Source organism: Oncorhynchus gorbuscha, linkage group LG09 (genome assembly GCF_021184085.1).
Source record: "Oncorhynchus gorbuscha isolate QuinsamMale2020 ecotype Even-year linkage group LG09, OgorEven_v1.0, whole genome shotgun sequence".
NCBI classification, from domain to species: domain Eukaryota; kingdom Metazoa; phylum Chordata; class Actinopteri; order Salmoniformes; family Salmonidae; genus Oncorhynchus; species Oncorhynchus gorbuscha.
This window is the reverse complement of record NC_060181.1, coordinates 77,305,206-77,449,384: the sequence shown is the minus strand read 5'-3', so window position 1 is coordinate 77,449,384 and position 144,179 is coordinate 77,305,206. Positions and strand designations below refer to the sequence as shown.

General features: G+C 43.0%; 3 protein-coding genes across 7 annotated transcripts; all 3 read left to right on the top strand.

Annotated features, from left to right (window-relative positions):
* Positions 1-7,424: 7,424 nt before the first annotated feature.
* Positions 7,425-10,397, top strand: LOC124044111 (V-set domain-containing T-cell activation inhibitor 1-like). 2 transcript variants are annotated; one of them, XM_046363571.1, is made up of 6 exons: positions 7,425-7,584; positions 7,785-7,932; positions 8,117-8,181; positions 8,401-8,778; positions 8,873-9,127; positions 9,958-10,397. In XM_046363571.1, the coding sequence occupies exons 2-6, from the start codon at positions 7,901-7,903 to the stop codon at positions 10,083-10,085; spliced, it is 858 nt and encodes a 285-aa protein (XP_046219527.1). In that variant the 5' UTR covers positions 7,425-7,584; positions 7,785-7,900; the 3' UTR covers positions 10,086-10,397. The 2 variants fall into 2 exon arrangements, with proteins under 2 accessions (XP_046219527.1, XP_046219526.1); XM_046363570.1 differs by lacking the exon at positions 7,425-7,584 and having other exon boundaries at positions 7,663-7,932.
* Positions 10,398-10,509: 112 nt separating this feature from the next.
* Positions 10,510-15,937, top strand: trim45 (tripartite motif containing 45). The gene is given in 7 exon segments (XM_046363568.1): positions 10,510-11,402; positions 11,614-12,226; positions 12,229-12,364; positions 13,559-13,688; positions 14,681-14,795; positions 14,896-15,022; positions 15,478-15,937. Coding segments are annotated over 7 exon segments (1,800 nt in total). The 5' UTR covers positions 10,510-10,911; the 3' UTR covers positions 15,666-15,937.
* A 9,862-nt stretch (positions 15,938-25,799) lies between these two features.
* Positions 25,800-136,337, top strand: LOC124044109 (mannosyl-oligosaccharide 1,2-alpha-mannosidase IB-like). Of its 4 annotated transcripts, none has more exons than XM_046363564.1 (15): positions 25,800-26,002; positions 26,638-26,703; positions 27,316-27,785; positions 50,604-50,859; positions 71,597-71,693; positions 90,336-90,454; positions 98,803-98,883; positions 107,689-107,783; positions 107,898-108,021; positions 112,480-112,573; positions 123,673-123,788; positions 125,384-125,603; positions 127,526-127,698; positions 132,937-133,052; positions 133,299-136,337. In XM_046363564.1, the coding sequence occupies exons 3-15, from the start codon at positions 27,472-27,474 to the stop codon at positions 133,429-133,431; spliced, it is 1,938 nt and encodes a 645-aa protein (XP_046219520.1). In that variant the 5' UTR covers positions 25,800-26,002; positions 26,638-26,703; positions 27,316-27,471; the 3' UTR covers positions 133,432-136,337. The 4 variants fall into 4 exon arrangements, with proteins under 4 accessions (XP_046219520.1, XP_046219523.1, XP_046219522.1 ...); XM_046363567.1 differs by having other exon boundaries at positions 25,800-26,041; XM_046363566.1 differs by lacking the exon at positions 25,800-26,002 and adding an exon at positions 26,068-26,370.
* The last annotated feature ends 7,842 nt before the right edge of the window (positions 136,338-144,179 follow it).

Sequence of the window (144,179 nt, the reverse complement as noted above, 5' to 3'; positions counted from 1 at the left end):
CATAAATTGATTTTGATTTTTTTTTTTTAATCCATCTTCATTTGCAGCACTATCGTCCTTACCATAATAATAACTGGACTCATCATCCTCATCTTATTGCTACGGATCACGGGAGGAAATGTTTTGATTATAGGTTGATGTGAGCAACTGTTGAGGCTCTCTAGGGAGAACGTGGTGGATAGATGTTATCCCTATTTTCTACCCAAATTGTGTTCCCCTCTGGTCAAATGTTACTGTTGAGTCAGTAAGCGGTGCAGACACTTACGTGTAAATATTGACCCAAGGAGAGTCCCTCTCTCTCCTGAGTTGCATGAATGGCATAGTGTGAGTTTGGAAGTAGCTGCTGTTGGCAAAAGATGAGGAGCGACTGGAACTATAACCCCACTGCTGAGAAAGACACATCTACCAAGAAACCATGGCTTCACATAAAAAAGTATTCTGCTAGAGGTAAAGCAATAGCTACGATGTTGTTTTTCCAGGAAAAATATTGTGGTTGCTACTCGAGGCCAGCGATAGCTGTGCTTTCAAGTGCATAGTTGTGATGCTCAAATTACTTGGATTTGATTTATTTTGGTTTATTTGCAGCATGATCGTCCTTACTTTCTTGTTAACTGGACTCATCATTATCAGTGGTGCTGAGGTTCAGAGGTCAACATGTCTGGATTATGGGTTGTTGTGCTCAGCTGTTGTGACTCGTATTTCAGTTCCCTCTGGAAAGCACCTAAGTTGTTTCAAAAGCTGTCATGTGATCATGGTTTGCACCCCATCCTCTACCAAAATAAAAACTGGGTGAGGTCTGTGACTCCACAATTATTGTCTTTGTAATTTTTTAGATTGCACCAGTTGATGAAGATAGCATGATATTAGCAGGAATGCACTGACACATCAAAATCAACATTCTACTGGAATACCGAACTGTGGCAATAACGGCATTAAAGGGAAGTGGAGCTCATTAAAGGGAAGTGGAGCTCAGTAAAAGGGAAGTGGAGCTCATTAAATGCATTTCATAATGTAACCAAACGTTGTGCCACTTCTAGGATGTTTTAACATAATTCTGTAGATCTATTCAATCACAGCATCAATTTCTGTAATAGATTCATGGAGAATGTGGTGCATAAATGATATCCAGGGTTGGGGTCAATACCATTCCAATTCAGTCAATTGAGGAAGTAAACTCTAATTCCAAATTCTTGAGGAAGCATTGAGGAAAATTGGAATTGGAATTTAAGTTAAGACTACATCCTGAATTGAAGAACTGGACATCTTAAATGTGAAACAGGTGATGTTGTTTGGATCAGAAACATGAAGATCAACCAAACAGATGTCAACTGTACTACGCCACCTCAATAACAAAGATATCGAACCGAGTCCACTGATTGAGAAATGGACGGGAACCCATTGAACTACAAACAGAAAGAAGAAAGTGGAGTTGGATTGGATACACCCTACGAAAACTGGCCTCCAACACCCTTGCGAGTCCCTGAAATGGAAGCCCCATGGTGAAGAGGGGTTGCAGAAACACTCAGAGGGGAGACGTCCAGGCAGAGAGTGGCCTCAATTGGAAAAACTTTCCCTGAACCAAGTCAGCTGGAGGACATTCGTCAAATCAAATCAAAGTTTATTGGTCGCGTACACAGTTAAGTTAATGTTACTTTCACGCCCTGATCTGTTTCACCTGTCCCTGTGCTTGTCTCCACACCCACCAGGTGTCGCTCATAATCCCTGGTCTATTTATACCTGTGTTTTGTCTCTTTGTGCCAGTTCGTCTTGTTTGCCAAGTCAACCAGCTTTTATGTCCTAGCTCCAATTTTTCCCAGTCTGTTTTTCCTAGTCCTCCTGTTTTTGACCCTTGCCCGTCCTGACACCGAACCCACCTGCCTGACCATACATCCTGCTCTGACCTTTCTTAGCAAAAAGCAAGTCTGTAATTGGTGTCCTTTAGTAGTGGTTTCTTTGCAGCAATTTGACCATGAAGGCCTGTTTCCTCTGCACAGTTGATGTTGAGATGTGTCTGTTACTTCAACTCTGAAGCATTTATTTGGGATGCAAAATGAGGTGCAGTTAACTCTAACTTATCCTCTGCAGCAGAGGGAACTCTGACTAACTTTCCAGTGGCGGTCCTCATGAGAACCAGTTCCATCATAGCGCTTGGCTTTTGCAACTGCACTTGAAGAAACTTTCAAAGTTCTTGACATTTTCCAGATTGACTGACCTTCGTGTCTTAAAGTAATGGACTGTCGTTCCTCTTTGCTTATTTGAGCTGTTCTTGCCATAATATGGACTTGGTCTTTCACCAAATAGGGCTATTTTCTCTATACCACCCCTACCCTGTCACAACACAACTGATTGGCTCAAAATTCCACAAATGAACTTAAGGTGCCCCTGTTAATTTGGGGCGGTAGGGTAGTCTAGTGGTTAGAGCGTTGGACGAGTAACCGGAACACTGCAAGTTCAAAGCCCCGAGCTGATAAGTCTGTCATTCTGCCCCTGAACAGGCAGTTAACCCACTGTTCCTAGGCTGTCACTGAAAATAAGAATTTGTTCTTAACTGACTTGCCTAGTTAAATAACGGTAAAATAAAAATTGAAATGCATTCTCTCAACCAGATTCACGAGATAGTTGAGAGAATTCAAAGCAAAGGATGGATATTTTAATTTGTTTAACACTTTGCTTACATGCCATGTGTGTGTTATTTAATAGTGTTGAGGTCTTAACTATTATTCTACAATGTAGAAAATAGTAAAAATCAAGAAAAACCCTGGAATGAGTACTGTAGGTGTGTACTTTTGACTGGTACTGTATATTAGTGAGCTCTGTCAAGAATTCAGTATATGAATACACAGCACGACACCCCATATCAAAATGGAACTGCAGGAAATTACTTACCAGACCTGAGTCCGGAATCTAAATGTGAATGCGTGTAAAAACAGTATGGACAGTATGTGAAAAGAAAAGGTGCGTATACCAGTAGTTACTTTTGAGCCATGACTAGAATACAGTATATACAGTGGCAAGAAAAAGTATGTGAACCCTCTGGAATTACCTGGATTTCTGCATCAATTGGTCATAAAATTTGATCTTCATCTAAGTCACAATAGACCGTGTGCTTAAACTAAATACATTTTATTTTTGTTGTCTATATTGGCATACATCATTTAAACCTACAGTGTATAGGTTGTACAAATTATGTGAACCCCGAGGCTAATAACTACAGTCAACTAACCTGGAGTAGAATCAATGAGACAAGATTGGAGATTTTGGTTAGAGCGGCCCTGCCCCATAAAAAAATTACTCACAAAATGTGAGTTTGCTACTCACAAGAAGCATTGCCTGATGTGAACCATGCCTGGAACAAAAGAGATCTCAGAAGAGTTAAGATTAAGAATTGTTGCCTTGCATAAAGCTGGAAAGGGTTACAAAAGTATTTCAAAGTCAGTCCACAGAAAGACAAATTGTCTATAAATGAAGAAAATTCCGCACTGTTGCTTCTCGCCCTAGGAGTGGCTGTCCTGCAGAGATGACCGCAAGAGCACAGCGCAGAATGCTTAATGAGGTTAAGAAGAATCCTAGTGTGTCAGCTAAAGACTTACAGAAATCTCTGGAATATGCTAACGTTGCTGTTGACGAGTCAACAATACATAAAACACTAACCAAGAATGGTGCTCATAGGAGGACACCATGGAAAAAGCCACTGCTGTCAAAAAAAACATTGCTGCACCTCTGAAGTTCACACCTGGATGTTCCACAGCACTACTGGCAAAATATTCTGTGGACAGATGAAACTCCAGTTGAGATGTTTAGAAGGAACAATGTAGAAAAAAAGGCACAGCACACCAACACCAAAACCTCATCCCAACTGTAAACTATGGTGGAGGGATCATTGTCACGCTTGTGTAAAGGATTGTGAGAGGCGCAGGAATACATCTGAGTTTAATACACCCAAAACAAACACTTGTACAAAACACTGGTATGTACCCAAACAAAAGAGCGATGATAAACCTTGTAGAACGACATGGGACGAGACCCGTAATACACAAAACATGCAGCACAGGCTGACACACCGCATAGGTACTCACACCACCAACGGACATGGGAACAATAATCAAAAGCCCAATGGGGAAACAAAGGGCATATTTATACAAACACAATCAGTAAGGAATTGGAAACAGGTGTGTGTAATGACACTCAGGGCCTGGGCAGCTTGCTATAATCGACAGAAAAATGTATTCCCAAATTTATCAAGACGTTTTGAAGGAGAATGTAAGGCCATCTGTCTGCCAATTGAAGCTCAACAGAAGTTAGGTGATGCAACAGGACAACAACCAAAAAGGCAGAAGTAATTCAACAACAGAATGGCTTCAACTGAAGAAAATACGCCTTCTGTAGTGGCCCAGTCAGACCTGACCTCAACCAGATTGAGATGCTGTGGCAAGACCTCAAGAGAGCGGTTCACACCAGACATCCCAAGAATATTGTGGAACTGAAACAGTTTTGTTGGTCCAACATTCCTCTTGACCGTTGTGCAGGTCTGATCCGCAACTACAAAAAACGTTTGGTGGAGGTTATTGCTTCCAAAGGAGGGTCAACCTGTTATTAAATCCAAGGAGTCACATACTTTTTCCAACCTGCACTGTGAATGTTTACAAGGTGTATTCAATACAGACATGAAACATTATAATTAGTTTAAGCAGACTGTGTTTGTCTATTGGTTGTGACTTAGATGATCAGACAAAATGGTATGACCAATTTATGCAGAAATCCAAGTAATTCTAAAGGGTTCACATACTTTTTCTTCCCACTGTACAAATAGTTGAAGTCAGAAGTTTACATACACTTAGGTTGGAGTCATTTAAACTCGTTTTCAACTACTCCACAAATTTCTTGTTAAAAAAACTGTGGTTTTGGCACGTTGGTTAGGAAATCGACTTTGTGCATGACACAAGTCATTTTTCCAATAATTGTTTACAGACAGATTATTTCACTTATAATTTACTGTATCACAATTCCAGTGGGTCAGAAGTTTACATACACTAAATTGACTGTGCCTTTAAACAGCTTGGAAAAGTCCATAAAATTATGTCATGGTTTTCGAAGTTTCTGATAGGCTAATTGAAGGTGGAGGTTGGAGGTGTACCTGTGGATGTATTTCAAGGCCTACCTTCTGTTATGCACGCCTCTATGAAGAGGGAACGCAACACCCTGCTACAACTAAACTCTCCGTGAAGTGAAAAAGGTATGGACTGTAGGTGCGAGTAAGGATGACAACAGACAGAATGTGGTACCGTTTACAAGGACTTTATTCCTTTACACGGTAATATGGGGAAAAGGGGCTGGACGGAACCAAAGCAAAGAAAGTAAATCTCAAAGCCCCCCCCCTCCTATCTTACCTGCCTACCCACTACTACCTAATTTAGCACCACCTGGTGCCCTAACCAAAATACAGGGGGTGGTCCGCCCAGGTCTTACCTAGTGTGCCTAGACAGCGAATATGCTACGGGTATATGTATGCCCGCGGGCCTCTTGCCTAAGCACTCTGGTCTGATGAAACAAAAATATAACTGTTTGGCCATAATGACCATTGTTATGTTTGAGGGAAAAAGGGGCGCGCTAAAAAGCCGAAGAACACCATCCCCAACCGTGAAGCACGGGGTGGCAGCATCATGTTGTGGGGTTGCTCTGCTGCAGGAAGGACTGGTGCATTTCACAAAATAGATGGCATCACAAGGAAGGACAATTATGTGAATATATTGAAGCAACATCTCAAGACATCAGTCAGGAAGTTAAAGCTTGGCTGGAAATGGGTCTTCCAAATGGACAATGGTCAGGCATACTTCCAAAGTTGTGGCAAAATGGCAAAAGGACAACAAAGTCAAGGTATTGGATTGGCCATCACAAAGCCCTGACCTCTATAGAAATTGTGTGGGCAGAACTGAAAAGTGTGTGCGAGCAAGGAGGCCTACAAACCTGACTCAGTTACAACAGCTGTCAGGAGGAATGGGACAAAATTCACACAACTTATTGTGGGAAGCTTGTGGAAGGCTACCCAAAACATTTGACCCAAGTTAAAAAATGTAAAGGCAATGCTATAAAATATTAATTGAGTGTATGTAAAACTCCTACCCACTGGGAATGAGAAATAAAAGCTGAAAGAAATTTCTCTCTACTATTATTTTGACATTTCACATTCTTAAAATATAGTGGTGTTCCTAACTGACCTAAGATAAGTATTTTTTACTAGAATTAAATGTCAGGAATTGTGAAAAATGTAGTTTAAATGTATTTGGCTAAGGTGTATGTAAACTTCAGAGTTCAACTGTAGGTCAGCGATCTCTAAGGTTCAGGGAAGGGTACTGGGTGGAGGCCGGCTAGTGGTGACTGTTTAACAGTCTGATGGACTGCAGATACACTATAAGCTGTTTATCAGTTTCTGTCCCAGCTTTGATGCACCTGTACTGCCTCCTCCCTTATAGATGTCGTGGAGGGCAGGCAGTGTGCCCCCGATGAGGCGTTGGGGTGACCGCACCACCCTCTGTAGAGCCCTGCAATTGCAGACGGTGCAATTGCAGCACCAGGTGATGATACAGCCTGACAGGATGCTCTCAATGGGGCATATGTAGATTTTTGTGAGGGTCTTAGGGGCAAAGCCACATTTTCAGCCTCCTGAGGTTGAAGAGGTGCTGGCATCAAGTTTGTCACTAACAGGCTCCTCAACAGCTTCTTTCCCCAAACCATAAGACTGCTAGATAGCTTAACAAATGGCTACACAGACTATCTGAGTTGACCCTTTTATTTTATTTTTGACCTGTCTCTATGCACACTCAAAGGGCCCTACACACACACACTGGCACTCACTTCATATTTTGCTCACACACACACATAATATGCAATTACATTTATACTGACTCTACACACACGCACTCCCACTCACATATAATCATCATATACGCTGCTGCTACTCTGTTTATCATATTTATCATAGATCCTTATGCCTTGTCACCTTACCTCTATACATATCTACCTCTATCACTTCAGTATCCCTGCACATTGTAAATATGGTACTGGAACTTACTTTCTTGTGTGTTTTTGTTCTACTGTGTTATTTTTAGTATTATGTTATTCATTACTGCATTGTTGGGTTTAGAGATGGCAAGAAAGGCATTTCACTGTACTTGTGCACGTGACATTAACTTGAAGGGACCATTTCAGGTCGTCAGTATGTGCATGCTGCGGAACTTGAAGCTTTTGTGACCCGTCAATGTGGATGGGGGCTTGCCCTCTCTGCTGTCTCCTGCAGTCTTATCAGCACCTTCGATCTGTTGACATTGAGGGAGAGGTTGTTTTCCTGGCACCACTCCACCAAGGCACTCACCTTTGCCCTGTAGGCTGTCTTGTCGTTGTTGGTAATCAGGCCTACCGCTGTTGTGTCGTCAGCAAACTTCGTGATTGAGTTGGAGACGTGCGTGGCCACGCAGTCCTGGGTGAACATGGAGTACAGGAGGGGGCTGAGCACGCACCCCAGTGGGGCCCCCGTGTTGAAGATCAGTCAATGGTCTACGCTCCTATGGAGCCAAGGGCTTAAGCCAAGTAAGTCTGCTTATATCCCTATTTCTTCCCTCTGGTTAAAAAATGTTAATGGTAAGTCAGTAAGCAGTGCACAAATACCTAAGTGACAATATTTACTCAAGGAGAGTCCCTCGCTTTCCTGAGTACAGGGTTTGATATGACATGAATGACATACAGTGGGTGAGGACTTCCGATGTGGAGCTAAAGTCGATCTCATACAGTATGTAGCTGCTGCAGACGACACATCACATGGATACTGTATGTGGACTCTGGTAAAGGGAGCAGCTGGAACTATCATAACCCTGCTAAAAAAAGAGCCAGCTACCATTGAGGAGCCATGGCCTCATTTGGACAGATAATCTTGTGGGGGTGAGGACACAATGTGTTTAAAAAAAAAATATATATATATATGGTTGTTATTGTTTGAGGCCCAGCAACAGCTGTGCTTTTTATCACCAACAAATACATAGTGAGATTAATTAATCATTGGATATTGTGATGTTCAATTGACTTGGAAAGTTCTTGATAGTTTCACCCCCATCTCCTTTTGCAGCTTGATAGTCAGTATCTTCGTAACTGCTGGACTCATCATTCTCATCTTGTCTGTGTCATTTTCAGGTACGTAGTGAGCATATATATTGACTTGTCACCATCATTGTCAATATTAATGTGATGTCTCTGTTAACATGTATTTGAGCATATGTGAGATTGCATGTGTACCTGTGTGCGTTTGCCAGTGTGTGTGTGTGTAACTATAGTTCCTATGAACTGCACACATCTCTATGTATGGAACTTAAGCTTCCTGTATGTTGTATTATGCTGTGTGCTGTCCTCTAGGTCAGGGCTTGGGGGGTTCCAAGGGCACTGTGGATAGCATTGACAAGTGGCCCATCGGGTACTTGGGAGAGGATGTCATCTTGAGCTGCAAGTTCAAGACTTCCACTAACAGCAGGGAATCGACCAGTCAGGTGTCAATCACCTGGACGAAGGAGGGGCTAAGTGAAGTGGTGTATAAGTATGATAAAGGAGCAGTCCAGCTGACGGAGCAAAACCCCCAGTTTAAAAATAGAACCCTGCTGTTCTCAGATGCCATAGGTGGAGGCAATGCCTCCCTGTTGCTGAGGGACGTAAAAGTGGGAGACAATGGGGTGTACTACTGCAGTGTGAGCACTCCTAGTTGCTCGGGAACTGCCAGTGTTAACCTCAGAGCTGCAGGTAAGGAGCCAACTTGTTAGACATTCTCAATATTTCACACTGAATATTGAACTGCACACAAAGTAGCCTACTCTGAAAATATGCTTCACTTCAGCTTTCTCAGCCCCCAAATTCAAGCGGGTAAACACTACCCTAACGGCAGAGGCAGAGAGATGGTTCCCCAAACCAAACATCACCTGGTTGGATGTCAATGACAACGTCCTGAACAAGAGTGAAACTAGCTTCTTCAACAACTCTGCCGGGATAACTCGATTCATCAGCTCCCTTCAGCCAATCAAATTGTATGGCAGCTACACCTGCATCATCCAAAACCCTCTGGTGAAGGCCATCTCCCAGGCAACCATCAAAGGTCCAGTAAACACCTTTCAGAGAAAATATAATTTTATACTGAGAAAATACTTGGATGAGAACTGCATGTTAGACAACTCTCATCCAGTTTAAAAACACTTACACAAGTTAAGTCACTCACTCAGTGACACCTACACACTCTTCAGTCTATTTCACCACAACAACCCGGCCAAACATGACAACTAAATAAAGATGCAATTAAAGTGGCGTTTAACCCTACCAATGACTGGGAGCTTTCTAGGACATAACTAACAGAAGTAATTGAGTATACAAAACATTAAAAACACCTGCTCTTTCCATGACATAGACTGACCAGGTGAATTCAGATGAAAGTTATCATCCCATATTGATGTCACATTAAAGAATGATTTTGAACCCTTTAAGACATGTCTTGTGTATTGGTACCATTCAGAGGGCGAATGGGCAGGACAAACCCTTTAAGACATGTCTTGTGTATGGGTACCATTCAGAGGGCGAATGGGCAGGACAAACCCTTTAAGACATGTCTTGTGTATGGGTACCATTCAGAGGGCGAATGGGCAGGACAAAAACTTTAAGACATGTCTTGAGTAGGGGTACCATTCAGAGGGCGAATGGGCAGGACAAAACCTTTAAGTGCCTTTGAACGGTGTATGCAGCCAATTTAACACAACTGTGGAAAGCATCAGGAGTCAACATGGGCCAGCAACCCTATGGAATGATTTCGACACCTTGTAGAGTCCATGTCCTTATGAATTTAGGCTGTTCTGGGGCGTCCTAATGTTTGGTATACTCAGTGTATGTTTGGCAGTGTGCATACTGTACAGTCAGCATCTTTTTTTTAAATTACAGATACAGAGATATCAGCAAAGACTTTCTTCTCCTTCAATACTTCAGCTGCACCACCCATACTACAACCTCAATGGCACGTTCTCGCAGCTACGGCCAGTGTTTTTCTCTGGATCTACCAGCTAACCTGAAACACATTGACACCAACTGCTCCTCATAGCCTACAGTCAAGGTTACTAAAAGTACTGTGGTCTGATGGAATTTATGTTGGATATAACAAGTGGAGATACAGTGTGTGTGTGTGCGTGTGTGTGTGCATGGCTATAGGTTATCTAATAAGTGGTGAAATTATAGTTACAGCAGCAATACTGTAATTACATAATAATAACAATTATTTTTTGTTTCTATGGGATTCACTGTGGCAATCAGTCTACTGGGCTATCAGTGTAACACGTGAATCTATAGGTCTATAGTTTTTTTTTTACAATAAAATGTAAATGTTTTTAAATGGTTTGAGTTTGGTGCTTGTTGAAGTTCATTCTGTGTTAGCTGCATGGGCCATGCATGGTCTTTCAAACCAGTAGATGGGGCCTGCGGAAAGGATATTCTGAGTTGAGGGGCCTGGAACGTCGATTAGTTCTCTGCTTCAGATCGCGAACAACTTCAAACCACGCCTGGGGGTGCAACGGCTGTTTTTCATTGGACTGGAGAAGAGGGTTTCATGTTTCAAGGAAGAGAACGTACCTAGTGTGGAGTATTACGGAAGAAAAGTTGAGGGTGTAGGAAACAGTGTAACAATAGTTATAGGCCTATACAGTCCTACACTGAATGTTATTTTGGTGTTACGGTATTATGCTTGGGTTTTATGTTGCCTACTAACGTTAACTGTAACCTAGGCTACTGATATAGTTGCAAATTGGTAGCCTAGGTCGATTTCTGACACCGGTAGTTTTTATTCTTAAACAAAATCCGGTATCAAATTGTTTTTAAAGAAACGAGACAATAATATAAAACACAATGTCACACTGTGACCAAATTTTGGAAAAAGATGTGGATTCCTCGCCAACCGCGACCACAAACTCGAGCTCTAAAAACGGAGATAACGGGGACGCCGTTATCAATGCGAGGGCAGTGTGCCGCGTTTGTAAATGTTTATATCGCGAGCCTAAAATTATGCAGTGTTTACACACCTTCTGCGCGGACTGCGTTCGTCAACTGGAACCATTTTCGGGGTCTTCGGCAGTACACAATGGTAAAGCGGTCCCTCTGGAAGGCGAGCCGCCCTCTGCCGTCACCGTTCTCTGTCCGGAGTGTGACTCCGAGGTGGACATCCCGTTGTCCGGAGTGGACGGGCTGACCACTGACCACTTGGCCCTGGACGAAGTGTTTCTGGAGACGCTGATGAGCAAGAACTCTGTGGTATGCGACCTGTGCAGCGACGGGGACGCAGAGAAGCGTTGTGAGGTGTGCAGTGTCAACCTGTGTGAGTTTTGTATTCAAGCACACAGGTGAGTGCATAAAAAATATTTATAACTCATGTTCAATGTTCCAACATTGTTGCAAGTTAACTAGTCTAGGATTATGTTTGGTTCCCGACTTCCATTTAAGCTTTGAGCTGGCCACTTGCCTTTTATTACATAGGCAGGTAGGCTACATGCAATTACAGTGTAATCAAGTGGAACCTATGAGTTCACAATCTCCACCTTCTTTCCTCCCCAGGAGACAGAAGAGGACGTCGTCTCACACCGTCCAGTGTCTGGAGGACCTGAAGAACCAGGGTTGTCTCTCCCGGCCCGTCCTGTGCTCCCTCCACCCTGCCCAGGAGCTGCGTCTCTTCTGTGAGCCCTGTGACCTACCTGTCTGCCTGGAGTGTGCCGCCACCTTTCACCGCGACCACCCCTGCCTCCCCACACGTGATGTCATCGATCGCCATGGGGGCCGTATCCGGGATTTGGTTACCGGGCGCCTGCGGCCACGGCTGGACCAGCTGGAGGAGTCACTGCGGAAGGTGGACCTATCCCAGGAGACCTTGCAGACCAGGGTGGATGCGGCGGTGGACGAGGTGCGTTCCTTCGCACGAGGCTATGCTAGCGCTGTGGAGTCGCACTGCCTGTTGCTGCTACGGCGCTTAGAGGAGCTGGGTCTACAGCGCAGGAGTCATCTCCATCTGCAGAGGGCGCAGCTGCAGCAGGCCCTGTCGGACACCCGCGGGGGGGTGGAGTTTGCCGAGCGGCTGCTGACGTGCGGGTCGGACGCAGAAATCCTCAGTGCTAAGGACGTGACCCTCCGCAGGCTGGCTGCCCTGATGGAGACTGGTTACAACCCCCCCCCAGAAGCCGTCTGCCCCATGAAGGGAGCAGTATTTGCTTCCTGCCACAGGAGAGTGCAGGCGAGGTGGCGGGGTACCCGATGGTGGGGGTGATCCACACCAAGACCCTGGAGCTCAGCAGGTGCACCATTGAAGGGGAAGGTGAGACCCCAACCAAGGTCCCATCCAGAAACAACCCTTAGCCCCTACGCCATATTTCCCCTAGCCCCTAATTCTGAGGCAGTTCTCCTGTCCCACTTTGAACAACCCTGAAGGCAACCTCTTTAACTATACTTAGGAGATGCTCTTTTACACACACACACACACACACACACACACACACACACACACACACACACACACACACACACACACACACACACACACACACACACACACACACACACACACACACACACACCGTAGGCAATTATACAGTATGTAAAGGATAAGTAGTGGATGACATTCCTGGTCTTTATGGAAACATTTCAAGTGGCAGGTACTTGCTTTGTCAAAACACAGGTATTTGAGATATACCCCTCTCTTTTGTTGTGGTACACACGCACACACACACACACACACCGCTCTGTAGCAGCATGCCCACTGTGATAGTTCAAAGAGCTATTCCCTGCTGTGGCTAATGTTTGCCTGCTGAGCTGGAGATGCACGGCTTCAGTAAATAGTGACTCTCTCTGTGTCAAAATCAACTGCCCCTAGTTGTATTCATTTAAATATATGGACAGATGTCAATCCATAAAGCAGGTGTGTGTGTTTTGTCTGTGCCTACTACAGGGCCTTGGAGAGTGTTTGTGATAAGAGTTGAAAAAGAGAACCTGCAGCCCATGTCACTGTTTCTTTACTTCCCCAGTTTCTGGGCTTAAGGATAAGTATGTTATAGAATTAGTGCCCATGTTTAGCATTTATAAACAAAGCTGTAGATTACACATCAGGAAATACAGGCTTAAGCCACTCTTATCAATAATACAGTATTTACAAATGTGTGCCCATGTTAAAACCACACAGGCTCTTCGATTAAAGGATTGGAAGTCAGGGGTTTGGCCCACTTTAGTGTAGGACAAGCAGTAAATTGTGTGTTAAGAGCAACAGCTGCTGGTGCAGTGTGACAGGGTGCATGGCTGTCACCAGAACACACACACAAAGCCACACCACCAGTGTCTAGATCAGAGTGGCTTTATGTGCTTATGTATATACAGAGCCTTCTACTCAAGTGTTATCCAAAAAGGTGTTTCAGGGTGAAACAACCTTTGTCAGCGCTGAGAGGAAAGTAATATGAACGTGTGTGTGTTTGTGTGTGAGTGAAAGAGAGACTGACCTTTAACCTGTCCCTGCCCCCAGGTCTGCAGCGTGGCAGGGAAGGCCAGAGAGGGGAGTTCACCCTGGTGTGTAGAGACTTTGCTGGGGAGCAGATGGGTCGTGGAGGGGAAGCTGTCCTGGTCAGTATGGTCCACAAGGAGAAGAAAGACTGGTGAGGAACCAGATAATCTACAGCACACACATCTACCAAGTTCTCTGTACTACTGGGTGTGCCGGGTTTCTGATCTGATTGAGCTAATCTTGATGAACATTTGTTATTTAGTCCGGATCATTATGAGATGATGCTGTTAAAAAGGAGTCATACATGCAAGTGGTACCATGCGTTATAACTACATCATCAAATATATCTGCTGCGTGCCTCCCGGGTGGCGCAGTGGTCTAGTGCACTGCATCGCAGTGCTAGCTGTGCCACTAGAGACTCTGGGTTCACGTCCAGGCTCTGTCGCATCCAGCCGTGACCGGGAGGTTCATGGGGCGACGCACAATTGGCCTAGCGTCGTCCGGGTTAGGGAGGGTATGGACGGTAGGGATATCCTTGTCTCATCGCGCACTAGTGACTTCTGTGGCGGGCCGAACGCAGCGCATGCTAACCAGGTCGCTAGGTGCACAGTGTTTCCTCCAACACATTGGTGCGGCTGGCTACCGGGTTGGGTGCGCGCTGTGTTAAAGAGTGCAACTTGGTTGGGTTGTGTTTTGGTGGACGCATGGCTTTCGACCTTCGTCTCTCCCGAGCCCGCACGGGAGTTGTAGCGATGAGACAAGATAGTAACTACTAACAATTGGATACCACGAAATTGGGGAGAAAAGGGGGTAAAATAAAAAATATATATACTGTATCTGCTGCTGTTAATTCGTCTTTCGGATGGGACGTTAAACGGGTGTCCTGACTCTGAGGTCATTAAAGATCCCATGGCACGTATCGTAAGAGGAAGGGTGTTAACCCCGTCGTCCTGGCTAAATTTCCAATCTGGCCTTCAAACCATCACAGTCACCTAATAATCCCCAGTTTACAATTGGCTCATTCATCCCCCTCCTCTCCCCTGTAACTATTCCCCAGGTCGTTGCTGCAAATGAGAACGCGTTTTCAGTTAACTTACCTGGTAAAATAACAGATAAATAAATAATTACTTGTGTCCTCTGTAGCAGAGTGGAGGCGGCGGTGGTGGATAACAATGATGGCTCCTATTCTGTCTCCTACACCCCCATGGAGCCAGGGCCCTACTCTGTGTGGGTGTGTGTCAAGGCCCTACACGTTAAGGTACTGTACAGTATTTGTCACTATTACCGTCATTATCAATCAGGATTTAGTAATAATACTATGATTACTTAATGACCCTGGCAATCGCTTCACCCTCCAGGGTTCCCCCTTTGTCCTGAATGTGAGGAGACCGGTCCGGTGGCACCGTGGAACATTCCACTGCTGTTCCTTCTGCTCCAGTGGGGGTTCTAAAGAGGCCCGTTGTGGCTGCATGGGAACCATGCCAGGTAGGTACAGCAGACTACAGGGCACCTGGCTACGTATGTTTAAAATTGGACATATAGGTACGCTGAATAGGAAATATACACTTATCTGCAGAACTCAATGGCAAGGCCACATCTAGTACTGGTGCAGGGATAATGCTAGGTATGTCCTCTAGGGACAGTATACCAAGTATGTGCAGCAGAGTAAAGGCTACTAAAGGACCGGTATGCTAAGTATGTGCAGAATGGGTAAAGGTCACATCAGGTGACAGTAACTCGTTACGGCTCTGTGTCTGTCATTATGTCCCCCATGACATTATGCACCAGCCAGATTTACTAAGCGTTTGCAAATGTGCACCTGCTATTTTCCAAAGTGAATAAACACAGACGGTCACGGTAGCTTTGCTTTTCTTCTCTTACTCTGAAAATATCAGGTACAAAGTATGAATAGTACTCTCGCTTTTTGTGTGTGTGCGCAGGAGGGTTCCAGGGCTGTGGTCACGGCCATAAGGGTCACCCCGGTAAGCCCCACTGGTCGTGCTGTGGAAGTACGGTGGAGGCCTCAGAGTGCCTGCCACAGAGTGTCATAACGGCAGTGGGTGGAACAATAACAGCAGTGGGGGGGACAGGCTCGCCTCGGGGCCACCTCAGGACAGTGGAGCTCTGACGGACAGGGCCAGGACACCCCTACCCCCACCAGATATCATGGGTCTACAAATCAACCCTTTCAGAATTTCTATTTATTTCTATTTTCAAGATGTAGATTTTATACACACTACACAAAACAATATTTGTTGTGATCTGCTACTGTAGCCAAGTATTCTGTCGTTTCTATTGTTTTGCATATGCATGTTACATCACAAGACTGATTTAGTGCCTTTCATGTATATGAAAGACCATTATTTTTATTCTGAAATAAATAACACTGGAATAACTTAATGTGTCGTACAATATTAACAGTTGAGGTTTCTATCCTGAATACAAAGCATAACATACAGTTGAAGTTGGAAGTTTACATACACCTTAGCCAAATACATTTAAAACTTAGTTTTTCACAATTTCTGACATTTAATCCTAGTAAAGATGCCCTGTTTTAGGTCAGTTAGGATCACCACTTTATTTTAAGAATGAAATGTCAGAATAATAGTAGAGAGAATAATTTATTTCAGCTTTTATTTCTTTCATCACATTCCCTGTGAGTCAGAAGTTTACATACACTCAAATAGTATTTGGTAGCACTGCCTTTAAATTGTTGAACTTGGGTCAAATGTTTCGGGTAGCCTTCCACAAGCTTCCCACAATAAGTTGGGTGAATTTTGACCCATTTCTCCTGACAGAGCTGGTGTAACTGAGTCAGGTTTGTAGGCCTCCTTGCTTGTACACATTTTTTCAGTTCTGCCCACACATTTTCTATAGGATTGAGGTCAGGGCTTTGTGATGGCCACTCCAACTCTTGTTCTTAAGCCATTTTGCCACAACTTTGGAAGCATGCTTGGGGTCATTGTCCATTTGGAAGACCCATTTGCGACCAAGCTTTAACTTCCTGACTGATGTCTTGAGATGTTGCTTCAATACATCAACCTAATTTTGCTTCCTCATGAAGCCATCTATTTTGTGAAGTGCACCAGTCCCTCCTGCTGCAACCCCACAACATGATGCTGCCACCCCCGTGCTTCATGTTAGGGATGGTGTTCTTCGGCTTGCAAGCCCCCCCTTTTTCCTTCAAACATAACGATAGTCATTATGACCAAACAGTTCTATTTTTGTTTCATCAGACCAGAGGACATTTCTCCAAAAAAGTACGATCTTTGTCCCCATGTGCAGTTGCAAACCGTAGTCTAGCTTTTTTTATGGCGGTTTTGGAGCAGTGGCTTTTTCCTTGCTGAGCGGCATTTCAGGTTATGTCAATATAGGACTTTTTTTTACATTGGATATTGATACTTTTGTACCTGTTTCCTCTAGCATCTTCATAAGGCCCTTTGCTGTTGTTCTGGGATTGATTTGCACTTTTCGCACCAAAGTACGTTCATCTCTAGGAGACAGAACGCGTCTCCTTCCGGAGCGATATAACGGCTGCGTGGTCCCATGGTGTTTATACTTTCATACTATTGTTTGTACAGATGAACATGGATCTTAACTGACTTGCCTAGTAAAATAAAGGTAAAAACGATTTTAAAAAAATGGTACCTTAAGGCGTTTGGAAATTGCTCCCAAGGATGAACTGGACTTGTGTAGGTTTACAATTCTTTTTCTGAGGTCTTGGCTGATTTCTTTTGATTTTTCTGTGATGTCAAGAAAAGAGGCACTGAGTTTGAATGTAGACCTTGAAATACATCCACAGGTACACCTCAAATTGACTCAAATGATGTCAATTAGCCTATCAGAAGCTTCTAAAGTCATGACATCATTTTCTGGAATTTTCCAAGCTGTTTAAAGGCACAGTCAACTTAGTGTATGTAAACTTTTGACCCAATGGAATTGTGATACAGTGAATTAATTATAAGTTAAATAATCTGTCTGTCTGAAGAATGACTTGTGTCATGCACAAAGTAGATGTCCTAACCGACTTGCCAAAACAATAGTTTGTTGACAATAAATTTGTGGAGTGGATGAAAAACAAGTTTTAATGACTCCAACCAAAGTGTATGTAAACTTCAGACTTCAACTGTATATACTTCCTAATACAGTTAGTCGTTTAGAATACACAACGGGGTGATATTTAGTTGTCACTGCGGTTCCTCTCTCCGCCACTGTATGGCAGTAGTGGGCTATTCACTCCATTAAATACGAGCTACTTGGAGAATCCTTATTAGTGGGTACAGTGCCTAATCAAGTGCAATACCTATTTAATTACGCTATATTGGAATTGAGTAATAGTGCACTGACTGTTCTCACCAGATGTAATGTTTAGCTGGTTGTACAGTTGTTGCTGCCTATGTGGAAGCTGTACCACTCACTGCATGTTGGTTGAAACGCTTTCGCGTTTGACTACTGGTGTTACACTTAACAAAATGCATTCTCACCCTCCCTGAGGGAGCTGAACCTCTCTGTATAGTTGTTTAGTGGGGGCAGGGAGGGGTTGAAGATCATTGGAGATGATGATGATGAAAGTTTGGATCAAAAACAGAACTCTGCTACCTGATCTCTCTGAACAACTGCCCCCACCTCTTACATAAGAACACACACCCACCAAGTGTTGACACCACATTACAGTGGACCAGTGGTGTCAAGTACTGAAGTAAAAATACTTTAATGTACTACTTAAGTAGTTTTTTGTGGTATCTGTACTTAACTTTACTAACTATATTTTTGGCAACTTTTACTCCACTTACATTCCTAAAGAAAATCATATCATTTTTACTCCATACATTTTCCTTGACAACCAAAAGTCCTCGTTACATTTTGAATGCTTAGCAAGACAGGAAATGGTGTTGGAGTGTGCCCCTGGCTATCCCTAAATTTAAAAAACAAGAAAATTGTGCTGTCTGCTTTGCCCAATATAAGGAATTTGAAATTATTTATACTTTTACTTTTGATACTTAAGTGTATATATTAGCAATTACATTGACTTTTGATACTTAAGTATTTTAAAAACCAAGTAGTGGACTTTTACTTGAGTCATTTTCTATGAAGGTATCTTTACTTTTACTCAAGTATGACAATTGGGTACTTTTTCCACCACTGCAGTGGACTATTAAACCATAGTTTTAGGACTGCAAAGTGGACCCAGGAGAGAAGAGGTTTATGTCATCCCACATTAAACTCTTTAACCCCATGATTGAGAACTGAAGTAACGTGTCTTGTAAGCTTAAGAACCTCTTGTAATAGAACATAACAGAAAAATGTGATGGAAAATAACTCTTATTTTTCCTCTCCCCTCTATCCCTCTCCCCACCCTCTCTGTCTTTCTCCCTGTATTTGTATTCCTTCTCTCACAAGGAATCTCCGTTTCATTCACTGACTCCCTCACTCCCTTTCTCTTGGCGTGCTGGGCTGACCATCATACTCCTGTCTTTCTCATCACTCCTGTGTGTGTGCGTTTCCGAGGTGATGACTTCATCTTTATCCCTCTCCTGGCAAGAGCTCTCCAAGTCACATCACCACGACAACTGTGTTATGACACTGTCTGACATCCCACTCTGATAGGCTATTCATCTCAGGGCTCCAAGTGATGAGCCGCAATGTTCTTCATCATTGCAGAGGTTGAAATAGAGGTAATTTAAAAGAACATGAACCCAGAGCAGTTTGTAATTATAAATTTACAGTGATGGAATGCCAATGCCTTGTAGAGTCTGACCATGCTGAACTTTGAATAATTTAGTTTAATTCGTTTATATTAGTTCAACCTAAATTATTCATGTGCATCACAGGATCCACTTTCTAGCCCAAAAATGCGTAATATATTAGTCAATTCCCTTTGGACTAGATAGATACAGCACGCAGTCCAGATAGGAGGAATCCACTGCATTGTAGCTACTGCTCCATGGTGCAGAATCAGAGGTGATTTTCTGTGTGTTTTTGACACATAAAGACTCCGACTATGGGTCACTCTGAACACAGTCTAACCTGATTTCACACAGGGGCCAGAGCCAGAGCCATCACACTAATGTAGTTACATAGCTCTAAATGGACCCTACATCACACAGGAGAGTGGAGTGCCCAACGGTTATCTCCAGGCAATAATGTGAACTTGGCCATACAGGACGTAACGTGATCAGAAATCTTGGGCTTAAAAGAGGTGTGTATACAGAGTTCCTGAATACTACACAGTTTAATTACCCCCACAAACACTGTTCTGACTGAGTCTCCCTCAGCGTATTTTCTGCTGCAGCGTGGGAGCTCATCCTCTTACCCTTGTCCCGGCCCAGATCCCCAGGGTGGTAATGATGGTACTCTACGCTGTTGACTGGGTTTAAACTGTCGTAATTCACCCTCCCGTTCACACGGCGCTCCAAAGACAGATGCTGTTTCATTATGTTTACCTGCTGGATGTTGGTGTTTCATTTGCTGCACCAAGGCCTTATCTTTCTAAATCTTTATCTCTCTCACCACCAACAATCTCTTTGTCTCATTTGTTGTCTCTTTGTTTCTTTTTCCCTCTCCACTCTTTTTTCCTCTCTTGAAGTGTTTGTAATGAGCACTTTGTCATTGCTGCATTGTTTTATTGGGCTTGAAGTTCACCATGAATCCTCTCCAGGCCATTGATCCATAGCCCTCTGACATTGATAACCAGAGATGCAGTGAAGCAAATGGTCCCCCTCCCTCCGGAACTTGGCTCAGCTTTAAAAAAGTGTCAGTCCTTTTGTGTTTTAGGCAGAGAGCCACCCGCACAGTGTTTAAAATGTACAGTTTTTTGAGCGAGCGTTCGTGACTCACCTGATCCGTCTCCAAAAAGGACTCTACATTGATTATGGCACACTGTGGAAAAAGTACCCAATTGTCATATGGCACCACACCACCAATTCACTCAGTGAGGGGTGTCACATAAATCAGCCCAGTGGCCCTGTGGTGTGGACTGCAGAGTTGGGACCGAGCTAATGGCGGCTCAAGGACCCACTGACGGACTCGGGCTCCCCTGACTCAGCAGGACGTGACCGCATTTCAAGATGGATTGACTTCATGTGTCAAGAAATGCTTACACCAGCCCACTCACTAATGACAACACAACCATTATAACAACTTATACTGTCACTAGGCACAGTGTGAATAGATAGTTTCAGACTTGGGAGAAACATTGAGCAGAAAACACATTTTGACTGGTGGTCGGGACAAAAGTTGCACTCTGTAAACTGACAAATGATTAGGCTAATTGTTTCCATGCAAAATATATTTCTACAAAATGTAAATGTCAAAAAAACATTCACTTTCCCATAATTTTTTTCTAGGCCTAAATGCTCCCGTATCTTAATTTAAGACCTTGCAAAGTAGTCTCGGAAATCACAGACCTAGGCCAACATTGTTTTCCCCTGCTCAGAATTTGCATGCATCAACCAATGGTTGCATGCCACATCATCGACTGGGCCATCAGGTACAAAATTACTATACCATATGATGTGGTTAGCTGATACGTAAAATACCTATCCAGGCGTTGTAAGATCTGGCATACGTCAGCAAAGATTGAGCAGGGAAACATGACCATTGTTAACATTGTAATAGGCAACCCTTCAACCTAGTGTAGTGAGACTACTAAAGAAATAATTGCTGGATCCATACATTGAGTGTAGAATACATTAAGAAGACCCGCTCTCCCCATGACCAGGTGAAAGCTTGAATCATTTATTGATGTCACTTGTTAAATCCACTTCAATCAGTGTAGATGAAGGGGAGGAGACAGGTTAAAGAAGGATTGTTAAGCCTTGAGACAAAAAAGCCTTGGTTTCATGCATGTTAACATCAGAAGCCTCCCCTAAGTTTGTTTTACTCACTGCTTGAGTACACTCCGCCAACCCTGATGTCCTTGCCGTGTCTGAATCCTGGTTTAGGAAGGCCACCAAAAATACTGAGATTTCCACCCCCAACTACAACATTTTCCATCAAGATAGAACTGCCAAAGAGGGAGGAGTTGCAATCTACTGCAGAGATAGCCTGCAATGTTCTGTCATACTTTCCAGGTCTATGCCCAAACAGTTTGAGCTTCTAATTTTAAAAATGGATCTCTCTAGAAATAAGTCTCTCACTGTTACCGCCTGTTATAGACCACCCTCAGCTCCCAGCTGTGCCCTGGACACCATATGTGAATTGAATGCCCCCCACCTATCTTCAGAGTTTGTTCTGTTAGGTGACCTAAACTGTTATATGCTTAACACCCCGGCAGTCCTACAATCTAAGCTAGATGCCCTCAATCTCACACAAATGATCAAGGAATCCACCCGGTACAACCCTAAATCCGTAAACATGGGCACCCTCATCGATATTATCCTGACCAACTTGCCCTCCAAATACACCTCTACTGTTTTCCTTCAGGATCTCAGTGATTACTGCCTCATTGACCTACATCCGCTATGTTTCCGCGGTCAAACGACCAGCCCTCATCACTGTCAAACGCTCCCTAAAACAATTCTGCGAGCAGGCCTTTCTAATCGACCTGGCTCGGGTATCCTGGAAGTTCTTTAAAAGTAATTTCCTCACCATCTTAAATAAGCATGCCCTTTTCAAAAAATGTAGAACTAAGAACGGATATAGCCCTTGGTTCACTCCAGACCTGACTGCCCTCAACCAGCACAAAAACATCCTGTGGCGGACTGCACTAGCATCGAATAGTCCCCGCGATATGCAACTTTTCAGGGAAGTCAGAAACAAATACTTGCAGTCAGTCAGGAAAGCAAAGACTAGCTTTTTCAAACAGAAATTTGCATCCTGTAGCTCGAACTCCAAAATGTTTTGGGACACTGTAAAGTCCATGGAGAATAAGAGCACCTCCTCCCAGCTGCCCACTGAACTGAGGCTAGGTAACACTGTCACCACTGATAAATCCTCGATAATCAATAATTTAAACAAGCATTTCTCCACGGCTGGCCATGCTTTTCTCCTGGCTACCCCAACCGCTGCCAACAGCTCCGCACCCCCCGCAGCAACTTGCCCAAGCCTCCCCAGCTTCTTCTTCACCCAAATCCAGATAGCAGATGTTCTGAAAGAACTGCAAACCTGGACCCGTACAAATCAGCTGGGCTAGACAATCTGGACCCTCCTAAAATTATCCGCCGCTATTGTTGCAACTTCTATTACCAGTCTGTTCAACCTGGCTTCCATATCATTCGAGATCCCTAAAGATTGGAAAGCTTCTGCAGTCATCCCCCTCTTCAAAGGGGGTGACACTCTAGACTCAAACTATTATAGACCTATATCCATCTTGCCCTGCCTTTCTAAAGTCTTCGAAAGCCAAGTTAATAAACAGATCACTGACCATTTCGAATCCCACCGTACCTTCTCCGCTGTGCAATCTGGTTTCCGAGCTGGTCACGGGTGCACCTCAGCCACACACACACAAGGTACTAAACGATATCATAACCGCCATTGATAAAATACAGTACTGTGCAGCCATCTTCATCGACCTGGCCAAGGCTTTTGACTCTGTCAATCACCGTATTCCTATCGGCAGACTCGACAGCCTTGGTTTCTCAAATGACTGCCTCGCATGGTTCACCAACTACTTCTCAGATAGAGTTCAGTGTGATATCGGAGGTCCTGTTGTCCGGACCTCTGGCAGTCTCTATGGGGGGTACATTACATTACATTTACATTTAAGTCATTTAGCAGACGCTCTTATCCAGAGCGACCACAGGATTCAATTCTCGGGCCGACTCTTTTCTCTGCAACTCTATCAACGATGTCGCTCTTGCTGCGCAAGATTCCCTGATTCACCTCTACGCAGACGACACCATTCTGTATACCTCTGGCCTTTCTTTGCACACTGTGTAAACAAACCTCCAAACAAGCTTCAATGCCATACAACACTCCTTCGGTGGCCTCCAACTGCTCTAAAACGCTAATACAACTAAATGCATGCTTTTCAACCATTCGCTGCCCACACCCGACCGCCAGACTAGCATCACTACTCTGGATGGTTCTGATGTAGAATATGTGGACAACTATAAATACCTACAGTGGGGAGAACAAGTATTTGATACACTGACGATTTTGCAGGTTTTCCTACTTACAAAGCATGTAGAGGTCTTTAATTTTTTTATCATAGGTACACTTCAACTGTGAGAGACGGAATCTAAAACAATAATCCAGAAAATCACATTGTATGATTTTTAAGTAATTCATTTGCATTTTATTGCATGACATAAGTATTTGATCACCTACCAACCAGTAAGAATTCCGGCTCTCACAGACCTGTTAGTTTTTCTTTAAGAATCCCTCCTGTTCTCCACTCATTACCTGTATTAACTGCACCTGTTTGAACTCGTTACCTGTATAAAAGACACCTGTCCACACACTCAATCAAAAAGACTCCAACCTCTCCACAATGGCCAAGAGCAGAGAGCTGTGTAAGGACATCAGGGATAACATTGTAGACCTGCAAAAGGCTGGGATGGGCTACAGGACAATAGGCAAGCAGCTTGGTGAGAAGGCAACAACTGTTGGCGCAATTAAGTTCAAGATGATGGTCAATCACCCTCGGTCTGGGGCTCCATGCAAGATCTCACTTTGTAGGGCATCAATGGTCATGAGGAAGGTGAGGGATCAGCCCAGAACTACACGGCAGGACCTGGTCAGTGACCTGAAGAGAGCTGTGACCACAGTCTCAAAGAAAATGATTAGTAACATTAGTAACACACTACGCCATCATGGATTAAAATCCTGTACCTATCATAGGTACAGTTGAAGTGTACCTATGATAAAAATTACAGACCTCTCTACATGCTTTGTATTTAGGAAAACCTGCAAAATCGGCAGTGTAACAAATACTTGTTCTCCCCACTGTAGGTGTCTGGCTAGACTGTAAACTCTCCTTCCAGACTAATATTAAACATCTCCAATCCAAAATTAAATCTAGAATCAGCTTCCTATTTCGCAACAAAGCCCCCTTCACTCACGCCGCCAAACATACCCTCGTAAAACGGACTATCCTACCGATCCTCGACTTCGGCGATGTCATTTACAAAATAGCCTCCAACACTACTCAGCATGCAGTCTATCACAGTGCCGTCCGTTTTGTCACCAAAGCCCCATATACCACCCACCACTGCGACCTGTATGCTCTGGTCGGCTGGCCCTCGCTACATATTCATTGCCAGACCCACTGGCTCCAGGTCATCTATAGGTCTATGCTAGGTAAAGCTCCGCCTTATCTCAGCTCACTGGTCACGATAACAACACCCACCCGTAGCACACGCTCCAGCAGGTGTATCTCACTGGTCATCCCCAAAGCCAACACCTACTTTGGCCGCCTTTCCCTCCAGTTCTCTGCTGCCAATGACTGTAACGAATTGCAAACATCGCTTAAGCTGGAGACATATTTCCCTCACTAACTTTTAACATCAGCTATCTGAGCAGCTAACCGATCGCTGCAGCTGTACATAGCCCATCTGTAAATAGCCCATCCAATCTGCCTACCTTATCTCCATATTGTTTTTATTTACTTTTCTGCTCTTTTCCACACCAGTATTTCTACTTGCACATGATCATCTGAACATCTATCACTCCAGTGTTAATTTGCTAAATTGTAATTACTTAGCTACTACGGCCTATTTATTGCCTTACCTCCTCACACCATTTGCACACACTGTATATAGACTTTCTTTTTTTTCTATTGTGTTATTGACTGTACGCTTATTAATTCCATGTGTAACTCTGTGTTGTTGTTTGTGTCGCACTGCTTTGCTTTATCTTGGCCAGGTCGCAGTTGTAAATGAGAACTTGTTCTCAACTTGCCTACCTGGTGAAATAAAAAATAAAATAAAAAAAAACATGGATTGTGTGTTGGTGCCATTTAGGGGGTGAATGGTCAAGACAAAATATGTAAGTTCCAGGTTTTTGTCAAGAACTGCAACGCTGCTGTTTTTTTCACACTCAACAGTTTCCGTGTGTCTCAATAATGATCCACCATCCAAAGGACATCCAGCCAATTTGACACAACTTTGTGAAGCATTGAAGTCAACCTTGGCCAGCATCCCTGAGAAATGCTTTCTTTTGACCAATCACATCTGATCTGATTATTAGTGAAAAAATATCAGAATTGCCTGTCTAAACGCAGCTAGAACACTGCAAATTTACACAGATAAACACGTTGCAAATAGCCTTTCGAAATTGATAGACGCTCCCTAAATTTACCAGGCTGGAGAATGAGGGGAGGAGTTTTCGGTCTTTGCAGCAGTATCAACATGCCTGGACATGGGCTAGTTATCCACAACGAAAGAAGCAAAGTAGAAAGCAAAACTCTTAAAGGCAATCAAAACTAGATAGCTGAAGACATGAGCGCATTTCTGAAAGCGGCTATTTGGAAACTGTGGACTAGGATGCCTTTTTGTCACCGATTTCCTCAAAGGCATCATTGAGGTGATGCAGCAGCGAAACAATCGTAACGGACCACCTCCGGTAGCTAGCTTACAGTAGCTAGCTAGGTAGATGCCTTTACAGAAAAAGGCGCAGTCTTTTGGCCAAGTCGTTTTACAAACCTCAACATATCCGAAAAAAGTTGCTAATATTACAATTCAATATTGCGGGTGCACATGTATTTGTTTAATCAGCTAATGGTAGATAGTCAGTTTCTCCTTTAGCAATTTAGCTAGCTAGCCATCTAGCTGTGCTAGCCAAGCCTGTCAATTCAGCGGATGAACTTGGTATTCTGTGTAGACGCCGACATCAGACGTAGGGCCGTGTGAGGAAGCTGAGAAAATATATTGGGAGTATTCAACTAGCTAGCAGTACGTGTTGAATTTAACGGCAACATAACATTTTACCTGCGCATTTGTTTATGAAATGGTAATGTGGGAATGTCTCGGTAATTTAGCTATTAAGGCTTCATTCTTGTCGATTATGCGACAATCGCTCAATGTTAATTTTTCACTGTTTGAAGGCTATGTATCCTGCTCAATTAGTTTACAACATTTAGTTAGTTAGGTATTAAACAATTGCTTAACTGTATTAATAGTTGTGTGTCGTTGGGTTTGATTCGTTTTTTTGTTATCCAGTTCAGAACGTTAGCGTTCGGATCTCAACCAAACAACATGGATCAGAATGACAAAAGGATTTGCACGGTAAGATTGGTTTCTCCAAGCTGATTAACTAAATATTCTTAAGTGTTACTTGGAAGTATATTACAGTAAAAAAAACGTGTCGTCTCGCACTACATTTGTTATATGATAACTGACAACTCCACGGTGAAGAAGTGGAGTTTAGTACACTAGGTATCACTGAAGGGTGGTGGTGATGTACATTGTTGGCGTAGTGTGTGATTGTATCACGCGCTCACGCAGGTGTTTCTGCTATCTACGTAGCGATATTTTATGTAACACCTGCATACCTAGAAATATCTTTCCCTTTTCAAACCGGTTTGACACATTTATTTACCGACACTCCTTGGAAAGTGTTTTCAATGCACTGTGCGTTCTGTATGACTTGTCCTTATGGACAAACTAAGATTGTGTGCTTCATAAATATAGTACATTTCACCCTAGTCAAAAGCATGTGCTTATGTTTTCGTAAATGTAATGACTTTTAAAAGCCTCCAGTGTATTTTGAGTGTGACCTTTTTTATGCTATTTGTCTGACTGTAAGACAGGCAGTTTTCAGGCTAATCAACCATAAGATAATATCGGAGTAATGTAGCTACCTGCTATTTCCTCATTTACTCTCTCCTTCAATTTCAGAATAAAACCCATACATTTACTGGTGACCAGTCACTTCACTGAGGGACCACGACACTTGATTTCTGGACACGTACTTGCCGCCACAATGAGATAATACAGCAGCAGATAATACAGCTGTGACTTTTGTCCACCCTGAGTTAATTTCCACAATCCAACATGACCACACCAGCTCTACTGCCACTGTCGGGCCGCAGGATACCCACCCTTTCACCCGGCACCGCCTCTTTCCCACACCACAGGGCCACCCTGAGGCTCTCAGAGAAGTTTATCCTGCTCCTCATCCTCAGTGCCTTCATCACTTTATGCTTTGGAGCTTTCTTCTTCCTCCCGGACAACTCAAAACACAAGCGCTTCGACCTGGGCTTGGAGGACGTGCTGATTCCGCACATCGAGGCGCCCAAGGGAGCTAAGCATCCTGGTGGACAGGTGGTCATACATGGACAGGGGGACCATGATGAACACAGACACAGGTAAGAGATGCTGAGGGCTGCTCACCATAAGACCTCCTGTAGCCTTTATGCATCTGGGTTACTCTCAACCTTGTTCGCACAGGCAGTTTAAAGCGACTGCAATCATATTTTTTGCGTATTCAAATATGTTATTTTTCATGCCGTCTGAACAGTCAAAAAGCACATGGAATCGGAAGTTTCAATGCACATTTCAAACCATCTATGAAGGTGGTTTGAAATCCGATACAAATCTGATTACTGTCCATGCGACTTGTCTGAAAGGTCAAATTAGATTTATTTGACCAAGTAGTTTTTAGATTATTTGGCATATCTCATTGCTTGCTAGCTACTCTGAATTTGACAAGAACACGTGGTAGCTGCCTAAATGACTACTGTCCCGTAGCACTCACGTTGGTAGCCATGAAGTGCTTTGAAAGGCTGGTCATGGCTCACAACAGCATCCTCCCAGATACCCTAGACCCTCTCCAACTCGCATACCACCCCAACAGATCCACAGATGACGCAATCTCAGTCGCACTCTACTGTACACTACCCTTTCCCACCTGGACAAAAGGAACACCTATGTGAGAATGCTGTTCATTGACTGCAGCTCAGAGTTCAACACCATAGTGCCCTCAAAGCTCATTGCTAAGGACCCTGGGATTAAACACCTCCCTCTGCAACTGGATCCTGGGCTTCCTGACGGGCCACCCCCAGTGGTAATGTTAGGCACCAACGCGTCTGCTACGCTGATCCTCAACACTGGGGCCCCTCAGGGCTGTGCTTAGTCCCCTCCTGTACTCCCTGTTCACCCACGACTGCGTGGCCAAACATGACTCCAACACCATTAAGTTTGCTGACGACACAACAGTGGTAGGCCTGATCACCGACAACGAAGAGACAGCCTATAGGGAGGAGGTCAGAGACCTGGCCGTGTGGTGCCATGACAGCAACCTCTCCCTCAATGTGAGCAAGACAAAGGATCTGATCGTGGACTACAGGAAAAGGTGGGCCGAACAGTCCTCCATTTAACATTGACGGGGCTGTAGTGGAGCGGGTCGAGAGTTTGAAGTTCCTTGGTGTCCACATCAACAACGAAGTATCATGGTCCAAGACAGTCGTGAAGAATGCATGAGAGCACCTTTCCCCCCCAGGAGACTGAAAAGATTTGGCATGGGTCCCCAGATCCTCAAAAGGTTCTAGAGCTGCACCATCGGGAGCATCACAGCCTGGTATGGCAACTGCTCGGCATCTGACCGTAAGGCACTACACTACAGAGGGTAGTTCGTTTGGCCCAGTACATCACTGGGGCCAAGCTTCCTGCCATCCAGAACCTATATAATAGGCAGTGTCAGAGGAAAGCCCATAAAATTGTCAGACTTCAGTCACCCAAGTTATAGACTTTTCTCTTCTACTGCACGGAAAGTGGTACCAGAATGTCAAGTCTAGAACCAAAAGGCTCCTTTACAGCTTCTACCCCCAAGCCATAAGACTACTGAACAATTAACCAACGGCCACTGGATTATTTACATTGTCACCCATTTGTTTTTTCCACTGCTGCTACTCGCTGTTTATTATCTATGCATAGTCCCCTCACCCCTACCTACATGTACACATTACCTCGACTAACCTGTACCCTCGCACATTTACTCTGTACCGTTATTATTTTTTTCTCTATACCTTTGATTTTTTTCTGTTACTTTTTATAATTTTTTACTTCGTTTATTTGGTAAATATTTTGTTAATCAACAGTGCAGTTCAATAATAGTTAAGGGCTTGTGAGTAAGCATTTCACTGTAAGGTCTGCACATGTATTTGGCACATGTGGCAAATAAAGTTTGATTTGAATTTTGTTAATTGTTTACAAAAAGATAAGTGAATGTGCTGGAATGCTAAATGGCTACCTAACTAGTTGACTGCTGTAGCTAGACATAAAGGACTTGTTAAAAGTTTGATCATCCTATTGAGGCTTTAAGAGTTCTTACACTATGATTTTGAACATTCAAAGCAACTGGGACATGTCCATGTCATGCACCCTCACTTTGGTGGTGCACTCAGAAGTTATGTCGCAAACTAATCAGCCTACGCTGCTTAAACATCCGTGTTTACTATGACAACTAGCATTGCCATGTCATGAAATTACTGCTGTCTGAACGCAACACATCTGATGTGGTCACTTGTAACTTGCTGTTTGGACAGCCAGTATTTCAAAACGGATTTGAAAAATAACTTATTTGGGCATTAAGGCCTGCAAGGCTCTAGATTCTCACACCTAGCTTTTGGTTAATTATTTTGTGTACAGGTTGTGTAAGACTGAACTTGAGGTGCTGCTGATGTGTTCCTGATTGGGAGACAAACCTGGCAAATTGGAGAACATTGCAAAAAGAGGTTGTAATCACCATTTGACTGACATTTGTCTCTACTGACTGTGTTCAACTCATTGAACTGGTGAATGAACACACACACTTTCTGCGGTGAATCTGCTGGAGTTGACTTCACAAAGAAATCTGCTGGAGTTGCTTCACAAAGAATGAAAATAGGCCACTACTAGCACTATAGTATTTTAGTAACTAGCGTGCCCCTCGTTTTCCCCCTAATTTTTAACCTACTGTAATGTTTAGATTTACCTGTAAATTATTTATCACACAAATCAGGGTCCCTGTTTACTGTAGGCTGCCGTTTGCTTGCCTGCGAGAGATGGGTAAGGTGGAGTTGTCCCAAGAGGTGTATTGTGGGCATTTGTGAAGCAGTCTTTAGATGTAGAGAGCAGTAAGTGTTAAAAGCTTTTTCTCTACTGCTCCCCCTGCAGTGACCTCTGTCACCACCACCTCTGAGGCGTGTTTTTATTTTTCTGTTTAACTTGCCATAGCTTACATTGATGTGGCCTGCCCAAAATAACATATTTATTGCTGTTTGATGCCTGGTGAGAGATGAGGCTGGGATCAGAAATAAGTGGTAGGCTACATAGCAAGTGTGAACACTGCTGTAATCACTACTGTATTGCTGAAGTAAAGAGGGTTTTGCTATGTTTCAGTCGCTTACTGTAGATTGGTTTAGTTTTCATTGAAAGAAGGTAATGGTGTTGGTAGCAGCCTCAGACAATGGCATCACTGCCAACTGAAATTGGCTTCACAGGTGGGGTTTGAGGGGGTGGGATATGGTGAGTGTTCATGTTCTACATGAAGAATGTTGAATGAGCATTCTATGTTTAACCTCCCAGAACCATTCATTAGTTTGTTTTAGTTTTTTTTTCTTGGCTGTGTTTTTGTCGCTTATGGAAATATATTTGGCTTTGCATTTTTTTTTAAACAGCTGACTCAGCCATTAGCAAAACATCGTCATCGTGTGTTAGTGAGGACAGTGTTCAAACGGGCCCTGAATGAGTACAAGGAGGATTAAAAAAATCCCCTCAGGAAATATGTTCTAGGAGGGTAACTAGAGTCCAGATTATTATTATTATTTCTTCTTTTGTTCCTGTATATGTTTCAGATATGGATGTTGGTTTTAAGTGCATGTTTAGCTCCACATCTGGTTTGGCACTCTCCCTGTACTGTCCTCTGTTGGATCGGCCCATTGTTTCCGAAGGTGTTGTGATTTCTTGGCAGTGACATTAAATTGTAAAGGATTGAATCCTTGGCTCACGTGCTTTTAACTCCCAGCTTGAAGTGAGTTCAGTATACTCTCGTAAACATGACTAGAATTTTGTGTGCTGTGTGCATTATTTATTTATGCCTATGGTTGAGTTGAATGTTAAGCTTGAGGGTGAGTTGAGAAATCCATTAGGAATTACTGACAGATCTGAAGTTGTTTAGATATTTGTTACCTGTTTTCGGTAAGTTTGTTTTGAATCCTATCAACACATCAAGTTATCTGACGGGTTCAGCCAGTGTTCACCAAACAGATTTTGGGAAAGACACACGTATTCATAGGCATCACTGTTATTGTTCATGAAAGAGCACAATTAATTGTGTGTGTGTGTTTATTTTAAAAAAAAATATATATATATATATATATATATATATATATAAATATTTTAAATTAGGGACGATTTTCAAGTTTTCATAACAATCGGTAATCTGCATTTTTGGACTCCGATCATGGCCGATTACATTGCACTCCACGAGGAGACTGCGTGACAGACTGTGACTACCTGTTATGCGAGTGCAGTAAGAAGCCAAGGTAAGGTGCTAGCTAGCATTAAACATATCTTATAAAAAACAATGAATCTTAACATAATCACTAGTTAACTACACATGGTTGACAATATTACTAGTTTATCTAGCTTGTCCTGCGTTGCATATAATCGATGCGGTGCCTGTTAATTTATCATTGAATCATAGCTTACTTCGCCAAATGGGTGATTTAACAAGCGCATTCTCGAAAATAGCCCTGTCGTTGCACTAGTTTGTACCAAACCATAAACATCAACGCCTTTCTTAAAATCAATAGACAACTATATATTTTTTAAACGTGCAAATTTAGTTAATATTGCCTGCTTTCACACATTTATTTTAACTTGGGAAATTGTCACTTCCCTTGCGTTCTGTGCAACAGTCAGGGTATATGCAGCAGTTTGGGCAGCCTGGCTCGTTGCGAACTGTGAAGACTATTTATTCCTAACAAAAACAGCCAACTTCGCCCAACGGGGGATGATTTAACAAAAGAGCATTTGCGAAAAAAGCATAATCGTTGCACAGATGTACCCAACCATAAACATCAATGCCTTTCTTAAAATCAATACACAAGTATATTTTATTAAACCTGCATATTTAGTTAAAAGAAATCCAGGTTAGCAGGCAATATTAAACTGGGGAAATTGTGTCACTTCTCTTGTGTTCATTGCATGCAAAGTCAGGGTATTAATTTGCCAGAATTTTACGTAATGATGACATAACATTGAAGGTTGTGCAGTGGAACAGGAATATTTAGACTTATGGATGCCACCCGTTAGATAAAGTATGGAACGGTTCTGTATTTCACTTAAAGAATAAACGCTTTGTTTTCGATATGATAGTTTCCGGATTTGACCATATTAAAGACCTAGGCTCGTATTTCTGTGTTTATGTTATAATTAAATATATGATTTGATAGAGCAGTCTGACTGAGTGGTGGAAGGCAGCAGCAGGCTCTTAAGCATTCATTCAAACAGCTCTTTTGTGCGTTTGCCATTAGCTCTTCGCTGTGCTTCAAGCATTGAGCTGTTTGACTTCAAGCCTATCCACTCCCGAGCTAGTTAGCGGGGTGCGTGCTAATAGCGTCTCAATCGGTGACGTCGCTCGCTCTGAGACCTTAAAGTAGTTGTTCTCCTTGCTCTGCAAGGGCGGAGGCTTTTGTGGAGCGATGGGTAACGATGCTTCTAGGGTAGCTGTCGTCTGTGTTCCTGGTTCGAGCCCAATTAGGGGGGAGGAGAGGAACGGAAGCTATACTGTTACGCTGGCAATACTAAAGTGCCTAAAAGAACGTCCAAAGGTATATGAAATACAAATGGCATCGGGAGAAATAGTCCTATAATAACTACAACCTAAAACTTCTTACCTGGGAATATTGACGACTCATGTTAAAAGGAACCGCCAGCTTTCATATGTTCTCATGTCCTGAGCAAGGAACTTAAACGTTAGCTTTTTTACATGGCACATATTGCACTTTTACTTTCTTCTCCAACATTTTTGTTTTTGCATTATTTAAACCAAATTGGACATGTTTGATTTTATTTGAGGCTAAATTGATTTTATTGATGTATTAAGTTAAACTAAAAGTGTTCATTCAGTATTGTTGTAATTGTCATTATTACAAGTAAAATAAAAAACAGGCTGATTTGAATCGGTATCGGCTTAATTTTGGTTCTCCAATAATCGGTATCAGCGTTGACAAATCATATTCGGTCAACTTCATATCTCACACACACGCGCACACACAGAGTACCAGTCAAAATTTTGAACACCTACTCATTCAAGGATTTATTTTTTATTTTTACTATTTTCTACCTTGTAGAATAATAGGGAAGACATCAAAACTAGTGAATAACACACATGGAATCATGTAGTAAACAAAAGTTTTGAACAAGTAAAAATATATTTGAGATTCTTTAAATAGCTACCCTTTACCTTGACAGCTTTGCACACTCTTGGCATTCTCTCAACCAGCTTCATGAGGTAGTCACCTGGAATGCATTTTAATTAACAGGTGTGCCTTGTTAAAAGTTTCATTTGTAGAACTTCTTTCCTTAATGCGTTTGAGCCAATCAGTTGTTATGACAAGGTAAGGGTGGTACACAGACTGCCCTATTTGGTAAAATACCAAGTCTATATTATGGTAAGAACCATTCAAAATAAGCAAGAGAAATGACATTCCATCATTCCTTTAACACATGAAGCTCAGTCAATCTGGAAAATGTAAAGAACTTTGAAAGTTTATTCAAGTGCAGTCGCAGAAACCATGAAGCGCTATGATGAAACTGGCTCTCATGAGGACTGCCACAGGAAAGGACGACCCAGAGTTACCTCTGCTGCAGAGGATAAGTTAGTTACCAGCCTGAGAAATTGCAGCCCAAAAAAATGCTTCACAGAGTTCACGTAACAGACGCATCTCAACATCAATTGTTCAGAGGAGACTGCGTGAATCAGGCCTTCATGGTCGAATTGCTGCAAAGAAACCACTACTAAAAGACACCAATAAGAATAGACTTGCTTGGGCCAAGAAACACAACCAATGGACATTGGACCGGTGGAAATCTGTCCTTTGGTCTGATGAGTCCAAATTTTAGATTTCTGTCTCCAACCGCCGTGTCTTTGTGAGAAGCAGAGTAGGTGAATGGATGATCTCTGCATGTGTGGTCCCCCCCCCCCGAAGCCTGGAGGAGGTGTGGGGGTGCTTTTCAGGTGACACCGTTAGTGAATTATTTAGTATTCAAGGCACACTTAACCAGCACGGCTACCACAACATTCTGCAGCAATATGCCATCCCATCTGCTTTGCGCTTAGTGGGACGATCATTTGTTTTTCAACAGGACAATGACCCAACACACCTCCAGGCTGTATAAGGGCTATTTGACCAAGAAGGAGAGCGATGGAGTGCTGCATCACATGACTTGGCCTCCACAATCACAAGACTTCAACCCAATTGAGATGGTTTGGGATTAGTTGGACCGCAGAGTGAAGGAGAAGCAGCCAGCAAGTGCTCAGCATATGTTGGTATTCCTTCAAGACTGTTGAAGTATTACAGGTGAAGCTGGTTTGGAGAATTCCTAGTATGCAAAGGGTGGCTATTTTGAAGAACCTCAAATATATAATATATTTAGATTTGTTGGACTTTTTTTTTTGTTGCTTACTATATGATTCCATATGTGTTATTTCATAGTTTTGACATCTTCACTATTATTCTACAATGTATAAAATAGTAAGAATGAAGAAAAACCCATTAATGAATATGTGTGTCCAAATTTTGGACTGGTTCTGTATATTTCTTAAATATCTCTGTCTGCCAAGTCGGTAAGAGATTGACCTGGTCCCTTGAAGGAACAATTTGCCCAACCAGTGTCATCATGCCAGAGCCAGCCTTAGCAGGGTCGGGATCAATTCATGAATAAAAAAAAGACACAAACAGCATGACTAGATTCATCTGCAGCTCTCTCTGTGTGTGTGTGTGAGCATTGCACTGAACCGTGACTAATAATACACTCCGATATACACGTGCGCACACACCTCGCCCATCTCGGTGCGGGGGAGCTTATGGAACAAAACTTATTGGATTGCAGATCTGGGTGAAACCAGTGACAGGCAGCGCTTCACACTGAGAAGGAAGCATGTGTGTGTGACTGCACTTCTAAAATGGGTTCCTGATCCACTGGCTCTCAGAATATAGCTGAACACCTCCAGGTCACCATGGGTACTGTCATCTCATCATACATGATTAGGCCTACTACCAATATATGCTGCTTCTTCAGTGGGGGGGGGGGGTAACCAAATCCGTGTAACCGAGAACACCATGCAGAGCAATGGGGAGGCTTTGGTTTTCTCATTCTCTTTTTTTTTTTTTTAACCACCCCCCACCCCTCCCAAAACAAAACAACCTGCAGAACACAACAAACAGTCACAAAGTTGTCATACACTATTTCATCTGAGAAGCATGCGACAGGCTTTAGACTGTTGGAAAGCTGGCATTACTGCTTGTTGCGCTAGGGGAACTCATTCACTGGGTTGAATCCATGGTGAAAGACTGTCATGTCGCAGGGATTTCTCTCTGTGAATACACTACCCGGGTCAGCTTTGCTGGCTGTTCATGAATAATGTATTATGTGTGGAAACAGCTGGGCATCTGCTTTCACTTATGACCCATAAAGAGGATCTCCTCTCAGGGCTCCTCAGGCTCTGGAGCCAAACATGAGCTCTGTGTCTCTTCTCATCCCCCACCCACCTACCAGTTTCTGCCATCCATGAAATGGCTAGGCAACTTAATGGCCCTAGATCTGGGATTTTCATGCATATGCTGTAGATGGTTTTTGTCTTTCTGACGATCCCAGAATGTACTCAAGCTGTAAACGGTTTTGTGTGTGTGTGTGTGTGTGTGTGTAAGATGAGTGGTAGAGAAGGGCAGACTGGTCTGAGAAGGTGCAACACAAACAAAATCACAGAGACACAAGACTGTGACTGGGAGATCTATGCTACATGGTTATTGAAAGACAACCATAGAGAAATGTGGTTGAAATAGAGTACAAAACACGAGGAACACCTTAATAATATTGAGTTACAACCCCCAGCCTCAATTTGTTAAGGTGTGGACTCTACAATTTGATGTCCTTTGGGTGGTGGACCATTTTTGATAACTGTTGGAAACTGTTGAGTGTGGAAAAACCCAGCAGCATTGCAGTTCTTGGCCCAAACCGGTGCGCCTGGCACATACTACCATACCCCGTTCAAAGGCACTTAAATATTTTCTTGTCCATTCACCCTCTGAATGGCACACATACACAATCCATTTCTTAAGGCTTCAAAATCCTTCTTTAACCAGTCTCCTCCCCTTCATCTACTTTGGCTGAAGTAGATTTTAGCAGGCAACATCAAGGGATCATAGCTTTGGTATTCACCCAGTCTGTCATGGAAAGAGCAAGTGACCCTAAGGTTTTATACACTCAGTGTATGACTAGACTAATAGAAGGCCATCAAGATAAACATGATGGCTATACACATTTCTAGAGAAAGACACATCTGAAACACAATAATCCATCAATACAGAGTACATTGCTGAAAAGCCAATCAATTCAGTAACACACACACACACACAGTTTCCATGCTGCATCAGTCAGACTCAGCTGTAAGTGAACTGCAGGGCCCATGACTAAAACAATCCGAAGCTGGATTCATCATGGACTTAGTGCTCTGTCACAAAGCGCTGATCAGCCCAGACCCCCTAAGGGAGGGGAGAGACCAATGGAGAAGGCTCTCCCAGCATCCTGCACATTACTCAGGGACGACAGTGTCAGCCAGCCATGGTGCCAGCACCTGCCTGAGCAGAGCAGTGTGTTCGACTCGTCATCGCCTGTTGGAGTGTCTCACTTTGCCTCCGTTTGTCTGCTCCAAGCTGCTCCCACTCGTTAATGGTGATGACGAGCTTCTTTAAGAGGGAGACTTGTTTGTGTGTCTGACTGTAACACAATGCTCTCTAAAACACAATGGCTGGCAGGGACAGCACTTAAGCCGAGTGGCATCACTTGCTAGCCAACTGACCGGAGCTGCAATCCACTCTTGTCAATTCAGGAAATGAGTTCAAACTGAGGCCCAGTGAATTAGAAACCGTATCCAATCTCTATGGCCTTCAATTCAGGACCTTAGAGATTGAAGTGGAATTGACCCCTGCGGTTGTTGGCAACTGGTGTGGTAATTAGTACATGCTGATGAGTAAATGAAATTGGGGCTCCAGCAGAGGTTTGTGATTCAGCACCTTATCTAAAACCCACAATTTCCCATTTTGTTTTTCATTTGACTGGTCTTACTGTGTAGAGCACCATTTTGTAGCAGCCCACGCCATATTCATCTAGCCTCAAGCTTGATGATTGATAATTGAATCATGAGTGTTACTACTTCTGGGGTAGAGTAATTGTACAGCCCTGTTGGTCCCTAGGATTGTAGCGCTGAGGAACGCTGTTAAAGGGCATTAGTCAAACAGGGATATAGGTCATGATGCTGTGATGAGGCCATACAGCCAGGGGCTCAGGTGACTAGCTGGAACAATGGCTGAGCAGCCAGGGAAAGTATGTCATTACACACCCCCTGAATGCCGAGCTTGGAGTGCTGTCGTCCGTTACACCACCGCTCGCTTCAGGTATGCCAAGTGGGTCATGGGAAGTCTGGGATGGGAAGTCTATGGCCAGCAGCGGCTTATATGAACACAAGGCAAAGGAGGAGAAGAAGGTGGAGGAGGAAGACGGAACAATTGTACTCAGCATGTATTTTATTCACTGTCTGTCAGACCTCCACTTAAAGGTGAAGTAAAGCTAGACTTGTGTGCATCACTTGATCGATACCATGAGGCTATTGTTTCCAGGAGAGCCCTTCTCTCTGAGAGCAGTTTTGATACAGAGCAATGCACAGACTTGCCTCTTAGGCCTATGCCAATGGGTTTCACCAGAGAGGGACTGCTTTCACTGACTACACAGATGGGACATTTTAGCTATCAACTTCGGTTGAGGATTTTTGTTCAATTCTGTGCTGATTTATAAACCCATTATGTTCCCTTTACCTTGTTTGAGACACTGAAGTGGACTTGATAACCTTGAACAATGGACATGATCTATTCTGCAGTGCGCCTCTTGGTATTTAGCACACACTTCTTCCACCTGCTTGGCATTCATCTATTCCTCTTAAATAGGAGAAACAATTCCAAATGAGCAGAGCACAGGTGTGATTTTCCCAAGCAAATGACTGATTCTCAAAGTAAACACTATCAGTAACCAGCGACGATGGCTGCACTGTGAAGACCCTGGCGTAATGAGAGGGGGAGATGGAGGGAGAGACGCTGTGAATCAGCCATCAAACCCTCCAAGCCACCAGACGTAATTAATTCTGTGGAGCGTGAGGTTTTAAGCAGAGCAGGAGATCAATGGATGAAGTAATTTCCGTGGGTGAGACACCTGTGTGCAGGGGAAGCGTTTCATTGCATTACATTATTCATGTCAACCCCCAAAACAGCATCTATGCGTTTGCAAATCCTCTACCGTCTTTCACTCTCTACTTCCCGCTCTCCATCTGTTGCTTTCTGGTTCTAGTGTCGATACTAGGTAGCTAATCCAGCACTCTGCTGTTCCTTAAATCCCTGGTGTTAATTCTCTTTCCGCTACCTTGTAAATAGTCTGGAGGAAAATGGAGGTAAAAAAGTGAAGGCTTACTCATTCCTCCCTAATCCTCATTTTAAAGAGCATATGCCTGGGCCAGAACTGGAAATGAGTAAACCCACTATCCATCCGGGCTGATGTCAGACAGATTGAAGGATGGAACACGATGGAAGGATGGAACACGAACGAACAGAGAACTGTGGGAGGATGGCGGAAAGCAGGAGAGACAGTTAAATGAAGGCTTTATTGTTTCATGTGTTCATTGAATCTTACAGGCTACACATTCACAGTTAAAAGCTGAATTGCAGTATAGGCCTACTGATAAAGACAAATCAAACTAGACATGACAATTGGGTAGATTAACAAAACAATGAAATTGATGGTGATGAAGCCAGCTTTGGACAGTTTCTTCACAATGAGACTGGTGCTTTTGAGAACCCAGTGGAGATAGATGATTTGATGATAGTGATGCAGTTGGTTTGCTGGCCCTGATGTCCTCATCCTCTGTACCCTGCCTGTGATGCCAGGTGATAGAGTTCCCTTGCTGGCCCTGATGTCATCCTCAGCTCAACTCCTCTGTAGCCTGGACTTAGTAGTCCTCCACAACTAATTTGTAGCACAGATCAGTCCGTAGCATTAGTCATCCTCACTACAAGCTCTTTGCCATTTCCACAATGCAGTCAGGTGTCATTGATCAAGGAGCCGGTGCATCTTTTTAAATGCTAACATTAGCCATCAGCTAGCTATCTAGCTAGCCAAACCAAACAAGCAGACTTGCCATACATTTTTCAGCTCTATGGATAAAAACAACCAAACATATCGAAACCAACACTTCATGACTTATTAAAAAGCAAATGTAAACACTATCATCTAAAATATGTGCAGAGTTCTTTTGTTTAGGCTGAGTTGTGGCGCCATTGCAGTTATTATTAGGGTTGCCAAATGTCCCATATTAGCTGGGCTATCCCTGATATTGGGCTAAATTGGTTTCTCCCATACAGGACCTCCCTTGTCCCGTATATTCATCCAATCACAGCAAACAATGGGATGCAAAAAAAAGATGTGGGTTAAGCCCGTCAGTGGTGACTCGGCAAAAGCTTTCTGTGCTTTATGCCATCGGGAATTCTCAATTGGCCATTGATAGGAGAATGACTCAACTCAGCATGCATCCACAGAAATGCACAAGAAGGCCACGCTGGTTAAAGGTGCAAGCAATATCGGTGCATTCATCGTGACAACTTTCCTTCGGAAAATGACAATCGCGGCAAATAAAGCCTTGTGTACCATACAGTTAAACATGGACTCAGCTACAACAGCACCGACTGTCTTGTTAAGCTCAAAGATGCCTTGTTTCATGACTCAAATGTTGGGAAGAACTAAAGCTGAGATGATTCCAATGAATGTTTTAGGACCAAATACTGTGCTGGATATTTTGGATGATCTGTCCCCGACCGAAGGTGAGCCCGTGTATTTATCAGTTGCCAGTGATGCCTCAAACAAGAGAAATATAAAAATGTTTACAGTGTGCGTGAGATTTCTCTGTATGTGATGGAGTGCAGCGCAAGTTACTTGACTTTTTATGAAGACCATGATGAAACTGCAAATGGCACTCATCAAGCTCTGATGAACTGTCTGGAAAAGCATGAACTGGATATTAGACACATCACAGCCTATGCAGCAGATAATACAAATGTCAACTTTGGAAAACAACTCTCCGTTTACCAGTTATTGAGCAATGCCAACAATCACATTCTGAAAGCTAATTGCCCAGCTCGCATAGCTCATAATGCCTGCAAGCACACCTGAAATGAGCTGTCAGTGGATATTGAGACAATTGTTTTAATGCTCTACAGCCACTTCTCAGTATCTGCCTCCTGAAGAGAGGAACTGCTTGCCTTTTTTTGCCTTTGTTGACATTGAAATTCTGCGACATCTTTGCACACAATGGCGCTCTCTTCATCCAACTGTCGATCGTCTCCTGCATAGCAGGCCAGCTCTTACTTCGTACTTCAGGTCCCTTGGGGAGACTTGTCCTGTGGCACTGAAGAGTATTTTTGAGTATGAAGAAAAAAAGGAAGCTGCTGAGATTTATCTGTGCTTTTTCCACAACTTTGGGTGTGTTTGAGGGTCTATGACACTGTCATTACATACATTGACAAGTGGTTTGATTTCTCACCAGAACTTGTAATGGTGAAACTGATCGGCCTCTCATTTGTCCTCAGTGTGCCAGGCTCAAATGCCTTTGTGGAGAGGACTTTCTCTCTGATGACCATTTAAATGGTCAGACTCAAGAAACGGATGCAGCACAGAGTCTCTGACAGCTGATCAAAAATGAACATCAAATATCTGTGAACTGTGACTTCTCATGTAAGGACTTCTCTCTGGCTATGCAAAAGGACAAAGGACTGCTTGAATCAGTCAAGAGCAGCAAAAAATATCCATGGAAAAAGTAGACTCGTGCCCCTTTTATCCTCTTTTGCATTTGATTTTTTTTTCTTCTCTCTCGCGGTAAAGGTCCAAATTGTGATTTCTTTGATAATTTATTTTGAGGATTATTCACATAAATTTACATAATGATACAGTTTTAGTACAGCTATAGACTAAATTGAATATAAAAATGTTTTGCCTTTCCAATTGACTAAGAATATGATATACACTGTGTATTTATTCACACAACACCATACCCACACCGCCGTGGCACCGTGCACTGGCATGCCACCTTTTGTCCCTTATTTGTTAGTGAGGAAAGTTGCCAACCCTAGTTATTATGGGGATGGGGGGGGGGCAGGATATGGGGATTGGGGTATGGAGTCGGACACATTGTTATATTGGATACTGTTTTCTTTGTCTAGTCGCACAATGTTTTCACAGCATTTCTAAATGGCTTTTTGGGACACACAGCATCACTTACAATGGTAGGGAATGGTAGCTAGAGACTTCCATCAACTTGAGTACCTTAAATATTTTGAATTGTGCTCCTAACTTTCTTTGTGTGCCAACATTCTTCAACTTCGGTGCACATGTGCTCCTTGTACTTAAAAAAAAACAGTCAGTGTAGAGCCCTGCCCATGTTCTCATCTCCAGCTCCTCTGCTAAACGTGAAACCTCAGCCTCCCAAGATAAAAACCTCTCTTCCCCTGGCTGTATTTCTTATCCCTGAGAATGAGCTCTGATCTAAGCCTCATGGCCATTCTGAATAGTACCATGGTGAAGGCTTTCTCTGTGGGGAAGCTACGGCAGTCTGCTGCTCTCCACAGTGAGTCATTCTGCCCGCCCGGAGTGCCTGGACCAAAAGCCTCGGGATAGGCAGTGAGTGCCAGGGAGCACCGGGGATGGAAGCATCCCTTTGAAAAAGGGTTTGATCCTTGTTCCTCATATGTTGCCACCGCGTCTGCGCCTATATTTTAGATGATTGCTTGTCAGGGTTTTCATTTGGCAACATTTTTATTTTACCGGACATTTGAGAAATTTAACGGCCCCATATGCATGGAGTCCGAAACCTGATTAGTGCGTCAACCCACAGTGCTCAGAATGACAAATCACGTTTAGAATATGGTAATTCATATTAACAACATGCAACGACGTGTGGTCCTTCTTACCGAATTCAGATGTGCACTTTGAACATGATAGAATAACTGTCCACATTTGACTTTTCCTCAGCTAAGAAGATAAGAAATGAACGTATAAATCACTAGTCTATGTCAATTTACTATGGTAGAAAAGTTTAGGCTACCTATTCTGTTCGTCATCTTGTCGAAAGAAATAGCCTGTTCCAAACAGACTCTGGGACAGTTGTGGGATGATAGATCTGAAATTCATACAACCAGTACGCCTAGGCTACATAGATTTTTTTTTTACGAGTCTGATGCAACAGGCGTTTAGCTTAAAATGCTGAGAAACTATTTATTAATGAACTTCTTGCGACTAGGTGGCGCTATAAATTTTTTTGGATGAAAAACGTTCCCGTTTTAAACAAGATATTTTGTCACGAAAAGATGCTCGACTATGCATATAATTGACAGCTTTGGAAAGAAAACACTCTGACGTTTCCAAAACTGCAAAGATATTGTCTGTGAGTGCAACAGAACTGATGTTACAGGCGAAACCCAGATAAAAATCCAATCAGGAAGTGCCGTATTTTTAAAAATCGCCTCATCATGCCAATGACTCCTTATATGGCTGTGAATGAGCTACGAATGAGCTTACGTTTTTCCACACATTCCACAAGGTGTCTACAGCATTGTGATCTTTTTCAGGCATTTCCATTGAAGAATAGCCGTAAGGGGCCATATTTAGCAAGTGGTCACATGGTGTCTCCCGCAGAAAATCTTGCGTAAAATACTGAGGTAGCCATTTTTCCAATCGCTTCTTATGAGAAACCAATTGCCTCGACAGATATATTATCTAATCTAATTTTGAAAAAAAGTTTGCCGTTGTAGTAGTAGCATTTTCCGGTCGATTTCTCAGCCAAGCATGATTAAGAAACGGGAGCTTTTTCGCCTACAAAAATAATATTTTTAGCAAATGTTCCTTTTTTTCCATCTAACTGGGAGTCTCCTGAGTGAAAGCATTCGAAGTTCTTCAAAGGTAAATGATTTCAGTTGGTTGCTTTTCTTATTTCCGTGAATATGTTGCCTGCTGCCAGCAGAGCCTAGCATAGCATTATGCCATGATAAACTTACACAAATGCTTGTCTAGCTTTGGCTGTAACGCATATTTTGAAAATCTGAGATGACAGTGTTGTTAACAAAAGGCTAAGCTTGTGTTTGAATATATTTTATTCATTTCATTTGCGATTTTCTTGAATAGGAAAAGTTTCTAGTGGTATTTATGTCCGCTGCGTTATGTTAATGTGTTTGAGGCTATGATTACGCTCCCGGATACGGGATTGCTAGTCGCAAAAGGTTCATGAGCGCAACCATGTGCACAAGACTGTCGGCTATGGCAAATGTTCGTTCCATAATGCAATTAGCAAGAAAATGCCATTGTCAAAAGTGCACTGCACATGTTACTGGTTCCATGTGACGGAGATTACATTTCGAAAGAGATCTGATAGGCTACTTTGAAGCAAGTTAAGACATACCTCGTATTAAACATAAAGGTTTCAAACAATTAAGTATATGTTTTCAAAATCCAAACTGCCTCGAGCTCATTGCACAGTGGTGTGACATACTGACGAACCCTTCCTTCCATTGCCGTTTGATGCCATGTTCAAGTTAACTGGGGGGAGGGAACGAGCTCCGACTGGGAGAAATCGTTTTGAACGGTCATCTAACTCGGAATTCCAACTCGAACTCAGGTCTTTTATCTAGAGCTCCGACTTTCAGACCTGAAGATCGCTGACGTCATGATTTGACATCGAATTTTTCAGCGTTCCCAGTTGTCTTAAAAGCATCACAAGATGCTGCAGCCGCTCTTGCGCTGTCTGACATAATTTCCATTTCAGGGCTCTACCTGTATGCTGTACACGTGTGGTAAATAATGAATATACTGTACATGGGCCAATTAAATTTCCACTAAATTATGCTAGTGAACCTATAGACCAATAAACCTGACTAGTCATGTATTTCTATTGACTGGTATTTTCATCAATGAATAGGTAAACAAATTAATATTCTCCTGGAGCCTGTGCCAATTTTATTTGACTAAAAACCTGTCTCCCTGTTTTACTATACTTCTGAGCACTAGAAGTCATCACAAATAATAAAGCAAGGAAAATGCTAACAGGTGAGTACTTTTTGCCGGTCATCACAAGGTAAATGTATATTTTAGGCTTAGCTTTTAGAGTTAGAATTAAGGTTCGGGACAATAGGCTTTTGAATGGGAATCAATTGGTCCTTACAAGTACAGTAAAAGTTGTGTGAGAGAGAAAGGAGAAAGCAGCAGTAGGTTAGGAGATGACAACATCTGAGATCAACAATAGTGGTTCTCTTAGGCCATTGTTAATGGATTCTCTGAAGCTGTGTAAAAAAAGCCACATCCTGGTATCCAGAAATTGCACAGTGACAGACTGCCCTCTTTTTTTTTCCTTTTTTTCTCCAGCATTATTGGACAAATAGGTAATTACTATGGTTGGGAGGTATCCAGATTTCCATACCTTAATACTGTGCCTGTGCCATCCCGGAATATATACGGTATGACCGGTAGTGTAAACACGGGGTGCTATTTGTTTTTTCAAATGTTATAAAATCCCCAAAAACATCCCTTACCAAAATGCGAGCAAGTTCCAAGGACTTCTCATAGGGAAGGCTAGGTAAATGCTAATTTACTACAAGGTCTAGGACAGACAACCCAGCTCATAAAGTTGTGCAAGTATCTCAAAACGCAGTTTGCAGCATGCACAAAACAAATATTAGGCAGCAGAGATCTTGTCTCTGCTGCTGTTACCAAGAAGCTTGATCTTGCTAGCTAGCGTTAGCCACTTTAATGACATTAGCAAGTTAGCAAAACCAAGCTGGGAAGAATTTATATGGCGGAGCTGAGTTAATAGTTTATGTTACAGTGGTAAAGTACTTAAGTAAAAATATCTCAAACTACTTTAGTACTTTAAAGTGTCTGTACTTTACTATTTATATTTGCCAACTTTTAATTCACTACATTCCAAAAGAAAACAATGTACTTTTTACTCCATACATTTTCCCCGACACCCAAAAGTACTAAGTACCCAAAACCATTTTTACATTTTGAATGCTTAGCAGGACAGAAAAATTGTCCAATTCACGCTCTTATCAAGAGAACATCCCTGGTCATCACTACTGCCTCTGATCTGGCAGACTCACTAATAAGCACATGCTTCGTTTGTAAATTATGTCTGAGTGTACCCCTGTCTATCCGTAAAAATTCAAAATGGTGCCATCTGGTTTGCTTAACCTGTTTGGGGTATGGGGCAGCATTTTCACTTTTGGATAAATAGCGTGCCCAAACTGAAAAACTCTGTCCCAGATCCTAATATATGCCTATTATTATTAGTATTGGATAGAAAACACTCTGAAGTGTGCAAAGCTGTCATCAAGGCAAAGGGTGGTTACTTTGAAGCGTCTCAAATAGATTTTTACACTTTTGCTTACTACATGATTTCATATTTGTAGAATAATAGCAAAGACATCACAAGGTGGACAATGGTAAAGAATAAAAATGAGTAGGTGTCAACTTTTGACTGGTATTGTGTGTGTGTAGTTGGCAAACATTACTTGTGAATTTCATGCAAGTGTAACACGATCACCTCACTTAAGTTGCGCTGCAGGAGTGACTTACCTCACGAATCTCCCATTTTGCTCATTATGCTTCTTTGTAAACAAACACGTGGCGGGCTCAAACTGCTGTTTTGGGCAACTCTTACCGGTAAGCATCATAAGAAAAAAGCTAAATGCAAAATGAACATTCTGCTTTATCTGTTACCTATTGCAGAAGTTGACTGCAGGTATTTATTTAAAGTACTTGCTAATTTTCAATGCCCAAAAAACGTAATTTACCAAAATGCTAACAAAATGTACTAAGGAATCCTTATAGACAACACTAAATTCTAACGAGGGTTGTGTACAGTTTCTGACCTAAATTATACAAGTAACTCCTGCTACTCAGTTTGCTGCATGCACAAAATGAATATTAGCCAGCAAGGCTCTTGATTCAGGAGGGGATTCACTGCTGTTACCAAGCGAATGCTTGATTTATGGAAGAGGCTAAATATTTAGCCAACTAGCTACTAAATTAGCAAACCAAATGCACAACTGCACAGCATTTAGCCCATTTTAGACTTAATATTTCTAAGATATCTAGCTGACAAACATTTTAGTTGTGAATCCCATACTGGAATTAAGTCACCTGGCGCATGCTGCACGACAGTGAGTTACTCAAGGCTCCGGTCTCTTGTCGTTGTGTGCTTGTAAACCAACACCACATGACTAGGGTTGCAAATGGTCGTAAACTTTACGGTAAATTTCTGGATATTTTCCATGGGAAGTTAAGCCTGGGAATTTTCCCTAAATTCATAAAAAAAACAGGGAACCTTTTTTTGTGGGCTACATAAGGCAATTCTAGGTCTTGTGGCATATTTTGGTTGAACTGTCCCCAATTCAATGGAATTGCAACCCTCTGCATTCTTCCATCACATGTACAGCTGATTTTGAAAATCTTGCACTCTAATGAGATGCTATTGAGCCCAGATGACTACACTGTCTGAGCCAAGGACTACATGCTTTCTGGAAAGTTTTGATTACAATGCTAGGTGGGGTGAATGTTTTATGATGTACATGATTGTTTTGGAGAGAATGATGGAATTTATCGAACAAAAGGACCATTTATGATGTTTATGGGACATATTGGAGTGTCAACAGAAGATCTTCAAAGGTAAGGCATTAATTATATGGTTATTTCTGAGGTTTGTGTCACCCCTGGCGGGCTGAAATATGATTGTCATGGTATTTAGTGGGTTATAGAGCACAACTGGTCCTTGTTTGGAAACACACACCAAAGCACGCAACAGGCTGACCAATACAGGCGTTGAAACATTGGTGGCCATCCGGGCAAATTTGAGGCTTTTTTAGCCTGACAACAAGCCATCCTTAATTAACAAGGTGGAAAGTGACGGAAGATGAGGCTGATGTTCAAGAGGTGGACATTGAGGACGTCCAGGGAGAAGACATGGAAGCCTGAGAGGAAGACAACCAAAGCTTTAGTTTCTAGACTATCATTTTACAGATGTATGTTGAAAACGTTTCTGGGAGATGCGATGGATCATTCAATATTTCCTTTCTTTTGTTGTTCAGTGAAATCATCCCATGTGAAGAGTCAACTCATTTAATTAAAGTTAAATTTGAAACAAATTTTTTCTATTGGAAGGATTTAATCATTTGCAATTATCTATTTATGATAAGGTAAAATGTTCATGTTTCTGTCTCCATATGATATGGTAAATATATCCAATGCAAAAAACATCTACAGTTAATTGGTATTAATATTGGACATATTCCCGGTAATTCCATTTTTTTCCCCCACGGAAACTTTCCTCTGAATATTCCCCAAAATGTGCAACCCTCCTGGGGACTAACAAACGACATAATAATGTGACAGATGAAATTAACTTAATGTTCTTTATATCCTAATGTATTTCTCAAGTTCACTGCAGGTATTTACTTAATATATATGATAATAATAATAATATAATAATATATGCCATTTAGCAGACGCTTTTATCCAAAGCGACTTACAGTCATGTGTGCATACATTCTACGTATGGGTGGTCCCGGGAATCGAACCCGCTACCCTGGCGTTACAAGCGCCATGCTCTACCAACTGAGCTACAGAAGGACCACTTAAATGTTGCTACAAATATTCAAAGGTATTAAAAAAATATATAAAAAATTTAAAGAGAAATAGTTGACGGTAATTGAAAAACCATCCCATTGCTTTTTGCAAATACCCCAGTGAACTATATACATCCGAAGCATAGTAGTAATTACATCGTGGTGCAGTCTTGACAATCTTTTCTCATAGACCGGCTGCAAGTGTTCTTGCATTACCATGGTTACACCCTGCTGCTTCCGTTTTGCCAGTCATTGTTTCCATGGTTAATATTATTTTCCGAGATATGGCAGTGTTCTGCCTTTTACCGTTGCTGATGATGGCCTTTGACACAGACAGACAGAGCACCAAATGTTCCTGTAACAATAGAATATGAGATGCCATTGGAAGAGGCTAATGAAAGCAGGAAGTGACTATGACGATGCACATGACTGCAGGCACTAATCAGGAAGGTAGATGCGATTTCTCTTGTCTGCTGAAGGGAACAGGAACGTTAGCTGAGGCAGACTTGATTGCTGGGGCCTGGGCTCATGTCTTCGTCATCATAATTGAGTCAGATGTTGACTCTGCCCATTAGCCCTGGGGCTGTATAGTAATGCCGTATTATTGGTGTTTCATGTTGTCATCCTGGCCTTTCCGTCTCACTAGGAGCCGTTATAGCAAGGTGTGGGCTGAAAACACCATCTCATTACACGCTGCCGTGCCCCACACACACGTAAACACTCATGACTGCTAAGCGCTTCAGTCAGTCTGCACATTATAACCCACTAAATACCATATTTGAATGCATGTTTGCGAGGGCATACTTATCGATGCGTATGACTCCAGCCCTCTGGTGGATTAGAAATGCCAGTACAGTGTGTCTATCCGGACTGAGTCAGTTCTAAACACACATAAACCTCATCACTGTGTAAACCCATTTCCTATCAATTAGTATGGAGACCGACACGCACATCGACATAAATGTTCTGAAGCCCGGGTTAATGTAAGTAGTGTGGTGCTGCTATTTTGGCCCTGGGCTGTGGATAGGCCCACATCAGGGAACCGTATGGTTATGAAATAAAACTGAGGATCACTGTCTATGCTGGGAGCCAGTCCACTTTGAATGAATGAGGAGTAATTCATCTAAAATGTCTGTCTTGGTGAGTTAATGTCGCTTCATGTTCAATCCCATGTCTGCATTAGCCGTGCAACATTTACGGGGATATGGCCCCTGTAGAAGTCAGGGCATTCATGCTTTTTGCGCTTCGCAGAGCTGTTGTGAAGGAAGATGTCAAGGAAGTGAGTGTGTTTATACAGGACCTCCCGACACACCTACCGTCAACCAATCATGTCAATGGGGAGCTATACGGAGCCCTCTGCATTGTTATAACATTTGGGAGATGCATGGTGATGCGGTAAGGAGCTCAATTTGATCTCTGCATGCCTCTGGAGGCTCCACCATTGCATCATATCCTCCATATGGAGCCTCAGACCACTTTTTCGGATCAAGCATAAATAGGCTTTTAATGTTTTAATGGCCGCGATGAAATGTCTCCTGTCTGCTACAGTAAGTGATCTGATCTTTATTTGCCGGCCTGGGGGCTCATCATAGGTGAAGTGAGCCGTGATGGCGGATCTCATCAGAGCACGCCTCCGTATCCACCTGACCCCTTTTTTTGTCTGTGTTTCATCTCTCGCTCTCCTCTCAATTTCATGCTTTCTTTTATCGCTGTACTGCTAGAGATGTTGGCTCTTTCTGTTTCTGTGCCTACTGCTCAGGCTGTACTGTGTGTTTTGTCTGTGTGGCAGTTGCTCTTATGCACTTTGACTCACGGCTGGCTTTTATCTGTCCTGTTCTCTCCCTCCCTCTTACACATGCAAGTCCCCTGCTCTGTCAGGGTTTAGCCCTCCAGTTCACAGCCCGCATCTCCAGGGCCCTTACAGCTGAGAACTGGTAGAGGTGTTTTATAATTTCTAACATATCTAGTATATTATAGAACCGCAAGAGAAAAGGGATTAACAGGACTGTTTTTTTTGTCAAGGCTTTTGATTCCTTTGTATTTATTTTTCCACAGTAGGCTGAATATGGCCTTAGGGAATAAGCCTTGACATGTGGCCCAGATCTTTACTTAGTTATACAATGTTAAACCTATATGTAATATTTCAAGCTGTTTGATGTCATTTACTTCCTCGTTGTGTTATCTGTGAGCTGACTTCCTGTTTCTCTTTAGGGAGGAGGCGGAGAGTCTGCGGGATAAGATCCGAGCGGACCACGAGCGGGCGTTGCAGGAAGCCAAGGAGAAGCTGAAGAAGTCCCGGGACGAGCTGCGGGCTGAGATCCAGACTGAAAAGAGCAAGGTGCTGGAGGACCTGAAGAAGGAGGGGCCCAAGCCGTTACCACCGGTCCCCATGCCCAAGGTGGTGGGGGTCAACGATGGAGACCCCGGGGAGCCCGACATCAAGGAGAAACGAGACAAGATCAGAGAGGTGAGAGGGAGAAAGGTCTTGGGGTGGTAACTAAGAGTCTCTGCGACGTCGTTGTCTTTTACCTGCCCCTATTTTTCAGCTATGTCCTGTGTCTCGGTCTGATCGTTCAGTTGCTATTTCTGAGGTGCTAAGTGGAGACAGTCAGAGCCAACCTGAGACCGCTTTCCTTTCCCCCATCCATTCTCCGAGATAATTACCTTGTTTAATCCCTTTCTGAACACTTACTGCGGCACAGGGCCAGCCCATTCACTCTAAACCTGCCTTTGTCTTCCAACCTGCCTTTTGTTCCCACATAATTATCATTCAAAGTATGCTGCCATAAACTCCCAAATGAGGAGCGCTAATAGCTATACGGTGGCCACCCGATTGCTTTGTGACTGTGAGCACAAGTCATATCTCTATAGAACACGGGCCGACTGTCATCAACGATAATGTTTTAATCACGAGGATGGCTATTCGTGTCGCACTGTTGCAAAATGTTGTATTTTTTTACTTGCATGTTTTGCAGTCACGACTTGTTTAACTTGTTTAATAGAATGAAAATGAGGCACACCATCTGTCCAACCAATATCACTGTATACTGTACGTCCCTGCTCTGTGTTTACTTGGTAATGTAGCGAGCCACTAGCCAGGTCAGTGCCCTGTGATCACCAACAACCTATAGGGAGGACTTCAGAGACCTGGCCGTGTGGTGCCATGACAACAACCTCATTGTGAGCAAGAAAAGGTAGCTGATTGTGGACTACAGGAAAAGGCGGGCCGAACAGGCCCCCATTAACATCGACTGGGCTGTAGTGGAGTGGGTTGAGAGTTTCATGTTCCTTGGTGTCCACATCACAAATGAACTAACATGGTCCAAACACACCAAGACAGTCGTGAAGAGGGCACAACAACTCCTTTTCCCCCTCAGGAGACTGAAAAGATTTGGCATAGGTCCCCAGATCCTCAAAATGTTCTACAGCTGCACCATCGAGAGCATCCTGACTCGTTCCATCACCGCCTGGTATGGCAACTGCTCGGCATCTGACCATAAGGCGCTACAGAGCGTAGTGCAAACGGCCCAGTACATCACTGGGGCCAAGCTTCCTGACATCCAGCACCTATGTAATAGGCAGCGTCAGATGAAAGCCCATAAAATTGTCAGACTCCAGTCACCCAAGTCATAGTCTGTTTTCTCTTCTACCGTAAGGCAAACGGTACAGGAACACCAAGTCTAGGACCAAAAGGCTCCTCAACAGCTTCTTACCCCCAAACTGAACAATTAATAAAATGTCCACTGGATTATTTATTTTGTGTACAAGTTATCTCTATAGCCTCGTTATTGTTATTTTATTCTGTTACTTTTTATAATTGTACTTATTTTATTGGGTAAATATTTGAACTCTTCTTGAACTGCACTGTTGGTTAAGGGTTTGTAAGTAACAGTTAGGTCTACACTTGTTGTATTTGGCGCATGTGACATTTAGATTTTTGATCTGTGGAGACAGAGATCACTTATGGGTTCATGTAGGGTGGCGATCATGCTGTCATGTCACTGGGGTACTGCAAAATTCTGGTAACGTTCCCAAAATTCCCTGGTTTTCCAGAAATTCTATCTGAATGATTCCTGGATTTCCTGCTTATTCCTCGTAATTCCAGAGGTCTTCCAACAAGGATTTCTGGAGAACTGTCAGCCTGTCCCTAGATATCCAACCCTCTTCAAAGTTCAGTTTCCCACCATATATTAAATCGCCACCACCATATTCATATTTCCTATAGGGACCAGAGCTGACATGCTAGCCCTCCATTAGCTTGAAAAGAGCGTACTATTCCCCTCCACTTTGGTTATGAAAGGGCTGGTCATGTAGCCGTTATGCTTTCATCATGAGGAAGATTGAGGAGTCCTTTTGAGGGGAGGAAAAAGACAGTAATTTTTTTTTTTTGAGGGGGGGGTGTTATTTGATACAGAGGAAAATAGTGGTCTTTGGTTGGTTAGGATTATAGCATTGTGGTGTTTTTATAAAAAATAGGAAAAGATGTGTTGTACTGCATTTATTAGAATTTGTTTTGCTTGAATGATTTTGTTACCTACATTTCTTGACCATAAATTAAGAAAATTATCACAGTTGAGTGAGTGGCTATAATTTCGGCTTGTGTGTTTTAGAGCTCGACCGATTATGGGATTTTTGGATATATTTTTAGAGTGGAACTATTCACCGATAACTGATATGTGCTGATGATAATTATAATAATAGCTGGAATATAAAATCAAATAAATTATCTTCTGTATGGATTGTGCTTAAAACGGCAATACAAAAATACTCTAAGCAGATTTCTTAAATTTAAGAAACATTTAATGGATTTGGAAGCTGAGCATTTTTGATAATTGGTTCACTTATTTTTGACAAATGAGGGCATTGCTGTTTTCTTATGGTCATGACTGTAAGTCGCTTTGGATAAAAGCGTCTGCTAAATGGCATATATTATTATTATTTATTATATATATTTGGTTTATCCCAAAAGTAGATCACACCTGTACAGTTGTGAATGAAACATGATTTATGTAAGTGGATAATTAAATGATAACAGTGGGAAAAACAACATTCAGATTGCGGAATAATTCAAAATTATTAGGCAAGCTTTGAATTTGTGAACTAAAAGGTTAGGAGCACCACACAAAATGTAGGAGCACCAGAAAGACTAGATTTTCGAATGGAAAAACTTACTCTAGTGAAAGGACGATAAACTGCACTGATTCCAGCAAAAATAAATTCCTAGACTGAGCTGCTTCATGCTAGCCAGCTAGACAACAACGACAGGACACATTTTCAATGTATTAATATTTAGCTATGTTTTCGTTGTTTGCAGGGCTGTAGCCACTGAAATATGGCAGTTGTCACTTGAAAGGAGAAACGTATCACAAAATGTGCTGTTCTGCCTCTAGTGCCAAGTGTTAGTGAACGGTCCTTGCTATGTGGGATCCTTAATATCCCTACCCCATTGAAGTAAGCATTTTAAAATGGTTATGTTAAGGTACGGCTTAGGTAATGGTTAGGGTAGGGGTTAAGTTTAGGATTTAAGGAGGTGTCCCAAGGATTCCAGATGGCACTAATCCTCAAATACTTTCATAGAGCTAGTTTGCCGAGCACTTGTCATGGAAATGGAGTGGCGTAAAGTGATAACCCATACATCAAAACGTAGCTGCGATGTGCTAGTTTTGAACCTGCTGTTATTTTTGTCTCTGAAAATGTATGAGTAACTGGAGGAGTAACCTTCGCAAACAGCAAATATAACACCACATTTTGCAGGCTTCACTAAAGGGCTGTAATGTTAACGTTACCACAGAGTTGAAAGTGCTTAACACCACCCTACCATGGCACTTCATGTAACAGTACATGGACAGTTCACATTTTATTGAGCTGTCAAGCTTCTATATACTCAGCACTCGTAGAAACAGCACCGTAGTAACAGTTCACAGTTGTTAACTCTCCTCTCTGACTAGTGTAACTGCATTGGGTGATCGTGTCTAGTCTTGCTGTAGCATACCAAGGCAAATAGGCTAGGGCCATGTAAAGAGCGCCCTCTTCAGCACAAATATTATCTGTCCTTTTCAGTGGATTAAACGGTGATACAGATATTTCCCGTAAACGGCTAATATCGGCCGAACATATCGGTCGGGCTTTAGTGTTATTCCCCATGGAGCTGGGTACTGTGACTGTAAAGCCCAGATAAATCAATAGCTAAAGTAGGCCTTTAAAAAAAAGAGGGATCTAAATGCTGCCTGTACAGAGATGTATGGGCCCATAAAGATAGCACTTAGATGGAGATGTGGAATATGCGTAGAACTGTTTCCTGAAGCATTCTGCCCTGTTCTGAAAGAACTCCCTGGGTTTACCATCGTGCTGTGTTTGGTCAGGACGTGTCGCTTTATTCATTTGTTCGTTTTGAGACCCGTTACTAAGCACTTCCCCGCAACAAACATTGTGGGCACTGCTCGTTATTTCTCAAAGTTTGTGTGAAAGAGAAACTAATCGATGTTTTTGCGTTTCATGATGATTGAGCTCAGTCAGGACTTGTGGCTAGCATGAGTCCGTTTGACAGCGGTGAGTGATGGCGTGTGGGAATAACAGTGGCTGACAACATATCATCTGTTGCTGAACAACAGTGCTACAGCGTGTCTCGCGGAGTGATCTTAAAGAGAACTGCACAAAAAAGATCAGGTAAACCGCGAAGCACACGGGCATCTCCCACTCATGCAGCTGCCAAACTGAGCAGAGACAGCTGCTAAGTGGAGAACGCACTGAACCGAGAGCGCAGTTGCACTTGGCCAAATCAATTCCAGTAATGAAATAATTACACGTTGCGACCCACCATTAACAGGTTGCGACACACACTTTAAGAAAGGCTGCTGTAGACCATCTACAGTAAGACTATCCAAATAACATGTTACCCAACGTTCCTATAGATTGTTGAGAGCCATTATTTTGTTAATAACACTAATACAGTATATGCATTATGCTGATTCCTGCTATGAAAGTATCTGCCTGTTTCGCTGCTGGCTCTCACTCCTTCTAACCGCTGTGTGCATAGAGGAGGGAGAGATGCATTCTGAAAAGCACAAGCATATGACCGTTCTAGTTAGAGTAGAGTCACAGCTTTCTGTGAGGATGTAATATTTGTCACCTCTTAATATTGAGTTCATGGCACCAATTGTGTAGTATGGTTTTGATGCACCTGTGGAGCATGCCTTTTGCAGTGAATAGTTCTACATAGAGTTAAAGTATGGGTAACATTGATGGGGGTAGGGGCCACAAAAAAGTTAAACTTATCATGAGGGGCCCTCAGTTGTGTGTGTGTGTGTGTGTGTTAGGTTGTAATTCTCAAAGTAAAAACTCAACGGACATTTCTGAAAGTTTTTAACCAAGTTTATTTTGCCCAGTGGGTCAATACAGCCAACACATGTTTCCACCACCACAAGTGTATATGTTCTCCCAATTTAGGCACTCCTCCTCCTCCTCTAATCCTTACATCTGTTATGGTCCGACAGGAAGACGGAGTGATAGGATAATTAACCATTGTTTCTCCCTTTTTGGTATTGGACCTGACCTCAACCCTCTGGAGGCCTAATCTAAAGACCTCCACCCGTCTCCCCTAACACATTCCAAAGCCATCTGGCTCCTACAGATAACCATTAAATTCTGATGTAAAAACCAGTCTCTTTCACTCCTTGAGTATAACAATGTTCCAAGTTTAACCCAGAATCTATATATACAGTGGGGCAAAAAAGTATTTAGTCAGCCACCAATTGTGCAAGTTCTCCCACTTAAAAATATGAGGCCTGTAATTCTCATCATGGGTACACTTCAACTATGACAGACAGAAAATCACATTGTAGAAAATCACATTTTTTATTAATTTATTTGCAAAGTATGGTGGAAAGTAAGTATTTGGTCACCTACAAACAAGCAAGATTTCTGGCTCTCACAGACCTGTAACTTCTTCTTTAAGAGGCTCCTCTGTCCTCCACTTGTTATCTATATTAATGGCACCTGTTTGAACTTGTTATCAGTATAAAAGACACCTGTCCACAACCTCAAACTGTCACACTCCAAACTCCACTATGGCCAAGACCAAAGAGCTGTCAAAGGACACCAGAAATAAAATTGTAGACCTGCACCAGGCTGGAAAGACTGCAATAGGTAAGCAGCTTGGTTTGAATAAATCAACTGTGGGAGCAATTATTAGGAAATGGAAGACATAGAAGACCACTGATAATCTCTCTCAATCTGGGGCTCCACGCAAGATCTCACCCCGTGGGGTCAAAATGATCACAAGAACCACACGGGAGGACCTAGTGAATGACCTGCAGAGAGCTGGGACCAAAGTAGCAAAGTCTACCATCAGTAACACACTACGCTGCCAGGGACTCAAATCCTGCAGTGCCAGACGTGTCCCCCTTCTTAAGCCAGTACATGTCCAGGGCCGTCTGAAGTTTACTAGAGAGCATTTGGATGATCCAGAAGAAGATTGGGAGAATGTCATATGGTCAGATTAACCTGTTACTCCTACCCCCTGCTTTTTCGAACATTCTGTTAAAAATCGCGCAACATTTCAGCGCCCTGCTGCTCATGCCAGGAATATAGTATATGCATATGATTAGTATGTGTGGATAGAAAACACTCAGACGTTTATAAAACTGGTTAAATCACGGCTGTGACTATAACAGAACGTGCGTTTCATCGAAAAGTGCAGGAAAATCTGATCACTGAAAATGGAAAAATATATCCATGCGCGATTTGAACCCATTGATAAAGGTGAACCACATTTAATGGGGCTGAGGTTGCAATACCTACAGCTTCCACACGATGTCTAGAGTCTTGTCATTTGCCTACTATTTGTCTCTTGGTCAAACAGACGCAAGGCAGTGCAGTTCTTCCGGTCTCCGACCGGATATTTTGGTTGAGATTTACCCGGACATTATTTCCAGACGGACAGCTAAAGAATATACATCGCCTCGTGATCAATTTGATCGCTTATTAACGTGTACTAATACCTAAAGTTGCATTACAAAAGTATTTCGAAGTGTTTTGTGAAAGTTTATCGTCGACTTTTTTAATTTAAAAAAATGATGTTACGTTATAAGACGCTATCTTTTCCCGTTTATCACACAGTCTTCATAGATCGATATCTAGGCTATATATGGACCGATTTAATCGAAAAAAAGATCCAATAGTGATTATGGGACATCTAGGAGTGCCAACAAAGAAGATGGTCAAAGGTAATGAATGTTTTATATTTTATTTGTGTGTTTTGTGTAGCGACAACTATGCTAATTATTTTGTTTACGTCCCCTGCGGGTCTTTTGGGGTGTTACATGGTATCAGATAATAGCTTCTCATGCTTTCTCCGAAAAGCATTTAAAAAATCTGACTTGTTGCCTGGATTCACAACGAGTGTAGCTTTAATTCAATACCCTGCATGTGTATTTTAATGAACGTTTGAGTTTTAACTAGTACTATTAGCATTTAGCGTAGCGCATTTGCATTTCCAGATCTCTAGATGGGACGCCTGCAAGAGGTTAAACCAAAATATAACTTTTTGGTAAAAACTCAACTCGCCGTTTTTGGAGGACAAAGAATGCCGAGTTGCATCCAAAGAACACCGTACCTACTGTGAAGCATGGGGGTGGAAAGATCATGCTTTGAGGCTGTTTTTCTGCAAAGGGACCAGGACGACTGATCCTTGTAAAGGAAAGAATGAATGGGGCCATGTATCGTGAGATTTTGAGTGAAAAACTCCTTCCATCAGCAAGGGCATTGAAGATGAAACGTGGCTGTGTCTTTCAGCATGACAATGATACCAAACACACCGCCCGGGAAACGAAGGAGTGGTTTTGTAAGAAGCATTTCAAGGTCCTCGAGTGGCCTAGCCAGTCTCCAGATCTCAACCCCATAGAAAATCTTTGGAGGGAGTTGAAAGTCCATGTTGCCCAGCAACAGCCCCAAAACATCACTGCTCTAAATGAGATCTGCATGGAGGAATGGGCCAAAATACCAGCAACAGTGTGTGAAAAGTCTTCAAGGTTACAGAAAACGTTTGACCTCTTTCATTGCCAACAAAGGGTATATAACAAAGTATTAAGAAACTTTTGTTATTGACCAAATACTTATTTTCCACCATAATTTGCAAATAAATTAAAAATCCTACAATGTGATTTTCTGGATTTTTTCCCCTCATTTTGTCTGTCATAGTTGACGTGTACCTATGATGAAAATTACAGGCCATCTTTTTAAGTGGGAGAACTTGCACAATTGGTGGCTGACTAAATACTTTTTTGCCCCACTGTATATATAAAACAAATGTAATACTTTTTTAAGTGTAATTTCCTTTAATTGTACACATGTCATGGAACAGAGAAATGTTGCATTTTTTAAAATAAGTTTGCTGCAATTCTACACATTTTGCCATGAAGATTTGGAAATGGTATAACTCATTTAATTACATTTTGCAATGGGCCAGAGAGGGAAATATGCAGTTTCACAATTCATTTCCTGCAGTTCTAAACGTTTTGTCATATGGTGGAGGAAAATGTTTGTGCTGTTTTATATGATGTCTGATGAACAATGGGGACGATTATTTGACCATGACAAGTTTAGTCTAGCAGCCAGCTATCTTAACAATCTAATTTTTTTTAGCTTACATGGGCTAATTAAGTGACTCTGACTGACCTAACAAGAGAAACTGCTGATGTACAACCAAATTTCAAAATTGCGCCTTGTGTATTTTACTATTCTAACTCAATAATAAGTTCGAGGGGGAGGGGCAGGGTTTGAAAAGGGTCCAAGCCGCTAGTTGCCTATCCCTCGTCTACATCAAGTAGCCTAGGCCTAGCGCTGAAATATTTTTGTAGGACATCTGCCATGTAGACTAGTTAGCAATCTAGTGTTTTGCGTTTCCAGGTGGTGAATAATATAGGCCAATATGCACAAAGATTCTCTGAAGAGCCAAAAAGAAGTCTGATAATTCTAGATCCTATTTTGACATGTTGCACATCCAAATATCTTATGCATTTCCTGGAAATGTTATTTGAAATTGCTTAGACCAACTTTTTAAATCATAGGCTACCATCTCAATTGTCTTGCTTGGCACTTTTTTTTGTCTAGAGCACTGCCGCTAATGGGAAGTAACTGTCCATTAAAAATAAAACGTTTGTTAAAAAAAATAGTTACACTTTTTGCGTGTGTCCATGAATTTCACTCATCTCCTCTAGGGCATCGTAAAGCTCTCTCGCTCTCTGAAGCCTCCTTCCAGCATGGCCACCTGCCATACACTCATTCTAACACTGTGTAACGACACTTATTTCTCATAGGGTTTACATCCAAAGCTATAGTCTAGTTCAACTGATATGTATCTGTTTTTAAGGATCAACCTTCCTCTTCACCATTTGATACTATTTGTGAAACTGCGAAATAAGTATCAAGAGACAAAATAAGATCCATTGGCCACAGCACTATGCTATAGGCCCCTTTCCACATCTAACACGACTCATCTCAGAGAGCCAATCTAGGTTTCTGCTCTGTGTGATACACACTGTCGTAAGCTATGCCCATCCAATACAGCCCTATATCCCCGGAAGAGAAACACTACCCGGTGACCAGAATTCATGAGAATTTAGACCTCTATATATTATGTATAGATGTCGTGGATCTATATTTCTACAGTATCCTCTCTGCTAGAATACACCTCTGTATATGTATGAGTTGGTAAGTAGGGCTGGTCGTATAATCATGTAACTGACAGTTATAGATGACTACCATCATGAAAACTTATTTAAAATAAATAAAAAACCTTTTTAAATAACATCAATCCATATTTGGGGGGAACGAACAGCTGAATGAAGGTGGGCCGGCCGGGCATTCTTGCTTTTGAGTCCGATTCTCCTGTAACATAGACTGTTCCTTGTTTTTTTCCCCGAATTCAAACAGTTATTACGGTGGTAGTGGTCGCTTGACCGTCACTGCCCTATCGGTAAGTGTGGATGTGTTTGGCAACATGATTCCATGACTGTTTTGCTGTCGTTTAGCATGGAAAGATGGTGAAAAGGGATGTGGTGAAAATACATGTCTGTATTCCAGGCAAACCACAGAAGCTAAATGTTAAGTATAGGCCTAACGAGTAGCATGGTGATGGGCCGATGAGTGTGACTGAGAAACTTGAAGAGGACAAGACAGACCCACAATGCCACTCACCTCAGGACTGTTGCCACAGTAGCTCATATCAGTGTTGTCTCTGGTGTTTGAACTATGCACCGATATGACATTTATGGCCGATACTGATAATTTCCTTGCAAAAAAACAACCCAATACCGATATTTAACATTTTAGCAGCCTTGTTAAGCATTCTAGTACAGTTAAATAGTTGAAACACACACACACTGCCAAAAAGTTATTTTGTTGGTGTTTACGGATGTCCCTATTACCAGTAATACATAATAAAAACATTTCTTTCACTTCCTTGCTGTGCTATTTCGTTCATTTGTTCAACCAGGATTTCATGTGCACTCAGTGTGCACGGTCACTGTGTCCGTTTCCATTTTGTCCAGCTGTGCCTGTAACATTTCACGTTAACCCTGTTTCTTGTCTGCATTGAAGTACCTTGCATCGAGCATGGTGGCGACACAGTATCAAATCAAATAGATTTATATAGCCCTTCGTACATCAGCTGATATCTCAAAGTGCTGTACAGAAACACAGCCTAAAAACCCAAACAGCAAGCAATGCAGGTGTTGAAGCACGTTGGCTAGAAAAAACTCCCTAGAAAGGCCAAAACCTAGGAAGAAACCTAGAGAGGAACCAGGCTATGAGGGGTGGCCAGTCCTCTTCTGGCTGTGCCGGGTGGAGATTATAACAGAACATGGCCAAGATGTTCAAATGTTCATAAATGACCAACATGATCAAATAATAGGTCTGGGACAGGTAGCACGTCCAGTGAACAGGTCAGGATTCCATAGCCCCAGACAGAACAGTTGAAACTGGAGCAGCAGCACGGCCAGGTGGACTGGGGACAGCAAGGAGTCATGCCAGGTAGTCCTGAGGCATGGTCCTAGGGCTCAGGTCCTCCGAGAAAGAAAGCGAGAATTAGAGAGAGCATACTTAAATTCACAGGACACCGGATAAGACAGGAGAAGTACTCCAGATATAACAGACTGACAATAGCCCCCCGACACAAACTACTGCAGCATAAATACTGGAGGCTGAGACAGGAGGGGTCAGGAGACACTGTGGCCCAATCCGATGATACCCCCGGACATGGCCAAACAGGCAGGATATAACCCCACCCACTTTGCCAAAACACAGCCCCCACACCACTAGAGGGATATCTTCAACCACCAACTTACCATCCTGAGACGAGGCCGAGTATAGCCCACAAAGATCTCTGCCACGGCACAACCCAAGGGGGGGCACCAACCCAGACAGGAAGATCACATCAGTGACTCAACCCACTCAAGTGACGCACCCCTTCTAAGGGACTGCATGAAAGAGCACCAGTAAGCCAGTGACTCAGCCCCTGTAATAGGGTTAGAGGCAGAGAATCCCAGTGGAAAGAGCGGAACCGGCCAGGCAGAGACGGCAAGGGCGGTTCGTTGCTCCAGAGCCTTTCCGTTCACCTTCACACTCCTGGGCCAGACTACACTCAATCATATGACCCGCTGAAGAGATGAGTCTTCAGTAAAGAGGCTCAGAGAGAATACCACCGATTTGCTTGTTCACAGCCTCTAGTCAAGTACATTTCCAAGTTAACCCGATGTTCTGTGTCTGCATTTTTGTTGAGCAGGACTTTCAATGTCATGACAGGGTATCACGTCTGCTGCAGAAGCAGTTGAGCTTATTTCTCAAGTCAGTTGTTCGAATGGAGCTAGGAGTGTTCATGTTTCAAACATGTTCTCAATGCCACTGAAATGGCAGCAGCGGTATGAGAAGACCCAGCACATTCTTGAGCATGCAGTACTGCTTTCCTCAGTAGGAAATCCTCGTGGAAACCCACTGTGCTGTCAGGCTCCTAATGGTCATGGGGCTGACATCGCTGGTCCAGTCGGGAAGCAGTAATAGCAGTGATGCATCATGGATGTGAGTTTCAACAATACTGTGTAACTCCGGTAAGGCAGCAGCTGAAAAATGGCGCCTAATTGGTAGTGGTGCTCGACCAGCCGGCAAAAGCCAACATCGTCACTGCACCTGTACATAGCCCATCTGTAAACAGCCCATCTATCTACCTACCTCATCCCCATACTGGTATTTATTTATTTATTTATTTTGCTCCTTTGCACCCCAGTATCTCTACCTGCACATTAATCTTCTGCCAATCTACTATTCCAGTGTTTAATTGCTATATTGTAATTACTTCGCCACCATGGCCTATTTATTTCCTTAACTTACCTCATTTGCACTGACTGTATATAGACTTTTTGTTTTCTTTTGTTCTACTGTATTATTGACTATGTTTTGTTTATTCCATGTGTAACTGTGTTGTTGTATGTGTCGAATTGCTACGCTTGATCTTGGCTAGGTCGCAGTTACAAATGAGAACTTGTTCTCAACTAGTCTACCTGGTTAAATAAAGGTTAAAAAAAACAAAATAATCCACGACAGAGAATGGTTGATTGTCAAGGGCAATGAATTACATTATCTTGGCGTGCGTTTGTGTTGTCCCACTGAAATGTTCTGACTCTTTCAAATGACTGCTCGACTTGATGACTGCTTGAGCTGCTATATTTTTCATGGCGTCATTACGTCATCTACCTACGTTATATAGGTATTCACGTCAGCTCTGACGTTGGTTTTGCGAATCGACGTTAAACTAGACATAGGGCCGATGCCAATGTTGGCATTTTTAGATATCTAAAAATATCTAAAAATTGAAAACAATTTATCCTTCATGGATTAGTGTGAGAGCAAGAAGAGGGGTAGAAATGGAGAGGTTTTGTCTTGGTTTCACATGTTTACTGGTTCATTTCTGCTGCCCCATAAAATGTCATGTTCTCCCCATTGTATAGTATTTCTACTTCCCTGACCCGGGCAATCTCGTCATTACGATGTAATATTCCATTTTAGTATCCTTCCAACTCAATCAGCTGTACTTGGAAATGGATTGTGATGTCCATTCCCTCTGTGTATGCATGCCTTTTGAAACTCTCAATGACAGGAGAACTCTCCAGTTCTGTGATTTGAACTATAGGCTTGTCAGGGAGCGTCTGTAAATGGACAGCCTGTAAATCCGTGGTCCTCACCCTTCCGTTAGGGACCGACTTAGCAGGGAGGGGGAGTGGAGTGTCTTTGTTCACTGTTGGCACGGCTCTCTGAGATCGATAGAGGTTGGGGTTTGGCCTGGGATACTGGGAACCCTGGGGGGAGAGGACTGGGGAGCACAGGGACCAGTTCAGTGCCATGATCATGGCTGAGCATATGCCCAGTATAGGGAGTGAGAAAGAAGGGGCAAGGGAGAGGGCATAGTGGTGCACACAGAAGTACTCAAGGTCAGAGAGACTGGGAGAGAAAGAGGCAAAATACCAGTTAATATTATCCATCCCAAAGAACAGTCACAGCAAGTTCAGGAGAATGTGCCAGAGGGAATAGGCAAAGTGATTTGAAGGCAAACGCTTCTCAACAAAGTGGTGACTCTCTAATATTGTACCACTACCCAAACTTGTTCACCTGACTGCCCTGTTTACTGGCTGTGATTGCTATTCTGACGGGTGTAATTCCTGAACTTGTTGTGCTTCCACATTAATTCATTGTGACTGGGTCTGAATCCACAATGAGTGTTCTAGGTGGCTAGATAGGTGTGAGAGCACCATATGTTACAATGGAGCAGCAGCTGTATCCTCTTTATTTGTTAGGACCCGACATTAAGAGCTGTTTAAGGGGCCTATCTGAGCTACTTTACTGTCTCCTTTTTAAAATCAGTTTGTCACTGGGTGTCATGAATGTATTTACAGTGGAGCGCAGATCTGTCACATTTTCACTGCCATTGTGTATCTTGTGAAGGGCCGTCCTTTAGAGCAGATAGGATCTGTTCGGGGGGGAGGATGGAGAGGTTTTTAAATCAATCAGGGTGACTCGAGGTTATCCAGGGCAGTACATTCATAACTCCAAACCTCCAAAGCACTGCAGCTCCCCTCGCCTCTCAAGCTAAGTTGATTTAAACAATGGCAGCAGCCTAGAAGAAATGGTCCTGCTCCCTCAGCAGCACTGTGACTCCCATGGATTTATGAATATTTGGCAGCAGGTGTGACTTACAGGGCATGGTGCGGTGGTGGGGGGTAGCTTCTGCTGTGTGAATCACCTGGTGGTGATGGTTGAGGGCAGGCTGTGTCCTGACAGACCCGGGCAGGATGTGGGACATAGGTGCCTGGTGGGCCAGAGTTTGGCTGTCATTGTGAAGGTCAGAGCAGAGCTCCAAGTAGGCAATGTTTCCCAGAACGGGAGACAGGAAGGCAGAGAGAGCACTGGCCAGCCGCACTGCGGACCTCTCAGTTTATAGGCTGTCCACCCACGTCCCTGTCCTCCTCCCTGGCCTGAGTTATGCAGGAACAGGAAATAGTTCAGTAAACAACCGCTTCTGGTCTAACCTGTGGGTGGGGGTGCAACTTAGATTGTTAGACATCATTCAACTGGGTTAAGGTAGGTCCTGTTCCGTCACACTGAGCCATACCCCCATCACCCTATCTATACCTGCTCTTGTCTTTTTCTGTTTCCGTCTGCTCTTGCAATCCCCCCCTCTTTCTATCCCTCTTCCTTTATTTTAATTTTATTTTTACTTTTATTTAACTAGGCAAGTCAGTTAAGAACAAATTCTTACTTTCAATGACGGCCTAGGAACAGTGGGTTGTTCAGGGGCAGAACGATAGATTTGTACCTTGTCAGCTCGGGAGTTTGAACTTGCAACCTTCCGGTTACTAGTCCAACACTCTAACCACTATGCTACCCTGCCGCCCCACTGCTTGGATACTTTTTCTGTAGTGCTCTTTTTGCGTGCTTCTCTCTTTCGGTCTCCCTCATCTCTCCCTTCCCTCTTTCTGTGCTTTGCACCAGTCCTGGCCTTGCTTCTCCAAGAAGTTGTCCAAGAGAAGTGATTTACTCTAAAAGGATGTCCCCCTCAAGGTTCTCTGCAATGTTGCGCTGTGGAAAAGTGATCAGCCAGGGAAATAATGTCTTCATGCAACACGCCCAAGACCTCAGCCCACAACAGGTAAAACATCAGGTATTTAGAACAAAAATCATATCACCAGAGCTCGCCGACTTGAAATGACAAGGTGACGTGTCCTTTAAGGCACAGATGATGAAATCCACCTTTCCTTCCACATCAGTGTGTACATATATCAGAACTGGTTATGAATCTGTCAGACATTCTCCAGAAATCTTAATAGTAATATCTGCTGTTTTCATCAGCTCCAAGAGCTGGATAGATATACACTTCTCAGTGATAATGGATGGACAGAGAGGGTGGAGTCCGTTCCAAGCCAAGGTCGAAGGTATCCTGGTGTGGATATTAACATTGCTTATGTTAACAATGTCAGCGCAAGACAAAAACCGCATAGCCTCTGCTAGACAAACCAAGATAATGATGGTTATTAAATAGATGCTTTTGTCCATTGTTACTTAGTTAACACAGCCTATATCCAGGATACACCGAGTGTACCAAACATTTGGATCACCTTCCTAATATTGAATTGCACCCCGTTTTGCCCTCAGAACAGCCTCAATTTGGTATGCTGGCCCATGTTGACACAATACTTCCCACAGTTTTGTCAAGTTGGCTGGATGTCCTTTGGGTGGTGGGCCATTCTTTATATACACAGGAAACTGTTGAGTGAAAACCCCAGCAGCATTGCAGTTCTTGACACTCTCAAACCTGTGCGTGTGGCACCTACTACCATACCCTGTTCAAAGGCACTTAAATCCTTTGTCTTGCCCATTCACCCTCTGAATGGCACACATACACAATCCATGTCTCAAGGCTTAAAAATCTTTCTTTAACCTGTCTCCTCCCATTCATCTACACTGATTTGAAGTGAATTTAACAAATGACATTAATAAGGGATCATAGCTTTCACCTGGTCAGGCAATGTCATGGAAAGGGCAAGTGTTCCTAATTATTTGTACACTTAGTGTATGTGTCCCTTGTGTGAATCGAGCCCACAAACTTGGTGTTGCAAGTTGCCATTTTTAAAACCAACATAGCCAGAACCACAAGGTTGACTGTGAGTTTCTTACACAGTTTGTGTGCTTGTCTTCATAATCTCTGTGGCGCGTGGGTTTCAGTTAACAGACACTGAGCACCCCACCGCAAGCTGTCATTTCCCTATGCTCCCTTCACCAAGCCCAGAGTTAGGCAGGCGGGATGGCTGCTAACCGACAAGCAGAACGCCTCCAACAGTCACTGGGAATAAAAGCCAAGAGTAGAGAAGTCCATTGGAGCACAAAATGAACATCAGGAGGATAAGGCACGCACTGACAGAGGGAGACTGAGGGATCTCAATGTGGTCTGTTTAACTACTAGACTGTTGGAGGGTGGCACTACACAGGATAGCTTTTATAGTGTGATGGTGGGAGAGATATGGGATGGGGCTAGATAGAAGTTGAATGTTTGAAAAAATTCTAATGTAAAAGGGTAGAACACAAGTTTTATTTTTTATTTTCTATGCCACACGTGAGGATGCCACTTCTCACGCCAACCGTTAGTTTTTTTGTTTATTAGACACTTGTTTTATTAGCAATTTTTTCTAAGTTGAAATTGCCATCAAACTGAAAGACTTAATGAGTCGAAATATACATGTACGATTCCATTGCTGATCACCTGCTAATCTCCTATCTGGTGTTCTCTCCACCTCACTCCACTGTCTACCTGGATCCATCTCTGATGCCTAATTCCCAGGATGAGCTCTGCTGGGACCGCAATAAATCAACTTGGCGTTGGACCTGGACACTACAGCTATCGAGCTTGCTCTTGACCCGCTCCACTACAGCCAGTCAGACTCCTTGCAGTCCCAAAGACACGCCTAAAAACAATGGGTGCCCAAGCATTCTGCTGTCTCGGCTCCCGGCTCTGGAACAAGCGCCCTCCCCACCACTGAATGCCCCAGACCACTAGAAATGTTGTTACTTCGAGTATAAATATCAAGTGTCTCCCATTGTGTACTTTGAGAGAGGATCAAGTCTCTTAATGCAGTGATGTCCCTGCCCCATTAGTGCTAGTCTGCCATGAGGAACCACTGAGTCCAGGCTGCATCACCACTTATGCTGGACAGAAGTGAACACACTAGAATAATGCCACATGGCATGTAGAAATGTTAATTTGCTCATTACTGTTCCCAAAACAATGTGAAGTACAGGCTAGAACACTACAATGCAAGAAGATACCGATGGAGGCTAACCTTCCTTGCTAGCGTACAGCAGAAGTCAACATCAATTCACTACCCTAGTACCTTGTTTGTGATAATATGCAAACCATAAATCAAAATATTGCTGAGTACTAAGCTGATTGTCACCAAAAACTGTTTATTCACTTCATCTCCTCCACCTCGCGTCTATCCCAGTCAAGATCATCTTTGCTCAAGCCTCGAACCGACTTTGTGTGAATGACATCAGTGGTCTTAAATAGACAGCGCACACTTTTATAAAATAAGTTATTGCTTCATCTTTGCAAATGTTTTTACCTTTACAATAAAATAAGTCCCAAATGGAAGGTAAACAGATGTTTTTCATCTGTAACCTCGTGAAATAAGCTAATAATTCAATGCATGCACACACTACTATTGAATTTGCATTCACCTGTATTGTGAATAGGCCTTGATTTTACCCAGTTTATCAATAGAGATTTACCATTCAAATAAATAAGTTATGTATACTAAATATAAATGCAAAATCCAGCAATTTCAAAGATTTTGCTAAGTTACTGTTCATATAAGGAAATCAGTCAATTAAAAATAAATTAGGCCCTAAACTATTCACATAACTAGGCGGGCACAGTCATGGGTGGGATTGGTATGGGCACAGGCCCACCGAATTGGGAGCCAGGCCCACCCACTGGGGAGCCAGGCCCACCCACTGGGGAGCCAGGCCCACCCACTGGGGAGGAAGGCCCACAAAAGGGCTTTATTACAGACAGATACTCCTCAGCACAGATTCACATGTGAAGAAGCTGGATGTGGAGGTCCTGGGCTGGCGCAGTTACGCATGGTCTGATGTTGTTGAACATACTGTCAAATTCTCTGGCAACAGCTCTGGTGGACATTCCTGCAGTCAACATGCCAATTGCATGCTCCCTCAATGTGACATCTGTGTCATTGTGTTGTGACACAAGTGCACATTTCAAAGTGGCCTTTTATTTTCCCTGACACAAGGTCCACCTGTGTAATGATCATGCTCTCTAATCAGCTTCTTGATATGCCACACATGTCAGGTGGATGGATTATTATGACAAAAGGTCAAATGCTCGCTAACAGTGATGTAAACACATTTGTGCACAAAATATGAGAGAAATAATATTTTTGTATATGGAATATTTCTGGGATCTTTTATTTCAGCTCATGAAACATGGGACCAGCACTTTCCATATATTTATGTTCAGTGTAGTTAGATTTGTTTTTTAAAAATGGTCAAATTGATTGTCTAAGTGATTCATTTAATGCATGCATTCATAAATGTCAAAGGAACTCAAAAGATCAGTCTGGATGAAGTGCCATTATGTGTCTTAGTACCCAGAATCCATCATAGACAAACTTCTCAACTTGGGATAGGGTTAATTATCAGGTATCCTATTGAAATAGTGAGTGCTTAGATTTAGAGGGTCTACACCAGAAGTTAATGGTTATCTGTAGGAGGAAGGTATATGGTGTGTGTGCAATTAAGCTTGGAATGTACTGAGTGTAGGGAAAGCGATCACATGTGGCAGCATTGATAAGGGGAAAGAGCCATGGATTAGTGATGAAGGGGGTCGAGGTCAGGTCACTTTAAGGGAGAAAAAAGTTTATGGCCGTATCACTTCGTTTCCTGTCTAGCAGTAAAGATAATGTTTGTTCAGGTGTGTAGGAGGAGACAGCATAGGAGAAAGGGTTAAATATCAGTGCTTGTGTGAACAATGTCTTTGTCTAATGCAGCTGTATTGACCCTCTGGGAAGAATAAACTTGGTTGAGTTTTTACTCTGAAAATTAGAACCTAATAGCTAATATGCCTTTTTTTGCCATGTTATCAATTTGGTATCAAGTATCGTGTTTCTAAACCTGGTATCAAATTCAGAATCCTGGTATCGTGACACCACTAGTTAGTAGAAGAGAAGAATCCGCAAATACAACTTAATTTATTATTATATTGTTTAATCCTGATGAGACAGTTTAAACCTTGCCATACTTAACACAGCTGGGAGCATGGCTAGCACTGTATTATTGCAGAGTGTATAATCTCTATTTGCTGATGAGCATTATTCCTCTCACTCATGTTGTGATTTGTGAATCCCTCAGTACTCCCATGGTCTCCGTGAAGAAGCTGAGGCATATCTAAGCTGGTGAAGAATGTGGACGTGTGAGAGCTGAAACCAGACAGAAACGGAGCCAACCAAAACCCTATCAAATTGAAATACTTGCCCTTGCCACATAAATGAACACATTACTCTCCTGGCCTGCATCCTAAATGGCACCCTTTACGGTGCACTACTTTTGACCTGGGCTCATCCACTATATAGTGAATAGGGAGCCGTGTTTGTATGTCTTCAGTGAACCTGACATTCAATATGTGCTCAGGGAGGTAACCTAACCTGTAGGCGCACCGTCTGTTGGAACGTTCCATACATTCACACATGAAGGGAGAATTTTTCATTGGCTATTGGATTTTAGATTCGACTCCGTACTACAGAAGTGACAGTCAATTAATGACTGGGATTTTAGGCTTTTAAGTGAGTTTCATGTTCATGAAATGTCCCATCAGTGTAGAATATGAATATTCTGTTTTTGTACGTCCTATATTCCTCAACAGATGGGCCAATCATTATTTGATAAACCGGCCAATTGGACATCTACCTGGTCGTCGGGAGCCAATGGTTAAATGGCTTTGTCCTGGTGTGTAAATGTAATTTATATTTATTCTCCTGCGTGTGGAGATGGCGTGCGTCATGGAACGTCACCAAGCCAAGAACACAAAACTCCCGGGTTTATTGGCTTGGCTCCCTCCCTCGCCCTAGTCTTGCTGTGAGGAGAGCTGGCTATGGCTGGTACAGGAGGAAAAGCTGTACTGGTTTTCAGACTGTTGCCATTACCGGCAGACAGAGAAGGACCAGGAGACGAAATGCTCTCCTCTGGGATAGCTGATCCCATCAGACTAGGGTGATGATTAATAAGACAAAGGGAAATTGGAAGTAGTGAGAATGCAGTAGAGCTTTGGGAAAGCGTGACTCTCTGCCCGTCAATAGTGTTGGCCTCACAGTTTCCCTTGGATGTGCATCTCGCGTCAGCATCACTGTCTCCAATGTCAAAACTTGTCTCACGATTCTGTCTCTTTCGCTCTTATCCTGCTCACCCTCTTTATTCTCTGTTTATTCTCAGTCCAGCTCTTACGGCTTCTCTTTTAAAGGTCATGTTAAGAATAAAGCAGGGTTTTTATCCACAAAGTCTAGTCAGTGCCTCCAGACAGCCAAGGAAAACAAAGCTTTGAGAGTGAAGTAGCCCCACGGCTACAATTTAACAATGTCTGAAGAGGAGTTACACGGCACGCATAAACACACATGCACACACACTCACACTGTCGTGTCCTGTCCACCCAGCCTTGTGGTGAGGGAGCTGCTGGGCAGTGACCTAGCAACCGAGTGACAGAACAGACAGGGTTAAGGCCACACCAGGAGCTGGAGCCCGGGGGGGGGTGTCAGGGGATTGAGTGGAGGTGGGGGCACTGGCTGAAAGGAGCACAGGGATGTCTCTCTTAGTATCATCATTGCCCAGAACAGAGGGCTAGGTGTTGTGCCGCCCTACACCCGGCGAGGCTGCAATGTTGGTGAAAAAAATATAAAGGATTGTGTGTGTGCATGCTAATCTCTGTTTTTTGTTCTATTATGAGTCATTTATTTGACTGTGATAAGCCTGTTGGAATGGTCTCTTCAACTGGTGGTATTAACTCTACTCCATAGTTCAAGATGTTACTGTTTTTGGGTACCAGCTCATTGTGTACCAGATGTTTTGTCTAACCCAGGCTGCTCGTGTGTATGTTGTAGATGATGAAGCATGCGTGGGACAGCTACAGACAGTACGGATGGGGACACAACGAGCTGAAACCTCTCGCTAAGAAAGGACATTCCACCAATATCTTTGGTAAGTGTCATGTCGCTATACACTACTACACGTACAGTACACACACACATTCACATTTCCTGTCCTTATACCCTGGTGTTTGGATGCATCATCCATGACCAGTGGGTCCCACGAAACCCAGTTTCTCACTCCACCAGTTTCTGCCAGGGTTGTTGCTGCTGTTACTGTTCAGCTCTGCAGCTACCTACTGCGGTAAAGCAGGTCAGACAACTGCGGCTCATATTTATGCGTGTGTACTGTGTATGTATGTGTGAGCGCACTCATGCGTGTTCTGTGTGGAAAGTTTTAATATTCAGTGGATCAAATTGTTTATAAGCTCTTGTGGTATTTGATGAGCTGCTGTTAAATGGTAGATGAGCTGCAGTACTGTGGTCTGTCTCCCGGTTCTCTAAATTCCTGTGAAATTCCTTCTATGCTCGCTTTGAGGCAAGCAACACTGAACCATGCATGAGAGAAGCAGCTTTTCCAGACGACTGTGATCTCGCACTCCATAGCCGATGTGAGTAAGACCTTTAAACAGGGTAACTGGTAACAAGACCGCAGGGACAGATGGCAAAGGGGGATACCCAGTTGTACAACTGAAATGTGCCTTCCTTGTTTAACCTTTTGCGTGTAGGGGGCAGTATTTTCGTTTTTGGCTTAAAAACGTACCCATTTGAAACTGCCTATTTCTCAGCCCCAGAAACTAGAATATGCATATAATTGTCAGATTAGGATAGAAAAAACTCTAAAGTTTCCAAAACTGTAAAAATATTGTCTGAGTATAACAGAACTGATATTGCAGGCGAAAGCCTGAGGAAAATCCAATCAGGAAGTGCCTCTTATTTTGAAACCCCTCTGTTCCTATGCATGCCTATCCTCCATTTGAAGGGATATCAACCAGATTTCTTTTTCTATTGCTTCCCTAAGGTGTCAAGTCTTTAGACATAGTTTCAGGCTTTTCTTTTGAAAAATGAGTGTGAAAGATCACATTGCGAAAGTGGATAGATGGGGTCTCTCAGAGTGAGTTTTGCGCAACTGAGTAAAGCGGCCATTGTTTCTCCCGCTGTTATTGAATAACCTACACACCCGGTTGATATATTATCGAACATATATTTTAAAAACAACCTGAGGATTGATTATAAAAAAACGTTGGACATGTTTCTGTGGATATTATTTGGAATATACGTCTGCGTTGTCGTGACCGCTCTTTCCTGTGGATTTCTGAACATAATGCGACAAACAAACAGAGGTATTTTGGGTATGAAAATAATCTTTATGGAACAAAAGGAACATTTGTTGTGTAACTGGGAGTCTCGTGAGTGAAAACATCCGAAGATCATCAACTATTAATTTGATTGCTTTTCTGATTTTCGTGACCTAGCTACTTAATGCTTAATGTACATAATGTTATGCTATGCTATCGATAAACTTACACAAACGCTTGGATTGCTTTAGCTGTAAAGCATTATTTCAAAATCTGAGACGACAGGTGGATTAACAAATGCCTAAGCTGTGTTTTGCAATATTGCACTTGTGATTTCATGAATATGAATATTTTTTTGTAATATTATTTGACTGTGGCGCTATGCTATTCAGCGTTTGCTGATGACAATAATCCCGCTACCGGGATGTGTAGCGTCCAACAAGTTAACCCAACCCCTCTGAATCATTGATGACCATGACGAATACTCAAAGCATACACTGACCAGCTGGCAGGTGTCTTCACTGACATTTTCAACCTTTCCCTGACCCAGTCTGTAATACCTACATGTTTCAAGCAGACCACCATATTCCCTGTGACAAAGAACAACAAGGTAACCTGTCTAAATGACGATCTCCCCATAGCACTCACATCTGTAGCCATGAAATGCTTTGAAATACTGGTCATGGCTCACATCAACACCATCGTAGACACCCTGGAACCACTCCAATTCGTATACCGCCCCAGCAGATCCACAGATGATGCAACCTCTATTGCACTCCACACTGTTCTCTCCAACCTGAACAGCTTCTATCCCCCAAGCCATGAGACTGCTAAATAATTAGTCTGGGTAGCTATGGGTTAAAGACCCTGAACAGTCGTTCTGAAAACTACTTTTTCTCTCATGGCTAACTACCAGCAAGTTTGAAAAGATTGGCTGAGTCGCCTGGACTGACAGCTCTTTCAAATGACTATGTCAAGCAACTTGGATGCAGTGCTGCAGTAAAATCATCTCAATGAAATTTGGTGATTCACAAAGCAACTCTAACAACATTGAAATTGCATCAATGATATTAAATCATTTTAATACATTTCCTGTTTGGCATGTCTCTTGTGATGCAGTTCAATGCAGCACTTGACAACTGCGTCAGATTTCAATGCCCCCTGCCTTTGTTCCATGCTAGCTGAGGACCTAGCTAGACAGTAACTAATTAACACCTGACACAGATGAAAGGGGAAACAAGTATTTTTGCCATAGATTAATTAGGTAAACTTGTAAATTATATTTGCTGACACCCTACGGTAAAATCTTGGCACCAGTAGAGTAGCTATAAACCACTGCCCTCTGCAAATACTCCTTCTCCGATGTTGGTAACAAGGCGGTACTTATTTAAATTAGGTAAGAGAATATGTTACCGTTGGTGTATAAATCCCCTAGAGTCGATTAACGCACCGATGCGTCAACCTAACTAACATAATACAAAAGTCTGGTATTTTTATTTATTTTAAAATCAGTTTAAGCTAGAGCTGTTTTTTTGCATTGGATGTGTCTCAATCCACTGCTGTCGCACTTCTGCATCTGCAGTGCAAGGTGGCAGAGCTAGAGTGGTGTTTGTCAGACTATGTTTGTCAGACCATGAGACATCCCGTCTTCTCACAAACATCTGTGGCGTCCGAATGGTTTGACCTACAAACTATTTTGACCACTCTGTGTTCCCCCTTTCTATATTCTATTACTTGGGTGGCTGGAGTCTGACATTTTTTAGGGCCTCATCAATCTACACACAATACCACATAATGAGAAAGTGAAAACGGGTATTAAAAATAAAATGTATACCTTATTTACATAAGTACTCAGACCCTTTGCTATGAGACTCGAAATTGAGCTCAGGTGTGCATCCTGTTTACATTGATCATCCTTGATGTTTCTATAACTTGATTTGAGTCCACCTGTGGTAAATTCAATTGATTGGACATGATTTGGAATGGCGCACACTTGTCTATATAAAGTCCCACAGTTGACATTGCATGTCAATTTAAAAACCAAGCTATGACTTCGAATGAATTATCCGGAGAGCTTTGATAGGATTGTGTCGAGGCACAGATCTGGGGAAGGGTACCAAAAAATGTCTTCAGAATTTAAGGTCCCAAAGCACACTGTGGCCTCCATTCTTAAATGGACGAAGTTCGGAACCACTTCTTACTAGAGCTGTCCGCCCAGCCAAACTGAGCAGTTGGGGGAGAAGGGCCTTGGTCAGGGAGGTGACCAAGAACCAGATGTTCACTCTGACAGAGCTCCAGAGTTCCTCTGTGGAGATGGATGAACCTTCCAGAATGACAACCATCTCTGCAATACTCCACCAAATCAGGCCTTCATGGTAGTGGTCAGAAGGAAGCCACTCCTCAGTAAAAGGCGCAATACAGCCCGCTTGGATTTTGCCAAAAGGCACCTAAGATTATCTGGTCTGATGAAACCAAGATTGAACTCTTTGGCCTGCATCTCAAGTGTCACGTCTGGAGGAAACCTGGCACCATCCCTACGGTGAAGCATGGTGGTGGTGGCAGCATCATGCTGTGCGGTTGTTTTTCAGGGGCAAGGACTGGGGAAACTAGTCAAGATCAAGGTAAAGATGAATGGAGAAAAGTACCGATATCCTTGATGAAAACCTGCTCAGGACCTCAGACTGGGGCGAAGGTTCACCATGAACCAGATCAAACATCTCTGGAGTGACCTAAAAATAGCTGTGCAGCAACTCTCCCCAACCATGCTGACAGAGCTTGAGATATCTGCCAAGAAGAATGGGATAAACTACAGGTGTGCAAAGATTGTAGAGTCATATCCAAGCAGACTCTAGTTTGTAATTGCTGCCAAAAGTGCCTCCCGAGTGCTCCCAAGTGGAGCAGTGGTCTCAGGCACTGCATCTCAGTGCAAGAGGCATCTCTACAGTCCCTGGTTTCATTCCAGGTTGTATCACATGTTTGGGAGTCCCATAGGGCGGTGCACAATTGGCCCAACGTTGTCCAGGTAGGACAATAAGGTAGGACATTGTAAATAAGAATTTGTTCTTTACTGATCTGCCTAGTTAAATAAAGGTTGTATTGAACTTTTTTGTTAAGTACTGAGTAAAGGGTCTGAATACCTAAGTAAATGATATATACACTGCTCAAAAAAATAAAGGGAACACTTAAACGACACAATGTAACTCTAATTCAATCACACTTCTGTGAAATCAATCTGTCCACTTAGGAAGCAACACTGATTGACAATAAATTTCACATGCTGTTGTGCAAATGGAATAGATAACAGGTGGAAATTATAGGCATTTAGCAAGACACCCCCAGTAAAGGAGTGGTTCTGCAGGGGGGACCACAGACCACTTCTCAGTTCCTATGCTTCCTGGCTGATGTTTTGGTCACTTTGGAATGCTGGCGGTGCTTTCACTCTAGTGGTAGCATGAGACGGAGTCTACAACCCACACAAGTGGCTCAGGTAGTGCAGCTCATCCAGGATGGCACATCAATGCGAGCTGTGGCAAGGTTTGCTGTGTCTGTCAGTAGTGTCCAGAGCATGGAGGCGCTACCAGGAGACAGGCCAGTGCATCAGGAGACATGGAGGAGGCCGTAGGAGGGCAACAACCCAGCAGCAGGACCGCTACCTCCGCCTTTGTGCAAGGAGGAGAAGGAGGAGCACTGCCAGAGCCCTGCAAAATGACCTCCAGCAGGCCACAAATGTGCATGTATCTGCTCAAACGGTCAGAAACAGACTCTATGAGGGTGGTATGAGGGCCCAACATCCACAGGTGGGGTTTGTGCTTACAGCTCAACACCATGCAGGACATTTGGCATTTGCCAGAGAACACCAAGATTGGCAATTTCGCCACTGGCGCCCTGTGCTCTTCACAGATGAAAGTAGGTTCACACTGAGCACATGTGACAGAGTCTGGAGACGCCGTGGAGAACGTTCTGCTGCCTGCAACATCCTCCAGCATGACCGGTTTGGCAGTGGGTCAGTCATGGTGTGGGGTGGCATTTCTTTGGGGGGCCACACAGCCCTCCATGTGCTCGCCAGTGGTAGCCTGACTACCATTAGTCACTGAGATGAGATCCTCAGACCCCATGTGAGACCATATGCTGGAGCGGTTGGCCCTGGGTTCCTCCTAATGCAAGACAATGCTAGACCTCATGTGGCTGGAGTGTCAGCAGTTCCTGCAAGAGGAAGGCATTGATGCTATGGACTGGCCCGCCCGTTCCCCAGACCTGAATTCAATTGAGCACATCTGGGACATCATGTCTCGCTCCATCCACCAACGCCACGTAGCACCACAGACTGTCCAGAAGTTGGCGGATGCTTTAGTCCAGGTCTGGGAGGAGATCCCTCAGGAGACCATCCGCCACCTCATCAGGAGCATGCCCAGGCGTTGTAGGGAGGTCATACAGGCACGTGGAGGCCACACACACTACTGAGCCTCATTTTGACTTGTTTTAAGGACATTACATCAAAGTTGGATCAGCCTGTAGTGTGGTTTTCCACTTTAATTTTGAGCGTGACTCCAAATCCGGACCTCCATGGGTGGATAAATTTGATTTCCATGGATAATTTTTGTGTTATTCTGTTGTCAGCACATTCCACTGTGTAAAGAAAAAAGTATTTAATAAGAATATTTCATTCATTCAGATCTAGGATGTGTTATTTTAGTGTTCCTTTAATTATATATATATATATTTTTTTTTAAATATATTTTTATGATATATTTTCTTTACCCCGCTTTCTCCCCAATTTGGTGGTATCCAATTGTTTTAGTAGCTACTATCTTGTCTCATAGCTACTAACTCCCGTACGGGCTCGGGAGAGACGAAGGTTGAAAGTCATGTGTCCTCCGATACACAACCCAACCAAGCCGCACTGCTTCTTAACACAGTGCGCATCCAACCTGGAAGCCAGCCACACAATGTGTCGGAGGAAACACCTGCACCTGGCGACCTTGGTTAGCGCGCACTGCGCCCGGCCCGCCACAGGAGTCGCTGGTGCGCGATGAGACAAGGATATCCCTACCGGCCAACCCCTCCCTAACCCGGACGACGCTAGTCAATTGTGCGTCGCCCCACGGACCTCCCGGTCGCGGCCGGTTACGACAGAGCCTGGGCGCGAACCCAGAGTCTCTGGTGGCACAGCTGGCGCTGCAGTACAGCGCCCTTAACCACTGCGCCACCTGGGAGGCCAGTAAATTATATTTTTTATTTTTTATAAATTACAAAAATTGTAAGTCTGTTTTATCTTGTCATTGTGTGTAGATTTATTTTAGAATAAGGATGCAACATAACAAAATGTGTAAGAAGTCGAGGGGTCTGAATATACATACATGCACACACACGCACACACAATGACCTCGTACTCTTGCACGTCAACTCGATACTGGTACCCGTGTATATAGCTATCGTTACTCATTGTGGATTTATTCCACGTGGTATGATGATGTGGTTTAACCTACTTGTGGGTGGTTAACTGACTTCTTTTAGGAGCAGTGTCATCCCTCTGGTCAGTCCATAGTCATATCCCTCACTGTCTGGCCCACTCACTCACATAATGGGATCATAGTCTGTCAGTCCCATCGACCTGAGCATGGATTCGGTTGGAAAGTGTTTGACCTGTAATTGTGGTCATTCATCGGTCACAGGGAGCAGAGCGGCGAAAGAAGGTCGTTCTGTTTACTGTGGAGGGTGGAGAGCAGACTGACAAGGCTCTAATCTTTAAACACACTGACGGATTCTCTGGTGTTTACAGGAAACTGCTCTCTGGGGAGCACAGGGTCGGGTTACATTGATCTGCACTGTAAACTGGACTGAAAGCCACACCACTGGCCAAGCAGTCCCACGGCAGGGCCAGGCCAGGCAAATAATACACACAATGTAATAACCACCTCAGGTTTATCAACATTAACGGCATTGATGTGGTCGTATAAAGACATTTTTTTTAATCAAGTAACGTTTATGGTGACATTTGACTCCAATTGGATTGGGAGTGTTTTCAGTGCACTTAGGATCTCCTAGCTCATCTATGCAGTCCTTATGCAGTGTTTTTGTAAAAGCTTGTCTTCTTGCATTGCCTGGATGTTGATGGTTCAATGACCAAGCCCAGGAGATCCCTCTCCCGAGGATATTACGCAACCAGGGCTGGATCTAATTCCAATAAGTTGCTCCCTCCCTTTCACTCTTATTTCACTTCCCTTTACAAATAGGCTGATGCATAGTGACATCACAAAGAATGGTACTCTTGGTATGCACTGTCTGCTGAATTGTGGGATAGGATGAGAAATGACACATGATATGGACACCTGCCTGTCCTTCCTACAACCCCAGACAGCATAGCAGGGCTCACTTTGTATTACCATCACACAGTAGAATCCAGGTTGTCTTCCAGAAAGGATCTCTCCCTCCAGCCCCACCCTCTGGCTCCCTACTCTGCTCAGCTCAGAGAGCAGTTGCCATAGCGATTAAAGGGGCAGCTGAGTTCAGGTTTGTTTGGATGCCTGGTCTTCCCCAGAGAGGCAGAGGCGAAGCGAGAGGAATAACTGGGCCCAAAATCTGTCTTCTCCAGCAGGTTGTGTTTTTTTTTTTCGCTCACCAAACAAGGAATTTTTGTATGAAGGTCAATGAGCAAGTGTCGAATTTGGTTAACAAAAAAATCGAATGGCTTATTTGCTCAAATAGAAGTTTCGTAATGCTTACGAGTGCACTGATATAAATAGGTTACGTGACATCCCAGCAAGTTTGAGAATAAACACTTTTTATGTTGGAGTCGTGCCCGTTATTACACTCGTTTCTGCCCTCTCATTGCCTAGAATGGTCCCACCGGATCTTGCCTCTTCCCGACTGCCTTCCATTTTTTAAAGGAATGCCTTTTCTTTGTTAGAGCGGCCAATTAAGTATCTGGTCAATGTAATGGATTATCTGTGTCGTCCCTTATCTGTTTCGGGCTTTGTTTCTCTGTAATACACTACAAACCTGCTAGCCTAGCTGTTAGCATTTAAGATTAGTTGTTATTACAGATTTATTAGATAATAGGATCATACATTTGGAGCCATCCCGTGGTCGACAGCTCCTCTTCCTTCCCCAGTTTGCAGGTCGTTAGTTAGTTAGTCAGTTGGTTGTTTTTTAACATGTAGGTCATGTTTATATGGTCGTTTCCCAGGGCAGAATAGCACATTGGAGCATTCTGGGAAGGGCTGTGAAATGGCGCCAATTAACGCACGTTGGGCGGAGGAGAGGAGATGTCGAGAAACCTAGCAGTGGATGTCTGATAATGGGATGAAGAACCAAATAGGATCATTCAGAACTCAGATATCTGAGACTCACTGAGAGAATACACATACCATCTCTGTCCAGAGGGTAGGGTGAGGAGAGAAGAGGGAGGTGCTGAGTTAAAGGAGTTGAGGGAGATGGAGAGAAACATGAAGGGGAAGATGAGGAGAGAGCAATGTGGAGGGAATATGCAGCGAAATGAGGCTGGAGGAGAGGGAGGTGTGCATGTCAGTTTGTGTTCACTGGTGACAAGATCAGAGTAGAATTCACAAGTGGTAATGTATGGAACACCTCTTGAAAATACACAGGGAAGGTTCATAAGAAGCAACCTGAGAAAATAATGCACTCCAGTTAGGTCCAAAGCAAGGATGGTTGAGGGAGGGATCACAGAGCAACAGGATGTAATACCACTTTGGCGTTCTAAATTATTCCTTCAGTGGCTCTAAACATGAGCAGCTATAGAAAGCATTGTTTTTGTAGGCATTAGCTACGCAATGGCTCATTCAAAGCCAATGGGAAATAAATGTTTCTGTATTTAAATTAATGCCAAAAAGGTCTGTGGTAAACACAATCTTCATCAGCTAATTTCACTTTTTATGAATTTTAAAGCATTTTATCTCATTGAACAAAACATGTAAGGTCGCCTAAGCCTGTGTTTACCTCAGACCTTATTTTCGGCGTTTATCCCAAAACCCCATTCTTTCCCCCATATGAATGGCTGAATGAACCAGAGGTAACTAATTTCTGATTTTTAAGACTATAAGCCGAGGAGCTCTATTATGACAGAGATGGATTCCTCCAATCACACCTCAGGGGATGTGGGATTGACGAGACTAAGTCCCTCCCCCAGGGTTATATTCTCATCTCTCCTCAATATTTATAAGCTCATTACAATATTCCCATTCCCATTAGCCCCCCTGTCGGAGCTCTGATAACATCTACAATTACACACATACTCTTCTGCTGGTTGTCGAACTGTGCTCCCCGGGTGGCTAATATCCTCCTAATGAACAGTCATTTCCTTGTTGGACGACCATGTTGGTGAGAGAGCGAGGGAGCTTGTCGCTGCTCTTGTGGGAAATGATACAGCAGTGGCGACGTTAGTCTTAAAGCTTCCCAGGCCGGCTGTGCTGTGGGATCACTGGGATGGATGCTTTAACTGTGGTAGTGGATGAATCCTGAGTGGGGAGGGATGATGTGGTGGTGATGACTTTATAATGACAGCTGGAGGGGCCAGAGACACTGATTTCAGCTTGAGGGAGTGTGGGAGAAAGAGAGATGAGTAAGGAAAGATGAGGCTCAGCCTGGTGAGTCAGGTTATAGTCAGCCTGTATCTCGTTTTCTCTAACTGCTGAGAAACTCCCCAGTCAATATCCGACACTCTGAAATGAGCGAATGCCTCCAATAAGCCAGCACAACATCTCTAGTCTCCAGTGTTGGTTTGTTTGCATATTTGTGTTTGTGATATTTCTTATCAATCCATATGAATTAGTGCAGCAGTGCACAGTAGTGAGTACTGTGCCAGTAGTAAACACATCTCTGTTTGGCACGCATGTTCTGTACCGTACAGTGTGTTTCTAGGGGTGTGTGTTACATGGGCTCTATCCTTGGAGAGGATGTTTATGGAGGAATTGTTGCATGTCACCCTGATTTAATAACCTTATAGTATGTATTTATTTCTCTCAGTGCTGAAGTTGAGGTTGGCCTGGACCTGCTAGCAGCGTTAGAGACCCGGTGAGATGAGAGACTGCGTACAAACTTGCCCACTAGTCCCTATATAGCGCACTACTGGTTTGCCCAATGGGCTCTGGTCAAAAGTAGTACACTATATTGGGGCTAGGGAATAATTGCAGAGACTGAAGCTAGCTCCGGGTCCCTCCCAACAGGATATTGTCACATTTCCCTCTCAGCTGCTCCAACTCTCCCCTTGTCCCATATTCCCAGCGTTACACTCTGATTCAACTTTTAACAGGCAGGCTGGTGCCAAATTGGACGGCAGGCAGGAAAGCAAACTGATTTTCCCTCTTTTGAGTCTGTTCGGAATGCGCATAAGCCCCTCAAACACGAGGAAAACGGGATAAGGAGAAAGTTAGAACTCTTTTGAACAATCCACTTTAATGACAGCCTAAAAAGGAGCACAAAATTAGCTCCCCCTTTTGTTTGACAAAACATCATATTTATGACAAGAGAAACTGTTCTTCGGAGTAACCCTATTGAATGGGCCACTCAGGAGCCAGTTCCTCAACTCTGCAGCTCTGGAGTTGTTAACATCTTCTATAAATATTAATATTTGTACTAATGACTGGAAGGGGGAACGCTTAATAATGGTACAGGACGTCATGTTGGGAAGACCCATCATGCAGAGTGAGGCCATTGGGAGGAGGAAGGAAGAACATCTGCTGCTCACCACAGTGTAGGTGTCCCTAAAACGAGGCTTCGCTCACATTCACTGCTCCAGAATTTCATCAAAGTGCTATAGCTCAGTAAATATTCATCAGGCCGTATATAGTGACTGGCAGGTCCCACAGCACACAGCCCACAGCCTCATCACACAGTCCCTCTGGAGATGGGCCATGGTAGGGAGCAGAAGATTGAGAGGGAGAGATGGAGGGGAGAGAAATATGGAAAGACGGAGACATTGAGAAGAGACAAGCTCAAAATTTCACCATAGAAATCAAAAAGCCTAGCTGTTTTAGGCAGGCGCCAACCGAATTAGGAAGGGGGAGCACCTCTCCTTTGTAATGAAAGGAATGTTGGTAGGTCGGAGATAAATGTTCTCCTCAATTCTGAGTGGTTGCATCTTCTGCAGGTTTAGTTATCACCCAGGCTAGAAGCCTACGCTGAGAGACTGGATGTGAGAATGGATGTTCTCCGGGTGTGAAAAGTCTGTCAGCAGCTGCGCACATGCACACTTCCATTTTCTCACACACACACACACACACACACACACACACACACACACACACACACACACACACACACACACACACACACACACACACACACACACACACACACACACACACACACACGTGCACACACGTCGTTTAAATCAAGAATCTCAGCCCACACACTTCATTGAGTTCAGGGTTAACCCCAGTGCGTATAAGTACTAGGTTAATCTGAAAAAAGGAAAGATATAAGCCTGTCAGAAATCCTTTTCCCATCTTACTGTGTCTAGAGTTTTGGTGCCTACAGCCCTACACGGATGTATAATAAGTATTGCCAACTCAAAGTACAGGCCTAGTCTTCCTGCTTCAGTGAATGGATTAGCCTATATCAAAACATGACAAAAAAAATTGCTGAAGAGTTCATTGTACTCGTTATTAATAAACAACAACAGACCTAAAATAGCTGTAGAATACAGGTAACTGCCAAAATAAAGGAAACACTTGAATGAGTTATACAAAGTATCTTAAAAACAGATGCTTCCACACAGGTGTAGTTCCTGAGCTATTCCTAAGTAATTAACATCCCCTCAGGCTTAGGGCAGGACCAGGTGCCCATTATTTTGGCTACCATGGCTATGCCCCCATCCACAGGGCATGAGTGGTCACCAAAGGATTTGATGTGCATGAAAATGATTTAAACCATACGTCATGGCTGTCTCAGATCTCAACTCAATTGAACACTTGTGGGAGGTTTTGGAGCGGTGCCTTTTATACCACCAACAAAAAAACACAATTATGGAATTTCTTGTTGAAGAATGGTGTTGCATCCCTCCAATAGAGTTCCAGACACTTGTAGAATCTTTGCCCAGGCCCATTGAAGCTCTTTTAGCTCGTGGTGGCCAAACACCTTATTAAGACACTTTTTATGTTGGTGTTTCTTTTATTTTTTGCAGTTACCTGTATATTATTTCCAACAGTCCCTGGTACGGCTATTTGATAAAGCACACTAGAGATTTACCCTGGTTTCCCCTTCTCAAACTCCTTGATCTCAATTTTTGACACAGATGGATTGGTGTACTCAGATTGTGTGATTAGTTTCCACTGCCTAAAGTACCTGCATACCGCTGGTGTTTGAAGGATCTGGTAGACCTTTGTTTTCTTCAGCTATGCTGCTGTACCGAATGCACAGAAGTCTCCACACATCGTTCTTGTCGGATGACTTTGTGTATTCCAACTTTCAGGAAACGTTGCTGCTCTTGCCCTTCAGCCATAGAAGTCATTTGTTGAAAGTTTACACAAGATATGTTAATTTGTGAGTGGCCTGGTACACTTAAAATAACACATTGGATATTACATAGGCTTCTGTAGAGAGATGGAGTGCACAAAAAAACAGCCAGAAGGCAGTTTGTTCCCTTGGTTAGCGGTTCAAAACCCACATGATCTCTGCAATAGTCATGCACATTAGTCATGTTATAGTTCTTCCTCTTTTAAAAATATCAAATGAGAGCATGCAAGAAGAACTTTCGGCAAGAAAGAAGGTATCAGATTACTTATCCCATGTAATCTCCAATGTAATGTTCTCAGACCTACGGCTGGAGTTACACAAAGCAACATTCACACCATTTTTGTTGTAGTTGCAGGTTGCAAGTGAGATCTAAAGCGGCTTTGCTGTTACATGAAGCAACTTAAACACGATTAAAATTGTGTGCAACAGCCAATCAAATTGAAGCCGCTTCTATGGTATTGTGTGAGAATTCTAAACTCACGCCATGTCATCTGCTGCATTACATCGTGATTTCACAAATTATTGATTTAGACAAAATGCTGGCTGTACAATTTAGCTAGCTAGACAAAATGAAATTGGTAACACTTTGATCAAGCTCGCTAGATACTTTTGGTCATGAAATGTATGTGGACACTTGCTCGTCAAACATCTTATTCCAAAATCATGGGCATTAATGTGGAGTTGGTCATCCCCTTTGCTGCTATAACAGCCTCCTCTTCTGGGAAGGCTTTCCACTAGATGTTGGAATATTGCTGGTGGGACTTGCTTCCATTCAGCCCCAAGCATTCGTGAGGTCGGGCACTGATGTTGGGCTATTGAAAGGCTTGCAGTAGGTGTTCCAATTCATCCCAAAGGTATTCGATGGGGTTGAGGTCAGGGCTCTGTGCAGGCCAGTCAAGATCTTCCACACCGATTTCGACAAACAAATTCTGGATGGACCTCGCTTTGTGCACGGGGTCATTGGCATGCTGAAACAAGAAAGGGCCTTCCCCAAACTGTTGCCACAAAGTTGGAAGCACAGAATCATCTAGAATGTCATTGTATGCTATAGCGTTAAGATTTCCCTTCACTAGAACTAAAGGGCCTAGGCTTGTGTGCGGCTACTCGGCCATGAAAACCCAATTTCATGAAGCTCCCAACGAACAGCTCTTGTGCTGACGTTGCTTCCAGAGGCATTTTGGAACTCTGTAGTGAGTGTTGCAACTGAGGACAGACTATTTTTTTGTGCTACATGCTACGTGCTTCAGCACTCGGCGGTCCCGTTCTGTGAGCTTGTGTGGCCTACCACTTCGCGGCTGTGCTATATCTGTTTATAGACGTTACACTTCACAATAACAGCACTTACAGTTGACCGGGGCAGCTCTAGCAGGGCAGAAATTTGACAAACTCACTTATTGGAAAGGTGGCATTCTATGACGGTGCCATTTTGACAGTCACTGAGCTCTTCAGTAAGGCCATTCTACTGCCCATGTGTATTTATGGAGATTGTATGTCTGTGTGCTCGGTTTTATATTTGTCAGCAACAGGTGTGGCTGAAACAGCCTAATCCACTAATTTGAAAGGGTATCCATATACTTTTGTGTCTATATATAGTGTAGCTTGCAATGAGCTAACGAGTTTCTAGCTGGCGCAGCACATGTTGAACAATTCTTGTTTAAACTGGTCAGAGAGAGGTCTGGGTTCACTTCAGAAATTGTATTCATTGACTTCCAAACCATGTACCAGCCCTGATTCCATTATTTCTTTATACAGTGCTAGTTTGGGTAATGTTTCTTCTGTCCACCTTGAACACGGTTTCCACAGCACTGACAGCTGTTTTGTTGACATGACAACTTCCCAAATCTTTGAATGGATCATGTGACAAAAGCATTAGTTTTGATTGGCTGTTGCTTGCAACTAGTTACACAAAGTTGAAAAGTTTCAATTGGATGCAATCAAGTTTATTAGTTGCAGGCGGGGTGTTTCATGGAGCAATCGAGAAGCAACTGTGTTCCAAGCAACTAAAATTGCGTGCAAGTTGCGTCGTAACTGCAGCTTAAGGCATCCAGCAGGCATCCTCTTGTCATTGTTGATATCTTGACTCTCTAGTTAACCTTAACAGTAAATAATAGACAATCAGAAAATAACTTTGTAAATCATCATTGCGATTCTCAGCTTCACTGAGAAGGCAGGGCGCTGAATGTCATCTCAAACACAGTGGCAAGCAAGACTCCGATCAAGCCCTCTGTGTTAACAGACCCAGTGTGTTCTGTTTACAATCTCTGGTGTTGTAGTCCTGTGGAGCTAACAGCAAACCCTTTGGGAAGAGAGATATAACTTACAGCTTTAATCCAGTCATTAGTATATAACCAGTTGTGTTCTGAATTGTCTCTGGCTTGGCCAGCGTCTTGGTGGTGATGGTGTGGCGCCAACAGAAACCCCCCAGTCAATCTGTGTATGTTGGGTCATGTCCTCAGTGAAAGGCCCAGTCAGAGATGCTCATAGGAGCCGGCTAATGGACAGATGGTCCTTTGTAGCTCAGGTGGTAGAGCTTAGCGCCGGTAACGCCAGGGTAGTGGGTTCGATTCCCAGATTTATGCACACATGACTATGTCGCTTTTGGTAAAAGTGTCTGCTAAATGACATATTATATTGTTATTATACTGTAGATGCTGCAGCAGCAGATGTTCCAGTGCAGAGCCAGTCATTTGGTGGTGGACGGAAGGAGCAGAGCGTGGTCTGAGTTGGCCATGAGGAGATTGGCTTCCCTTACTCCACACTGATTATTAAGCCAGACCCACATGCTGTTTACTCAGGAGGAACAGAGAGGGTGAGCTTTTGAAGGGATGCAAGAGAGGTGAGAGGAAGGGGTTAGGGAGAATGCAAAATGTGTAGAGGGGGCTGAGAGGAGGCTTTGGCATGGACTCGGTCTCAGCTTCAGCGCAGTAGCTGTCTGGTTCTCCCTCAAACTCCCTCTACACTGGGCCCAGGGTCTGGTCTGTCTGAGTGGAGCTCTCCCTCCCCCTCCATTTCCCCCCCTCACACACACACACACACACACACACACACACACACACACACACACACACACACACACACACACACACACACACACACACACACACACACACCCGCCAGTTTATTAGACTGAGAAAATTAGTGAATAATGAAACATCACGTTCCGTGCCATGTGTGGATTTATACTGGAGCGCTAGAAAATCTGTCACCAATGAAATTGGCAGAGAAGAGGGTAGGGAGGAAGAAAGTAGCTGTTATGATTATTCCCCAAATAAACCTTATCCAGGACAATTTGTAACAGATTTACAATGTCTGGCATCTTTAAATACTTCCAGGTATAAATGCCAATCCAGCTTCATTTGATATGATTGGCCCAATTTGAAAGGTTGTAAGTGGATGTTGATAAGACTGATGAAGTGACAAGTACAGAGGGATGATAGGAGGCATGGAGGACAGATGGAGGGAGGGATTAGATGGATTATGTTTAGATGAAAACGATGTAAACCATACATCATGGCCGTCTCAGATCTCAACCCAATTGAACTCTTTTGGGAGATTCTTAAGTGATGCCTGTGACAGTGTTTTCCACCACCGTCAACAAAAACACCAAATGATGGACCACCCGAGTGGCACAGTGTCTAAGGCACTGCATCTCAGTGCTAGAGGCATCACTACAGACCCGGGTTTGATCCTGGGCTGTATCACAACAGCCGTGACCGGGAGTCCCATAGGGCTGCACACAATTGACCCAGCATCGTCCGGTTTTGGGGGGGTGGGGGCTTTACTGGGCTCATTGCGACTCCTTGTGGCAGGCCGGGCACCTGCAAGCTGACCGCTGTTGTCAGGTAAATGGTGTTTCCTCCGACACATTGGTGCAGCTGGCTTCTGGGTTAATAAGCGGGCGGTTGTTAAGAATGGCGGTTTGGCGGGTCATGTTTCTGGGGACGCATGACTCAACCTTCGCCTCCCTAGACTGTTGGGGAGTTGCAGCGATGAGACAAGATCAAAATTGGGGGGGAAAGGGCAGTGAGCTTGTTCTGCTTCCAAGAGGGCCAATCTGTCCAGATCCCAGGCAGGCCAGAGTCTCAGCCTCAGCCAACCAGCCCGATGGGTGTATTTTTAGAGTGATTTAGGACTGCTGTCAGTAGTGATAACACTGCAGCTCCAGCAGAACTAGAGCCTGGCTGGTTCTCTCCTCATTAGGGTTCACCAGCAAAGCCACATACAGAGTTAACAGCATGTATTAAAGGTGCAGTGAAATGCATGCAGAGATGTAGGTATAGTACTAGAAATGTATCAAAAAGAGCAACAGTATTACAGCTGTACCATCAAACTGAGCTGCAGTATTAAGATGTAGTATTAAACTAAGGCCGCTTCAGCGGTATTAAACAGAACTACAGTGATAGAGCTTTGCTGTTAGTTAAAGTGAATTATAATGACCCACACTCACCACCCTGGGCAGACTGCATCACTCCCTTGGCCTGTGGTCACATTGAGGGAGGGGAGGAGTGTGAGTGGTTAGGCTGTCAGTCGTGTTTTAATGAAGATCCCTGCTAGCAGTAATGGCGTCTCTCTCCATTGAAGGTGAGCTAGTGATTACCCTAGACTCCAGAGAGGAGAGGGCTGCTCTGCTCTCCCTCTCACTCATTCAGCCTTCACAGTGACAGGGGTAGGTGGGTCGTAGTGGTAATTGTAAAGTCATGGTGCATCCTAGAGATTTTTATAAACCATAGGCAACCCAATTTGAAGGCGGCGATACTCTGATCATTGGCTGATCGCTCCTTAATGTCCATGCTAAAATGGGATCCAAAGTCACGCCCGCTGTAGTGGCACAGCACCTCCTACTTGTAGGGGGACAACACCTCCTACTCTAAGGGGGACATTATACAACAAACCAGGAGTGTTCCCTGACCAAGTGACCTGACAAGGAAAAACTCTTGGCCCAGGAGTTCTCCCCAAAGAATGTAAGAGGGGCGCTGCGCCACTATTTAAAACATTTCTATGTTATCATTTAAGGCCAGGCACCACACCCTAATACAGTGGTTCCCAAACTGTGGGGCGCGCCCCTGTACTCTTGAAAGTTTTTGTAGTAGAATGTACAAGGTGCATTTTCGGAATTGGGTAGTGCCTGGAGTTTTCCTCTTGTCATGTCAGTCATTACATACCTTAGAACTATTTAGAACTTCATAATGTTTTTTAGCTAGGTTCTTTTGCCCATAGAATTTGTTGTAATGTTTGAGTCACTCAAATATCACATGAATACACATTAGAGGAAAAATGTATACAATGGCAAGACAATTAGCTTTAAAACTGCAACATTTTCTCTTTGCCAAAAGTTTGTCATGAACAGTGCTTGTGCCCATATAAATAGACATGGGGAGCGCGGGATGTTCCCCAATGCTGGAAGGGAGGCCTGAAAGTTGGGAACCCTGCCCTAAATAGTTTTTTTGCACTAGATTGCAAATCAAATTGATTTATATAGCCCTTCGTACAACAGCTGATATCTCAGTGCTGTACAGAAACCCAGCCTAAAACCCCAAACAGCAAGCAATGCAGGTGTAGAAGCACGGTGGCTAGGAAAAACTCCCTAGAAAGGCCAAAACCTAGGAAGAAACCTAGAGAGGAACCAGGAACTGGGGGAGAACTGCCACGTTCCAGGCCTCCCACTTTTATAGGACTCTGCAGCACCACCTTGTTAAAACATCCTGGGGAGAACCCTGTGTGGGTTTCATTCATTTGACATGGGCCACACATACTGTGTGTATCAGGGTTCGGGTCAATTCCATTTAAATTCCAGTCAATTAAGAAAATTATCGAAATTCTACATTTTCCTTATTGATAAGAATTGAAATTTCAATGTTCTACCTGAATTGACTGGAATTTAAATGGAATTGACCCCTAACACTGATATATATGGTAATAAAGACCTTTGGTTGCATTATTTATTGTTACATGAGACCCTAACCCTGTGTATGTCCTCTGTCCAGGTAATTCCCAAATGGGGGCCACCATAGTAGACGCCTTAGACAGCCTCTACATGATGGGACTTCACGACGAGTTCAAGGACGGACAAGAGTGGATAGAGCAGAATCTGGACTTCAGCGTGGTGAGTAGAGCACAAAACCTTTATTTCTGTACTTCAGTAGTGAAAACTCTGTACTTTGCCACCTTCTGGCTTGTAGTCTTCAGTGCCATATAAGCATGTGGTAGAACCTTCAGAGAACCTAGAACCAACAACTTGCTTGATGCCACTTATACCTTATTCAGATCTACTATCAACCACACAGACGGGGCTCTAGAGAGTCCGCCAAGCTACGGACAGAGGGCTCTGGTTTTTAGTCCCTGTCCAGTAGTGAAGCCTTTTGAGACATGAGGAAAGGAGCGTCTAGCATTGCTGTGATGGAGGGAGAACTGGACACGCTGGTCGGAGTCATGGAAATGATGTGGGCAGGGAAAGTGTTTCAGACCACATAAAGGGCAAATGGACTGCAATCAGTACACCCCTGACTGAGACACCTGTCTGTTTCTCTGCCATCTCCCCCTCTGTCTTGATTCTCTGTTTTACCCCTCGCTCTCTCTCTAAGGCTAGGGTTATTAAAGCCCTGCAGATGTAATGACAGCACAGGTGGGGTGTGAATGTTTGACAGGCTGACACTGTGGAATGTAATTAACCTCTGGACTGCTCCGGTCAGCTCTGGGGTAGAGGGAGAGAAGGAAAAGGAAGATTGTGGAAGATGGAGAGATGGGAGATGGATCGAGGGGAGGGTGAGAGAAAAAGAGAGGAAGGATGTTACTGATCTATGTTTACATCAGGGATGGGCAACTGGGGGCTCGTGGGCCCCCCTTTTGAAGGCCTTCGGATCAACCCCAGTTGCAAGTTAGAATAGTATATTACACAAGGTGTTATTTATAAATGTGTCCGCACGCATGACTGCCTCATGCCGCTTTGGATTAAGGCATCTGCGAAATGGCATATACAGTGCATTTGGAAAGTATTCAAAGTAAGTATTTTACAGCCTTACTCTAAAATTTATTAAATTGTTTTTCTACATTAATCTACACACAATACCTTATAATTACAAAGCAAAAACAGGTTTTTAGACATTTTTGCAAGTTTATAATACATTTTTTTTAAACTTATAACATTTACATAAGTATTCAGACCCTTACTCAGTACTTTGTTGAAGAACCTTTGGCAGTGATTACAGCCTCGTTTTGAGTTTGAGACTACAACCGTGGCACACCTGTATTTATGGAGTTTCTCCCAGTCTTCTCTGCAGATCCTCTCAAGCTCTGTTTGGTTGGATGGGGAGCGTCACTGCACAGATATTTTCAGGTCTCTCCGGAGATGTTAGATCGGGTTCAAGTCCGGGCTCTGGCAGGACCACTTAAGGACATTCAGAGACTTGTTCCGAAGCCACTCCTGCATTGTTGGCTGTGTACTTAGGGTCGTTGTCCTGTTGGGAGGTGATCCTTCGCCCCAGTCTGATGTTCTGACCCCTCTGGAGCAGAGTTTAATCAAGGATCTCTGTGTACTTGGCTCTGTAAATCTTTCCCTCGATCCTTCCATAGTCTCCCAGTCCCTGCCACTGAAAAATATCCACACAGCATGATGCTGTCACCACCATGCTTCACCATAGGGATGGTGCCAGGTTTCGTCCAGACGTGACGCTTGACATTCAGGGCAAATAGTTCAATCTTGGTTTCATCAGGCCAGAGAATCTAGATTTTTTTTCTGTGGAAATTTATATAGACAGGTCTGTGCCTTTCCAAATCATGTCCACTGGTGTACTACAATTAAGTTGTAGAAACATCTCAAGACTGATCAATGGAAACAGGATGCACCTGAGCTCAATTTCAAGTCTCATAGCAAAAGGTCTAAATACTTATGTAAATAAGGTATTTCTGTATTATTTTTATATGCAAACATTTCTAAACCTATTTTTGCTTTGTCATTATGGGCTATTGTGTGTAGATTGATGAATTTGTATGTAATCAATTTTAGAATAAGGCTGTAATGTAACAAAAAGTGGAATAAGTCAAGGGGTCTGAATACTTTACGAATGCACTGTATATTATATTGTTATTAGTATTATTGACACTGCTGTAGCAGAAGTTCCAGTGCAGAGCCAGATAAGTTGAGTCATTTGGTGGTAGGCCTGGGAGTCTGGAACAGAGCGTGGTCTGAGTTTGCCACGGAGAGGATTGGCTGCCCGGACATCTCACTGATCATTAAGCCAGACCCTTACTGTGTTTACCCAGGAGAAACCGAGAAGGTGAGATATAGAAGGTATGCAAGAGAGGGGGGTGAGGGAGAATGAAAAATATGCAGATTGGAGAGGCAAAGAGGAGAGGGAGAGATTGCTTGAGAGAGGAGTGGAGAGCAGAGGCTGAGAGGAGGCTTTGGCTGGCTGTCTATCTGGTTCTCGCTTATAAACTCCCTCACCAGACCACATAAAGGGCCAATGGACGACAATCAGTACATCCCTGACTGAGACACTGACTGACCTGACTGTTTCTCTGCCTGAGCATCTCCCCCTCTGTCTTGATTTTCTGTTTTACCAGTCTCTCTCCCTCAACCTTGCACACTCTGGCTAGGGTTATTAAAGCCCTGCAGAGGTAATGACAGCACAGGCGGTGTGTGTTTATGACAGGCTGACCCTGTGGAATGTAATTTACCTCTGAACTGCTCCGGTCAGCGCTGAGGGAGAGGGATAGAAGGACTCATATATATATATATATATATTATATATATATATATATATATATATATATATATAAAAATATATGTATATCATATATCAAATATATATCAAATATATATATATCAAATATATACACACACACACACACACTACCGTTCAGAAGTTTGGGGTCATTTAGAAATGTCCTTGGTTTTTAAAGAAAAGCACAAAAAAATGTCCATTAAAATATCAACTTGATCAGAAATACAGTGTAGACCTTGTTGACTTCTTGGTGACGGGGCCAGTATTGAGTAGCTTGGATGAATAAGGTGCCCAGAGTAAACTACCTGCTACTCTGTCCCAGATGCTAATATATGCATATTATTAGTAGTATTGGATAAAAAACACAAGTTTCTAAAACTGTTTGTATGATGTCTGTGAGTATAACATAACTCATATATGGCAGGTGAAAACCTGAGACAAATCCAACCAGGAAGTGAGAAATCTGAGGTTTGTAGTTTTCTTTAAGTGATTGCCAATCCAATATGCTGTGTCTATGGGGGCAGATTGCACTTTCCCAAGGCTTCCAGAAGATGTCAACCGTCTTTAGAATAATGTTTGAGGCTTCTATTGTGGAAGGGGGTCAAATAAGAGCTGTTTCAACAAGTGGACTAGGCTGTGGCCAATCAGTTGTTTACTGCGCGTTGGAATATTTTTAAGATTTATTATAAAAAGTCCCCAAGGATTGATTGTAAACATCGTTTGACATGTTTCTACAAACTGTAATGGAACTCTTGACTTTTCGTCTGGATTTTGCGCTCTCGCACTGCCTTTGGAATAGTGGACCAAACGCGCAAAAAAAACAGAGGTATTTGGACATAAATATGGACGTAATCGAACAAAACAAACATTTCTTGTGGGTCCTTGGAGTGCATTCCCCACGAAGATCAGCAAAGGTAAGTGAAGATTTATAATGCTATTTATGACTTTTTTTGACTCCAATTTGATGGTTAACTGTATGGCTTGATTTTGTTACTGAAACGCTGTTCTCAGATTATTTTGCTTTTGCTGTAAAGCTTTTTTGAAATCTGACACAGCGGTTGCATTAAAACAAGTTTATCTATAATTATATCTTTCATCAAAGTTTATGATGAGTATTTATGTTATTTATGTGGCTCTCTGCAATTTCTCAAGATGTTTTGGAGGCATTTCTGAACAATGGTGCCAATGTAAACTGGGGTTTTTGGATATAAATATGAACTTGATCGAACAAAACATACATGTATTGTGTAACATTGAGTCCTGGGAGTGTCATCTGATGAAGATAGTCAAAGGTTAGTGATTAATTTTATCTATAATTCTGCTTTTTGTGACACCTCTCTTTGGTTGGAAAATGGCTGAATGCTTTCTGTGACTAGTTGCTGACCTAACATAATGATATGTTCTCCTGTCGCCGAAAAGACTTTTTGAAATCGGACTCTGTGGTTGGATTAACGAGAAGTGTATCTTTAAAATGGTGTAAACTACTTGTATGGTTGAGGAATTTTAATTATGAGATTTCTGTTTTCTGTTGTTTTGAATTTGGCGCCCTGCAATTTCCCTGGCTGTTGGCAAGGTGGGATGCTAGCGTCCCGAACGATCCCAGAGAGGTTAATGTTGTAAATGACTATTGTAGCTGGAAATGGCTGGTTTTTAATGGAAGTTTACATACACTTAGGTTGTAGTCATTTAAACTTGTTTTTCAACCACTCCACAAATTTCCAAGACTATGGGTTGCAACTGCACATGGGGACAAAGATCATCATTTTTGGAGAACTGTCCTCTGGTCTGACAAAACAAAAATAGAACTGTTTGGACATAATGGCCATTGTTATGTTTGGAGGAAAAAGGGGGAGTCTTACAAGCCGAAGAACACCATTCCAACCTTGAAGCACGGGAGTGGCAGCGTCATGTTGTGTGGGTGCTCTGCTACAGGAGGGACTGGTGCACTTCACAAAATAGATGGCGTCATGAGGGAGGAAAATTAGGTGGATATGTTGAGGCAACATCTCAAGACATCAGTCAGGAGGTTAAAGCTTGGTCGCAAATGGGTCTTCCAAATGGACAATGACCCCAAGCATACTTTCAAAGTTGTGGCAAAATGGCGTAAGGACAACAAAGTCAAGGTATTGGACTGGCCATCACAAAGCCCTGACGTCAATCCTATAGAAGATTTGTAGGCAGAACTGAAAGTGTGTGCGAGCAAGGAGGCCTACAAACCTGACTCAGTTACACCAGCTCTGTCAGGAGGAATGGGCCAAAATTCACCCAACTTATTGTGGGAAGCTTGTGGAAGGCTACCCAAAACTGTTCACCCAAGTTAAATAATTTAACCTGTTCAGGATACCACGGTTTACTGCCCCTTCTGGAGGATTTGGGTACTCATATAAAACAGGATACATTTTTTTTCAAAAGTTGCTAATATTTGCATATAAAAAATATTATCGAATAGAAAACACACTAACAATTCTAAATCCGTTTAAATTTTGTCTCTATGTAAAGCAGAAGTGTCAGGGCATGCATTCTCCCAAAATCTCTCTTGTAATGGAAAAAGTTGCCTCTGCTTTGACGTCATCTTTAACGCACTTCCCAAAAGGCTACCGCTCTGGGAACAGTTTCTACGTGTTCAGCGTGAAGGCTGCCTTCTATGGGGCTTGTCAATGTGTGAATCGCGCGCTCACGAGACGTTGAGCGTGGCGAAAGGTTTCGGTCACGCCAAAAAAACAGTGCCCTGAATGCGCGCTCTGCACATTTTCTCTCTTTCCCTCAGGATCGATTAAAAGACGTGTGTGTTTCGCTTCGTCCTCACAATTGCTGTAGACCTTTATAACATGTTAAAGCTTAATTATGAACATAGTTTGACAAGTTTACTCGACATTATATATACTTTCAACGTTTTGGTGCGCAACCACTTCAATTTTGCCTACATTTTTACCAAAATCAGGCTATTTTGAGAACCGAAAGACGCAGACTTGAAAACTGAACGCTAATTTGGTGAGTATAATCCCTTACAGGTCTTCAGATGGAAGAACAGCAAAGGTAAGGGAATATTTATGTATTAATTTTGGGTTTCTGTCGACTCCAAGATAGAGGAGTCATTATGCTATTGTGGGAGCGCCGACTCCCTATTATAGCCTAGTGAATGCAAAATGTAATGTTATAAATAAAAGTAACACAGCGTTTGCATTTAGAAGAAGTGTATCTTCCTATACATATGTAAAACATGCATATTTAGTCAAAGTTTATGATGTGTATTCCTTGTTAGCTGACGTTATCTGCCGGGGCTATTTAATTTCTCCTGACATTTTAGTAGCATTTTTTGAATGATGCATCATTGTAAACAGAGATTTATGGATATATATAGCATATTATTGAAAAAAAAATGAATGTACTGTGTAACATGTTATATTACTGTCATCTGATGAAGATTTCAAAAGGTTAGTGAAATTATTTTTCTTTTAATCCTGCGTTTGTTGATTGCATATTTTTTCCTACTTGGCTATGCTAATGAGCTATGTCTGCGGTGGTGGTTTGACATAAATATGTGCTATGTTTTCGCCGTAAAACATTTTAGAAATCTGACTTGCTGGCTAGATAAACAACTTGTTTATCTTTCATTTGAGCTATTTTACTTGTTAATGTGTGGAGGTTAAATATTTTTAGGAATATTTTTGCGCATTGTGCGTTATGGTAATGAGCTTGAGCTGTAGTCACGCTACCAGCAGAGGAATATAACTCCCTAACATTAAAAGCAATGCTACCAAATACCAATTGCGTGTGTAAACTTCTGACCCACTGGGAATGTGTTAAAATAAATAAAAGCTGAAATAAATCAAATGATCTCTAATATTATTCTGACATTTCACATTCTTAAAATAAAGTGATGATCCTAACTGACCTAAAACAGGTCATTTTTACTAGGATTAAATGTCAGGATTGTGAAAAACTGAGTTTAAATGTATTTGGCTAAGGTGTATGTAAACTTCCTACTTCAACTCTAGGTGTACTGAGGCCCATTATCAGCAACCATCGCTCCTGTGTTCCAATGGCACGTTGTGTTAGCTTTTCCAAGTTTATAATTTTAAAAGGCTAATTGATCATTAGAAAACCCTTTTGCAATTATGTTAGCACATCCGAAAACTGTTGTGCTGATTAGAGGCAATAAAACTGGCCTTCTTTACACTCGTTGAGTATGTGGAGCATCTGCAATTGTGGGTTCGATTATAGGCTCAAAATGGCCAGAAACTAGTCACTTTCTTCTGAAACTCGTCAGTCTATCCTTGTTCCGTGTGCGTGTTCGAGCCGCGCACAACGTGTGTGTGTGTGTGTGTGTGTGTGTGTGTGTGTGTGTGTGTGTGTGTGTGTGTGTGTGTGTGTGTGTGTGTGTGTGTGTGTGTGTGTGTGTGTGTGTGTGTGTGTGTGTGTGTGTGTGTGTGTGTGTGTGTGTGTGTGTTCACGCCGCGCACAACGTGTGTGTGTGTGTGTGTTCGCGCGCAACATGTGTGTGTGTGTTCGCGCGCAACATGTGTGTGTGTGTGTTCGCGCGCAACATGTGTGTGTGTGTGTGTGTGTGTATGTTAAAGCCTCTAATAATTAATGATTAAATAGCTGCCATGTTGGCGTGTCCTTTGTAGTGAGTCATCGAAAGCTGGATGGCTCCTGCAAGGCCTGTACTTGACCACCCTGTAGTGATGGATGACTCTGAATGCAGTCAGATTTAATTGACAGGACTGAATTAATGTAGTCTGTTAGTCAATGCTGTGATCGGAATGAATAAACCCGAGTTTAAAGTAAGATTTGAATGGATAGCACTGTGGGAGATGAATTAGGCCTAGTACATGATGTCCCACTTGGATTTGAGTAACCTAATTTTAATATGGAGTAACATTCCTCATTCACAATTTAAAATGGTAAATTCTGACATATGTTAAATGTTTCATGCAAGATTATTTTGAATATGAAAAGCCACATCGTATTTCAAAGGAGTTGAAATACTGCAGGGGTGAGGAAAGAACATTTCTGACTTCTCACATCTACTTTGTATGAAGTCTTTCAGTATTCTCATTCTTACACATTGTGTTTACAGGAGTCACATGAATGACATGAATTGAGACACCTGAATGACTGTATGATTGTTATGTTTCTGATTTTCTGCATAACCAGAATGACTTATAGTTACTGCGTTGAGGTTTTCAGTCACCTGAACGACACTTCTCTTTTTTGGTACTGTGTGGTGTGTGTGTGTGCGCACATCACCCATATGGCAGCTATCATATTTGGTGGTGTGCAGTAGTGTGCATAACCTGACCAACCGCAGACTTTCTAACACAGGATGTTTTACGACGGAGCTCTGCACCTGGCTCCTAAATGTGGTTGGAAATGGGTAGCGGAGCTGACAGGGCTGCCTCCCCACTCCACCTCTTTCTCCACTCTCCCAGGGTGACAGTTGGATTTACAGCCCATTCAGGTTGTTCGAGAGAACGTTGAGGGTATTACACAGGGAACAAGTTTATATTTGTGGTAGTACATTTCTTATTTTTTATTAGTCTGACATATGAATTTGGTGTTACTGTTGGTCTGAATAGTAGGCTAGTTGAATTTAGGAATGTGTGCCTTTACAAACTGGTGTTAGTGTCACTGTGCAGTATATAGGATGTGTTTTTGGTGCAAGGCTGCTCTGGCAGTACTGTGCTCTGTCTCTGATTGATCCCCCTCTCCTCTGTTTCCTCAGAACGCTGAGGTGTCTGTCTTCGAGGTCAACATCCGCTTCATTGGAGGACTGCTTGCCGCCTATTACCTCTCAGGACAGGAGGTAACTATTCACCAGGGATTGGTTTACACTGTGTGTGTGTGTGTGTGTGTGTGTGTCTGCAAAGGGGGGAGTCTTTGCTGTGTGTGTGTGTCAATTGTGGGAGGCGGGGGAGGGTTTACTTTGTGTGTGTGTGTGTGTTTGGGGGGGTATTTGACAGGCTGTTGATGAAGCACCAGACTTTGTTCAGCTGAACAGAATGCAAAAGAGGTAGAGAAGCAGAGGCAGGGGAGAGCAAAATGAAAAATAGGCTCAGATTAGGAACGCAAAGGGAGTGAAAGCAAGGAGAGGAAGAGAAAGGGGGATAGTCTTTCATTAGCCATCTGGGGAGTGATGGAGGCCCACAGGTTAGAGATGGCCGCCTGGGAAATAACACTTGAGGTGCTCCATGTTAATGAACACACACACACACCTCCCAACATTCTTATCTGCCCTCTAGCTCTTAATGAAAATGACCACAAGTCCTCCTCCTGTCCCCCCCTCGCTCTCTCCCCCTCTTTTTCCCCTCTTTCTGTCTCTCTCCCCTGCGGTATCAGTCATCCCCCTCTCCCTGCTCCTATTAGAGGAATGCGAGTGGTGGAATTGAGCTCCAGCCATGCGTTTCGGCCTCTCTGCCGGCCCCACGCTCCTCGTCTAACAGGAGCAGATCTCTGGCTGCGCTCCATGCTCCCTCTTAATGCTCATCTCTCCTCCCCTCCTTTCCTTCACTCGCTTGCTTAACTTCCACTGTCCTCTTCTCATTCACTCTCTGACGTTACTCTCACCTCTCCCTCTTTCCCCCTCTGAATAAATGGTGATAATTCTGCAGAGGCTGGAGTATTGGTGTGGTAGGGAATCGGAGAGATGTTGCGGCTGGGTGTGGTAGGGAATCAGAGATGTTGTGGTAGGGAATCGGAGATGTTGTGGTAGGGAATCGGAGATGTTGTGGTAGGGAATCGGAGATGTTGTGGTAGGGAATCGGAGATGTTGTGGTAGGGAATCGGAGATGTTGTGGTAGGGAATCGGAGATGTTGTGGTAGGGAATCGGAGAGATGTTGAGGCTGGGTGTGGTAGGGAATCGGAGATGTTGTGGTAGGGAATCGGAGATGTTGTGGTAGGGAATCGGAGATGTTGTGGTAGGGAATCGGAGATGTTGTGGTAGGGAATCGGAGAGATGTTGAGGCTGGGTGTGGTAGGGAATTGGAGAGCTGTTGAGGCTGGAGGAGTGTTGTGGTTGGGAGGGGTGATATCGTTCGTCCATTGGGTTATAGCTCTTTGAGTCCTTTATTCCATGTGTGTCGGCATGCCAGAGAACTAGCCCTGCCATGCAGTGATGGATGATGTGTACTCCTCTGCTCTCCCCCTCTCTCCTCTTCTTTCTCCATTCGGTCAGCTTCATTACTTTATTTTTTTCTCTCACAAACTCCTTCACTCTGCCCCTCTCCTTCTTTCTGGTCCTCTGGCATATGTAGTTTAGGTGAAAGGTGCTAGCGCCTCTGGTAGGGCTGGGCAATATTGACTGAATTTCATTTAATAGAATATATGTTTTGGTGCGATATTCAAAATGCCTGTATCGCAAGAATTGTTTATTGTATTTTTTCATGGCCATTTACAGTGGTTCTTCCTTTAAAAGTTGTCGTACTGCAGCACAGCATGCAGGCTGCCACAAATTTCTATGGCACATTATTTAACCTTTCTAGCGCAGGCGTTCCGCTAGCGGAACCCCTCGACAACATTCAGCTGAAAAGGCAGCGCGAGAAATTGAAAAAATATTTTGTTCGATAATGTGCATATTTATATCCAAAAATGTCAGTGTACATTGACGTATTACCTGCAGTAATGTTTTGATACCAAAACATCCAGTGATTTGCAGAAATACTCATAATTAACAATGATAAAAGATACAACTGTTACTCACAGAATTAAAGATAGACTTCTCCTTAATGCAACCGCTGTGTCAAGTCAAAGGGAGCCTTGAATAGAACAGACAATATGGGATAGTTTTTTAGAAATGTAGATTAATTCATTTGAATACTGTTTTTTTCTAATCCAAGACTAATTGAAATGTATTTTTACTGTAGCTGTGGTACTGTAGGCCTAAGGGTTTCCGTTAGGAAGATATGGCACTGGACAACGTGTTTCTATTCCAAGAAATCAAAATGCATTTGTTACTGTAGCTGTTTTAGCGTAACTTACTTATTGGCATAAAGGCCTGCTTAAATATACAGTACATCAATCACTCATTAATTTGTGCATGTCATCACACAGCATACAAGTCATCCATGTCTTTAATTACAGTCAAGCATTTTAGTTATAAACTAAATAAGAAATGGAGCCTTGATTTTAATTTTACAATCACGGCTTAAACCTGTTAGGGATGATGCGAATTTTCGCAGCTTTTTGTTAAAAATCGTGCAACATTTCAAAGTCCTGCTACTCATGCCAGGAATATAGTATATGCATCTGATAAGTATGTGTGTATAGAAAACACTCTGAAGTCTCTAAAACTGGTTAAATCGTGTTTGTGGCTATAACATAACGTGTTTAGGAGTAAAAATCCCTCGAAAAACTGTTCCCCAAAAACACAAAAAAAAATATCAATCCGCCAGTCAATGTATTGTCTAAGGCGACATAAAATAAATGAAGATGCCCTGTAAACGCCTACAGCTTCCACACGATGTCGCCAGTACTGGCATTTCCAGTCAGCTTTATCCTTGGTTATATGACGTTTTGGCCCTTCCTGTTTTAGTCTCTCCACAGGATGTTGTGAAATTGAAAACAATGGACGATGATTTCAAGACTTGCTGCTATCGAATACAGATCGCCCCGTGATCAATTTGATAGATTATTAACGTTTATTAATACCTAAAGTTGGTTTAGAAAAGTAGTTTGAAGTGATTTGTAAAAGTTTATAGGCAACTTTTGTAATTTTAAAAAGTGACGTTGCGTCTTGTAAAATGGAAAATCTGTTGTTTTAGGTGACGTTCCAGTATTTTGGGGGGTGCATGCTATCATGGTCCTTCTGTAGCTCAGTTGGTAGAGCATGGCGCTTGTAACGCCAGGGTAGTGGGTTCGATCCCCGGGACCACCCATACGTAGAATGTATGCACACATGACTGTAAGTCGCTTTGGATAAAAGCGTCTGCTAAATGGCATATATTATTATATTTACTATCAGATAATAGATAAAAGCATTTTACAAATCTCACTTGGTGGCTAGATTTACAACGAGTGTAGCTTTAATTCAGTACCTTGCATGTGTGTTTTAATGAAAGTTTGAGTTTTATCGAAAACTATAGGTGGCGCTCTTGAAATTTCCGCTGATTTGGTCCCGCCAGCGGAACCAAATCCCTTGAGGGTTTCAGGTAGGAAAAGATGGTGCTGTACATTGTGACCGGTCGGGTGTAGGTCTAGGCTAGTAAGTGACTGCGAGTGAAGAGCAAATTAACTCTTACATTTCCACATAAAAATCTGATTTATAAAGACCAGTCCCCATGCTCTGTCATTCAGTGATATTTATTCTCTCCATCTGCATTTTGAATGAGTATTTTTATCATTATTTTATGAACGAAAGCATAAATATGTTGATGAGCAAATACGGTACAATATATGCTTGATCCAACATTTTCCGGTTGCATGAGGTTTAGTTAGAAATGTACAACTTTAGAGTACGTAATACATTGCAAGTTGGGGGCGATTTCTTTTCACACCGACAGTAGCCGAGCTATTAGACTATCCTTTTATAAAGGTTGAAGTCTATTGTCTTGCTAATAGCCCATCCATGGAAACCTTGTTTACAGAATTCACAGCCTGCTACGCTTGTGAAAAACAAAATGCCTCCAGCTGTCCATCACTACAAAAACACAGCATCTACAGTGCTACAAATGTATTATTGAATTCGATAGAAAAAATCAATTGCACATAATTTCCCATTGTATGCTAACAAGTGGTTGCCATGGTGAATAATCCAATAATAAGTGGTATGGCACAGCTCTCGGAACTCATTAAGAGGTGGCTTCTGAATGAAAATACTTGCAGATCAATAAAATGTCCCTGTAGATCTAATTAAGGAATCTAAATTAATATCTAAGGGGCATTTTTCGGCAGGGTAAATCTGGTCTGTGATATTGATTTAGAGATGTAAAACGTTACAGAGAAATATCTAAGGGGCTTTTATACAATTACAATGCTCCCCTCCTCTCCTTCATGGCAAGTGTATTGTCCTGCTAATAGTCCATCATGAGTGGATGGCCTCTTTTGTATTCCAATGTATTGAGTGAATGTATTAATTAGTAATTTACCATTCTCAGAGTGGGAACATTGTTTGCAGAGTTCACAATCTCTTTTTCTAGTCCTCTGATGGTTACAGTCCTAACCCTGGAACGGGTAGCTGGCTTGATGAGAACTTTGTCCATTTTGTCTGTTTTCTTTGGTCGCAATGTCATTTATGTTTATTTTTTATAAATAACTCGTTTTTGAATGGTAACTGTGTTAAGGGGGGAGTTTGGGGTGGGGTGAGGTGAGGAGTACTTGAAAGGTGTGACTTGCAGCTTACGATAAGCCATAAGTATACATCAGATTGCCGATTGTCCTCACTTTGATGCTATAACAACATACTGTAGCACCATGACCAGGATCTCTGTTCATTTAAGTGAGCAGATTAAGGCTTTCAGGAGGAATGGAAAATTATCTGTCAGTTCATAAACCATGTGCCATTGAATCGCGACATCTCAAATCTCTTCCCAACTATTTTGCAGCTGTCATTTTTTTGGTCCTTAAATGAAACGGGTATATTTTTATTTATCACAATTTTATTTAACCAATTATATTCTTTAATGCAGGGCCCACAGACAAGTTCCTTACTTTTCCTCCCTTCCACTTGATAAAGGTTCCAATTAATAATGTGTGTTTTTTGTATCAATTAGTACATCTAAGTTTAACCACACTATTTGTTGTATTATTTGTTTTGTCTTTTCTGGTGGATTAAACTGAAATTGCAACCAACTTTCTATGGCTTGTTTAAAAAATAACGATATCTTCATCAGCAAAGAATGACTTTCTATAGAGGGGCTATCAGTCTTTCACACTGTGGTAAATAAAAACAGTTTGTTAATTAGAATGATTTATTTCTGTTTTTAGAAGGAGAGAAACCAAAAGCCCACCATGCCTATTTTTCAAAAATCGTCATTCCACATGTCAAGTGTAATTCCCCCATTGTATTTACCCAAGTTCTCTCTTAACTCCAGGACCACCGACAGTTTGTCATTGTTGCCTGATGCACACATCTAGTGCCAAAGAAGAGAGGACTCTTAGACTGAAAACACCTCCCATTAATTTATGACAAGATAGTCATTTTGTTCCACAATTTAGACTACTGATAGATCAGCGTTCTATCTCCCCCTGTGGTATTGTGGTGCAATGACAGAATGCCTCTATCTACCACAAACGGCGGAGCAAGTGTGAAACCTTTAAAGGAAGAACCACTGTATGTCCGCTTGTTCATGTCTTTTTGGTCTCATCCCCTTTCGCTCCATTCCATACACGCACCAAGCCCCTCCCCCAAGACCAGAGATCACTTCTTCCTCTCTGACAAGTGGTTTCAACTCACTATTTGTATTTGAGTTTTTGGTCCAACAGAATGGGTCGTATGGAGACTGAAACATGCATGGTTCTGGTTAAATTTGTAACAAAAGGCATTTTCATAGACCGACTTGAAAGCCATATCAGTGATTGCAAAAAAGCAGATTCAACTATTATGATAAAATAATTACGTTATTATGGGTAAGGGAGGCTTATATTTAACCTAGGTATAAGTTCACAAGCACTGAATTCATTTGATTATGGCGGACTTAGAAATACAGTGAATTTTATATTTTAATTGTATAACGAAGCTTATTTAAAGAAACATTTTAAAAGATCAATGTATATATTGTGATTCGACCATAAGAATAAGAAATGACAATAAAATAAATACAAATATCCTAGTGTCTTGTATGTGTAGATTAGGTGAAAGGTGCTATTGCCTCTGGGATATGTAGTTTCGGTGAAAGCTGCTTGGCGCTCTACTGTTTAGACCAGGAGGACAACAGCTAACAGCCTGTACAGAGTAATAACCTCTCCGCAGAGCGAAACAATGGGGGGAGCGAGAGAGACTGGGGCGGGAAACACAGAGAGCAAGCTGATTGCAGAGAGAAAACAGGAGAAGGGATCAGGTCTTGTAATGTACAAATCATTAAAATCCAGACAGAAATTATTTACACAAGAAGCAATCTAATATCACACACAGTCAAAACTCTCCGTCGTTTAGTTAAAGTTCACCATTCTGCGATTCTCACTGTTAATAAACAACATAATGAGCTGGGACACTGACACACTGCAGCTAGATAGCTGTCTCTACAATACATATTTTTCCTTACTTTCTCCCTCCCTCCATCTTACGTGCTCTCCCTGGTTTATCAAGTATGCTGTGCTCTACTTTGCTATGTCTGTCAGTTTGGTGCTGTGATCCGAGGCTGTCTGTCTCGCTGGGGAGCGTTTGACTCACTTTCATATTGTCAAACATGGAGCCCATCAAATGCAGAACACCGCTCCCTCTGTCACACTGGCCGGCTGCCATTGTACCAAGGGAGGGAGGGAGGGAGGGGGAGGGAGGGAGGGAGGGAGGGAGGGAGGGAGGGAGGGAGGGAGGGAGGGAGGGAGGGAGGGAGGGAGGGAGGGAGGGATTGCATATGAATAGTATGGATGTGAGAGAATCAGCTATGTCATATAGAAGATAATCATGCAATTTAATTGGTGAAGTTGGAGGGCATACAATCTTGATTGGCTAGAATGGCCTGAGCTCAGGTAAAACCGCAGCTCAATTTCTTGATTAGTAAATTCAGTCACGCAGTTGTGGATAAATTCCCAACACAGTTCCGTGGTTTTCCAAGCTTGTTTCTGAGGCCTGATACCATAGAATATAGTATATGACAAATAATAAAGGAATGACACAGGATTAAGTTAAACAATAATTAGCAAAGTAATAAACGGTGTAAACCCCATAGACGTAGAATCGTGAGTTGACCTAATCCTGTCTCTCCCTGGAGCCTTTGAGGGCCTTCTTCCTAAACAGGCTCATTCACCAGATGTCACAGTATACCTTCTGATCATTTTATGGGACTCCATTTCATGTACACAGTGGCATACTCCCCCAGAGAGAGAGATGACTGAGAGTGTGTGTGTGTGTATGTGTGCCTCAATGTGTGTTAGGGCTGCACAATTAATCTAATTCACATCGAAATCAAAATATTGAAATGTGCAGAGATCCAAATCGCATGCGGGTGTAATGTTCGTTTTTATAGTTAACTCAGTTTTTTTTCTCCTTTTGCGGCTGCTTCCCACACACCAACACCATGGCACTCAAGTACTGCAGTTCCTCCTCCTCGCTGTTAGATTCACTATGTTTGCGTGCTGTTCTGTTAGGTGAAATGCAAACACGAACAATGCTACTTTACAGTTTTTTGCTTCTTATTATAAATAATTATAAATAATGATTATAACAGTTTATCCAAGTGTTTTGATCTGTATTGCACGTGAAATTGCATTTCATTTTTTTGCCAAGATCGTTGTTTGTTATAGTGTTTTTTTTTTTTTTGTGTGTGTGTGCTCCCTGGCAGTCTGAGTGGTCCTGCGGGTCTATTCCAGTGAGACCAGGGCTCATATACTCATATGTGTAATAACAGGATCAGCTCCTCAATTCTAGGATAGGTGGGAGCAGCAGATTAGAGTCAGCACTACGACCAGCCAGCCAGAGTTCCAAATCTGCAATCTGGGAATACTGCTGACTGACCCGGCCTGCCAACCTGGCCTCACAGCTAATCATGATAAGGGGATGGCGAGAGGGAGAGCTTGTTAACCAATGAGAGTCAAAGCCAGGGGGGTTCTTCTAAGCTGTATGGAATTGTTTTAAGAAATTCATAGTAAGGATAATTAAGCTTGATTTCATGTAGCTATTTGACCCCTAAAGTACACTACATGTACCAAAGTATGTGGACACCCCTTCAAATGAGTGGATCCCGCTATTTGAGCCACACATGTTTCTGACAGGTATATAAAATTGAGCACACAGCCATTCATTCTCCATAGACAAACATTCACAGTAGAATGGCCTTACTGAAGAGCTCTGTGACTTTCAATGTAGCACCATCATAGGATGCAACCTTTCCAACAAGTCAGTTTGTACAATTTCTGCAAAATTGTCTGGGCTGTTTTTCATGGTTTGGCCTAGGCCCGTTAGTTCCAGTGAAGGGAAATCTTAACGTACAGCAAACAATGAGATTCTAGATGATTCCCGTTCGTCTTGATCGTTGTGGAAGAACTTGACTGACCTGCAGAGAGCCCTGACCTCAATCCCATTGAACACCTTTGGAATTAATTGAAACGCTGACTGCGAGCCAGACCTATCGCCCGACCCCACTAATATCCCCGCAACAATATTCCAACATCTAGTGGAAAGCCTTCCCAGATGAGTGGAGGCTGTTATAGCTGCAAAGGGGGGACCAACTCCATTTTAATGCCCATGATTTTGGAATGAGATGTTTGTCGAGCAGGTGTCCACGTACTTTTGTTGGTCATGTAGTGTAGTTGTGCATTCTTCATGCGTGTGTGTCCGGTTATTCTAGTGGTCTATGAGAAGAGATCTGAGCTTCCTGTAAACCAGCTCAGATGCTTTGTGATGTTTCTTTGTCCCGTGTAAACTCTTGCTGTCTGTTGTATTGTTACGTCTCGTAAGTATGTTTCCTCTCTTTCTGAAGCTTTTTCTCAACTTTCATTCGCCCTCTCTGTCTCTAGGTGTTTAAGGTGAAGGCGGTTCAGTTGGCTGAGAAGCTGCTCCCAGCCTTCAACACTCCCACAGGCATCCCCTGGGCCATGGTCAACCTCAAGAGGTCAGTCTGGGATCACAACGCAACCCTAGATCTACGTCCCCAACTGCAACAATCTCATTTCAGCATGATTCTGTATTTAATGATTCAAAGTGTATCTGTTCTCCCTGTGTTCAGTGGTGTGGGTCGTAACTGGGGCTGGGCGTCAGCAGGCAGTAGTATCCTAGCAGAGTTTGGAACCCTCCACATGGAGTTTGTCCACCTCACTTACCTCACCGGGAACCCTGCATACTATCAGAAGGTGAGACACCTCCTTAGTACTGGTGTGTGTGGGTGTCTGGTAGCCTGAGCAGCCGCTAGTGGGCTTTTTTGATCTCCATTATCATCTGGGCTTGATGTGTACAGAAGGTAATGCACTCTTTTCCCCATGTGACCGGTTAGTACATTAAACATTCTCCATTCAGGCTGCAAGGCTTCGATTTCCTCAACTAGATTTAATGGCGAGAATGTGGAAAAAACAGGGGGGAAATCTAATTTTATTTGCCATATGCGCCGAATACAACAGCTGTAGCCCTTAGCGTGAAATGCTTATTTACAAGCCCTTGACCAACAATGCAGTTTGAAGAAAATAGAGTAAATAAAATATTTTCATTTTTTACTTTATTTAGTAACACAATAAAATAACAATAATGAGGTTATTATAATAATAATAATATAATATATGCCATTTAGCAGACGCTTTTATCCAAAGCGACTTACAGTCATGTGTGCATACATTCTACGTATGGGTGATCCCGGGAATCGAACCCACAACCCTGGCGTTACAAGCGCCATGCTCTACCAACTGAGCTACAGAAGGACCACATACAGGGAGTACCGGTTAGTCGAGTTAATTTGTACATGTAGGTAGGGGTAAATGGACTATGCATAGATAATAAACAGCGAGTAGCAGCAGTGTAAAAACAAAGGGGGGCGGTCAATTCAAATAGTCCAGGTGGCCATTTTATGAATTGTTCAGTAGTCTTATGGCTTGGGGGTAGAAGCTGTTAAAGAGCCTTTTGGATCTAGACTTGGTGCTCCGGTACCGCTTGCCGTGTGGTAGCAAAGAGAACAGTCTATGACTTGGGTGACTGGAGCCTTTGACCATTTTTTGGGCTTTCCTTGACACTGCTTAGTATAGAAGTCCTGGATGGTAGGAAGCTTGGCCCCGGTGATGTACTGGGCTGTACGCTCTACCCTCTAGCACCTTACGGTCGGATGCCGAGCTGTTGCCATACCAGGTGGTGATGCAACCTGTCAGGATGCTCTCAATGGTGCAACTGTAGAACTTTGAGGATCTGGGGTAACCATGCCAAATATTTTCAGTCTCCTGGGGGGGTGACTCGTGACTGTCTTAGTGTGTTTGGACAATGATAGTTTGTTGGTGATGTGGACACCAATGAACTTGAAACTCTCGACCTGCTCCACTACAGCTCTGTTGATGTGAATGGGGGTGTGTTTGGCCCTTTTCCAATAGTCCACGATCTTCTCCTTTGTCTTGCTGACGGGCGGCCCGTCAGGAAGTCCAGGGTCCATTTGCAGAGGGGGTTTAGCCCCAGGGTCCTTAGCTTAGTGAGGAGTTTTGTGGGCACTATGGTGTTGAACGCTGAGCTTTTGTCAATGACTAGCATACTCACACAGGTGTTCCTTTTGTCCAGGTGGGAAAGGGCAGTGTGGATTGAGATTGTCATCTGTGGATCTGTTGGATCGGTATGCAAATTGGAGTGGGTTTAGGGTATCCAGGATGATGGTGTTGATGTGAGCCATGACCAGCCTTTCAAAGCACTTCATGGCTACAGATGTGAGTGCTACGGGCAAGTAGTCATTTAGGCAGGTTACATTCGCTTCTTGGCCACAGGGACTATGGTGGTCTGTTTGAAATATGTAGGTATTACAGACTGTCAAGGAGAGGTTGAAAATGTCAGTGAAGACACCACTTTCCACCACCATGCTAGAGTGGCTAATGCTTAGGAATGCTAGTCCTAGGTGTTGCATACCCCGTTATCGCTATTAAATATAGTTCAGGAGGAAATCAAAGCCTTTGCAGCCTGACGGGATAAAAGAAAGATGAATCAACCGGTCGCCGGGGGACACGAGTGTATTACCGACTACAGTCGTAACCAAAAGTTTTGAGAGTGACAAAATTATTTCCACAAAATTTGGTGCTTCAGTGTCTTTAGATATTTTTGTCAGATGTTACTATAGAATACTGAAGTATAATTACAAGCATTTCATAAGTGTCAAAGGCTTTTATTGACAATTACATGAAGTTGATGCAAAGAGACAATATTTGCAGTGTTGACCCTTCTTTTTCAAGACCTCCACAATCCGCCCCTGGCATGCTGTCAATTAACTTCTGGACCACATCCTGACTGATGGCAGCCCATTCTTGCATAATCAATGCTTGGAGTTTTAGCCAGAATTTGTGGCTTGTTGTTTGTCCCCCCGCTTCTTGAGGATTGACCACAAGTTCTCAATGGGATTAAGGTCTGGGGAGTTTCCTGGCCATGGACACAAAATATCAATGTTTTGTTCCCTGAGCCACTTAGTTATCACTTTTGCCTTATGGCAAGGTGCCCCATCATGCTGGCAAAGGCATTGCTCGTGACCGAACTGTTCCTGGATGGTTGGGAGAAGTTGCTCTCGGAGGATGTGTTGGGACCATTCTTTATTCATGGCTGTGTTCTTAGGCAAAATTGTGAGTGAGTCCAGTCCCTTGGCTGAGAAGCAACCCCACACATGAATGGTCTCAGGATGCTTTATTGTTGGCATGACACAGTACTGATGGTAGTGCTCACCTTGTCTTCTCTGGACAAGCTTTTTTCCAGATGCCCCAAACAATCGGGAAAAGGGATTCATCAGAGAAAATGACTTTACCCCAGTCCTCAGCAGTCCAATCCCTGTACCATTTGCAGAATATCAGTCTGTCCCTGATGTTTTTCCTGGAGAGAAGTGGCTTCTTTGCTGCCCTTCTTGATACCAGGCCATCCTCAAAGTCTTCGCCTCACTGTGCGTGCAGATGCACTCACAGCTGCCTGCTGCCATTCCTGAGCAAGCTCTGTACTGGTGGTGCCCCAATCCCGCAGCTGAATCAACTTTAGGAGACTGTCCTGGCGCTTGCTGGACTTTCTTGGGCACCCTGAAGCCTTCTTCACAACAATTGAACCGTTCTCCTTGAAGTTCTTGATGATCCAATAAATGGTTGATTTAGGTGTAATCTTACTGGCAGCAATATCCTTGTCTGTGAAGCCCTTTTTGTGCAAAGCAATGATGACTGCACATGTTTCCTTGCAGGTAACCATGATTGACAGAGGAAGAACAATGATTCCAAGCACCACCCTCCTTTTGAAACTTCCAGTCTGTTATTCGAACTCAATCAGCATGACAGAATGATCTCCATCCTTGTCCTCGTCAACACTCACACCTGTGTTAACTTCTTAAGGTATAGGGGGCCAAATTTTCACTTTTGGATAAATAGCGTGCACAATTTCATCTTCCTGCCACTCATGCCAAGAATATAAGATATGCATATTATTAGTAGATTTGGATAGAAAACACTGAAGTTTCTAAAACTGTTTGAATCATGTCTGTGAGTATAACAGAACTTATGTAGCAGGCAAAATCCCGAGGACTAACCGTTCATAATTCTTTTTTCTTTTAGGCCTCTGTTCACTGAGTTCTCATTGGCAAACGATATTTCTTAGGAACTTGTTTTCAGTTCCTACCACTTCCACTGGATCTTTCTTTGGAATTTGGTCTTTGGAATTTGGTTGAGGTTATTAATTTGTGCAATGAAGAAGTAGGGACAACTAGGACTGCGTAATACTGTTGAGAGTTGCACAAGACTTGAAAAGTAGCTTGATTTGTGTTCCTGTATTGAACACAGATAGACCCGTCTTCAATTTGATCAATTATTAACATTTAAAAAATATCTAAAGTTCTATTACAAAAGTAGATTGAAATATTTTGGAAAAGTTTATAGGCAACTTTTGAAATATTTTGTAGTGACTTGCGCATTTTGGAAGCTGTTTTTTTCTGGATCAAATGCGACAAATACATTTACATTTTGGATATATATGGACGGAATGAATCGAACATAGGGACCAATTGTGATGTTTATGGAACATATTGGAGTGCCAACAAAAGAAGCTCGTCTGCAGGGTTGAAATATGCTACCCTTTTTAAGGGAAAAGCCTTTTTAAAATCTGACATGTTGGCTGGATTCACAACGAGTGTAGCTTTAATTGAGTATCTTACATGTGTGATATAATGAAAGTAAGATTTTTATAACAATTTATTTGAATTTGCCGCACTGCATTTTCCCTGGTTTTTGGCCAAGTGGGACGCAAGCGTCCCCTTTACCATGAGAAGTTAACGAGAGAATCACTGACATGATGTCAGCTGGTCCTTTTGTGGCAGGGCAGAAATGCAGTGGAAATGTTTTTGGGGGATTCAGTTAAGAGGGACTTTGCAATTAATTGCTATTCATCTGATCACTCTTCATAACATTCTGGAGTATATGCAAATTACCATCATACAAACTGAGGCAGCAGACTTTGAAAATTAATATTTGTGTCATTCTCAAAACTTTTGGCCACGCCTGTACACATCAAGCCCAAACGATGGTGGAGATCTATAAAGCTCACTAGTGGCTTTCCAGGCTTAGTGTCTGTGTGTTCTCCTGGGTAAGAGAGATTCATGTCTCCTCTAACCCTGTCAGGTGATGCACATACGGAAGCTGCTGGCCAAAATGGACCGACCCAACGGGCTCTACCCAAACTATCTGAACCCTCGTACCGGCCGCTGGGGCCAACGTAAGTATCTGTTGTCGCTCACTTCATCAGATAATAATACTGACAGGTGTGTGTGTGTGCCTGTGCTCACCACTGTGGGCTGCTAGGCTGTGCAAATGACTGTGTGAGTACTGGGTGTTTTTGGAGCTTTAATAAATATGTATAATTAGAAGCTGTTGGCAGGAGGCATCTTAACTAATTGTTAATTACCCTGACTTAGACAGAGCAGTTGAATTACTGTTTCTACCTCTCACTGCTCAATCTGACCACGCACCCACCCACACTCACACGCCAGGGTTTCCATTGTGGCACAGGAAAACGTGACCGGGAAAATTATAATTTACCGGCCATTTGAGAAATGTACTGGACCCATAAGCATTGGATGTATAACCCATTAGGGTGTCTAACCATGGTGCTCAGAAATACAGAAATCACATTTAGATTATGGTAATTCATCTGAACCTCTTGACACTATGGAGCAGTATTTTCATTTTTGGATAAATAATGGCTAGGCTATTTCTCAGGACAAGATGCTAGAATATTCATATAATTGACAGCTTAGGATAGAAAACACTCTAAAGTTTCCAAAACTGTAAAAATATTGTCTGTGAGTATAACAGAACTGATATTGCAGGTGAAAGCCTGAGAACAATCCAATCAGGAAGTGACTCTTATTTTGAAACCTCTGCGTTCCTATTCCTCCCTATTGAGCATTGAAAGGGATATCAACCAGATTCCTTTTTCTATGGCTTCCCTAATATGTCTACAGTCACAAGACATAGTTTCATGCTTTTATTTTGAAAAATGAGCGTGAACGTCAACATTGCGTCAGTGGTCAGCTGGTGGCTCTGAGTGATTTGTGCGTAATAGACAAAGGTCGGCCATTGCTCCTCCCGCTCCTACTAAGAAGCCAATTGTCCCGGTTGATATATTATCAAATAGATATTTGAAAAACACCTTGAGGATTGATTATAAAAAACGTTTGCCATTTTTCTGTCGATATTATGGATCTAATTTGGAATATTTTTCGGCGTTGTCGTGACCGCAATTTCCAGTGGATTTCTCAACAAAATGTGAAGAACAAAAGGAGACATTTCGCCTATAAAAATAATCTTTATGAAACAAAATTAACATTGGCTATCTAACTGGGAGTCTCGTGAGTGAAAACATCCGAAGCTCATCAAAGGTAAATAATTTAATTTGATTGCTTTTCTGATTTTCGTGACCAAGCTGCCTGCTGCTAGCTGGACATAATGCTATGCTAGGCCATCGATAAACTTACACAAATGCTTGTCTTGCTTTGGATGTAAAGCATAATTTCTAAATCTGAGATTAAAGGTTGATTAACAAAAGGCTAAACTGTGTTTCACAATATTTCACTTGTGATTTCATGAATATGAATATTTTCTAGTAAGATTTTTTGTCCGTTGCGTTATGCTAATTAGTGTAGTTGATGACAATTCTCCCGGATCCGGGAGGGGTAGTTCTAAGAATTAAAACACAACATGCAACTCATGTAAAGAAGCAGCCAATACAACATAATTTTCAAACATTTGCCAAAATGCAATTTGCCAGAAAACACCATTCTAAACAGCGCACCTGATAGCGGTTCCATATGTCACCGAGATTTAAAATCTATTTTAGAAACTTAGTGAGAATCTACAGATACAACAACTTGGATGGGTTGCTAATACAGTGCATTCGGAAAGTATTGCAACCCTTTGACTTTTTCCACATTTTGTTACTTCACAGCCTTATTCTAAAATAGATTTTTTTTTTAATTCTCCCTTGTCAATCTACACATTAACCCATAATGACAAAGCAAAAACAGGTACTTTTTTTAATAACAAATATGAAATTTACATAAGTATTTAGACCTTTTACTCAGTTCTTTGTTAAAGCACCTTTTGGCAGGGATTACAGCCTCGAGTCTTCTTGGGTATGACACTACAAGCTTGGCACACCTGTATTTGGGGAGTTTCTCCAATTCTTCTCTGCAGATCCTCTCATGCTCTGTCAGGTTGGATGGGGATCGTCGCTGCACAGCTATTTTCAGGTCTCTCCAGAGATGTTCGTTTGGGTTCAAGTCCGGGCTCTGGCTGGGCCCTTCAAGGACATTCAGAGACTTGTCCCGAAGCCACTCCTATTTTGTCTTAGAGCTTCCTGATGGAAGGTGAACCTCTGTCCCCTGGTCCTGAGCGCTCTGGAGCAGGTTTTCATCAAGGATCTTTCTGTACTTTGCTCTGTTCATCTTTCTCTCAATCCTGACTAGTCCCCCAGTCCCTACCACTGAAAAACGTAACCCACTCCATGATGCCACCACCACCATGCTTCACCGTAGGGATGGTGCCAGGTTTCCTCCAGACGTGACGCTTTGCATTCAGGCCAAAGAGTTCAATCTTGGTTTCATCAGAGAAGAGAATCTTGTTTCTCATGTGAAGTTGGATTTGGGGCCGATTGTGACTAAAAACACTATCAATTGGATCTTTAACATGTGGAAATGGGGATAAGTATTATTAATAGTTTTTCACAAGCGTAGCAGGATGGGATATTAGCTGAAAAATAGACTATTCAACCTTTACTAAAGAATTGTCTAATAGTGGAGCTAGCCGAGCCTACTTAAAAATGATTTGTATCTAACAACACATGGTTAATGTTAAGATATGTTTATATATGTATATATACACACACACACACAGTTGAAGTCGGACTTTTACATACACTTAGGTTGGAGTCATTAAAACTAGTTTTTCAACCACTCCACAAATGATTTCACTTATAGTTCACTTTATCACAATTCCAGTGGGTCAGAAGTTTACATACACTAAGTTGACTGTGCCTTTAAACAGCTTGGTAAATTCCAGAAAATGTCATAGCTTTAGAAGCATCTGATAGGCTAATTGACCTCATTTGAGTCAATTGGAGGTGTACCTGTGGATGTATTTCAAGGCCTACCTTCAAATTCATTGCCTCTTTGCTTGACATGGGAAAATCAAAAGAAATCAGCCTAGACCTCAGAAAAAAATTGTAGACCTCCACAAGTCTGGTTCATCCTTGGGAGCAATTTTAAAACGCCTGAAGGTACCATGTTTATCTGCTATTATAAACACCATGGGACCACACAGCCGTCATACCGCTCAGGAAGGAGACTGGTTCTGTCTCCTAGAGATTAACGTACTTTGGTGCGAAAAGTGCAAATCAATCCCAGAACAACCGAAAAGGAGCTTGAGAAGATGCTGGAGGAAACTGGTACAAAAGTATCTATATCCACAGTAAAACAAGTCCTATATTGACAACCTGAAAGGCCGCTCAGTTAAAAAGAAGCCACTGCTCCAAAAGCCAGACTACAGTTTGCAACTGCACATGGGGACAAAGATCGTACTTTTTTGGAAAAATGTCCTCTGGTCTGATGAAACAAAAATAGAACTGTTTGGTCATAATGACCAATGTTAGGTTTTGAGGGAAAAGGGGGAGGCTTGCAACCCGAAGAATACCATCCCAACCGTGAGGCACGGAGGTGTCGGCATCATGTTGTGGGGGTACTTTGCTGCAGAAGGGACTGGTGCACTTCACAAAATAGATGGCATCATGAGGGAGGAAAATTAGGTGGATATATTGAAGCAACATCTCAAGACATCAGTCAGGAAGTTAAAGCTTGGTTGCAAATGGGTCTTCCAAATGGACAATGACCCCAAGCATACTTCCAAAGTTGGCTTAAGGACAAGAAAGTAAAGGTATTGGAGTGGCCATTACAAAGCCCTGACCTCAATCCTATAGAAAATTTGAGGGCAGAACTGAAAGAGCGTGTGCAAGCAAGGAGGCCTACAAACCTGACTCCGTTACCACAGCTCTGTCAGGAGGAATGGGCCAACATTCAACCAACTTATTTGTGGGAAGCTTGTGGAAGAATACCCAAGTTAAACAATTTAAAGGCAATGCTACTAAACACTGATTGAGTGTGTTAACTTCTGACCCACTGGGAATGTGATGAAAGAAATAACTCAAATAATCTCTACTATTATTTTGACATTTCACATTCTTACAATAAAGTGGTGATCCTAACTGACCTAAGACAGGGAATCTTTACTAGGATTAAATGTCAGGAATTGTGAAAAACTGAGTTTAATTGTTTTTGGCTAAGGTGTATGTAAACTTCTGATTACAACTGTATATTGGTCATGGCTCCCGAGTGGCGCAGCGGTCTAAGACACTGCATCTCGGTGCAAGAGGCTTTACTACAGTACCTGGTTCGAATACAGGTTGTATCACATCCAGCCCTGATTGGGAGTGCCATAGGGCAGCACACAATTGGCACAGCGTCATCCGGGTTTGGCCGAGGTAGGCCGTCATTCTAAATAAGAACTTGTTCTTACCTGACTTGCCTATTTAAATAAAGGTTAATTTAAATATATATATATATTTTTTTTATTAGGCCTACTTACTATTGCAACGGGTCAAAAATGTAGCATCCTACGTAAGACAATCATTTAAATAAAAAAGTCTACACGTTCTAACTAAAACAATGTAACTAATAATGAGAAGCGCACATTTGTATATCCCGAACCCTAAAAGTAATTGGAAAGGTAGACATTGGTTACAATAAAGGATGTAAACAAGATGCTGTGTTTTTATTTACAGTAGTGATGGAAAACTGGAGGCATTTTGGAAACAGGTTTTCAAACACTTGTTTTTCACATGTACAGTAGCAGGTGTAGCCCATCATGCAAATCTTTCCTGTTAGCAGAACAATAGACTTGTTCTAGCTAGTTGTGAAAATTCCTCAACGAGCAATGTATTTGATGCTTAAGTACTCTAAAGTGTTATATTTCTAACTCAAAACAGCAGTACAGTATTTCTTCAACATCTTTATGCTTTTGTTAATAAAATAACGAGAAAAAAGACATTCAAATGGGGATGTTTATTTAAGCTACATTTTAGTCGTACTTCCACCCAGCTCCACGACCACAGGTAAAACCTTGCTGAGATTATCAATGTATTTGGTGCATTGTTGTATCGTCGATTTCTCTAGCCAAAACATCTTGATTGGCTTTACCAGTTTGTCTTCGCTTGGCAGAGTTATTGATGAATGTTTTCAGTTGATGCCAAACCAGTTTGATCGGGTTTAAATTAAGAGACCTACGTATAGAGATTTAAAAAAATATTTTTAGATATACTGTAGGCCTACCGAAGGTGGTGTAGTTTTTTTTTTATTTTTTTTTTTTATTTTTACGACCAAGAGGTCTAACTTACTCTGCTGGCGTCTTGACCCAGTTTATGCCCTCATCTGCAATGCAAACCCGGGCGGCAGCGTGTTTTGGGTCCTTGTCTGCATTTGGAGAAGAAAAAAACACACAGCCTAAGAGCCATCATTTAGGTACAATAATAGCAATATAAACTCAGCAACAAAAACAAACACCCCTTTTTCAGGACCCTTTCTTTCAAAGATAATTAGTAAAAATCCAAATAACTTCACAGATCTTCATTGTAAAGGGTTTTAACACTGTTTCGCATGCTTGTTCAATGAACCATAAACAATTATTGGTCATGCACCTGTGGAACGGTTGTTAAGACACTAACAGCTTATAGACGGTAGGCAATTAAGGTCACAGTTCTGAAAACCTACGACACTAAAGAGGCTTTTGTACTGACTCTGGAAAAACACCAAAATAAAGATGCCCAGGGTCCCTGCTCATCTGCGTGAACGTGCCTTAAGCATGTTGCAAGGAGGCATGAGGACTGCAGATGTGGCCAAGGCAATAAATTGCCAGGTCCGTACTGTGAGATGCCTAAGACAGCCCTACAGGGAGACCGGACGGACAGCTGATTGTCCTCGCAGTGGCAGACCACTTGTAACAATACCTGCACAGGATCGGTACATCCAAACATCATACCTGCAGGGCAGGTATAGGATGGCAACAACTGCCCGAGTTACACCAGGAACGCACAATCACTCCATCAGAGCTCACACTGTCCGCAATAGGCTGAGAGAGGCTGGACTGAGGGCTTGTAGGCCTGTTGTAAGGCAGGTCCTCACCAGACATCACCTGCAACAATTTCGCCTATGGGCACAAACCCACTGTCACTGGACCAGACAGGACTGGCAAAAAGTGCTCTTCACTGACGAGTCGCGGTTATGTCTCACCAGGGGTAATGGTCGGATTTGAATTTATCGTCGAAGGAATGAGCTTTACAACGAGGTCTGTACTCTGGAGCGGGATCGATTTGTAAGTGGAGTGTCTGTCATGGTCTGGGGGCGATGTGTCACAGCGTCATCGGACTGATCTTGTTGTCATTACAGGCAATCTCAACGCTGCGTTACAGGGAAGTCATCCTCCTCCCTTGTGTGTATATATACGTGTGTGTGTGTGTGTGTATACATATATGTGTATATATATATATATATATATATATATATATATATATATATACACACATATATGTATATATACACACATATATGTATGTACAGTGGGGCAAAAGTATTTAGTCAGCCACCAATTGTGCAAGTTCTCCCACTTAAAAAGATGAGAGGCTTGTAATTTTCATCATAGGTACACAAAAAATCCAGAAAATCACATTGTAGGATTTTTTCTGAATTTATTTGCAAATTATGGTGGAAAATGAGTATTTGGTCAATAACAAAAGTTTCTCAATACTTTGTTTTATACCCTTTGTTGGCAATGACAGAGGTCAAATGTTTTCTGTAAGTCTTCACAAGGTTTTCACACACTGTTGCTGGTATTTTGGCCCATTCCTCCATGCAGATCTCCTCTAGAGCAGTGATGTTTTGGGGCTGTTGCTGGGTAACACGGACGTTCAACTCCCTCCAAAGGTTTTCTATGCCGTGATTAATGAACAGTCCAGCTGTCACGCCCTGACCTTAGAGAACCTTTTTATTTATCTATTTGGTTAGGTCAGGTGTGATTAGGGTGGGCATTCTAGTTTTCGTTTTCTATGTTGGCCTGGTATGTGTGTTGAGATCTGGAGACTGACTAGGCCACTCCAGGACCTTGAAATGCTTCTTACGAAGCCACTCCTTCGTTGCCCGGGCGGTGTGTTTGGGATCATTGTCATGCTGAAAGACCCAGCCACGTTTCATCTTCAATGCCCTTGCTGATGGAAGGAGGTTTTCACTCAAAATCTCACGATACATGGACCCATTCATTCTTTCCTTTACACGGATCAGTCGTCCTGGTCCCTTTGCAGAAAAACAGCCCCAAAGCATGATGTTTCCACCCCCATGCTTCACAGTAGGTATAGTGTTCTTTGGATGTAACTCGGCATTCTTTGTCCTCCAAACACGACGAGTTGAGTTTTTACCAAAAAGTTTTATTTTGGTTTCATCTGACCATATGACATTCTCCCAATCTTCTTCTGGATCATCCAAATGCTCTCTAGCAAACTTTAGACGGGCCTGGACATGTACTGGCTTAAGCAGGGGGACACGTCTGGCACTGCAGGATTTGAGTCCCTGGCGGCGTAGTGTGTTACTGATGGTAGGCTTTGTTACTTTGGTCCCAGCTCTCTGCAGGTCATTCACTAGGTCGCCCCGTGTGGTTCTAGGATTTTTGCTCACCGTTCTTGTGATCATTTTGACCCCACGGGGTGAGATCTTGCGTGGAGCCCCAAATCGAGGGAGATTATCAGTGGTCTTGTATGTCTTCCATTTCCTAATAATTGCTCCCACAGTTGATTTCTTCAAATCAAGCTGCTTACCTATTGCAGATTCAGTCTTCCCAGCCTGGTGCAGGTCTACAATTTTGTTTCTGGTGTCCTTTGAAAGCTCTTTGGTCTTGGCCATAGTGGAGTTTGGAGTGTGACTGTTTGAGGTTGTGGACAGGTGTCTTTTATACTGATAACAAGTTCAGGTGCCATTAATATAGGTAACAAGTGGAGGACAGAGGAGCCTCTTAAAGAAGAAGTTACAGGTCTGTGAGAGCCAGAAATCTTGCTTGTTTGTAGATGACCAAATACTTATTTTCCACCATAATTTGCAAATAAATCCATTAAAAATCCTACAATGTGATTTTCTGGATTGTTTTTTCTCATTTAGTCTGTCATAGTTGAAGTGTACCTATGATGAAAATTACAGACCTCTCTCATCTTTTTAAGTGGGAGGAACTTGCACAATTGGTGGCTGACTAAATACTTTTTTTTTGCCCCACTTTATATTCAAACACTTGGATCCCTTGCAATACCTCTGTTGACCCCAGTTTGAAAACCCCTGCGCTAGCGTACGCAACCCACTAATCTCCCTCACAAATATACTTGTTCAAGCACCCACAAATGTATGGTTACACTAGGGGTCCCTAGAAGTTTAGAGCCGCGACCCCAAAAAAATGTTTTTGTGACACCACCCATGTTTTAAAAAAAACGTAATCAACGGCCGATGTTTACTTTTAAATTTGAGTTTTTGACAGTGTTTCAATCTTTAGACCATATGATTTAATGTGACTGAAATGCATCAGAAAGGTATTGGGAAGCTCAGAAGATCATCAGACAATAATGTTTAATGATCTGTGTAGAAAATAACATAATTGATGGTCTTGTCCACTCAGTTCTAATGGTTTATGGGCATGGTAGAGAAACAAACGTGTTCCTGAGTCTTATCTTTCAGTGACGGGATCCTAATTATTTGGAGCTTAAACCATTTAAAAGAGAGAGCCACATTTGTAGGAAGAAAAACAGAAACCGCTCTGTTTATTACAACCTCCTCTAGCGGCTACCGGAGGTTACTGACGTAATCCCGGTTCTTTGAACCAAGAGGAAATGTTCTAGTTTGGTGAAACCCTGGGTTACACGTATGCACTTGCACGCACACAAACACACTGTGCCCTCTACAGTGTATACTATACCTCTTTCCAAGGTTGCTTGCATTTGGCATTTCTCTCTTTTTCTCTCGATCTCTGACCCTCTGTATGAGAATTAATTATTCATTGCAAATTCCCTGTTCTCTTCATTTTGCCAGGAGCACACCAATCCCCCACTGCTATTTGCATCAAAAAACATATTTTACTTTGTCTGAGTCTCTTCAGCTCCTCTCTCGCTCTCCTCTGGGCCAGTGGTGTAAAAGTACTAAACTAGTTTTTAAGGTATCTGCACTTTACTATTTACAGTTGAAGTTTACATACACCGCGGTTGGATTCACAAGAAGTTCATCTTTAAACCTATGTAAAATACTTGTATTTTTTCTACATTTTTATAGTGAGTATTTCTGTATTTGAATTTGGTGCTCTGCAATTTCACTGGCTCTTGTCGAGGTGGGAAGCTAGCGTCCCACTTGTACCAGAGAGGTTAACAAGAAATTTGTGGAGTGGTTGAAAAACGAGTTTTCATGACTCCAACCTAAGTGTATGTAAACTTCTGACTTCAACTGTATATAGATGTATGTACTGCGTATACAAAACATTAGGAATCTTTCCATGACAGACTGATCACGTGAAAGCTATGCTCCCTTATTGATGCCACTTGTTAAAATCCAATCTGTGTAGATGACTAGGAGGAGACAGGTTAAAGAAGCATTTTTATGCCTCGGGACAATTAATGCGTGGATTGTGCCATTCAGAGGGTAAATGGGCAAGACAAAAGATTGAAGTGCCTTTGAATGGGGTATGGTAGCAGGTGCCAGTAGAAGAGCCATGACACTCAGAGTACTGTGATCTCCCCTTGATGCCTGACTCTATTTAACTTCAGTTGTTAGCCAGCAGGGAGGGACTTGAAACAAATACCAAAATATACTTTCAAGTTATTTATCTTTCAAAATACAGAATTCGTCCCTGTATGATGTGATGCTGCATTTTCCATCATATGGGGAGGATTTTTATTTGTTTTGAAAGTTACATGTCTTAACTTGAATACTGACAAGAAAAACATTTTGGGACTATGTCAACAATGGACTAATGAAACAAATGGATCATTTTTGGGTTGAATTTTCTTTTAAGTCCCTCATGGCTAACAATTGAAGCTTAAGGAAGCCACAGAAAAAGGAATCTGGTTGATATCCCTTTCCATGGGCAATGCATAGAAAGACAGGGGTTTCAAAATAAGAGTCACTTCCTGATTGGATCTTTCTCAAGATTCTGCCTGCAATATCAGTTCTGTTATACTCACAGACAATATTTTTACAGTTTTGGAAACTTTAGAGTTTTTTTCTATCCTAAGCTGTCAATTATATACATATTCTAGCATCTGGTCCTGAAAAATAGGCGGTTTACTTTGGGAATGTTATTTTTCCCAAATTAAAAATAGTGCCCCCTAGTTTCAAGAGGTTAACAGAGTCTGGCCTCATGGAGAACACTGTACTCTTTGAGTGTCTTGGCTCTAATACTGAAACTACGACATTGTTTAATACTGTAGAATCATGGCTCAGGGTAGTCTGTGACAGATTAAGAGAGAGAGACTGTGTGGGTGCATGCATGCATGTGGTGGGGTGTGTGTGTATATGCGCGTGTGTATATACGTGGGTGTGTGTGCCTACCCATCTGTGTCCTCTTGCTGAGTGAGATTTGGCACATTCTCCTGCTCACTGTAATGTGTCCCTTTTTTAGGCCAGCTAGAAAGTATGAAACAATTTTTACTACGACACGGGGGTCTTTAAGTAGTACATCAGGGAGAAAGTAAACAACCCAAATCATCTAGTCTCTGCCATCATACTGTAAAACGGGGAAGTAATCTCCATAGCTGTTTTGTTGCTGTAACTTAAAACCCCTACTGAAGAATAGTGTTGACTCTGGTTCAAACTTAAAACCCCTACTGAAGAATAGTGTTGACTCTGGTTCAAACTTAAAACCCCTACTGAAGAATAGTGTTGACTCTGGTTCAAACTTAAAACCCCTACTGAAGAGTAGTGTTGACTCTGGTTCAAACTTAAAACCCCTACTGAAGAATAGTGTTGACTCTGGTTCAAACTTAAAACCCCTACTGAAGAATAGTGTTGACTCTGGTTGGAGTTTTGAAGAAAACATCATCCAATGAATAATTATATTTTTGTCCCTCTGACTACCTCCATCTTTTCTTCTTTCTCTCTCGCTCTCCCTTGCTTTGTCCCTTTCCCCAAACACTTATCTTTCTCCCGTCCCTTCCTCTCTTGTTCTTCTCTCTCTCCGCCCCTCCCCCTGTAGACCATACATCAGTTGGAGGTCTGGGGGACAGTTTCTATGAGTACCTGCTGAAGGCCTGGCTCATGTCAGACAAGACTGACACAGAGGCACGTAAGACCTACGACGACGCTATCGAGGTACGCACCACACCTTTATCTGGTCTCCATGGAGACTGGCTTCCCTAACCTGGTCTCCATAGAGATTGCTTTGATTGGCAAACACACAGCTGTGTTTCAACTCCATCTAGCCTTCCCTGAAATAGCAACTCCCTTGCTCCATATCCTTCAGGCCAGATAGTTAGGATTGTTCCTCAACTCCTTTAACTTCATTGGGAGAGGGGGCAGCATTGGGAAGTTTTGATGAAAAGTGTGCCCAGAGTAAACTGCCTGTTACTCAGGCCCAGAAGATAGGATGTGCATTGGTAGATTTGAATAGAAAACACTCTAAAGTTTCCAAAACTGTTAAAATAATGTCTGTGAGTATAACAGAACTCATATGGCAGGTGAAAACTTGAGAAAAATCCAACCAGGAAGTGGGAATTCTAAAGTTTTAAGTGAATGCCTATCCAGTGTCTGTGGGGTCAGATTGCACTTTCTAAGGCTTCCAGTAGATGTCAACAGTCTTTAGAACTTGTTTCAGGCTTCTATTGTGAAAGGGGAGAGAATAAGACCACTCCGAGTAAAGTGGCTCTGCTGAAAGCTATGAGTTGTTTATCGCGTGTGGCCGTGAGCTCGCCGTTCGTTCTTTCCTTTCTCATGAAAACTGTATTGTCCGGTTGAAATATTATTGAATATTTATGATAAAAAGATCCTAAGGATTGATTAGAAACATCGTTTGACATGTTTCTACGAACTTTAATGGAACTTTTTTGACTTTTTGTCTGGATGTTTTGAGCGCGCTTTGTGCCTTTGGATTACTGAACTAAACGTGCGAACAAAACGGAGGTATTTGGACAAAGAGGGACTTTATTGAACAAAACAAACATTTATTGTGTAACAGGGAGTCCTGGGAGTGCCACCAGATGAAGATCATCAAAGGTAAGTGATTCATTTAATAGCTATTTCTGACTTTTGTGAGTCCTCTCCTTGGCTTGAAAATGTATTTTTTGTGCCTAGGCTCTGTCCTAACATAATCGCATGGTGTGCTTTCGCGGTAAAGCCTTTTTGAAATCAGACACTGTGTTTGGATTAAAAATAAGTTTATCTTTAAAATGGTGTATAATACTTGTATGTTTGAGGAATTTTAATTATGAGGTTTCTGTTTGAATTTGGCGCCCTGCAATTTCACTGGCTGTTGTCGAGGTAGGACGCTAGCGTCCCACTATTCGCAGAGAAGTTAACTGCAGGGTCAACTGAGTTCCATGTTTGCCTTTTGTTCAATGTGTGATTTAGTTAACAGTAAGCAGATGCCTGGACTTTATGGCCAGTTATTGATGTTGATTGATCAGGTACAGTTGCTGTCAGGGAGAGGAGAACAGCAGATTCTGCTGCTGCTCTCAAGGACTGGAGCTGAGGACACTTAGACAACATAGTCCCTGGCACAGTGGCGGGAACAGGAACAAAAAGTACCTGTCCTCTATCTCTCTCTGCTTCATACACACACCTACCCCTTCTACCATCACCACCCACACACCCTCCTCCCTAAACACGCACCTTGCTCTCATACCACCACCTACACCCTTTCCCGACCCCCCCCCCCCCCCCCCCCCCCCCCCCCCCCCCCCCCCCTCCAGGCCATCGAGCGTCACCTGATCCGTAAGTCCAACGGCGGCCTGACGTTCATCGGAGAGTGGAAGAACGGCCACCTGGAGAGGAAGATGGGTCACCTGACGTGCTTTGCCGGTGGAATGTTCGCTCTGGGGGCCGACGGCTCGCCTGACGACAAGGCTGGACACTACCTACAGCTGGGGGCTGAGATCGCACACACCTGCCACGAGTCCTACGACCGCACCGGTGAGACACATCTAAACATAGTTTAGGTATAAATGGTAACTTGGAGTGGTCTTGGTACTATGGATTTGAGTTGTTCCCTGATGTTGAGTCAGATTTAGTGTGAGCTTAGGATAATGTGTTGTTTTTTTAAGTGAGGTTACCATTGGAACTGGCTGAACTTCCTGGAAGTAAGGTTTGACTGATGATATTTCGTAGTTTCATCCAGCGTAGGGTTGCACATTTTGGGGAATATTCAGAGGTGGAAACTTTCCGTGTGACTTAATGGGAATTAACAAAAATATATGCAAATTAATATTTATTAATACCACTTAAATGTAGATGTTTTTTTACATTGGGTATATTTACCATATCAAATGGAGACAAACATAAACCTTTTACCTTATCGTAAGTAGACATAATTGCAAATTTATTAAATCCTTCCAATAGAAATAAATAAATAAATAAGTTTGGAATTGAACTTTAATTGAATGAGTTGACTCTTCACATGGGATGATTTTACTGAACAACAAAAGAAAGGGAATATTGAATGATCCCCAAAGATCCATCGCGTCTCTGAGAAACGTTTTCAATATGCATCTGTTAAATGATAGTCTAGAAACTAAAGCTTTGGTTGTCTTCCTCTCAGGCTTCCATGTCTTCTCCCTGGACGTCCTCAATGTCCACCTCTTGAACATCAGACTCATCTTCAGTCACTTTCCAAACTTGTTGAGGATGGCTTGTTGTCAGGCTCAAAAAGCCTCAAATTTGCCTGAATGGCCACCAATGTTTTAACCCTTGTTCTGGTCAGCCTGTTGTGCTTTGGTGTGTGTGTTCCCAAACAAGGACCAGCTGTGCTCTGAGGCAGCTGATGTTGGTGGGATTTGGAGGATGATGTAGGCAACAGGGGAAAGATTCTCAGATCCACAAAGTCCCTTCCACCAGGTGGCTGATGAGATATGTTGGCACGACTGTCATATTGTATCTCCATCCCAAAGTCCATGCTTGGAAGTGTACTTTGCCAGACTGCCAAGAACCTCGCTCTCATCCAGGCCAAGGTGGTGAGACACGGTAGTGATGACACCATAGGCCTTGCTGATCTCTAAACCAGACAGGATGCTCTTGCCAGCATACTTGGGGTCCAACATGTACGCTGCGGCATGTATGGGCTTCAGGCAGAAGTCTTCACACTTTTTGTTGCATTTCAGAACTGCTTGGAGCAACAGTGAAGTGGGCAAGCAGAGTCTGAATAGCAGACAGGATGGCATTGTCTCCCTCAATCCGTACAATGCTTACTGCTATAGGTTTCAGGCTGCTTACCCTCTCTCCCAAAGTACTTCATCCAGGAGGATCCTCTTGATTGGGCTGTCTATATCGGCAGACTGTGATATGGCCATTTCTTGGAGAGACTCCTTTCCCTCCAGGAGATGTCAAACATGGTGACAACACCACCCCAATGGGTGTTGCTGGGAAGCTTCAATGTGGTGCTCTTTTTCTTCTCACTTTGCTTGGTGAGGTAGATTGCTGCGATAGCTTGATGACCCTTCACATACAGTGGGCAAAAAAATATTTAGTCAGCCACCAATTGTGCAAGTTCTCCCACTTAAAAAGATGAGGCCTGTAATTTTCATCATAGGTACACTTCAACTATGACAGACAAAACGAGAGAGAAAAAATCCAGAAAATAACATTGTAGGATTTTTTATGAATTTCCAACATTTCTGGAAAGTTTCCGACCCTTTGCAACCTGAATCCAGTGGTCTCTGGTTCCCATCCACAGTGACAAGGCGTGCAGAACAAATCTGTCATAAGTCTCCTGGCTACTACATGATCACTGTAATCTGCTCCTATTACTCTAAATGTTTAATTGGCAAGGAAGTATGTTGTGTTCTTATGCTAAACCAGGAAAATCAATGGTTATTGAATATCCCTCCCTCTCTGTGTAGTGTTGAAGCTGGGTCCAGAGGCCTTTAAGTTTGACAGTGGTCTGGAGGCAGTGGCAGTTCGTCAGAATGAGAAGTACTACATCCTGAGGCCAGAGGTCATCGAGACCTACTGGTACATGTGGAGGTTCACCCACGACCCCAAGTACAGGCAGTGGGGCTGGGAAGCAGCACAGGTGAGCCACTGGAAAATCACTCCAAACTATTACTATTACTACTATGATATTGCCTGCTTTTACTTATTCATCATGCCCAATCCCCTATCATCTCCTGACCCCTAGCAGTACCTTCTCTGCACCAGTGTACATCTGAAAGAATTGGATAAGTGCATGGACCCTTTGTAACTTAAAAAAGAGGGCGGATCAGAGTATCAACACACAAGACTACTAATGCTACTTGAGAACAGAGAACTCAATTTTCTCATTTTTTCTCTCCAGTTATAGTCCTCTTTCTTTTATTTTCAAAGGTCAAAGTGAAACACTCTTCTACCTCTGCTTTCTCTTCATCCTCGTCGACCACTCAATCACTCTGCTCTCATTTTTCACTCAATCACTCCTCTCCTTCTCGCCACCATTCACCTGTCTTATCTCCCTCTGTCGCTCTATTCTCCTCTCCCTCTCCCCCCTCCTCACTTAACACTCTTCTACCTCTGCTTTCTCTTCATCCTCGTCGACCACTCAATCACTCTGCACTCAATCACTCTCCTTCTCGCCATTCACCTCTCCCTCTGTCGCTCTATTCTCCTCTCCCTCTCCCCCCTCCTCACTTATCTCCTCTCCTGTTTCCCCTCTCTCGATCTGTTCCTGTGTGTTTGTGTTGGTGCTCTTAAGAGCTGATGTGGGTCTGAATGCAGCCTCCCTCAGCCTGAGTGACTGAGTGGGGATGAGGGAGTTCTCTTTGTTCTAACCTCGACTGCTCCTGTGCACCATGCACATCTCTCCTTTCCCTCTCCTCTCTTACGCTCTCTCCTTTCCTCTTACGCTCTCTCCTTTCCTCTTACGCTCTCTCCTTTCCTCTTACGCTCTCTCCTTTCCTCTTACGCTCTCTCCTTTCCTCTTACACTCTCTCCTTTCCTCTCCTCTTATGCTCTCTCCTTTCCTCTCCTCTTATGCTCTCTCCTTTTATCTGCTCTTACGCTCTTTCCTTTCCTCCTACTCTCTCCTTTCCTCCTCTCTCTTACACTCTCTCCTTTCCTCTCCTCCTCTCTCCTATGCTCTCTCCTTTCCTCTCCTCTCTCCGTTCCTCCTCCTCCTCTTACGCTCTCTCTCCTCTTAATCTCTCCTTTTTTCTCCTCTCTTACGCTCTCTCCTCCTTACGCTCTCTCCTTTCCTCTTACGCTCTCTCCTTTCCTCTTACGCTCTCTCCTTTCCTCTTACGCTCTCTCCTTTCCTCTTACGCTCTCTCCTTTCCTCTTACGCTCTCTCCTTTCCTCTTACGCTCTCTCCTTTCCTCTTACGCTCTTTCCTTTCCTCTTACGCTCTCTCCTTTCCTCTTACGCTCTCTCTCCTGTCCTCTCTTACGCTCTCTCTCCTGTCCTCTCTTACGCTCTCTCTCCTGTCCTCTCTTACGCTCTCTCTCCTGTCCTCTCTTACGCTCTCTCTACTTTCCTCTCTTACGCTCTCTCTCCTGTCCTCTCTTACGCTCTCTCTCCTGTCCTCTCTTACGCTCTCTCTCCTGTCCTCTCTTACGCTCTCTCTACTGTCCTCTCTTACGCTCTCTCTCCTGTCCTCTCTTACGCTCTCTCTCCTGTCCTCTCTTACGCTCTCTCTCCTGTCCTCTCTTACGCTCTCTCTCCTGTCCTCTCTTACGCTCTCTCTCCTGTCCTCTCTTACGCTCTCTCTACTTTCCTCTCTTACGCTCTCTCTACTTTCCTCTCTTACGCTCTCTCTACTTTCCTCTCTTACGCTCTCTCTACTTTCCTCTCTTACGCTCTCTCTCTCCTGTCTCTCTCCTACGCTCTCTCTCCTGTCCTCTCTTACGCTCTCTCTCCTGTCCTCTCTTACGCTCTCTCTCCTGTCCTCTCTTACGCTCTCTCTCCTGTCCTCTCTTACGCTCTCTCTCCTGTCCTCTCTTACGCTCTCTCTCCTGTCCTCTCTTACGCTCTCTCTCCTTTCCTCTCTTACGCTCTCTCTCTCCTCTCCTTTCCTCTTACTTTCCTCTCTTACGCTCTCTCTACTTCCTCTCTTACGCTCTCTTACGCTCTCTCTCCTGTCCTCTCTTACGCTCTCTCTCCTGTCCTCTCTTACGCTCTCTCTACTTTCCTCTCTTACGCTCTCTCTACTTTCCTCTCTTACGCTCTCTACTTTCCTCTCTTACGCTCTCTCTCCTGTCCTCTCTTACGCTCTCTCTCCTGTCCTCTCTTACGCTCTCTCTACTTTCCTCTCTTACGCTCTCTCTCCTGTCCTCTCTTACGCTCTCTCTACTTTCCTCTCTTACGCTCTCTCTACTTTCCTCTCTTACGCTCTCTCTCCTGTCCTCTCTTACGCTCTCTCTCCTGTCCTCTCTTACGCTCTCTCTCCTGTCCTCTCTTACGCTCTCTCTCCTGTCCTCTCTTACGCTCTCTCTCCTCTTCCTCTCCTCCTTACGCTCTCTCCTCTTACTTTCCTCTCTTACGCTCTCTCTACTTTCCTCTCTTCCTGTCCTCTCTTACGCTCTCTCTCCTGTCCTCTCTACTTTCCTCTCTTACGCTCTCTCTCTTTCCTCTCTTACGCTCTCTCTCCTTTCCTCTCTTACGCTCTCTCTCCTTTCCTCTCTTACGCTCTCTCTACTTTCCTCTCTTACGCTCTCTCTACTTTCCTCTCTTACGCTCTCTCTACTTTCCTCTCTTACGCTCTCTCTACTTTCCTCCTCTCTACGCTCTCTCTGTCCTCTCTTACTTTCCTCTCTTACGCTCTCTCTCCTGTCCTCTCTTACGCTCTCTCTCCTGTCCTCTCTTACGCTCTCTCTACTTTCCTCTCTTACGCTCTCTCTACTTTCCTCTCTTACGCTCTCTCTACTTTCCTCTCTTACGCTCTCTCTCCTGTCCTCTCTTACGCTCTCTCTCCTTTCCTCTCTTACGCTCTCTCTACTTTCCTCTCTTACGCTCTCTCTACTTTCCTCTCTTACGCTCTCTCTACTTTCCTCTCTTACGCTCTCTCTCATCCCCTTTCTTACTCTTTCCTTTCCTCTTACGCTCTTTCCTTTCCTCTTACGCTCTTTCCTTTCCTCTTACGCTCTTTCCTTTCCTCTTACGCTCTTTCCTCTCCTCTTACGCTCTTTCCTCTCCTCTTACGCTCTTTCCTCTCCTCTTACACGCTCCTTTTCTCCTTACGCTCTCCTCTCTCTTACACTCTTTTCCTCTTACGCTCTCTCCTCTCTTCTTTCTTACGCTCTCTCCTTTCCTCTCCTCCCCCTCTCATGCGCTCTCCTTTTCTTTCCTCTTCTCTCCTCCCCTCTTACGCTCTCTCCTTTCCTCTCCTCCCCTCTTATGCTCTCTCCTTTTCTCTCCCCCCCTCTTACGCTCTCCTTTTCTCTCCTCTTCCGCTCTCTCCTCTCTCTTCCGCTCTCTCCTCTCTCTCCTCTTCCGCTCTCTCCTCTCTCTTCCGCTCTCTCCTCTCTCTTACGCTCTCCTCCTCTCTCTTACGCTCTCTCCTTTCCTCTCCTCCCCCTCTCATGCGCTCTCCTTTTCTCTCCTATTAATCTCTCCTTTCTTCTCCTCCACTCTTACGCTCTCTCCTTTCCTCTCCTCCACTCTTATGCACTCTCCTTTCCTTTCCTCTTACGCTCTCTCCTTTCCTCTCCTCTTACGCTCTCTCCTCTCCTCTTACGCTCTCTCCTTTCCTCTCCTCTTACACTCTCTCTCCTTTCCTCTCCTCCTCCTACTCTTTTCCTCTCTTCCCCTCTTTCTCTCTCCTGTCCTCTCTTCCCCTCTTTCTCTCTACTTTCCTCTCCCCCCCTCTTACGCTCTCCTCACCTCCCCTCTTACGCTCTCCTCTCCTCCCCTCTTACGCTCTCCTCTCCTCCCCTCTTACGCTCTCTCCTTTCCTCTCTTCCTCTGTCTTACATGCTCTCTCTTTTCCTCTCTTACGCTCTCCTCTCCTCCCCTCTTACGCTCTCTTCTTTCCTCTCTTCCTGTCTTACATGCTCTCTCTTTTCCTCTCTTACGCTCTCCTCTCCTCCCCTCTTACGCTCTCTTCTTTCCTCTCTTCCTGTCTTACATGCTCTCTCCTTTCCTCTCCTCTTACCCCTCCCTGCTTCCCTCTCTCTACCTCTTTCTGCCCCCGTCTCGTTTTTTCTCCCCTTGTGAAAATCACCTGACAGTTCTATACAGTTTGATCCTCCCTACCTGTCTCTAGTGCTCCTACACCATCACATCAGCTCCTGTTTGATGTCACGCACACTACTATTTTACCTGAGGCTCTGTGTAGTAGGCAACTTACCTTCCTAAGTCCTAAGCTTGACCATTAGTGAGAACATCTAAGATCATTGTCTAGGGGCAACTTCATCCTACTTCGTCTAAGCGTGTGCGAGTCATGTGTGTTGAGGTTTGTTGGCCAAGCTGTTGTAGTGCATTGCCCTGTGAAATGAGCCCAGTGGAGAGCAGCTGTACACACACACACACACACCCTTCTCCAGGTAGAAGAGAGACACACACACCCTTCTCCAGGTAGAAGAGAGACACACACACCCTTCTCCAGGTAGAAGAGAGACACTCACACACTTTATTAACCCAGATGGTATTAGGACTGGATTCTAGTTCAGGTGTGTGTGTGGCTGGTTAGTTGTGATGCGCATATGTGGTTGTGCCCAGGCCTGAAGTACAGAGGGTGTGTGTGTGTGCAGAAGGACAAACGCACACACACATCGGATGCGGTGGTCCATGAAAAATTGAAAATAGTTAATCTTTTTCAGAGAGATTCTGCTGACTGCTACTGACTAATAGAGGGGCATTAAGAGAGAACAAGACAAGTTACTGTGTCAGTTAACAGATCCACCATATTTACCCTCCCTTGAATTACACCTGATGCGGTGCAGAGGGACAAAGAGATTTTTTTAAAAGACAACTGATTAACTCTGTCTAGACACTTCAGAAAATAAATACTCTGTGCCTTGTAAAATCACAGCTCTAGCGCGTTGACTGAGGTCACAGACGGAGGCATTCCTTTAAAATCTCAATTAAAACAAAACGATTTGAAATCAAATGTTATTCATCACATACCCAGTTTAGACTAGAGTGGTGATGTCTAGAATGTCTCCTCCAACCCTTAAAACACAGTGTTTTAATGGGATAAGTCTACCCATCTCCTGACTAAATTGTAAGTGACTGCGATGTAAGTGACTGCGATGTAAGTGACTGCGATGTAAGTGACTGCGATGTAAGTGTCTGCGATGTAAATGTGTGGTAATTAAGTGCTGCTCTCGGTCTCCCCCTCCAGGCCATTGATAAGTACTGCAGGGTCAGCGGTGGGTTCTCTGGGGTCAAGGATGTCTACTCGTCCAACCCAACCTATGACGATGTCCAGCAGAGCTTCTTCCTGGCCGAGACGCTCAAGTAAGTCTTCCTCCATTTGCTGCTCCTTTACTGCTCCTCTGTGTTCTGTTCATTCACATCCAGTTGGTATGAAATGGGGATGTCCTGGCAGCCCCCAGAATGCACTGGAACTGTGTGCTCTGCTCCCCCCTGCTGGTCGCTCTGCTTGTTTTTGTTCACAAATACTACTACAGCACTGATGAACAGAATATAGCAGCTGAATATTGTCTGCTCTCCCTTCTCTTTCCCTCCTTCTCTCTTCTCCAGGTATCTGTACCTGTTGTTCTCCAGTGATGACCTGATGCCTTTGGAGAGCTGGGTGTTCAACACGGAGGCCCACCCCCTGCCGGTACTGCACCTGGCCAACCTCACCCTCCCAGGGAGCCAGGCCCAGCGGTAGAGACCAGTGGCCCTGCCTGCCTCCATCTCTCTCTCTCACTGCTACAGACTGCAGAAGGAGCGCGCTCAGACCACTGCAGAGTGGAGGTCACTGAAACAATAGCCTTTCTCGCTCGCTCTCCTTTCATTCTCTGGCTCGTACTCTTTCTATAGCTCTCTCTGCTTTTCGTCAGGATGGAGGGTGCGTTTGACTTTTGTGATTGGCTGGGAAGTCCTCCTATTCGTCGTAACTTTTTTGTTGAAACACAGAGCCACAATCAGGAAGCTTGATTTGTTTTGGCCAAACTGTCTCTTAATGGACACACACAGGAGCAAGACAGTGTCAGAACAAACAGACAGATGGACCTTCCTCTGAAGGGATGTGTATGTTTCAGACAGACCGACAGACTGACAGTCAAACCGAAGACTGGGATCTATGGGGTTTGTTTTCTTTTGTTATTTTGTGTCCTGGATGCTGATTGCGGGGACACGACAGACTTCGACCGTCCTAGTCCTTCTGCCATTTCCTGTTCACTGTCTTACTCTGAACTTTGACCTGGAACTGTATCAGTGTCACTTTGTGGATGGGTGCAACGGCTTCATGCCTACCCTTCTGGAACCTTTGAAAAGTGGACTGGGGATATGGAACTATTTTCAATAGCATTCTCTATGCTACATTCTGCCGTTTCTGTATACTTTCTGCTCTTTCTGTCACTCTCTCTCTCCCTCTGTATCGCCCTCTCCTTCCATCTCTTATGATTAGCAGGTGACGTAGCTTAGCCTGGCCTCATGTTGTTGCTGCTATTCAACCGATGCTGCATCTCTACCTCGTCTTACCACACCAATCCAACTCCCTCCATCTTCTTTTTCTTGTCATTCTTCACTTCTCCAATCACACCTTTCTAGCCTGGTAAACTTCCGTTCCTGTCTTTTCCATAAATCACTACCCTCCACAGGCAGATTGGGACAATGCTTGTTTTGGTAGTGTTTTCTGTCTGCTGATTAAATGGCCCCTATAGATAAATTGTTATGCACTTTGTTGTTTGTATTACTAAGAGGGAAAAGAGTTACACCACTGTCGGAGCTGAAGACACAAAGCCCTCCATTTATAATCCCTGTGTCTTTAACATGGACCCATAGTGTTGCACTGCCACTGATGGGTTGGGCCTGGAGTTGTTACTCTTCAGGAACAACTCCTCACCCTGCTGATAGGATTCTACCCAAACTGTTTCTTCTTCTTATCCTAATAACCACTCGCAAATTAGGACTTGGCCTCAGTCACCTGGTCAATGAGTGTATGTTGAATGTTATGCCATTCATTCTCAATGGACTCGTGTGTTCTAAATGGATCTATTGTGTTTTGTGTGAATGTGGTTTCTGCAACAGCAGATGGAACGCAAGGAAGTCTGCTGCGTTCAGTTATGAATCTGTGATTGGTGTGTGGATGTGGAGGGGAATGGTTTAGGGGGCTGAAGGTAACACTAGGAAATAGAAGGGTACCCTGAAAGAAAAAACATTTTTGTTGGACCTATACATTTATTTAAAGCCTTATCAAGTGTTACTATGTGATGCCTTTCACCAATACTGTGCTTTTTCATTCTAATTTTTTTACAAAAAGTTATTCATACACTAGTTCCTTTTCTATAAAGCCACCCTGTTGTCCCTCTAGCAGAGACCACCCTGCTGTCCCTCTAGCAGAGCCACCCTGCTGTCCCTCTAGCAGAGCCACCCTGCTGTCCCTCTAGCAGAGCCACCCTGCTGTCCCTCTAGCAGAGCCACCCTGCTGTCCCTCTAGCAGAGCCACCCTGCTGTCCCTCTAGCAGAGCCACCCTGCCCTCCCTCTAGCAGAGCCACCCTGCCCTCCCTCTAGCAGAGCCACCCTGCCCTCCCTCTAGCAGAGCCACCGTGCTTTCCCTCTAGCAGAGCCACCGTGCTTTCCCTCTAGCAGAGACACCGTGCTGTCCCTCTAGCAGAGCCACCCTGTTGTCCCTCTAGCAGAGCCACCCTGTTGTCCCTCTAGCAGAGCCACCCTGTTGTCCCTCTAGCAGAGCCACCCTGTTGTCCCTCTAGCAGAGCCACCCTGTTGTCCCTCTAGCAGAGCCACCCTGTTGTCCCTCTAGCAGAGCCACCGTGCTGTCCCTCTAGCAGAGCCACCGTGCTGTCCCTCTAGCAGAGCCACCGTGCTGTCCCTCTAGTAGAGCCACCGTGCTGTCCCTCTAGCAGAGCCACCGTGCTGTCCCTCTAGCAGAGCCACCCTGCTGTCCCTCTAGCAGAGCCACCCTGCTGTCCCTCTAGCAGAGCCACCCTGCTGTCCCTCTAGCAGAGCCACCCTGCCCTCCCTCTAGCAGAGCCACCCTGCTTTCCCTCTAGCAGAGCCACCCTGCTGTCCCTATAGCAGAGACACGATGATGATGGGCTGATTACAGAACCTTCATCTTGCCAATCAATAAAGCCATACAATGTGTGTCTCTGTTTAGCTAATTGGTTGGTTTCTGTCACTCATTTCTCATGTGTTAACTGAGTACCACCTGTCCCACCATCTCACCATTCCATTTTCCTCTGCCTCTTTTTACTCTGTCACACCCTTTCTACTCCTTCATATCCCTAGAATTTTCTATTTGTCTCTTTCTCCCCAGCTATCCCTCCCCCTGTCCCCAGCTCAGTGTCTCGGTCTCGTGGTGGAGGCAGTAGCAGCAGCCTACTGGTGTAGAACGTTATGAAGTATATGTATCACTGTTCGCCCCCCTGCCCCCACCTTACTCTCTGACATTACATTGCGTTCTGCGCTGTCAGTCGCCGTGAGGATGTTGATTTTGAAGGGAAAAAAGTGTTCTGTATTTGTATTTTTACTGAACAAATAAAGACATGTAAATATGTTTAAATGAGACACAAATTCAATAAAGATGTTCTGAAAAGTGAACAGAATAACTAAAACGGTGTATTGGTGATGTTTGTTACCTGTTGTTCATTCTGTTCCCGTAACTAATGAGGTTTACATGCAGGTGTTAGCTTGTGGTGTTCAGCACCTCTTTTACTGTACCTCTTTATAGAAGGTGAAGCCGTCTTCTCTTTCAGCTCCTGTCCTGAGGGGGCAGCCTTGGTTAACAAAACATCAATTCAACAGCTAAGGCTTAACAATAAGGTTTCATTGATTTCACAGATTCATCATATTTTAGATGTTCAACACCAAAACGTTGATATGATGCTCGGCAGAGATCACTGGTTGGTGTTATAATTCCAGTCCCAAAAGATGAGCACACTTGTGTTCTGTCTCGTGGTGCTGCCAGGGAATTAGAGTTCCACAGTTCAATTCTTTATAAGAGAACTCCTGCACACATCATCTCTACACGTTTAGTGTATTGTCTGAGGACGTTGAGTTCTGGGACCTTTTTGCCCCAGTCTTTTTGTCCTGCTCTCCACTTTATCTTAGTAGGAAGACCTACAGTTACAGGGAACAGGTATTTCACAGCCCTGGCATGCAGCCTCTGCCTACAAAACCACGGCATGTCACACTGCCCCCTTTCTTCCTCCTGCTTTCTGACGGATGTCTGCTTGGCGCCACTACACTCAACCACCCCTGTTGTTCAAAGCCTAGATTAAGTAATCATGACATGACCGATGTCATGACAACTGGTGTCGATGGAAGACAAGTGATTATACTATTTAATTGAGTCATACAATGTCAGTGCAGATAGTCCCAATGTAGATGTTTGTTTCTGTTCAGATTAGTGATTTTAGCAGTTCAGTAATGTTTCCTACAATGATTTTGTTCAGCCTCTGTCCAGATCGGGATGGCGGACTCTCCTGCTCTCATCCACCCCTCATCAGTCTCATCAGTTTTAGTGACAGGCTGACAGGCCAGGATGGATAGACAGAGCAGGGCCTGACCACCTAACATCTATCTGACCTGAGGAGAACCCTTATGTCAGACGGTTTCCAGATTAGGACCTTCAGACACACAGGCTGCATCTCAATGGTCTAAAATGGCTTCCACTCTTCATCTGCACTGATCTGAAAGGACAGGTGGAGGCACTATGGCGTTTTAAACTGTCGCTTCGCCTCCACCTGTCCAGTAGAAGAAACAAAGCCACTTAAAGTTGAGATGCAGCCACTACAGACATACCGGTAACATCACTGCATTTACAAATGGCCAGAAAGGACTGGCAATAATACAGCATAGCAAAACACATTAGTAAATCAACTATTCACCTCGTCTTTGTTCCTGGAAAGCATTTCCATTATGTTCGAAGGATCTGTTGGACTGATGTGCTCCTGAAGAAGGAGGAGTCTGATGTGGGTAATAAAAAAGCATGTGAAAATATTTTGGACATTGATTTCTATTGCTGGTTATTTGCCCACATCAGTCCAACAGATTCTCCACAAAATGTCATAGGTTTATTTGAAATATTTGTGTTGTCCAGTCCTGCTCCTCTAGGCTGCTTCATCTGCACACACCCTGGAGTGGAGCAGGGGGGTGTGTGTGTGTGTGTGTGTGTGTGTGTGTGTTTTGATATCATTTTTTCTCCGTCACTGCTTCGTGTGTGTGTCTCTACGTGTCTTTTCATGTGTGTGTGTGTGTGTGTGTGTGTGTGTGTGTGTGTGTGTGTGTGTGTGTGTGTGTGTGTGTGTGTGTGTGTGTGTGTGTGTGTGTGTGTGTGTGTGTGTGTGTGTGTGCGCGTGCGCGTGCGTGCGTAGAGGAACAGGACAGGTCTGTCGAGAATGGGACTCTGCCAAGGTTACAGTGATCTGAATGGGTAAATAGACTTGTCCCAAGCAAACAACCCTATTTCACTCTTCACATCATACATACAGTAGTTCACCCCTTGCTCTTATTTTCACACAAGTGAGATTTTGCAACTGCAGGCTTTTTTTTGTTTCATGTGTAGATTTTTTTTGCCTCGTACTAACCATCCTGATCTCGCAAGCTGACATTGTTTCGCTACACGAGCACTAGGCTATAGATTTTTTTTATTTAGATTTTTCTTTTACATGTACAGTGCATTCGTAAAGTATTCAGACCCCTTCCCTTTTTCCACATTTTGTTACTTTACAGCCTTATTCTAAAAAATATTTTAAAATCCCTCATCAATCTACACATAATACTCCAAAATGACAAAGTGAAAACAGGTTTATAGAAATGTTTGGTAATAAAGATTTTTTTTAAACTAAAATAGAAATACCATTATATATATAAGTAGTCAGGCCCTTTGCTATGAGACATGAAACTGAGCTCAGGTGCGTCCTGTTTCCATTGATCATCTTTGAGATGTTTCTACAACTTGATTGGTGTCTACCTATGGTAAATTCAATTGATTATGTGATTTGGAAAGGCGCACACCTGTCTGTATAATGTCATGGTAATTTCCTGTATTACTAAATGAGGAGAGTTTACAAACCACACACACAAGTCAGTTATATTTTAACTTTGTCTTTAATTATATGAGCTTCACCATAGCCCTTTGACTCTCAGATGAATTCTGAGTGCTTACAAAATAATCATAGTATCTTTTATAGCCAAGATACACCCCTCTCAACTCACATGACGAACCACAGATCTCAGGAACTTCACAAAGGGCCTTTTACTTGAGAGAGGAGTATGCCATAGCCAGATAGCATTAGCTATAAATTATTTTTCAGTTTGACCTCTAAGATGAGGTTCTAGTCTCGTTCTTGGTACTTCATAGTACCAAAACATTACCTCATCCAATGGCATATATCAATTGTCAACTTTCGATACTCCCATCTCAAATACACCCCACCCCTGGACAAGCTCACTGAGGGGAGTGACTTGTACACAGACGTTGTGGAGCCAAGAGATAATTGCTTCCCCTTAATCATCCCTTCACATGGTTTAACAGATACATTCACATATGAAGATAACGTTCCATTCTGACCTCTTCCTTTCTGATATTCTGCATATTACCAGACATGTAAAAGACAAGCCTGACCTCTCCTCTCTCTGGGCCCCAAGTGACTTTTCCCTAGAGAAGAAAGGAAAAATGCAACTGCCGACAGTATAGTCCAAAAAGAGACATTCTAATGACAAGTATCTCACATAAGCATATTATGAAAGTAAATAAAGCAAACTACCTGCCCTTCAGGACACCTACAGCACCAGATGTCACAGGAAAGCCAAAAAGATCATCAAAGAAAACAACCAGTAGAGCCAGTGCCAGTTCACCCTCGCTACCATCCAGAAGGTGAGGTCAGCACAGGTTCATCAAAGCTGGGACCGAGAAACAGAAGCTATTTTTAAATCTCAAGGCCATCACTAACACAGAGAGGCTGCTGCCTACATACAGACTTGAAATCATTGGCCACTTTAATAAATGGATCACTAGTCACTTTAATAAGGCCACTTTAATAATGTTTACATATCCTGCATTACTCAACTCATATGTATATACTGTATTTTATACCATCTATTGCATCTTGCCTATGTCACTCTGTCATTGCTCATCCATATATTTATGTCATGTATTGTATTGTCATGTCTTGTCCCTGTGCTTTCTCTTCTCTTCGTTTCCCCCTGCTGGTCTTATTAGGTTTCTTTCTCTCTCTCTATTCCTCTCTCTCTCTATCGTTCCGACCTCATTTACTCTTTCACACCTGTCCCCTATTTTGCCCTCTGATTAAGTCTCTATTTCTCTGTTTCTGCTTCTGTCCTTGTCGGATTCTTGTTTGCCGTTTGCTGTACTCTTGTTCCATTCTGTTGTATTCTGCCTCGTCTTCAGATACTGCGTGTGAGCAGGTGTCTCTATCCTCTACGGCCCACGCCTACCCGAAGGGACCTGCAGTCTGTTGCCGCAAGCCCTGCAACTCTCCCCAACTAAGAGGATTTATGTTTTCCCTGTTTGGACATTTCCTGTTAAGGATTGAGGATTATGTTTTCTCTGTTTGGACTTTAATAAACTCAGTTTCTGTTAAGTCGCTTTTGGGTCCTCACTCACCTGCATAACAATTTATATGTATATATTCTTATTCCATTCCTCAGATTTGTGTGTATTAGGTAGTTGTGGAATTGTTAGATTACATGTTGTTGGAACTAGAAGCACAAGCATTTTGCTACACATATATTAACATCTGCTAACCATGTGTATGTGACCAATAAAAGTTTATTTGATTTAGAGCTCCAAGACAGGATTGTGTCGAGGCACAGATCTGGGGAAGGGTACCAAAAGATTCCTGCAGCATTGTTGGGTCCCCAAGAACACAGTGGCCTCCATCATACATAAATGGAAGAAGTTTGAAACCACCAAGACTCTTCCTAGAGCTGGCCGCCCAACCAAACTGAGCAATCGGGGGAGAAGGGCCTTGGTCAGGGAGGTGACCAAGAACCCAATGGTCACTCTGACAGAGCTCTAGGGTTCCTCTGTGGAGATTGGAGAACCTTCCAGGACATCTCTGCAGCACTTCATCAATCAGGCCTTTATTGTAGAGTGGCCAAATGGAAGCCACTCCTCAGTAAAAGGCACATGACAGCCCGCTTGGAGTTTGCAAAAAGGCACCGAAAGGACTCAGACCATGAGAAACAAGATTCTCTGGTCTGATGAAACCAAGATTGAACTCTTTGGCCTGAATGCCAAGCATCACATCTGGAGGAAACCTGGCACCATCCCTACGGTGAAGCATGGTGTTTGCAGCATCATGTTGTGGGGATCTTTTTCAGTGGCAGGGACTGGGAGACTAGTCAGGATCGAGGGAAAGATGAACGGAGCAAAGTACAGAGAGATCCTTGATGAAAACTTGCTCCAGAGCGCTCAGAACCTCAGACTGGGGTGAAGGTTCACCTTCCAACGGGACAAAAATCCTAAGCACGCAGCCAACACAACGCAGGAGTGGCTTCGGAAAAAGTCTTTGAATGTCCTTGATTGGCCCAGCCAGAGCCCGGACTTGAACACGATCGAACATCTTTGGAGAGACCTGAAAATAGCTGTGCAGCGACGCTCCCCATCCAACCTAACAGAGCTTAAGAGGATCAGCAGAAAACAATGGGACAAACTCCCAAAATACAGGTGTGCCAAGCTTGTAGCGTCATAGAAGACTCAAGGAAGACTCAAGGCTGTAATCGCTGCCAAAGGTGCTTCAGCAAGGTACTGAGTAAAGGGTCTGAATATTATGTAAATGTGTTATTTCCTGTTTTTATTTGTAATAAATTTGCAAACATTCATAAAAAACTGATTTTGCTTTGTCATTATGGGGTATTGTGTGTAGATATATTTAATCCATTTAGAATCAGGCTGAAACATTGAAAAAGTCAAGGGGTACTGAATACTTTCTAATTGCGCTGTTTAAAGAACACACTAAAATAACCTTAACCTATTTTTTCAGCTTGCAATTTTGTTTCTTTGTTTAATTTCTAATGCAGTGTCTGGATTTCTCTGTTTTGCAATGTTTATTACACTTTAAAATATGTTGATCATTTGAAAATATTTAGTGCGCCTGTTTAGAAAAAATGAAATTGTATAAACATTTAATGGGCATAACAAGTCATGTATTCCTTTTTTTACACAAAATACAGCCTCACACTATTGTATTATTACCATCACTCTGAACAAAATGATCAATTCTAGTATTTTTTCTGGTTTTTCACATCAAGTCACACAAGAACTGGGAAGTAGCAGTGGAGAGGATATGACATGGAGAGTGTGTGATATATCTCCACCTTCAAGAAAAGTCACTTTGAATATGCCAAGATAATATTATTTGTCATTACCTATAACTAGATCTAGATTTTATTCTATTTTAAAGAATAGATCTCATTATGTGGTTGAAGTTTATATATGATAGCTGATCATATTAACCAAGTAAACCTTATGGCCTGGCAGTTAAATCCCCAAAATGTGGTTAAATCCATGTATTGTCAAATAAAATAGTCACAGCCAATACCAGTTTCTGTTAATAAAGTATTTCTGTTCATTTTTTTTCAAGAAACTAAGAAATGCCAAAAGTGCCGGTAGTTGCAAAATCTCCCAAATATATTTCCTCCACATTGAGAAAGACTTGTTCATATTTTTAAAGATCACATTGACTATCACCTGTTTCACTCTATGCAATGCCCCAGCTTGGTCAGAGGAGGGAGCATTGTGCTACTCTCTTTGTTGCAATACCACTGAATTAAAACATAGTATAGTGCTATATGATGGACAATTACCAAGCTGATTTGTCAATACCTGTTCTTGGCTCTGGTTTGCAAGGGCCATTTAGGATATCAAATGTTCAGTAAGGATTTGTTCTTCTGCTGCACCAACACTGTATAGATGTGTATACAATTAATATTATGAATGCCTAGTCATGTCTTCCACCCCTAACATGTGGGCTGAAACATATTTAGTGTATTACCGTTTTTGTCAGTCACAGACAAGCATTTTTTTGGAGTCCACAAGACACAACTCACTGGCCTTTTACAAAACTACACATTTATTTTCAAAACATACATTCCATGAAATGAATACATTTTAGGTAGTGTAACTTAGTCAAAACAAATGTTTTATTTCACCTCATTTTAACCATCACACTACCACCACCATGCTTGACCGCTGGTATGAGGCTCTAACTGTGGAATGCTATGTTTGGTTTTCAACAGACATAATGGGACCCATCTGGTCCAAAAAGTTGACTGAAGTTTTCCAAAAAGCACCAGGAAGCACCTGGAAGATCATCAAGACTCGTGGACAGTGGCGGTTCAAGCTTGCATGGCTCTTTGGGCAACCCCCCCCCCTTCCCCCCTGCAATAGATGTCATTTTTATTCCGACATTTGGGTCATCACAAATAAATAATAATTACATTTGAAATTATATAAATATATACAAAAATAAGACTCATAAATATCAAAAATACAAAGACAAATAGAAAAAAAATTGTGTTGATTTGGCACATGGAGCATCAATACATTACCCATCCCCCAACACTGTCAACAAAGAGTCACCTTGGTGGTGTGCAGATTGATGGAGCCACTCAGTTTTCCACCACAAAACACCAGAATATTGCCAAAAAGAGTAGAACCAGCTCCTACCTACGTTTACACAATGATTTGACTGTCAGATGATCAATGTTTCTTGAAATAATATTTTTGTTTAAGGAATATTTTCACCATATTAAAGCTACATGTCAGTTCATGTAACAGGATTGACCTAAAAATAAGGAAAATACATTTAATGTGATTTAAAATAATTACTTTGAATAATTACTTTGTCAAAGCAAGAAAATAACTAGGGCTTTACAATGATGGTGAGCAAAGGGACATGTCAAAATGCAAAATGATGGCTTTCGCAAGTCTTTATTCATAATTATAAAATGTTCCATGTGGTTTATATCAAAGTTAACTTCATTTAATTTAACATGCTTTTAAAATATTGGTGCACAATTTCTACTTAAAATCTAAAAGGGATGCAAAAGGCACTCTTTTTTGTGGAATGACCCATAAATACATTCATCAAAACGATACTAGACTTTTTGCAAATATTGAAAATATATTCAAAATTGCAAATACATTCATCAAAAGAACATTACTGCCTGCAAAAAGATTAACGCAATCATATTATCACTTGAGTCCAAGTAGAAAAAACAAAGTGTGTCTGTCTTTCAAAAATCCCTTTCAAATCAAATTGTCACATTTTTTTACCTTTATTTAACCAGGCAAGTCAGTTAAGAACAAATTCTTACTTTCAGTGGGTTAACTGCCTGTTCAGGGGCAGAACAACATATTTGTACCTTGTCAGCTCAGGGGTTTGAACTTGCAACCATCCAGTTACTAGTCCAACACTCTA

What these genes read in the sequence shown, in the direction of transcription:
- LOC124044111 (XM_046363571.1), top strand. Translation starts at nt 7,901, where the DNA reads ATGGCCTCATTTGGACAGATAATCTTGTGGGG. An exon ending in GGACAGATAATCTTGTGGGG is followed by an intron (nt 7,933 to 8,116) that starts GTGAGGACACAA and finishes CTCCTTTTGCAG; the next exon opens with CTTGATAGTCAGTATCTTCG. An exon ending in CTCCCAGGCAACCATCAAAG is followed by an intron (nt 9,128 to 9,957) that starts GTCCAGTAAACA and finishes TTTAAATTACAG; the next exon opens with ATACAGAGATATCAGCAAAG.
- LOC124044109 (XM_046363564.1), top strand. Translation starts at nt 27,472, where the DNA reads ATGACCACACCAGCTCTACTGCCACTGTCGGGCCGCAGGATACCCACC. An exon ending in ATTACCTCTCAGGACAGGAG is followed by an intron (nt 98,884 to 107,688) that starts GTAACTATTCAC and finishes CTCTGTCTCTAG; the next exon opens with GTGTTTAAGGTGAAGGCGGT. An exon ending in GCCATGGTCAACCTCAAGAG is followed by an intron (nt 107,784 to 107,897) that starts GTCAGTCTGGGA and finishes CCCTGTGTTCAG; the next exon opens with TGGTGTGGGTCGTAACTGGG.